At 35.5% G+C, this 132,180-nt stretch overlaps 12 protein-coding genes and 1 long non-coding RNA gene across 15 annotated transcripts; 5 read left to right on the forward strand and 8 right to left on the reverse strand.

The window, feature by feature from the left end:
* Window positions 1-5,033: 5,033 nt before the first annotated feature.
* LOC140990529 (uncharacterized) lies at window positions 5,034-6,068 on the reverse strand. Its single transcript, XM_073460255.1, has 2 exons — window positions 5,732-6,068; window positions 5,034-5,621 (listed from the first exon to the last, which is right to left on the reverse strand). The coding sequence occupies exons 1-2, from the start codon at window positions 6,032-6,034 to the stop codon at window positions 5,148-5,150; spliced, it is 777 nt and encodes a 258-aa protein (XP_073316356.1). The 5' UTR covers window positions 6,035-6,068; the 3' UTR covers window positions 5,034-5,147.
* A 7,264-nt stretch (window positions 6,069-13,332) lies between these two features.
* On the forward strand, window positions 13,333-15,985 carry LOC140990338 (uncharacterized). Its single transcript, XM_073459985.1, has 2 exons — window positions 13,333-13,772; window positions 14,919-15,985. The coding sequence occupies exons 1-2, from the start codon at window positions 13,404-13,406 to the stop codon at window positions 15,858-15,860; spliced, it is 1,311 nt and encodes a 436-aa protein (XP_073316086.1). The 5' UTR covers window positions 13,333-13,403; the 3' UTR covers window positions 15,861-15,985.
* Window positions 15,986-18,801: 2,816 nt separating this feature from the next.
* On the reverse strand, window positions 18,802-69,295 carry LOC140989518 (probable inactive ATP-dependent zinc metalloprotease FTSHI 5, chloroplastic). The gene is made up of 19 exons (XM_073458728.1): window positions 68,273-69,295; window positions 66,818-67,289; window positions 56,056-56,256; window positions 55,669-55,962; window positions 55,244-55,513; window positions 53,260-53,349; window positions 53,029-53,160; window positions 51,791-51,964; window positions 50,916-51,037; window positions 47,737-47,938; window positions 39,954-40,082; window positions 38,109-38,291; window positions 37,237-37,356; window positions 35,350-35,535; window positions 35,200-35,274; window positions 34,384-34,443; window positions 33,891-33,998; window positions 23,275-23,355; window positions 18,802-19,016 (listed from the first exon to the last, which is right to left on the reverse strand). The coding sequence occupies exons 1-19, from the start codon at window positions 69,199-69,201 to the stop codon at window positions 18,951-18,953; spliced, it is 3,894 nt and encodes a 1,297-aa protein (XP_073314829.1). The 5' UTR covers window positions 69,202-69,295; the 3' UTR covers window positions 18,802-18,950.
* On the reverse strand, window positions 61,189-63,764 carry LOC140990363 (uncharacterized). Its single transcript, XR_012177639.1, has 2 exons — window positions 61,643-63,764; window positions 61,189-61,612 (listed from the first exon to the last, which is right to left on the reverse strand). It is a non-coding gene; the product is annotated as an uncharacterized lncRNA (long non-coding RNA).
* A 7,320-nt stretch (window positions 69,296-76,615) lies between the features above and the next one.
* On the forward strand, window positions 76,616-83,601 carry LOC140990520 (2-succinylbenzoate--CoA ligase, chloroplastic/peroxisomal-like). The gene is made up of 10 exons (XM_073460245.1): window positions 76,616-76,905; window positions 77,417-77,489; window positions 77,561-77,729; window positions 77,837-77,935; window positions 78,600-78,697; window positions 78,909-79,102; window positions 79,324-79,451; window positions 82,372-82,751; window positions 82,871-83,085; window positions 83,183-83,601. The coding sequence occupies exons 1-10, from the start codon at window positions 76,706-76,708 to the stop codon at window positions 83,310-83,312; spliced, it is 1,686 nt and encodes a 561-aa protein (XP_073316346.1). The 5' UTR covers window positions 76,616-76,705; the 3' UTR covers window positions 83,313-83,601.
* Window positions 83,602-85,564: 1,963 nt separating this feature from the next.
* Window positions 85,565-87,602, forward strand: LOC140989765 (sugar transport protein 10-like). Its single transcript, XM_073459155.1, has 2 exons — window positions 85,565-85,931; window positions 86,052-87,602. Exons 1-2 carry the CDS (start codon window positions 85,802-85,804, stop codon window positions 87,467-87,469), a joined length of 1,548 nt encoding a protein of 515 aa, XP_073315256.1. The 5' UTR covers window positions 85,565-85,801; the 3' UTR covers window positions 87,470-87,602.
* Window positions 87,095-89,909, reverse strand: LOC140989766 (thioredoxin X, chloroplastic-like). The gene is made up of 3 exons (XM_073459156.1): window positions 89,516-89,909; window positions 88,211-88,431; window positions 87,095-87,773 (listed from the first exon to the last, which is right to left on the reverse strand). Exons 1-2 carry the CDS (start codon window positions 89,864-89,866, stop codon window positions 88,225-88,227), a joined length of 558 nt encoding a protein of 185 aa, XP_073315257.1. The 5' UTR covers window positions 89,867-89,909; the 3' UTR covers window positions 87,095-87,773; window positions 88,211-88,224.
* Window positions 89,910-93,723: 3,814 nt separating this feature from the next.
* On the forward strand, window positions 93,724-95,281 carry LOC140989658 (protein C2-DOMAIN ABA-RELATED 7-like). The gene is made up of 3 exons (XM_073458970.1): window positions 93,724-93,932; window positions 94,552-94,647; window positions 94,808-95,281. Exons 1-3 carry the CDS (start codon window positions 93,825-93,827, stop codon window positions 95,120-95,122), a joined length of 519 nt encoding a protein of 172 aa, XP_073315071.1. The 5' UTR covers window positions 93,724-93,824; the 3' UTR covers window positions 95,123-95,281.
* Window positions 95,282-95,313: 32 nt separating this feature from the next.
* Window positions 95,314-101,615, reverse strand: LOC140989657 (protein CHROMATIN REMODELING 19). 2 transcript variants are annotated; one of them, XM_073458969.1, is made up of 12 exons: window positions 100,941-101,615; window positions 100,652-100,769; window positions 100,239-100,265; window positions 99,877-100,057; window positions 99,610-99,790; window positions 98,457-98,642; window positions 98,193-98,366; window positions 97,939-98,097; window positions 96,864-96,941; window positions 96,600-96,736; window positions 95,770-95,988; window positions 95,314-95,631 (listed from the first exon to the last, which is right to left on the reverse strand). In XM_073458969.1, the coding sequence occupies exons 1-12, from the start codon at window positions 101,472-101,474 to the stop codon at window positions 95,472-95,474; spliced, it is 2,154 nt and encodes a 717-aa protein (XP_073315070.1). In that variant the 5' UTR covers window positions 101,475-101,615; the 3' UTR covers window positions 95,314-95,471. The 2 variants fall into 2 exon arrangements, with proteins under 2 accessions (XP_073315070.1, XP_073315069.1); XM_073458968.1 differs by having other exon boundaries at window positions 99,877-100,127; window positions 100,225-100,265.
* Window positions 101,616-112,058: 10,443 nt separating this feature from the next.
* On the reverse strand, window positions 112,059-117,687 carry LOC140989381 (uncharacterized). Its single transcript, XM_073458588.1, has 8 exons — window positions 117,444-117,687; window positions 117,249-117,347; window positions 116,850-116,906; window positions 116,580-116,755; window positions 116,352-116,501; window positions 112,559-112,688; window positions 112,309-112,495; window positions 112,059-112,212 (listed from the first exon to the last, which is right to left on the reverse strand). The coding sequence occupies exons 1-8, from the start codon at window positions 117,685-117,687 to the stop codon at window positions 112,059-112,061; spliced, it is 1,197 nt and encodes a 398-aa protein (XP_073314689.1).
* A 30-nt stretch (window positions 117,688-117,717) lies between these two features.
* Window positions 117,718-118,722, reverse strand: LOC140989382 (uncharacterized). The gene is made up of 3 exons (XM_073458589.1): window positions 118,462-118,722; window positions 118,212-118,382; window positions 117,718-118,131 (listed from the first exon to the last, which is right to left on the reverse strand). Exons 1-3 carry the CDS (start codon window positions 118,720-118,722, stop codon window positions 117,718-117,720), a joined length of 846 nt encoding a protein of 281 aa, XP_073314690.1.
* A 947-nt stretch (window positions 118,723-119,669) lies between these two features.
* Window positions 119,670-123,465, forward strand: LOC140990490 (NADH dehydrogenase [ubiquinone] 1 beta subcomplex subunit 7). Its single transcript, XM_073460203.1, has 2 exons — window positions 119,670-120,053; window positions 123,282-123,465. Exon 1 carries the CDS (start codon window positions 119,741-119,743, stop codon window positions 120,032-120,034), a length of 294 nt encoding a protein of 97 aa, XP_073316304.1. The 5' UTR covers window positions 119,670-119,740; the 3' UTR covers window positions 120,035-120,053; window positions 123,282-123,465.
* A 738-nt stretch (window positions 123,466-124,203) lies between these two features.
* LOC140990353 (uncharacterized protein At2g02148) lies at window positions 124,204-128,542 on the reverse strand. 2 transcript variants are annotated; one of them, XM_073460011.1, is made up of 8 exons: window positions 128,187-128,542; window positions 127,682-127,805; window positions 127,241-127,585; window positions 126,638-126,797; window positions 126,154-126,277; window positions 126,029-126,079; window positions 124,923-125,174; window positions 124,204-124,428 (listed from the first exon to the last, which is right to left on the reverse strand). In XM_073460011.1, the coding sequence occupies exons 1-8, from the start codon at window positions 128,322-128,324 to the stop codon at window positions 124,327-124,329; spliced, it is 1,296 nt and encodes a 431-aa protein (XP_073316112.1). In that variant the 5' UTR covers window positions 128,325-128,542; the 3' UTR covers window positions 124,204-124,326. The 2 variants fall into 2 exon arrangements, with proteins under 2 accessions (XP_073316112.1, XP_073316113.1); XM_073460012.1 differs by lacking the exon at window positions 126,029-126,079.
* Window positions 128,543-132,180: the final 3,638 nt, after the last annotated feature.

The raw sequence follows: 132,180 nt of genomic DNA on the forward strand, positions 1-132,180 counted from the left end.
GTCTCTTATATTCTTTGTCATCTCCAGAAATCAAGCTCGCACAAGTTCAACTACAAAAAGCATGTAGCAACTATCGAATGTTTGTATATTCTCTGCAAAAATGATTAGCTTGAATTGTTACATGCATATACTATAATTTCCATAAACTATTTTGAAAATTCATTTTAAAAGCATGGAGACAGAAGTACTACACAAATATAACATAAATTTAAGGTATTTCCATGACTCGTTTTTACCTTAGAGGTGTTCTACAAGAGTTTTAATGATGTGATGAATATGTTTACAATTCAAGTTTTAACTCATTCGAATAAATCAAGCTAAAAAAATTTAGGCAAAAACTTGTGTGAGACGGTTTCACGGATCGTATTTTGTGAGATGGATCTCTTATTTGGGTCATCCATGAAAAAATATTACTTTTTAAAAAGTATTACTTTTTATTGTGAATATCGATAGGGTTGACCCGTCTCACAGATAAAGATTCGTGAGACCGTCTCACAAGAGACCTACTAAAAAATTTAACGTGGTTTAATCTTTGTCGGATTGATATGGAATTATTTTATTTGGTTTAAATTATTCTGGATTAGTTTGGATTTGGATTATCGTATTTTTTATATTAAAAATAAAATGGAATAACATAAAGTGTGGCAAATATAACTAGATAATATATTTTATTTTTTAACTAACGCAAAACTATATAACAAAAAGATAATTTTTTTCCCCTTTTTAAATTTATTATTATTTGGTCGAGAGGGTCGGGTAGGCGGACAAGAGCATAAAAGGCCGCGCACCGGCTTCACATTGGAATGGAGCCAAATTTTATAGGGTCGGATATATTTGAACCAAATTTTATGAAACCAAACCCAACTAGAATTTTGGATTTGCAGATTGACCGACCTAATTTTGGCCTACAGAGCAATCAATTCATCCATTTTTATCTAAATAAGGTTTGAATTTTAATATAGATATAATTATATCTAAAATAAAATTTTGTGAGAAATCACAAAATGGGTATTTTTTTAATATATTTTTTGATATGTTTTAGAAACTAAAATTAGGATTTCCTAATTAATAACATTATACCAATTCATATGACACTTAGCTTGCATTTGAACCCATGAATTTGAAGCTTTAGATTCCAAATATATTATCGAGTAGTTTGTTTGGGTAAATCCATTGGATAATAAAGTTCAAATAACAAATAATTATTTTTGTCTTATTGTGGTATATTTCAAATTCATCAAAACATAGAATCCTTTCAAATAATCTTCTAAAGTACTTCCTAAAATCCAAATTCTTCAATCCAAACACGACTTTAAATTTTTAGTCACTTAAGCCAAAAAAATACATTCCATTTAGAACTTGGGGCATGATGTAGCATGAAATCAAAAGTTTAGATAGTTGTAATTCTTTTGTAGTTGTTTGTTGTATTTCTACGGGAGAAGTCTTGGTCTAGGTCTCACCTCTTATACGTTTTATCGTCTACAATAATAACATATTGTAAACGATCGATTATGTTTAAAGCAAAAAAGCATTCACAAAATCAGAAAATTTAAATCGATATAAATATAAGATAAGTAATTTTTTTATTATATTGTGGATGTCAAGAGAGAATATTTTTTCTATAATATTAGTTTGAATCAACTTTTCTCTCCCATTGAAAACAGTTCATGACACTATGCCAAATCACCAATATATGTGATGTTATAGTACGTTTATGCTTTATTAATTCGTATATAATAAATAATCTTTATTTTAATGATATTTTAAGTTTTAATTCATTCTCGCATTTAATTTATTTGTATACTAATGCAAGTTGTATAAAAAAAGACACTGAATATACCATGGAACAATGTGATTGTACATATCACATCGATCATAAAAAAAAACATTTTAGTTATTGTATGTTATAAACTCGTTCATAGTCGATTCAATCGCCTAAAATAAGGATAAAAGTCGTTCGAGCTCGAGACTAGCATATGTGATAATATGTCACATTTCATTGGTATGTGCATGAAGATGTCCAAATATACATATGAGTGCTCATATGATGAGTCACTAAACAATCCTCCATCGGACTTTTCAAGTGGTTATCACTTGTCGAGTGGATTACTTCGCGATTTTAGTCGTACACTATTAGTCATTTGACCTGGGACAACATGGATGCTCTACATACTACTGTTGTACTTTAGCTCGTTTACCAACTCCGTGAAGGTCATCAGATGACGAGATTAGGTGTAGTTTCGGCATACGTAGTAGACGATGCATTGCAGTCGGGGATTCATCGCTCATCTACCGATGTGGATATCATATGTGATTTGATTATTTAATATTGCAAGGAATCTCTGACGAGAGTAAGAATATATTTTAGGATAAAATGGTTTCCTAGTTGCACATACGATGATACTGTAATTACTCAAAGATACATCTATTATTATCAAATTCATTTGTAACTCTCGATATACTAATAGTTGCAGATTCGATCGTGATATATGTATTGAAAAGACCATACTGTATGCTAAACATAACCTATTAGTTCTTGCAGACAATAGCAGTTGTACTAGGGAATCATGATATGATACTAATAGACGCTCTTACTTTGAATCGATGGGTGAATCAGAAATGAGTTATGATGTTCTTGTGATCAAGGGATTGACGCACAAAATGATCTTAATTAGGGTAAGCTCGTATAAAATACACGTGATATTTCGAATCATATGAGATATGAACCCACGACTAGCTGTGTTTCTGAACCATTGAAGACCACACAAGTATTATTTTTGTGTTTCAGTTGAGATAGTTAAATTCAAAGAGTTGAATTTAGCAATTTAGTTTGATAAAGATCAAATAGATGATTAAAAAATGTTTATAAGTGGATTCCATATTTTAAAGTTGTAAGAGTTAAATTTGTGAGTAGGATGTAATTGCCTATAATTTAGAAAAAAAGTTCTTAAATTGGAAGTTGCCAAAATTGAATCAGCGGAAAGTTGATTTTCAAAATTTTGAATTTTACATCACAATAACGAGTTTTGTATTTTCATCACATCGGTGATATCTGATATTCAAATAAAATTATGAGAAAACCACGATCATGGAGTTTTTGATGGATTATGCTTGGAGTATCCTAGTAAAACTCTGACTGGAAAGTATCCTAGTTAGAAAAAACTAATAGTAGAAATTTTGACCAGTTGAATCGGAAGATCCCACTCAAACACCCAGTAATAGATGTCTTAGTTGGTTAAAACTATTAGTAAGAATCCGAATGAGATTCTATATCATCCATAAAATTATAAATATCACAATGCATGTCAAATTTACAAGCTATATAACTTCTCTCTCGTATACGATACATACATTCAGCCACCATCATCTTGTTGGGAGAACAATTATCGACCGTGACCATCACCCATAGCATCACGCACGCCTCCGCTACCTCACCGTGTTACCGTCGGAATCCCGCCGCTTTCTGGTATTTATCTCAACGCATAATTTTGTCTAGATTTTTAGTGCAATCTAGACAAGGGACAAAGTTTTCAACCGTGAACCTAATTGTCGGAGTCTGAAAAACAATGTTTTATCCATTGGGTGTGAGACTGAAAAACAATCAATTTAAGTTTTAATGATCGAAACTGAAATTTTTTTAAAAATTTTAAACTTCCGATGCTTATTGAGTGTGAAAACGATAAACCGATATATGTAATATAAAATAAGCACACTTTGGACATTGGATTATCTTGAGTGGGGAAGATACAATATCTAAACACCATTTGCTGCGTCAAAATTTAATCCAAAAACAATACTTGTTTCCGTGTTGAATCAGTTCGTGGACCACTCCCTTGCCTATTTTTTTTTTAAAAAAAATTAACGAAACCAAATCCATCTGAGTGATGCATACATAGTGTATATCATCAATCATCAACAATTTGATATAATTAATTATCATGTCGATCGTCATCTTGGTTTGACCAATCCCCATGAGATTCATATGCAACAATAAATTATGTCCCATTAATTTCATACATCTTCATTTAGTATAATATATTTATTTATTTAACTTCCCTTGTCCCAATCAATGACGACCAATTTAGGATTTTGAACAAGCTACGGAAACACACACACTAATCACTATCTTATTTATATATATACACACACATTAATATAACGCGAGATCTTTATGATAACGAATTTTGGTCTCTAAATATATTTCAATTTTTTCCCAAGAATATATATAATTTTTTTTAAAAAAAATCAGCTATAGGGGCCGATATCTTTGTCCGCGCGAACTACGTAATTATTAAGCAGCATTGAACCCGCCAACCTACAACTTGTCTACATGCCGAATCCTATTTATTTTGATCTCACAAAATTTCAACTCTCAATCTAAAGATATTTAATTAAGAAACGTACTGTAAAAAAATACTAACTCCCAATCGGGTTGCCGTCCGGGGTGTTGCCTGTAGGTTGTGATGCGCCTTGAGATGGTCGTCTCTTGTCTCTCTCGTGGGAAATCCGCTTCCGGGTCGTCGCTCTGATGTGTCTAGTCCATCCTATAGGCACCTTTGGAAAGTAAGAAGTGTGACAACGTACAAGCTTTTCTTTACTCCACAGGGCTTCTTCACTGTGGCAAGGTTTGGTGGCTTGAAATTTACTTGCAAAGCCACCTCATCTGTAAAAGTTCGGCTAATACACACACCGATTGATCTTTCGACTGCCACATTTAACCCCGATGTCCATTTATTGGATATGACATCACATCCAATAGATTAACGCCATCTCATCGGTATGTCAAATCCAATAGATAGACGACTTATCATCACTGCTCACATATGTGTCTATAATGGCTGTCCAAGAGATCAATTCTCATATATATTCACAAAAACTTTGTGAACATGTGTCACGTGTCAATTTTATTATACGGATCTCCAACCCGGCCAAATTTATGAAAATATATTACATTTCACAATAATTATGAATTAAATTGACTCGTCCCGACAATAAACATAGAAATTTCGAAGAATCATTATAGCACACAAATAAAAGAGAGAAAAAAACGTTAATAATTAGTAAATTTTATTTGATTACTCAAAAGTCGTATCTAATATTCCACAGAAAATTCAAAAAAAATGAAATTTACGTATACATATACCACATCATATTCTCTCGAGAAATCCCTGCAAAACAACCCTTTTCTTGTATTCATGCGAATCCAAAACAAGAATCTGATGGTCCGAAGAAACATTAACATTTTTGTTCTCAAAAGATTCATTGCTCTGCTTGAAACAATGAACGAAGAAAACCCATGCAGCCGAGCAAAGGATCGCGCAAACCTTACCCCAAATCAGCATCACCACTAGTGTCAAAGCAATCATCGACGCCCCCACCATGGAGTCGTATTTGCCCGTGGCCGCCGTCATTTCGTCCCCGTTTCCTCCCTCCCCGGTGGCGGCTGCTGCCGTTTTCCCTTTATTCAGCCGTCGCTGTGGTCTTGCGGGAAGTGCTGGTAGGGAGACCGATTGTCTCAGCTTGATCATCGGGTTGCTCGATGTTTCTTGGACCTTTGTTGGAATACTTTGGTCTTGTTGCTTCTTGTTGTTCTTCTCCTCCGTGATTAATTCTTGATCAATCTAAAGTACATAAAATAAACAACCCATTCTCAAATATTGATCAACAAGAACATAACGAACATACACACACACACACACACACACACACACATATATAGAAAGATACACACCTTGTTGTTGACTAGATGGATGAGTGGCGACGGCGCTTCGGCTGCGGCGGCCGTGTCTGCGATTATCTGAATTTCTCTAATCGATTCCGATGTTGGAATATCAGATTTGGCAACTTCAACGCCATCGCCATGAGCATGAGAAGCTGCAGCAGATGGTAGTACTGAGTCATGGTAGAAGTTCTTCCTGTGCTGCTTTTTCGGGGAAGACAAACCAAAACAAGCCCCAAAACCAAACAATCTACCGCCGCGGCGGGAGCAGTTTGTGTTTTTGTTTCCCTTTGTCGTAGGTTGGGTAGTACCCATAGGAGATCGATCTAAAGCAACATAAGCACAAATTCAAACAAGAAAATGTGCAAGCCAAAAAAATATATATAAATATATATAGACACACACCCACACATATTTGTTAAAGTGGACCTGAACACACGATTTAATTTTTCTATTATTATTATTATTATTATAATGATATAATATTCAGGGAAAAGCATTTATAAAAATGGCAAGGATAATTTGAGAATATCAACATATATAAAGTTTTTTGAGACGGATGATATCTTATTTCTAAAATTGGTCAATCATGCTCATATTTTCAATAAAAAAATAACAATTTTGATATAAAAAATAATAATTTTTAATAAATGACACAAATAAAAAAATATATTTCACAAAATTGATTCGTAAAATCGTCTCATAAAAATTTTTGTATATATATTGTATAACAAGCGTAATAAAAATCTACTCTCTTATCGTCATTGTGTAGACCTTAACTGGGGCAGTGGATTTTTTATGTAAGAATCTTGGTTGTATACAAAGTCAATTTAATTATCTAAATTGCAATATTTTGATTTTCATACTTTAACGCGTTAAAATTAGTATTAGTCCAGTTGCACTTTTGTGTGTTTTTTTTTTTAAATCATATTTCCTCGTGACGTGTTCAACGATATTAGGTGTCACGTTAGCACGTCCATATTTTTTCGCAACTCATTATCAATATGATGAAAAAGGACTGATTTTTTTTTAAAAAAAAAAATTTATAATTTTATTATAATAAGAACCACTTGAACTATTCATATGACCGATACCCAAAATAGTTTTAACTTACAGTGGGGATAGTTTTTATATTGACAAAAATTTGTGTGAGATGGTCTCACAGATCGTATTTTGTAAGAAAAATATCTTATTTAAGTCATACATGAAAAATATTAACTTTTATGCTAAGAGTATTACTTTTTTATTTTGAATATCAGTAGGGTTGACCCTTCTCACAGATAAAGATTCGTGAGACAATCTCACAAGCGACCTACTCTTTTATATTTTAAAAAGTGATAAACCATGACACTAAGCTTGGATCGATGGATTTTAAATCCATTAATTTCAAATTATTTGATGAGTAGGTAACTTGTGAGACGATCTCACGAATTTTTATTTGTGAGACGGGTCAACCCTACCGATATTTACAATAAAAATTAATACTCTTAGCATAAAAAATAATACTTTTTCATGGATGACTCAAATAAGATATCCGTCTCACAAAATACGACCTGCGAGATCGTCTCACACAAATTTTTGCCTTATTTGATTTGTTTGGATGGATAAAATTCTGAGTGATTTTAAATCAACTTCCATATCAAGTTATACATTTTAACCTAATTGTAGGGGCTTATCCTAAAAATGTTTATATGATCAAACACTTTTGTGTATTTTATATATATTTAAACATTTTATAATATATCATCTATAATTTATCGAGTTGAACTAAAATAAATCGTTCTCGAAGTTCATTAAATTAACCATTTTTCATTATAATTATTAGTCAAATTTTTATATTTATTATATAGTGTTGTTATCCCACCTAACAATACTTTTAGTTGAACTTTTCAATCCTTTTTGTTTGTACTGCTAGGCTATATAAACTAGACTATTTTATTGTGACATACTTCACGTGTCTATATTTATAAAACGGCTCGATCCAATCTATATATTTAATTAAAAGAAATATTTTTTATATAAAAGTAATATTTTTTCATGATCAAGTTGAATTAAAGATCCTTCTCACAAAATTGACTCGTGAGACAATATAACGTGAATTTTTATGTATAAACTAATGGGAGCCTATACATATCTCTCATACATCTTCACACCTATTTATGCTTTTAGTTACACTTTTTCATTCACTTTTTACTTATTGCCGTATATATTACTCTATGATACATGTTTATACATTACTTAAATATAACGATTTAAAACAATGTTAGGTGCGACGTGAAAATACAGTCTTGTAATAATTTCTTATGCTACGTAATTTTTGTTAGAATCCAAGAGGGGTTAAATTGGGGCATTTGACTAATATAATTTAACGTTTTGAAGTTGTTTTTGGAAATTTTGAGTTTGGTAGCGGAAAAGTTGATGTCAAATCGATCAATTATATATGAATAGTAAGTAACAATTTTATTGCAACAATCAAATGAAAGCGATAAATAATACGATAATTTGTTAATATATTGAAGTTAAAAAGTATTTTGTTCGTATATGTTGGGGAGGGGTTTTAAAATTAAGTCTTGAATAAGGACGTTAGTTTTCTCCGAATCCGACGGATAATATGATATTCGACCCGAATGGAAGAAGATATCAATTGAACTTTTTACCTGACTAAATAAATAAGTAATCATGTATATACATTTTCGGGTATGGAGATGGAGAAGTGTATTAAATAATCCTACTCATACCGACCTGAATACCTGATTANATTAGTTAGATTGTTAGTATATAATTGATATTATTTTAGTAGGATAATAATATTAAGATAAATTTTGTTTCTAATTTTTTTGCACAAATTTATTTTTCATGCAAAAAGAAGTGTAATTTTACGTTGGTGTAATTTAGTCATACTACTGAGGATTTGTGGCTTAATATAAGATAATGATAATTAAGTTTAATCTTATATATGTTTCAACAATTATGAATATTAACAATTAGTTTACTGTTATGACTTACGTATGACAATATCATGTACGTTATACTGGATAGAGACAAGTATTTATACAAATTTGCTGGTTTTGTATTAGGTGCAAAATAAAATCGACCGGAGGTTGTCATAGTTAATGTTTCAACAAACTCTACGACCAAAATGAAACAGTAGGTAAAGTCAAGGCTAGAGTTATACTCTACGTCTTTAAGATGATTTTCTCACACACAATGCTAATGGTATAGGACAAACGTCTCCCAAGATACAACGATTGTGGTTTTGTAATAGAGCACTCCAAATTACAAAATTGGACTAAACAAAATATGGTTTTGGAACTTTTTGATATTGAAGAACGAAATATATGCGACCATATGTATACTAGACAAAAATATTAGTATTTTCAAAATTCAAGCCATGTAAAAAACTTCCATTCTAATACTGGGTTGTATTTATAATATTACAAAGGTTGCAGATACCCATTCACGAATTGGTGTCTCTAAGATCAATATCTAGATCAATGATTCAGATTACAACCCTACTTAGTAGGGATGCTAGTTGGGCGGGTTTGGCTAAACCCTCGACCCGCCCTGCTTAGATGAAAAATTCTATCCTCGACCCGCACTGTCCTAAAATATTTGGACTATGCAGCCACTCATCTAATTGTAATTTAATATCACAAATATTTAGAAAAAAAAATAGAGGTGGGATAAAGTGTACCAGAAACCAATTCAGTCACCTCGTAAAATATTTTCAACTCATCACAAATTTCAATTGCATTTTCCCAATCATCGTCAATTGGAAAATTCTTGTATTGTTTTTCTTGAAATTTAAGTCTTGGAAACACATCTCGATATGTTATTGAAGTTTTAACATAAAAAAAGTAGAATTCCGACGAGTTTTGCAATCAAAAGATAATTTCTTGCTAGAATCAATTATCAATTGATGCTCAACTTTCTCAATTTTTTCTACACTAGAAGGTGAACCAATCCAATATATAAGAGAAGACGAAGCACGACATCATTGGTTGTGCAATTATCAACTATGATGACACTTTACAATCCATATTCCAATCCAAAAAAAACATTCAACAAGATTATTAGCTAGTACCTCAGCAGCGTGTGGTGCCAGAATATACAAAAATCCGCATTTAAATTAAATATTATTAATAAATTTTCTTTGTTTTAAAATATAATTACTTAGAAATAAATCGAATATACCTCAACTCAAGTCGACACTTTGTAGTATCCAAGAATCATCAATAAATTATCCAATAAGGCTATGTTTGGTGTGTAGGAATGGATAAATAATTGGATTGATGACAAAACTCAAAGTAAGGATATATAATATGTTGTGATAAGACATGTTTTGTTTGGTAAGATTTTAACGAGTATGATAAATTTTACATTTTATGTTGTTAAGACAAAAATACCTCAAATTAGCATTTATGACAATTTGGTATATAAAATGATATTTGTAGCAGTGTTTTCAAAACCGTGTGTTCAGCTGTAAATAAATATTTTATAAAATTTTAAATTATAGATTATGTATTTATCTGACAATTTATTTTTTTAATAAAAATTAATATGACATTTTTAATATTGATTTCTAACTATTTTTATCTATTTTTTAATTTTATTTAGTTTCATCGTGTAATTATTTATGTAATGTGTGTGTAAATAAAAAAAATATAAACCATCAAAGAATTGAGTTTAAATCATGTAGGTTCTAACCTTCAAAACTCATAAATTTCAATTTAATTTATATATCAACTAGTTTATAAAATTCATATTCTTGAACTAAGTTAATGCTCAAAAACATAATTTTTTTGGGCTTCAAATCTTTTAGTAATATTATTAAAAATAATATTAATATTATATTAAGCAAATATAATTTTGCTTATTTTAATTTGAAATTTCAGATGAGATTTATTATAATTATAATATTTCTAAATTTCTTAAAATTTTGTTTTTGAATAAAAGTCGATTTTTTTTTTTAATTTGACGGAGTTGGGCTTTAAAACCATTGAGCCCAATTTCAAAACCCGACTTTAAATCCCAAGTGCCCGAGAAAACATGAATTTTAATTTCAAAATATACAAAAAATAAATGCAAAATAAATTAAAGCCCAAGTACCAGAGAAAACACTCTTCTTAAAATTATAGATCTCGCTTGTAGATACTTTCAGGGCTAAATTAGTAATTTATGTTATATTTTAGAAATTAGATTGACAATCCTCCCAAAACAATGAGATGTCTTTTCACTCAAATATGTTTTTTTTTATCATGAGCTTCTTGATTAATTGGGTCCATAAAAAATGAGACAAACATGTGTTTATCAATCTATCATTTGCTTATCACTCATACCAAACATACCCTAACTGTCATGAAATTTTTTTAGTATTGTTTGATGTCCACATGTCAGTTGTGACCGCAATTCAGCACATAAACTTGCCCAACAATTTGTAGCACTTGGTCTTCTCCCCATTATAAATCTTCAAAATATCGTTTTTGAGTGTATTTCTTGACATCTTCTTAAAACAAGGTTGGAGGCTAGCAGCACAATCTTGAAACCCCCTCATGGTCAACTATACCATGTGCATAATAATGCAAAATGACCATCACAACAAGCTTATACCTTGAATCCTCTTGGTTGAAAATATGGGTAGTTAAAAACTTCCACTAGTTTTCTTGCTTGCCATCATAAAACTTTGGTGAATATCCATTTTCTGGGGACGATTTTTTACAAGAATTTTCATAATGTTTTTTCAAATGTCAAGTTTTATTCAAAAGTAATTAATTTTAAATTTTGAAAGAAAGAAAGCCTCAATGGCTTACACTTGTCATTTATTTCTACCAAAGAGATCCAATCATTGCTGGAGCTTTAAGTCGAGCTTCGCAATAGTTACACTATGCGAATTGAGTATTTTCAATCTTCACTCTTTTACAGTTTGTTCAAAACCTCTGATCGTGTCCTTCCTATAACCACTAGTATCGAAAATATTAACAAATATTACTTTTTCGAGGATTTACATATCTTTCTTCATATTCCATCTATTAACAAATAAACAAATAATAATGAGAAACGCCAATAACTACTATATATTTGTTCAATTTCAAAACATTTCATTTATGGATAACATGCTATACACCTTCACAAAATTCGTGTTATGAAGTTGGATCACCGATGGAATTGATCGTGTTTCTCCCATACCTGCTGTTGAAAGTCGACTTTAACTACCCATTTTCAAGCAATGTCTCACATATGCACAATGCACGTCATAAATCATAATGAGTATCTCAACATAAATACAACCTAATATTGATATTCTTGAACAAAAAACTAAACCATAAACTTTTCACGATGCCAATTAATTATGGGAAATCTATAACTAAGCAATGTAGCTAAATAATATGTTGCTACAAGAATATAGAATGCAATTTCTAATGTAGGCATGCAACTTTACTAAATCCATCCAACCAACACTTAAAAAAACACATACAAAGATAAATATGTATGTAATTAAACGATTTGTTACCCACCCCAGACCTTTTCCCAGACCCATTGACCAGGTCTAGACCCTCCCAGGGACTCGTTGGACTGGGTTTTGGGACAGGTTTGATGCAGGGTCAGGTTTTAGCTTGGTTTATTGTCAGCTCTAACACTACTTAATTATCAAATCCATTTAAGTCGTGCCTCATGTTATAAGAGTCTTTAGATATGATCTAGTGGGTTGATTGATCCCCAACCAACAACCATGATCATCAATCTGTCATCACACCCTTCTAATCTCACGTGTCCGATCGTATCACCGACCACCACGTCATCCACCCATCACACCCTTTCGATGAGTATCACCGGATCGATTTTCAATCCTTAATGGGCCTCCAAACCCATTTCCAACAAAATCCATACCAAAATTTAAAGCAAATAATTCAACATAAATTCCAAAAAATTATTTAAACTAATCAATATACAAAATTGAAAACAAATAAAAAATTACAATCAAAATTTGTATACTCATATGTTATTCTTCAATATATGGAAGAAAAATAATTTCTAAAAACAAGAAGAACATTCATAATATTATTAAATAAATTTAAAACATATTTTTTTAGATTAAAATTAAATTAAATTGTTTACCGTAATTAATATTTTTATTAAAGTTAAACTCTCAATTTTAATTATTTAGTGTGTTGATAAAACCTACTATAATTATCCCTAGAGTAGGTTTCTTGTGAGACGGTTTCACGAATCTTTATATGTGAGACATGTCAACCCAACCGATATTCACAATAAAAAGTAATACTCTTAACATAAAAATTAATACTTTTTCATGGATGACCCAAATAAAAGATCCGTCTCACAAAATACGACCCGTGAGACCGTCTCATACAAGTTTTTGTCTTATCCCTATAACCTTCAAATTCTACCATATTCACTTTAAATTTGCATATGCATATAATATATTATTTAGAATTAAAAATATTTTCGTAAATTTGAATTTAATTATAAATTTTTATTTTTATGTTAATATAATAAGATGGTGGTTAGAATAATAAAGTTTTTTTTTATATTTTAATTAATAAATATATTAAAAATAATAAGAATAAATTTATTTAAAATGATAATATAAATGTGGTGCACCGCCTCAGAGCTCTTTCCTAGTTTGACAGTGCTAAGGTCGGAGAGGATATTTCGATTCGAATACATGGAAGACAGTTTCAGGTGTCGCGTGGACAAGACATTCGGCTCCCTGGGAAGTGCGGCGCCGTCGGTGGCTGTCAGCCCTTCTTTGTGGTCCCTTACGGACGAAGAAATCGAAAGGCGGGAGTGGAATCGAAGCAAAGACATCGAGGAGGAAGAAGAAGAAGAAGACGAAGACGTGGATGAACCAGGACCTTCCGCTTTTCGATCTCAGTTTGAGGCGGATCTTCGCGAATTCGATGTTAGAAACGAGAAGGATGAGAAAATTGACGGTGACAAACCACGTCGTCCGATTCGCGATGTGGAATCTGTTGCTGATGAACATTGGGATGTTCAATCCAACATTGGCCTCGACTGCACCCTTGATTATGAGGTAAATATCTTAAATTTCACCTGCAGATGGTTCGGATTATGTGAATTTAGTCGGATACCATTTGCCCTAGTTTATGTGTACGTGAATCCGAATAATATGAGGAGCCTGGAGCATGATTTTTGGAATTATAGCTATGTAATCTTATTAACTCGTAGCTTTGCAGCTTACCGTTGGGGCCGTTCTCGAAGTATGATTTAATGGGTGCATGTAAAAGTTAAAATTGATTGAATTCTAGACTATGATGGACCAGGTTGAACCTGAAAGGTTGTTGATGGTGCCCTTATGAGGGGCTGGAGGTTAGATATTCGAATCACCTCTGTTAGTTCTAGAAGTACCAAGTGAATGTCTGAGGAAGGTACGGTTTCCTGGTTTTGAAGTTCTAGAAGTACCAAGTGATTGGTTTGGCTGAGAGTGTGTCTTCTCACTGCAAATGTGTTTATTTAATAATTTTTGAATTGTTTTGATTGTAAATGACTAAGTGCGATTAAGCTTGGTGACCTAGTCGGGACAAATTAAAACTAGGCAACGATAATTGACTGTATGATATTCAAGTCCCAATAGCCTTGTTGTAACATTCTTTCTATTACTGTCAATCAAAATACCGTTGTTATATAAGTTATAATCATGATAAGTGATAGCTAATCTTTTGCTTGTCAATAGTATGCTTTAATTTGATAGGTTCCTTTTTTTATTTGCCCCGTACTTGTATGACAGTTGATTATTTTTTACTCTTGTGGGGTGTGCCCATGAAGCTATGTCTGGTGCCTGATTAATCATGCTTAGTGCTTTAGTCAAGTGGATGTGCTCTAAATCCTAAAAATTGAAAATAAGGAACAGGCTTATGTAATATGGGTTGTGAAGTGGATATATTTCAGGAAGAGATTATGTTCCTCGTCTGTGACATGCAACAATTGCTTGAGATTTGGACATATATATTGCATAGCTTACTTGATGCTTTGGACAGAAGAATTCTGGTGCATGATGTCCGATGCATATATCATCATCTTATATTACATATTGTTTCTAAGGTTTCAGTGGGTTTTTCTCTTGGTTAGCGGAAGTTGGTCTTTCTTCTTCGATCCCCAACTTAAATATGGAGTTTTACTGAGTTTTTATTGTCTTTTCCCCCCTTTTTGGATCATGCAGGAAGAAGAAGATGAATATGACAAAGTGGCAGTTGGCATGGAAACGACTGGTGACCGCTTGTACATGAGAGACATTAAATTTGCTGATTATAAAGTTGATGAACTAAGCACGCATACCGAGCTTCCCAATTCATTCCAGGTTGCTGTCAGAGACCCTCGTGCAAATCACATGGCTGCTAAAATTAGACTAAAAGAAGATGCAGAGGCTGCTGGGAACTTTGATTCTTTGCAGCTTTCTGAAAAGTCAGTGACCACGGATTCGGATGTTGTAGAGCTTAAAAACGGAGATTTAGATAGTGATAATCTGAAATCAATACTGAAGAAGAGAGAGAATTTGTTGGAGTCCAGGTCAAATAAAAGGGTCCGCTTCATGTTTGACCTTAAAAGCAATACTCAGAACCATGACGAACAGCAGCCTCCAGGGGCCAATGATTTTGCATCAGAGGCATGTTCAAAGGATGACAGTGCAGTGCCAGAACAAGCATCTGATCTTTTACAAGACCGACCGGGTGTTCCAGACTACATTAGAAATCCTTCAAAGTACACACGCTATTCATTTGACTCATCCCAGGATATGGACGACCAATCCAATCGAAAAGCTTACATGGATCTTTTCCATTACTTGAAGCAAAAAAAAAGTGAGAGCTCATCATTGCATGATACATCTGTTGATGCTCCAAAATCAGTAATCTTCACTCCAAAAAGGAAACATTATGACTTGATGGTAGAGGGGAATGAGACTAAACCACACTTCGGAGGTCATCTAAAAAACAAGGGCCGTTCCATTGCTTCAACATCGGTGAACTCCTTAGAAAATGAAGTCTCGGCTATGGATGAAGATGAAACATTTCCAGCAGTTGATCAAGGCTGTACTTTCCCCAAACCAGGTCGTCAATATCGGACGAGGTCTACTTCTGTTCAGCTTGACAACGATGTGAGTTGATAGAGCATGGCTCGTTCCTAGTTTAGGCTTAAATACATGTAATTTGTGCTGCTTGGGGGCTTGTTATCGAGACTTGAACAAATGCCATGCCCGTTTTATCGTTACTTCACCTGTTTTAATTTTTACTCGGATGCTCTAAAATTTATCCTTTTTTTTTTCACAGCCTTACTACCTGCTTCCTTATTATTATGTCCCTTACCAATCAAAAAAGATAACGTTAAATAAATTTTTTTTTTGGTGTTGGAAACATGTGTTCTTACATGTATAATAGCAGGTCGTATTTTGAGTTAATTTGGAATTTTAAAAAGATTTAAAATCAAAATATTTGAAACAATCATTTCAAATGTTTTTAAAAATATAAACAAAAAAATATGAAAGTTTAAACTTCCAACTTTTTTTAAAAAAATAAATAAATAATTTGAAACCTAAATTTTTTTTTTGGAATAATGAAACCTGCTATTCTATACTCGACTATCCATATAAATACGGCCTTTGGGATTTGTTTGCCATGCATGAAAATAAAAGGCCATAAAACAATTTTGGTCGAATTCGGTCAACATTAATTGGTTTCCAATGGTTTCTAAGCAACAAAAACCCCAAAAGACCGCGCAAATTAGAGAGCTGACATTTTTTCAAGCAAAGCCACTGACACACAAGTCAAAAACTGTATAAAAAAGGAAAAAAAAAGTGCACTTCAATAAAATGACAAGAATGGGTTAAATTCTACTTTTGACATGGTCATTTATATATGTGCGAATGTTTTAAAAAACGATTAGGGATTCCTTTATATAAAAAAAATTAATAATCATTTTTTTAAAGATTTACAAATATTATTATAATCCAGAACATCCATTTACCCCACAAAAAATATTGAAGTAATAACATGATTCTTGAGATATATAGGTACACTCAAAATTTGAATGTGGCTGCCAACGTCGAAGGATGTGATGATCATATATTTGTAGATTCAGACAAGTAAATCACCCGTTCCACTATTCTGGAAAACATCTTGAACTTGGACCACTTGCTTTGATCATAAGCATCTTGTCTCAACCTTAGGATTACTAAAATTAGATGCTCAAGTGGAGTAAGAAATCAATCCTACTAATGGTGTAAAGATTTGAACAATTAAGATCTTCATGATATCACTTCTGCTATATCTAAACGATACAGAATTCAATTATTTTTTTAGATTGGAGTGATATAAAAAATACAAATATGATTGATAAGTGCAAGTTGTGCACTTAATTTGTGATAATATTCTAATTGAATTATGCGTGATTTTGTTTAGGCTTGTGTTTGCAGGATATGATTAAGTTTTATATGATCAAGATTTAAAATGACAATAAGATAATAGTTGGAATGATTTGAAGAGTTTGAGCATGACGAAACTGTGCAGGGACAACATACCAGGCGCCCCAACGCCCTACAGCAGACGCCTGCCATTGTAAAAGAAGTTCTAACCTCGTGAGCCAGACGCCTCAGCACTGGAAGAATGGTGTCCAAGCGCCGAGCATTGAAGGAACCAAGGTTGAAAACCGTGGGAGCGGCACCTCATCACCTGGAGTCCCTACACGATTTGGACTCTAGAGTTTGGGCAGCGAAAAATTTAACACAAGAGTTTTAAATTGGGATATCATCAAATAAACACAGAGAACATGGAGGGGGAAAGAAAAAGACGCACAACACGCACTGAAATGCAAAGGAAATTCGGAGAGAGGAGAAAATGCAAAGAGAAGTGGAGAACTAGAGGAACAAATACGAAGAACACATCTTCCAGGAAAAGAGTCGCTTATTCAGATTTAATCGTTCTTATTCACTTCTTATCATTTCTTTGTTTGACTAGTTAGATGTTGAAAAACATGATTTTTTATCTTCGTTATTTCTTCGTGAACTAATTTAATTATCTAGAGGACCACGTAACTTGGTCGAAACTATATTTTGAATCGTTGAATTATATATTCGATTTTCTTCTTTGTTTATTTGTGTTCTCTTGAAATTATTTTGTTTAATTATTTGATCACTAATTAAATTGTTATATTTATTTGAAATATATCGTTCAGGAGATGAGATTTTAAGTAGAACAATAAGAAAATACATCATTGATGTTTATAGAGTTCGATATGCCTATAACAACATTGAAGCCATTGAAATAATTATTGTCTTATTTAAATTATTTGATATTTGATTCTTAATAGGGATACTGAAATTAATATTTGATAATTAATTTCTACTTATCACATGAAAAAGAAGTAAGAAGAATTAAGAATTTTTAGCTAGTAAAGAGTTGAATTTATGATCATAAATGTCGATAGTAATCAAATATACTGTATACCAAGTTAAATCACACATTTAGATTCTCACATTAATTTTTCAGTGTTTGTGAACTCAGATTTATATTATTTGTTAGTTAATAATCGGATCTTATTCTTGAGTTTTTTAAATAAAGTTCATATAATTTAACTACAATACTTAATATAATTTTAAATATGCACCCTATGTGAGAATGATATCCATGCTAGATCCACTACTAAAATTTGATATCATACACTTGCGGGTAAAAAAATTAGACGAAAATAAAAGTAATGTCTAGATACCAAATACTCATTCTAAAGTAATTTTCTTGTGAGATAGTCTCACTAATCTTTTCCATAAAACGAATCAACCCAATTCATACTTAGAGTGAAAAATATTAATTTTAATATAAAAATAAAATTTTTTCATGAATCTAATCAAGTCGAAGAGTCTTACAAAACTGACATGTGAAACATCTTAAAAGAGTTTTTATATTTATTTTATTTTCTAGCATTTCAATTTCAAAAATTTATACTATAATTTTAAAGTTTTTCTTTTAGAAAAAAACTTTTTTTTTTATAGAACATGCGATCCACGATCCGTCAGTATATATAAAATACACGTTACATTTCTAGCAATAAAAAAAAGAGAACTAATGACACTATCACGACAAAAAGAACAAACTTAACATATCTATTATCCTAAAATACAAAAAATGTGGTTAAAATAAATAAACATTATTATATATTTAATAAACAAATCAACATTGCATTATTAGTAAATGGCTGTACATCCTTAGTTTGTCGCACCAAGGAAGGCAGTTCCCGCTGTATTACCATCAAGAAAGCTTCCAAACGCAGGCTGCTAGGAAAAAAAGGTTACTTAATAATCAATTCAAATATCTTAAAAAATGTGAGTGATAGCTTTAAATAAACGAACATACACAAAAGCACATTCTCAGAATTTAGTACCGGCACAATAGAATAAAGACTTTAAAATTGGTTTGCACAGCCCTTTAAAAAACAAAGTAAGCGGTTTGCACATATTTAGATTAGCCACACTTAAGCTTGGCCAAGTGCTAAGTTATCAGAGACCCATGGTACTTGCACCTAGGCTCAATGCTCTATCTTTGCACAGGACACAGGATAAGACAGTCCTTTAACGAAGCTCACATTCAAGGCTCTGTCTTTGCACCAGACACAGGACAAGACACAGTCCTTTAACGAAGCCCACAGCATAACCAAATCTTTATGTGCTTTAAAATCTCAAGGCCCCTTTGAAGTGGACCTTCTGGAAATAGTAAAGCAGCTATGAACTAAAAGATAACAAACATCCATCTTCCCTTGTATATGCTATGATTTTGTTTTCTAGCTATTTAACATTTTGTTAATACTAATTTTATGTCAATGAAACTTTCTTCAGATATTTTGATTCTGGCACACCATGATTTAGGACGCCGCACTTTGATAAAGCATGTGGCTCGCCTTTGGCCCGCTGCCTAGGCTCTGCTATACTTATAATACTTAGTGCTGCTAATAACTATGATGGAGTGGATTGAGAAATTTTACATCCTAAATAATAACAAAACTATTGAAAATAAATAATTATTTTCAGTACAGGAATCAAGTGCAATATTCCAGCACTTCAAGAACAGAGTGATTCACTATAGCCATCCACAGTTTCACTTCACGGACTCGTTAAACCCAAATCACTTCTGAGTGAGTCATGATTAATATTTGAAATACAGCTAGAGAGGTCATTGTGTAGCTTATTTAATGTCACGCACACCACAACCCAGCCCACCAACTCAGAGCACAACACCGTGCAGCCCAACAAACCCGCGCATCTGGATAAGGTCTACAAGCATTTCACTCATGGCAAACACAAGCTGGATTAGGAGTTCGAACTTCTGTTCTGCTATTGTTATCTTATCTTTTTGTTAATAAACATTATCCCATGTGGGTAATCTCCTAGGGGTTTTATATTGGTTTCGAATATGCAGATTTGGATTTGATTTTGATTACAAATTTGTGTTTTTGAACTTCAGATTTCTACCTTGTATTTATATTGCACGTGAAGTAATAAGAATTAATTCAGCTTTATTCAATACACAATCTTTTTTTTTTTGTTTGGAAACTTTAATATTATTAAATTAGAAAAGTCGCGGTTACAGAGATAGTGGATGAGTCATCCACGGTACATCAACCTAATAATTAGTATTATAATTTCAGAGGTAAATAAAACGCCAATCCCTAACTAGGTCTGATAAAAGTAAGTGATGAAACACTGTCACGTTAGTCGTCCATTTTGCTACCCTGAATCTAATCTTCTCCCATAAATCATCCGACGAGTCTGCTTTGTCACTGAAAATTCTGTTATTGCGCTCCATCCATGTCGACCAAAAGATACAATGCACAATGATGTACCAGAAAATCCTTGCTCCCCTTCCAAAGTTAATTCCGTTTTCCATGACAAACATGTCTCTGGAAGATGCCGGAAAAACCCACTCGAAGCCCAGGTGTTGCATAACCCTATTCCAGATGCGTCTCGTAAAAGAGCAGTGTATCAGAAGATGATTTTGATTCTCCTCACTTGTCTTGCACAATATGCACCACTGTGGACCTAATACCTGACTCGGTTGTCTCTTCTGTAAGGTGTCACAAGTTTGCAATCTGCCCAGAACAACTATCCAAGAAAAAACCTTTACCTTTTGTGGGATCGGTACTTTCCAGACGTTAGTGAAATAAGCTGAGAGATGATTATTAATATCTAGGAAAAAAGAAGAGTAAAGAGAGTTGACAGAAAAAACACCCGATGAATCCCCTAACCACACCCTTGCATCAGCCGAACCCACACTCAAAGAAACTGACTCTAAAATCCCTAAAAGGGTAGTGTACTCTTCCAACTCGACGTCATTCAACCCTCTTCTGAACCTCACATCCCACTGAAAAGCCGAATCACCCTGAGTACCAGAGACCGAGTAAAAATGAGCAATTGGTTTATTGATAAACGAAGAAAGTAGAAAAAGGTGAGGAAACCGATCTTTGAAAGACAACCCACCCACCCACCTATCCTCCCAAAACCGCAATAGATTCCCTCCCTTTAGCACCGTACCAATCAAGTGTTGACAAGAAGAATGGGACCGAGAAATAAACTTCCAAGGGCTTCTGAAAGTCGAATTTCTTGCCTCCCTTACATCTCTTCCATTATCTTCAAATCCATAAATGCTTCCCACAACTCTCTTCCACATAGAATCTTCTTCTATCGCACATCTCCACCACCACTTCCCTAACAGTGCTTTATTCCTGAGACGTATACTCCCCAATCCTAAACCTCCCAATTCTTTAGGTTTGCACACTTGAGTCCAATTTACAACATGGCAGTGATTCTCCCCGTCTGCACCGTCCCAGAGAAATTTCCTCATTAAAGTTTCCATTTGCTTCGCTACTCGTTGGGGTACCATAAAAAGTGACATAAAGTAAGTAGGCAAAGCGCTTAACACCGAAGTAATCAAAGTTTGTCGCCCACCCCTAGATAAGAAAGCCTTTTCCCAACTCGCCAGTTTAGTTGACATCTTAGAGACCACCGGTGCCCAAAATTCAGCCCTCATGGGGTCTCCTCCCAATGGTGCCCCGAGGTAAATAATCGGCAACTTTCTTTCTTGCAACCAACCGCTTCCGATAAACCTTCTACCTCTTCATCCGAATGATTGAATCCCAACAAGGAATTCTTTTCAAAATTTATTTTTAGTCCCGATTTTGAGCAGAAAGATTTAAGTAGTTCGCCAACGGTTAACAAGTGGTTATCAGTTTGAACGAGGAACAGTGTGTCATCCGCAAATTGTATGTGAGAAATTTCTACTTTGATTTCCCAACCTCAAGTCCTCTCACGGCATCTGTTGATTTAGCCTTATCAACCAATCTCCCTAACCCGTCGATTACTAAATTAAACAAAAAAGGGGATAATGGGTCACCTTGTCTGAGGCCCCTCTCCCCCTTGAATTTCCCTCTCGGTCTGCCGTTGATGAAAATTGAATACGACACCTTTGAAACGCAACCATTGATCCACTTTCTCCACTTATCCCCGAACCCCTTTTTTTTACGAAGCATCGATTCATAATTTAAACACAACCCTCACAGTTAAAGAGAGACGTTTTAATGGCAGAGAATTTTAAATGTCAGGATACACGATCTACACTCATTTTTATGAAACTGCCCCCACCCAACCACAAAACCCACCCCCCCAATTCTCTCCTCATAATAGTTCAAAGTCAGGTTCCCAAGTGGTTACTCTCACATGATTATTGTGAATTACACAAGATTAAAGAACTGTCCTGATTATTTTTCCATCACAAAATAAAAAATAACAGTTTCATAATTCTAGACATGAAAAAAGTATATAAAAGTCAAAAGACTTTTGATCAAGCAAGGTCTGATCCTACAATAATTACAAAACCTTAGACACGGTACAATATACCCAAAATATTCTCTCTGATCCTCGCCCCAACGTTTGGAATTTATGAGTGAACTACCAACCATCTTGTACCTAAGTGATCATTGAGTTGCAACCCAAAATAATAAACAATTTATTCAGGTCCCAAGCCAGGATAGCCACCAACAGCAATTCGTCACAACAATCAAATCATTATCACATTCATTAGCACCTGAGTTTTGAGCTCATGGAGGAGTTGTGGTGTATCATGTAGTCTCTGTTAAGGATGGTTGAGTAAACTGAAGGTCATAAAAAATAAAGATAAAAAAGGAAACTGAAATTCAAAATTGTTGAGGCGGATGCAATATCTGTGATGGCACACAGCACACTGTAGAGGTTAGAGGTGGGATGGAGCAAAAGATCACCTTCAACATATGTATGGTTTCTAGGAGCACTAGGAAAAGGTATTACAAATTCGCTAAGTCAATCTCTTCTATGATGCTAGACAGAATAAAAATGTGATCTGTCATTCTGAACTGTGCCATTGCTAAATTATTCAAAGAAAAGTTAAATTAATAAATTTTTGGTTTAAGCTTCTTTATAGCTCAGGAACTTCTTAAACACGCTTTTAGCTTTCCTGCCTTTAAAGTGGTATAAAGGAGTTGAAATCAATTTTCAGCAATCGTACCTCTATATAATCGGAACTTGAAAGGAAAAATGGCTCTTCCTCCAGAACACCACCATTCTTTGCGATAATTCTTTCTAATTCCTGCCACAACGCATACATGCCAATGAAGTAGAAAACAAGGTAATATTTATCTTCCAAGGAAAAATAGTTGAGCTGTCTGAAAATTAAAAGCAAGATTCCATAATAATGGCAGGCCATAAACTGTCGAGATAGAGATAGCGTTCTTTGTTTATGGTAGATGAGAAGATAGCAAAATAATTTTTTTTGTAAAAATTAGAGAATATGAGGGAACTCAACATTTTCTTTTAAAAAAATCAATTGCACATAGGCGTGCTTTTATCATCAGATGGTACAACATATAGGAGAGGGGAGGACTAGGCCAAGCCCTCCTAGTATAGCCATATATATTTTAGTGAGCATATCGATCAAAATACAAAAAAAGAAAGGAAAACAAAAAGGAAAGATTGTAAGGATTTTAATCCCTAAAATTAGAGATTCATGTTGTAAAAAGAAACTTGAAACTTATCCTTCTAAATTGAAACAATCAAATATACATCGGTACACATACAAGTGTATCATCCTAGAAAGAGGGAAGCTATCTTAATCAAGAATAAAATACAGTTAAAAAAAATCTCAACAAAATAAGGATTACAATCAATCTAATTCCATGGAATTCATGATAATATCTTTTCCAACCAAATCCATATTTCGACACTCTCAACCGAATGAAGTAATATATTCAATTCCAAGTTTGCGGACCATAGTTGGAAAGAATTAACCAGTTGTCCTTTTGTAAGTGTATATGTCAATTGGTCTTAAGAGCACATGGATAATTTTTCCCCTGTTTCGTGGATAAACACGAACAAAGGCAACACTGTCAAAGATCTGAAGAATAAAACTGTTACGAGGTAGTGAAGTTTGGGAATAATTTAGAAAGAGTTTCCGATGTGTTGAACTCATGAATTTTTGTCAGATGTTGATTACGGGATTAGTAGATGCCAAGACAGTTTTCCTAAAAACTGCTTTGGATTTTGTGAAACAAGGATGCCCATTTGATAGCAAAAAGATGGTCATTCTTCCGTTCTTCCACTCCATTTTGTTGAGGAGTGTGAACACACTAGAATTCATGGATGATTCCATGTTTTTGAAAGAAAGGAGAAAGGGTTTGATCGAAGTAGTCCCCAGCATTATCGGATCAAAATCTCTTGATTCGAACATCAAATTGAGTTTTGATCGTGTAATACAAATTTTGAAATATATCCAAGTTACTCGAACACAGTCATTAATAAGAGACAAACCATTTTGCCCCAGAAACATCAGATATTGTGGATAGTCCCCGAATGTCATTATGGATGAGGGAAAAGGGAAGAATCATCTCTGTATTACTAATTGGAAAGGAGGAAAGCTCATGTTTAGCAAGCTGACAATTAGTCCAATGAAAGTTTTTAGTCAAAAACTCATTAAGTACTGACAGGAACATAAATTTAAGTACATGGATTGACCGATGACCCACACGACGGTGACAAAACTACATTCTATCAATATTAGAATTGACGGACAAAATGATAAAGGGTAGGAATTCACACTCTAATACTGCCAATGTTTTCTTCCAAGGTACAAAAAACATTTTCTTTTACTAGCACACCCAATCTTCCTCTTCATGCTCAGTTCTTGAAATATACAATGAGATGGGTAGAAGATCACGCCATTATTAGAAACTTTAGTGAACCTTTTCATTGAAACTAAGTTGTTAAGGAGTATGGGAATATGAACATATGTGGGACTGAGTATCCTTTATGTACCAATGGTGGATCCATGATAGGGGTCATATTTACGTGTTTAATTGGTTTGTTTTTAGTTTATTTTGCATGAGTTTGTGTGTGTCGAGTCCATGTTTCATTCATTAGAGTGTTAGATTATGCCTATGGTCACTCCTCGAAGTTGGTGGTGGTAAATTTGCAGGAAAATAACCAAAATAACGAAGTGAAGGTGAAAAACTGAAGATCCAGACAGGAGTTGCGCTAGGGCGGTTATTTTCGACCGCCCCAGCGCGAATATATGAAAGATCGAGGAGCAAAACAGAAGATCGCATCCTAGGGCGGTTGGTTTTGACCACCCCAATGCGCTTGAAGGAAAAATATAGTGCTAAGACAGAAGACCTTGCGTTAGGGCGGTAATAGGTGCCCTGGTGACAAAACAAGTACGCAGACAAAACTCCTCGCGCTAGGGCAATAATTTCTGAACGCCCTAGCGCCCCTCGACAAGGAAACTTTTTGTATGCGTGGATTTCTTACCTTGTTAAGCCCCAGACACAAATTATATACCAGAATTCAGATAAAAAACACAGCTACCGCACAACAGGAAAGTGAAGGGAGGCCATGTGAAGAATTCAAGCGAAGAACAAGAACACAAACAAGCATTTTCTTCTTCATCTTCTTTTAGTTATGATTTTGAGGATCGTATGAAGATTGAATTTTATTATTGAGCATACTTGATTTTGTTACTGGTTTCTATTATATTTTTGGAGTATGGTCAACTTCGAAGTTATTTTATATGTTATAATTGAGACCGAAATGAGATTTTATAACATGATAGAATAACATAATCCATGGATCTACAACTTGCATAGATATATGAAGTTGAGACATCTTGATAGTCATAGTCCAATAGGTCGAAAGCTAGAGGATTCAACGGTTCGTTAATGCGATTGCAATTATTAAATAACACAAGGACACTTGCTTACTTAGATTAATATAGCTCGATAGAGTATATTAATATTAGAAAATCTTGGCTAAAGCATGACTTATGAATTGAAATTCAATCATCAGAGGAGATTAAGGGGTAAGTGATCTGGAATTCTAACAATTGCTTATTTATTCATTTGTTTTAAATTACTTTTATTGCGTTTGTTGTATTATTTTATTTTACTTTCAATTTAGCTTAATAAATTTCATCTTTTCGTTGTAATTAACTAAAGAATTGTGTTTGAGGTAAATTTGTCTAATCAATCTTTGTAGGAACGATACTCGTACTTTGTACACTATACTATAACTTGACTCGTGCACTTGCGATTTATTCGAGTATAAAATATTTATTTTTTATTGGGGATTTTCAGTGCAAGAAAAGCTCCATCAAGTTTTTGGCGCCGCTGCCGAAGATTGAAATTGGCAAATTTTTCTTTTAGTTACTTTCTTTAGTTAATTTTTTCTTTATTTATTGTAATTCATCCCTCTGTGATCTGTCGTTTTCTATTATACTAGCTACTATGCACACGCGGTGCGTGTGTATACAGTTTTTTTTTATAATTATCGAGAGACTAAAGTGAAATTTGACAAATTATCGAGGGACTAAAATGTTATTTGAATTGTTGTAATTAAAAAAAATAATAAAAACAAAAGTATTTGTTGGAATAAAAAAAATAAAAATAAAAGTGTAATATTGGTATCACATAAGGGCAAAATTGGAAGAGCCAAAAACAGACCACGACACCATTTTTGTCTCTATTAAAAAGATTCTTAATAATAGTAATAGATATTTGCATGGATTTTTCTTGTGTAATATTTCAAGATGTTCATTCAACAAGTATTCATAAGTTTTGCCCATCAATTCAAGAATTTGCAAACAACTCGAGGTATCATGATTGTTCTAAATATTTTCTTAACCGAATTTTGTTTCATGGGTTGGATGCAACAACACAAATATGGGTAATCAATGGAACTCTGGCAACTGGCAGTCCCATGGTTTGCCTAGGTGATACTGAGATGATACACTTGTTGAATGATATAGTGGATTTTGACTACCATCAGTATTGAGATCTTTCACTGTAGAGTTGGAGCCATCAATACATTCCAGAAATTAGTTACCCAAATTTTATGAACCAACCGTTCGATTATCAAAGACGGTAATGAAGATAGTTTGGAATTGATTATAGATCGACTCGAGGTTATGTTGGCCGAATATGTGGCATCGACTGAGGAAGCTAAAGAAAATCGGCCTCAGTCGGAAAAGTCTTGGAATAAATATCATATGAAAATGAGCCACCAATGAACTTTGGGAATGACAAAGTTCTCGAGACTATCGATTTGAGCTCACTGTTAGTATTATCATACACAATCACATGATCAATCTCTTCCTCCAACACCGATTTTGAAAGATTTTGTTCCCCGAGAGCCAACATAGATATTCTCTTCCCATGTTTATCATTATTTGTGGAGTGTTGTTGAGGTGACAAGCTTACAGTTTATACATCAAGCCAGACTTGAGGGCATATGGAACCAAGACCCATACGTGGTGTCATATGACAAGTACTTTGGGCGTCAACCGCTCTTTGATGAGTGTTTCTGAGGATCAAACCAACGACTAAAAATCATGTGCTACTTGGGAGGCGATCCAAGCGTTTTATGTCAGCTTTATTTACCTAAATTACTTTTAGTCTTTGCATTGAGTTCTTGTTTCTTTGTGAGTTGATCTTGCTTAATCCCGTAAGTTTTTGTGCAAGGCGTGCACATGCTGAAGAGTTGACTAAAGAAATCGCTGTAGGATAAGAAGATTGATATCCATCCGCGGTCCTCATGCCCACTGTCTTACAATCAACCAGGGGAGATTTTTTTTCCTACATTCCGTATTCTTGTATTTGGTTGTTTGTGTTTAATTGATTTTGTCATGTCGTCTAGTGTATTGAAGACAATGCACGAATTTAGTATGGGGAGAGGGTAGTTTTTTTCTTTTATTTATTTGTTAGTCATTTCAAAAGAAAAAAAATTGCACTGAGTTGTGTCAAGTCGTAGAACTAGTTTGTGGTGATGAGATTGGTAATCGTTGACCAATGATGATTATGAATTGATGACATAAATGCCAATTGATTTTGATACTTCATTGGTAGGATACCCCTTGTGGAAAAATAATTCAGGAATAATTTCTTCCTTGTTCATTTCTTCAATTGGTCTGTAAAAGGTTACATATATAGGGATTTACAGAATACTCTAGAATAACAGAAAAAGGAAACTAACTATTTCAGGAAACTAACTAATTCCTAAAAATCTGCATATTGACTAACTGTACATTGACCTAATCGAATCCCTTAATTAAGGGAATTGGTTTTTTCCCTAATTTACATCACAATTCGACACTCCCCCTCAAGCTGAGGAATAGATGTCTTTCATTCCCAGCTTGGATATGAGCCCATGAAAACTTGAACTGCTTAGTCCCTTAGTCAGAACATCAGCCAACTGGCACCCGGTTGGAACATAGGACATACACACTAGTTTTCTCTCCAATTTCTCTTTGATGAAGTGTCTGTCAATCTCAATATGCTTTGTCCTATCGTGTTGTATAGGATTATGTGCAATGTTGATTGCGGACTTGTTGTCACTGTAGAGTTTCATGGGACCTTCTGCCTTGACCCGTAGATCATCCAAAATAATCTTTAGCCATAGTATTTCGCATAGCCCTTGAGCGATCGCCCTGAATTCTGCTTCGGCTGAGGACCTGGCCACTACATTCTGCTTCTTACTCCTCCATGTTACTAGGTTGCCACCTAGAAACGTACAATACCCCGAAGTAGACCTTCTATCTATGAGGGATCCTGCATAGTCAGCGTCGGTGTAGGCTTCTACAGTAAGCCTCTCGTTCCTTTTGAACAGAATCCCTTTCCCTGGGTTCCCTTTCAAATAATGAAGTACCCTATTTGCAGCTTGAAGATGTGACTCTCTTGGATCATGCATGAATTGGCTGATCACACTGACTGAGTAGGCTATATCTGGCCGAGTATGAGCGAGGTATATGAGTCTACCAACTAACCTCTGGTACATCCTTTTATCAACTGCTGGTTCCTCTTTATCTTCTCCCAATTTGTTATTCGGATCCATTGGAGTAGGGGCCGGTTTACACCCAGCCTTTCCTGTCTCGGTAAGTAGGTCTGTAATGTATTTTTGTTGAGAGATGAAAATCCCGTGTGTAGAATAAGCCACCTCAATACCGAGAAAGTACTTCAACCTGCCCAGTTCTTTTATCTCAAACTCCTTTCCCAATCTTCTCTTTAATTCGAGCTTTTCTTTTTCATCATTCCCGGTTACTATGATGTCGTCGACATAGACTAGAAGAGCCGTTACTCCCCCTGCAGAGGAGTGTTTAATGAAGAGGGTGTGATCACCTTGGCTTTGTTTGTATCCAGATTCCTTCATAAAGTTTGCAAACCTCCCGAACCATGCCCTTGGAGATTGTTTTAACCCATAAAGAGCCTTTTTTAATTTGCACACCTTATTGCTTGATTTTCCATCAAAACCCGGAGGGATGTGCATGTAGATTTCTTCATCTAAGTCACCATGGAGGAAAGCATTCTTAACATCATACTGCAGAAGTTGCCAGCTATAGTGAGCAGCTAATGACAAAAGAATTCTCACAGTGTTCATTTTGGCAACCGGGGCAAAAGTTTCCAGATAATCAACTCCATACGTCTGAGTATACCCTTTGGCTACCAACCTTGCCTTGTATCTCTCAAGGGATCCATCAGCCTTGTATTTCAGTGAAAAAATCCATTTACAGTCAACAATGTTCTTTCCCTCTGGTTTATTCACAACCTCCCAAGTTTGATTCTTTTCCAATGCTTTCATTTCTTCTCCCATAGCATCTCTCCATTCTCTTTTTGACAATGCCTCAGAGAGAGTAGTAGGGATTGCAATGGTGTTTAAACTGACAATGAATTTTTTGTGGGCTGGCGATAGGTTTTTAAGGGAAACATAGTGAGATAATGGGTATAGTGGTCGTTTAGTGCATTCCCGTGTATCTTTTCTGATGGCAATAGGAAGGTCTAGGTCATTTGTTGGGCCAATGGTTGGTGTTTCAATCTGTTGAATATGAGAAGGGTGTTCGGGACTTACCGTGGTCTTATTTCCGGAGTCTGGATTGGAAGCTTGGACTTGAGTCTGTTCCGGGGCAGTCTCCCTCCTTGAGTACACCTGAGAGAACCTAGGAAACTTGTGGGAAGATGACACATTTGTGGGGTTAGAAGGCTCGGTTGGTATAGGAGGGAGATCAAGAGTGTGGATCGGTTCAAAGGATTCCCAAGGACTATCTTCTAGTGGACTCTCCCCCTGAAGAGAGGACTTGGAGAAGAACGGTTTATTTTCACTGAAGGTCACATCGATAGAGATGTACGATTTTCTAGAAGAAGGATTATAGCACTTATACCCCTTTTTAGTGGCTGAGTAACCTAGGAACATACATTTGATGGCTCGGGGATCCAACTTATCTCTTTGGGTGTTATGGACATGAACAAAGGCAGTGCACCCAAATACCCTAGGGGTGAGGCCGTTTGAGGTTCTAAAGTGAGGATAGAAGCTGTTAAGGCACTCTACTGGACTCTTGTTGTCGAGCACCCGTGAAGGAAGTCTATTAATCATGTGTGTGGCTGTAAGGACAGCTTCCCCCCAATAGGTCTTAGGAACGTTTCCATGAAGAAGTAGTGCTCGGGTAGTGTTTAGCAAGTGTCCATTTTTTCTCTCAGCCACCCCATTTTGTTGTGGTGTTTGAACACACGATGAGTCATGGATAATGCCATGTGACAGGAAATAGGGTGATAGGATTTGGTTGAAGTAATCTGTGGCATTGTCTGTCCTAAACCCTTTTATTTTTACTCCAAATTGATTTTGAATCATCGCATGGAAATTTGGTATAATAGTGCTAACTTCAGATTTATGTTTAAGGAGAAATATCCATGTGACACGAGTGCAATCATCAATCAAAGAGACAAACCAACGGGCCCCAGAAATGTTAGGTATCCGAGAGGGACCCCATACATCACTATGAATTAAATGGAAAGGAGAAAAACTTCTTTTATTACTGATAGGAAAAGATACTCGAGTATGTTTTGCCAATTCACATGTGTCACAATGAAATTCCGAAATATCTAATCCTTGAAATAAATAAGGAAACATAACTTTTAGAGTCCTAAAGGAAGGATGACCAAGGCGCAAATGGTGTAGCCAAATGGTATCTTTATTGGATGAACTAGACAAGGACAAATTGCTCCTGGCTTGTGGTGAAGACTCAAGGTAGTAAAGGCCCCCCCTTTCCTTAGCAAGTCCAATCTTCCTCCCCGAAGCTAGGTCCTGAAAAACACCATAGGAAGGGAAAAACGTAACATGGCATTTAAGATCACGAGTGAGTTTATGGATGGAGACAAGACTGCTGGACAGTTTTGGCACATGAAGTACATTTTTTAGGCTAAGCATAGGGGAGATATGTATGTCTCCGAAGCCTGCCACTGTAGCCACAGAGCCATTTGCCACTATAATTTTCCTGTTACTTGGGCATGGTGTATAAGAGTGAAAAACCTGAGATATGGGTGTCATATGGTCAGTAGCACCAGAGTCTATTATCCAAGAGTTGGCATTTAGGGTTCCTGAGGCATCTACAGAAAAAGAGAATGAACAATTACCTGAGAGGGCTAGAGAACATGTACCAGAGGGCTTCTCTAGGGACCCCAGCAAATTTTTTAGCTTCTCAATCTCCTCTCGGTTAAGCCCCTCTGCTGCTGAGTTTTCATCCCTGGTTTGATCCTCAGCCATGTGCGCTTGAGGTCTCGGTTTCCCTGCTCGGGCTCCCCATTCTTTGCTTGGTGGTTTGCCATGTAGCTTCCAACAATTTTCCCTTGTGTGTCTTGGTTTCTTGCAATGAGTACACCATAGGTTGTCTTTGTTCCCCTTCCACTGATTTTCTCTGCTTGGATATGGTCTTTGCATATCAGCCGCCTTATTCGTCTCTAGATCCTCTCTTTTTGTTGCAAGTGCTGATCCATCCATGTGCTGTGGCTCAAGCATGATACCCCTGCGACTTTCTTCTGAGCGAATCAGTGAGATCGTCTCTTCTAGGGACGGTGTGTCCTCTCGGCCAAGGACCTGAATTCTTACTTGATCAAATTCAGGGTTTAATCCGGCCAAAAAATCATATATTCGGTCTCTCTCAATAAAGTTCTTCAATAGTACAGCATCCTCCGGGCATTTCATCTCAAAGACTCGGTAATAGTCAAGTTCCTGCCATAGATTTTGCAGCAGAGAAGCATACTCAATGACAGATTTGGTACCTTGTTTGAGGGCTGCAGTTTTAGTCTTTATCTCATACACCTGAGCAGCGTCCTTGGTCTTTGAATAGGTGCGGCGGATATAGTCCCAAGTTTCCTTCGCTGTGGAGAAGAACATACATGTGTCACTGATCATGGGATCCATGGAGTCCCATAACCAGGACATGATCATAGAGTCCTCTTCATCCCAAGCGTCAAACTTTGGATCCTCCCTCGGTGGTCCCGTTCCAATAAGATGGCTGATTCTTCCTTTGCCTTTGAGATACGTGCGAATGAATTGGGACCACTTGAGATAATTTTTCCCGTTGAGTCGATTGGAGGCCCGAATATTCTGCAGGTCACCGGTCTTCTGGACAGTAGCGGTATCATCAGGGAGAGACGAACTGCTGGAGATGGTAGTTTCAGAGATTGACATGGTGAAGGATAGGGAAATAAGAAAGAAAAGACAGCAATGAAGGCTTGAAAAAACTGGACAGCAATGAAGGCTGGAATGTGCGGAATGAACCCAGACCAATGTCCTAGGGCTCTGATACCATGTGGAAAAATAATTCAGGAATAATTTCTTCCTTGTTCATTTCTTCAATTGGTCTGTAAAAGGTTACATATATAGGGATTTACAGAATACTCTAGAATAACAGAAAAAGGAAACTAACTATTTCAGGAAACTAACTAATTCCTAAAAATCTGCATATTGACTAACTGTACATTGACCTAATCGAATCCCTTAATTAAGGGAATTGGTTTTTTCCCTAATTTACATCACAATTCGACACCCCTGTTGTCAAGGCATGCAATATTTGTCTTAATGTTGAATATTTTTTAAGCACTACGTTGGAACTTGTGAATTGTGTGAACAATAATGAAGTTCAAAATTTTTCTTGGGAATTTGAGAAACATGAAGTGTTTGTCGAACTTGAGTGCATATCTTCCGAAACGAAATACTCACCAGTAGCATGAAAATAACTTGGGAAATTTTTGTGATTATGGAATTGAATTGAGCCTGCCTTGAAACATACATCTACAAACTCATCCTTACATCAAGGCTCAGCATTGTAAGCTTAGACAAATGAACTCAAAAGCAATATATCCATATCCTAGAGGAGTACATATCTGAAATTTTGCACCTGTGAAAGAAAAAGTTTTCTTGTAAAAAAGAACTTTTGAAAATAGGACAAGATAGGTGCCCGACTCGGCCACAGCTCCACAAGAATCTTTTGTACATTCTCAATCAAATGCAGCGGGTTACTTGTTTCTCTAGATTCTAGCATATATTGTGATTTCAAACAACTTAAAAGCATTTATACTGCTATGCAATTGGCACAGACGTCTTCATACACCTAGGCGATGCTCATGTAATTTAAACACCACCCTATTCACTCAACCAACTGCTCATAAGTTTGATTATTAAGTTTCTGTCCTTGAATAAAGTAAATTAAGAGTATTAGGAATTTCAAACTATTTGTCCCTGACTCCCTGATTGCTGCAACAGAACCATCAGGCATGAATACAGCTCATGACAGTTGAGACTGAGACATACCTTTCCCGTCAAAATTTCATACTCGAGGAGTTCCTCCACAATTTTCTCCAACACCAGATGATTTTTCTGAAGCATCATTTTTGCTTTATCATAAGCCAAGTTGTAGATCTGCAATATACGGTTGAATGGCATAAAAATAGTATCCTTACATTTCTAGTTTGGCTAGGGATGCTTAAGGAACGTCTACAAGACAAACTGACTTAACCACATTAGGAAAGTGAGATTCAACCTGGAATCACATATCATCCACCACTTTAAACCACATTTTCTAGAACAAAATTTTCTATATGACACGATCTTGTTCCCATTTCTGTCAGTCACTTTCAATTGGCAATATTTTAAATTCTGGGGACATATGTTCGCTCTTTCATTAAATACCAAACATGACGAAAAACCCACAAGTAAATATCAAATTCTACCAAAAAAACTGCTTAAGCTTGTTCTTTTGCCAGATAAATAAAATCATGCCGCAAAGCACGTACAAGAGCCATACTTTTTCGACTTTAGATGCCATCTCATATTCAAAGTTGTCTCCCATACTCAAAGCAGTGTCCTGTTCCAATCAAATGAAGAATGGATATGCCTTTCAGTGTGAGATATTTCACGACGTGAATTATGCATGCAATTGACATGAAATTGTAACGTGGATAAAGCATATAAAAATGCTACCACATCAAGTCTCAGCTAGTTTTTTCAACCCTTTTACTCTACCATGTTTAAATTGTTTTAAAAAGTTACAAGAATTGCTTCCTACTGAAATGCATGCATTTGAATCCTTCTCCGTTCTGCCCACAACCTTATTTCAATTTATTGATATAGACCTACAGCCATCAGAATTATGCAAATCTAAAAACTTGGGAAAAGATGATTGCCAACAACAAGATCAAAAACATGATAATAGATGAATAAACCAAAGAGGGAGGAAGGCTTAAAGACCACGAAACATGATCTTACTGTGGTGGTAAGCAAACAACAAAGGTCTCAGCAGAATAATGATACCTCGTCCCAGATAAGATCCATAAAACCAAGGAAAAATATCAATCACTGGGAAAAGGTTCTATCCTGCAGAGGGAGGTGGTAGTAGCAGAACAATGAAGATATAGAGTGATGGAGTGGCAAGTCTCAAATAGCTGTTTCAGAAATTAGTCAGATGTGAAAAATTGGTGGTCTCAGAAATTTTGGTTTAAAAATATGGAGGCAAGAGAAGTGAAAAATATATCACCCTCTCAGCATCACAACTTCAGAGACAAGGTTTTATATCAAAATAAATTAAAATGTTTATTATCAGGCACTAAAAATAAATAAATACCGCATTTCCATGATGGTAAATTGTTGGACTATCATCAGGACCCCATCCAAACTGAATCACCATCCGAGTAGCTATCTGCACCAAATATTTATTTTCAGACAACCGATTCAATTCATAGAATAAAATGACAAATTATGTGGAGATAAAAACCTCTTGCGCCTCTTTTAATTCTGATGAAGAAAGAATATTTTCTTCCCCAAATGGAAGCAGCATTTGGGATGCAATATAAGAACCAAAATTAAATACAAGTTTCTTTTCAAGATATACTCTTGTTTCAACATTCCCATTCATGGAATCTTCATTCCTAGCCTTGGTAATCTTGGTGCATCCAATTCCCTAAAACACAATGAACCAAATTCCCTTAATAATGGTTAAAAGAAATATTGTGCTCACACACATCCGGTCAAAGTCAATTCGGCCTAACAAATATTATAGCCGACATTAAAAGAAACTTTTTTCAATTGACTATTTTTAATCCAGCCTCTTAGATATTCTTATTCTAGTTTTTTTTGACAAAACAGCATTTGCTTTTGTATCTCTTATTTGATGTTAATAGCTTTCATTTAACAAGAATCAAGAGCCTCTACAACTCAGCAGCACATCTTAAACTGCTCCGCTCCCCACACAATACCACGGTTACTTTGCTCCATTATGTCATTCACTAGATGTCGCCTCTGGAAGAAGCGATTCAGAAGCTTCTGGACAGTAAACCACTTATAACTATCAAAATTTAAATTCAGAAACTGCAAATAAAACTTTAGTGAATCTGTTTAAAATGCTAGCATCAATATCCTATCACCAATTTTCTCTTGCATCTCATCACAAGATTTGAACTGGAAAATACAGCCACAAAGTCCCCAGTTAGTGAATCAGGATACAGTTAGGTGTTTATATTCAGCGCCATGACATGTATGTCGATTTGTTACTGAAATTAGAGCATAGAAATTTTTTAATCGATGTGATACTTTTGCTACTCAACAAGCTATACTTTTTTAATTCTTCGAACCTATCTCCATGATGTAGTTTAAATAGCTTCCTCTCTGAATTAAATAGATGGTGAATGCCATGGTGAGTAAAAGAAGGAACCTGAGTTAAATGAAAATCAGGTGTATAAACCACCAGTATTGGTTGTCCTTGTTCTCAGTACATAGACAGAAGTAATAGCAAAAGTGGAACATCATTTTCTGGTTCACAGAAGCATAGCTAAATCAAACACACGTGGCTAGTTAGACTCGGCCACAGTTCCCCCGAGACCGTAAATAAAAAAGGAACTGTCTCCCAAAAACAAAACCGGAAATGGAACATGGTTCTGGTTCCTGAAAATAAAAACCAGAATCGAGACCGTGTAGAAATGTAATTTGAAATCTCTAATTATAATCTTAAATTTTAAGATCTTTTAGTATACGTAGATAACTTAATGTATATGATTAAAATATTAAGCTGTGAATATCCCCCTTTCTATTTCTTTAATAATGAAAAAATGTATTATTTTATGATTATACTATTAAATAATTAACTTTAATTAGTTCTATCATCACAAACCATACCATTATTTTTTCCTAATATTTGAATTTAATGTAATAAATAAATAAATTTCAATTTAAATAGGTTCAAACCGTAACCAAGCCGGAAACAAAACCATATCCAAACAGTTCAATATCCGTTCTGCTTTTCATTGAAACTATGATTACTGGTTTAAAATCATGGTCAGGCATAGCATTATGGCATGGTCCAATAAGCATGTGAATAAAACTTTCATCGCCACTCCTGATAAGCAATTCTTTCCAAGTACTATCAAGAATAAAGGATTGCACTTCCGCATAAATAAAAGTTATAACTATTGAAAATGTTAAAAAATGGCCCACACAATTACCCTGGGTCATGGATGCTGAAAATTGTATCCCAACTGGATCAAATAAAACAGATTCTAGAATTGCATGTCTATTTAGACTCAAGGAAAAATGAAATCTGGTAATTGTAAATAAAAGGTAAAATGATTATAAGCATGCTAGCAAAAGATGAAGACAAATCATCTACCTCCCACGAAGAAGGTTCAAGCCATAGATTATCAACATAATCAAAATTTGGTAATAATAGAGCTATGAGACCACGACCGGCAGCCCAAACAGCATGCGGAAATTTTGTTTCCCTTGACCACTGGAAAAAAAAGAATCAAATTACATGCCAGTCCCACACCGAATATATAATGACTAAATCATAGACAATTAAGACACCATAGAAGGAAATACATAAAATAAGACTTGCACTGCCTTTAAAGTTATCTTTTCCATATTCAACTTACATTAGACACACTCGTAAGTATTGTTAGGCAAGGCATTATCAGAACAAGTCAGATAAATGCATTCTTGATGAACAATTGCAACAGGATTACAAATCCTCAACGTTTTGACAACCCATAGAACAAACAATATCGTCATTAACATAAACATAATTTGTCACTACAAATAACTTGAGGTTTTCAAGGGTCAAGTCAAATAAAAAACTGAAAAAAAATAAACTAACCTTAGAGATGGTAGTCCGTAGTAGCCAGTAACATGAGAGTGAAAAGAGAACAGGAAAAAAAATCAAAATTGTTAAAAAAAACACATGGCAACATTACAGTGAAACACCCGTTCCAAAAATATTTTGAAGCCTGTCAACATAGAATAATTCGATGAGGCTCAAAAAAAGGCTTTCCACTTGTTGCAAAGCGGGAAAGATAATATTGATTAAGCACATTCTACTTCAGTAATTTCCAAGGTATTTTTGCAGATTCCAAGTAATAGAACACCACAGATTATTTATCCGACTTTCAGTAATGGACCATCTACATAAATTCGTGCACTGCAGTACTTTCTTTGCATGATATGGAGCATTATAAAATAAATGTAGTCAAAATGGCAACTTACATCAAGAGGTGGACTCAGAAATTCTATGCCATTGGTTATTTGACCATATGGTTCCATCAGGTCAACAACATCCTGCAAATCCTCTTTCGTCAATGTCAGTCCAAGATGATTCACCAACATCTTGCTTATTTTCTTCGAAGTTTTGGTTTTCCTGACCCAATTGGGGATGATGCCACTAAAAGTCTGCATAATGGCAATATAAACCAAAAATAAAATGACATAAATCAGATAGTTCCACATTTACCATGTGATAATAGGCTGCATAAGAAAGAGGAAAAGTGATGTACTCACAAAAAACATGGAACTTTTTTTCATAGAGGTCATACATTACAAAAAAAAAATTTGTCATCTATATAAAGGAAAAGAATTTCCTCCTAATGGCATTGCTATGGCTTGCATCATGTCTACAGGCAATTCCTTTCGTTTAAAGGTGCCAAAATTGTAGGTGAACTCTTCCTAATACTATGTGACTAGCAGATAAAAGTTCTTCAAAATATGAAGAAAAAAATAGAAGGCGGAGGCCAATGAAAAATGTTTTCTAATTAAGTCAACATCCATGGGAAAAACAAGTAGATTCCACCAAAACAGGATGGAACATACTAGTATTCTCCCATCAAACCTAACCCCAAACCTGTTCATAATAGAACCTGTGCCACCACCTCATTCGATCTACTCGGGAGTTGAATGTTTATGATTTTCTATTCTACGTATTCCCTTTGGCACTACTGATAGGATTTATAGCCTACATTGCTCTTCTGTTTGGAATACAAAGCATCCCCTAGTTTTCTGGACAACCCTTCGTATTCCTAAGGACACGGTGGTGTCAGGCTTAGGGATCTCGTTCGTTGTGAATTCAATGGATTCATGACGTTTATTTGATAAGGGGTGGCTTGGACTGCAAGAAATATCGACTCTCCTTTGATCAAGAATATCTTGTGGATTTGAGATGAATAAGTAAGCTAGACGAGATCAGTACAATGTGTAGAGCAAGAAATATTCTTTCTTCTTTGATCAAGAAAATCTTATTGCTTCGAAACTAATTGGTGAACTTGGTGGGATCAATCCAACGTGTTGTGCAATTTTCAGTCTCTTGGTCCTATTTTGGTCTCCAAGCCGTATTTAAATCTTCAAGTGTAGGAGCAGTCAGGTGGCTTGGATCTCCGTAGCTTGAGACTCGTGCACCTTTCTGAAGCATGCTTCACTCTCTGGTTGGGGTCTGGGGATACATGACAAATCACTCACCAGGGACAAGCTCCCTTTGTCATGGACAAGAAATGTGTTCTTTGTCATTTGGCAGATGAATCTATCAATTATCCTTCTTTGGATGTGTTGGGGCAAGGTAGGGAATTGGCTTATATTGGGTTTTCAAAGAAGACAATCAAGAGAATATTGAAGTGGTTCAAGAGGACCATCTGAGGTTAGTCGAGAATTACAAAAAATAGGCTATTACCCATGTCTCGTAGTGTACTAAGTTTGGTTAACTCTCGACTCTAAACACTTTGAGAAGAGACCCACATGTGGATAATCTCTTCTTAAAAAAATATTGCACGTATTTAGGGGTTTGTACTCCTTGTATTCATTCTTATGATGATAGTTAGGATTTTGTACTTGCTTGGGTATGCCTGATCTATTTGTATCATTTTATCTTTTGATCCGTGAATTACTTATTGATGAAAGAAAGAACAGACAGGAAAAGAGGACAAGAGAATAGCCTGAAATTGTAGTCATATGCAAATGTTGTGCATGAAATCATGGACATCTGAAACATGATATAATTGAGACAATAATGGACAGTCACAGCCATTTTCAGGAAACGAACTCCATGCTGATAGTTGTAGTTCTTACCGCAAACCAACTGCAGTAGCTCATAAGTTCATCTGGGTCAATAAACTTTCTTCTGAAGGCGGAACCTTCCAAAGACAGGGGTACGCGTTTTAATTCGATAGGACGTAGAAGAGCTGTCTTTTCAGCAACCTACAGGTTTAGATGTCGGAAAACAATTTTTATCAGCTTGCCCAAGCAAAACTGGCACTCAAACAAGTTAAAATGTTCAATTCAAGCTAATCAATTATCAAACTTATGAGCAACAACATAACATAATTGTATTGTCTCAAGCAATGCACAAAAAAATGCCATGATGATGTTAGCGATAACAGATAAACAGGTTAGAGATTGCCAACTTAAGTACATACTGCACGTCATGATAGTGTGGTAGTGTTTTCTCGATCTCCCTTATAATGAGTTCTGCGAATTGCTCATCCGCTTCTACGGTAAACCCTTCTATTATTATAATAAAGATTGGTTTTCTATCCAAAAAAAAAACTGCATGTTATGATAACTTGACCTTGACAGGTTCAAACAGAAAGTGAAAATTTAGTCATGTTTCAAAACCCTGTTAAACATAAATATCATTGCATGCTTTCCTAGGAAATAAAAAAATATTGAGTTATAATTTTTTTTATAAAAAACAATATTTTATTAATGATATGATAAGAGTTGATTATATCAGTAGACTAGTGGTCCACTATCAACAAAAAGTACATAATATCAATGATACACATAAGTCCAATCTCTCAATATATCTGAGACCGACACGTTCTTAAATTCATCATCAGTGCCGATCCACATAGCAACTTTGATTTTGATTTTATCCTAGCATTGTTCTCTATTGTCCTCCTTATCCTAAAAAATTCTTCGATTTCTTTCTAACCATACTGTTCAGCATATGCCTTGAACCACCACTTGCCAAAAAGTTCTTCCCCTCATACCAGTTAGTTGTCCTAGATCCATAGCGAATAAATCAATCGTTGACTTAGGCACTACACAAACCAATTCCAGTTCTTTCAAAGCTCTAGCGCACAAGCCGCTCGTGAATGCACAATGAATTAGCATATGATCCTGTGTTTCCAATTCATTCCTACACAACACACATCAATTGGGGCTCATAGCAATTGAGGGCCACTTTTTTGCATCATCTCCGAGGTCGGTAGCTTACCCTGAATCGCTGTCCACGAGAATACCTGAATCTTTGTTGGTACAAGAACCTTCCAAATAACATGGAAATAAGGAAAATGGGGAAGCGACTTTTGGGAAAAAAAACTCAAAATAACGATTTTACTGAGAAAAGACCAGAATGATCCCCACTCCACACCCGATAGTCATTTACCCTTCAACCAACATAGTCCTATCTAACAAACCTAATAACTCAGTCAACTGTAAAAGCTCCTCATCTCTCACGGCCCTTCTAAAATACAAATCCCATGATTAGGTAGACAACGAATTGGTAAATTGAACAAAGTGTGATATAGGCAAATTGTGAACCGCAAATAGATGAAATAAGACAAGAAAAAGTTCTTTAAAGGAGTAATCCCCCCACCACGTCTTCCCAAAATCTAGCCTTGTTACCTCATCTAACCTTAATCGAAACTAATTGTTGAGAAGTCGGGTATAGTCGAAAAATAAACTTCCATGGGCATCTGAATCACGTTTCTTGCTAAACCCGCATCCCACCCATTCTCTTGTAACCCATATTTACTCACTATGACCTTCTTCCACAACATCTCATTTTCCACATAAAATCTCCACCGCCATTTCCCCAACATAGCTTTGTTCCTCAAAATAATATTCCCAACACCCAATCCGCCTTTTTCTTTAGGTTTGCACACATGTTCCCACGCAACCAAGTGATTATGTACTTCACCATCCGCTCCATCCTATAAAAAATTCCTTGAAATTTTCTCCACACGTCCGTTATACCTTTAGGTACCCTAAAAAGCGACATTTAATATATCGGGAGTGCATTTAAAATAGATGTTAACAAAGTTAACCTTCCCCCTCTTGACAAAAAAACTTTTTCTAACTTGCCAATTTTTTCGACATCTTAGACAGAATGGGTTCTCAAAACGAGGCTTGTAATGGATTTCCACCTAAAGGCCCTCCCAAATACTTAATCGGCCATTTCTCCATACTTCATCCAATTTGTTGTGCTAACAGTTCAACTTCTTATTCTTCACAGTGGATACCCAACAAAACACTCTTTTTCCAATTGATTTTTAATCCAGACATGTCGCAAAAAGATCCCACGACTTGCAACAAAAACCAGATATGATCCTCCTTCCTCACAAAGAAAAGTGTATCGTCCACAAACTAAATATGATATATCTTTATCCTATCTCTTGCAACCTCGATCCCCTTATTAAATTCCCGTCTTTGGCTTTATCAATCAATCTCCCCAACACATCCACAACCAAACTGAACAAAAAAGGAGACATCGGATCATATAAGCATTAAATTTACCCATTGGCCTTCCGTTAATCATCACAGAAAATGATACATTCGACACACATCATTTGATCCATCTTCTCCATCTCCCTCCAAACCCTTTTTCGTCAACACAATCCAAAAAATCCCAATCCACATTGTCATGTGCCTTTTCGAAATCCACCTTCAATACCCATCCTTTCTTATTCTCCCTCCTTCCCTCTTCGAGTAGTTCATTCACAATAAGCCCACAATCAAGTATTTGTCTTCCCTCAACAAACGCATTCTGATATTCGGATATTGTTTCTGATATGACATTCTTAATCCTTGCTGTTAAAACTTTTGTTATTATCTTATACAAACTTGTTGTAAGGCTAATCGGTCTGAAAATTGAAATCCTTCACTTTGATTGATTCATTTTTCTTCCGGATCAAACAAATGTAAGTTTCAATGGTTACACCATTTATGATTCCGCTTTCAAAAAACTCATCGAGAACCTTCATTAAATCTCTTTTGACTATATCCCAACACTCTTGAAAAAAATGCCTAAGTAAAGTCGTCCGCCCCCGGACTCTTACATCCATCACACTGAAAAACTGCTTTCTTAACCTCCTCTTCTGAGAACTGTTTTTCTAACTCTCAACTCAAATCTCCATCAATGGGGCACCACTCCACTCCTTCAATACCCCAACATCTCGAGTCTGACTTATTGTACAACTCCTTAAAGAACTTCACAATAATGGAGACAATTTCATCCTCATCACTAGTAACCGATCCATCATCTCTTTCCAGTCTATTATGGTAGCCTTACTCCTCCATTGATTTAAAAGCGAGTGAAAAATTTTGTATTGTGTGATCCCCTTCTTTGATCCATTTGACCTTGTTTTTTTGGTAATTAATTTGATTCTTTCGACACACCAATTCTTCTAACAACCATTTTGCTTCTTTTCTTTCATTAGATACTTCTTCAGATCCCCGAGCCTCACTTTCTAATTCATCCAGCCTGCTGATCTTACCTCTTAACTCTGCTGATTTCATATCCACCATCCCGAAAACCTCTTCATTCCATCTTCGAATGTCATCCTTCGATGCCTTGAGTTTCTTCATAAATTTATATCCCTTTGGAGCTGCGCATTGTTCCACCACGATAGGACCAATGTTTTAAAGTTTTTGTGCCTCAACCACACATTCTCGAATCTAATAGGCGTTGGTCTCCACTTACATTTTTCCGAATCCAAGACCATTGGAAAATGATCCGAGGTGATTCTTGCTAGGAGTATTTGTCGATAAAATGGATAAATTTCAGTCCATCCCGCCGTGAACAAGAATCTGTCTAATCTGCAGCATATGGGTGAGTACCTCAAATTCGACCAAGTGAATTTTCCATTCAATAAAGGTGGATCGCACAACTCCAATTTCTGTATCAAAGATCGTTTTCCGTCTCTGTTTAGGATTTGCACTAAGATCAATAGACCAATTCGTCATTTTATAGAGGTTGTCGAGTCATGAGTCAATCAAAATTATCGATGGGATGTGCGTTTTAGGAGGCACCTGAATGATACCGAGCTGGGGGAATTTGCTAGATGATTTCAGAGTATGGTTGGGGGATTCTTCGAGATTGTTCTCTGTCCGATCTTTTTATGAGTCTTTCTTTCCATTACATAACTTCCAAGTTTTCATTCCTCATCCTCACATATGGAAAGTACCTATCCCGCAAAATATTCAAATTTTCTCGTGGATCGTGGCTTTGGGGAAACTACCGACATCAGACATGGTGCAAAGAAGATGGCCGACTTGTGCTTTGAGCCCACATCGGTGCACATTATGTCATAAGCATGAAGAAAATCATAATCATTTACTGATTCATTGTTCTTTCTCCAGAGGCATTTGGTCTAAGGTGATGCAAGAGCTGAGATTTTGTTGGATCTTTCCGAGAAGAGCACAAGACATGTTCATTATAGAGCCGGGATTTCACAAGGGGAAAACTATCCAGACATTCTGGTATATGATCGTTCAATTCATATTCTGGACATTATGACTCGAGAGGAATGACAGAATATTCAACGACTTTTCGGCTTCAATCGTTAAAGTATGGGAGAAGCTCAAATTCAGGGTTGCGGCGTTGATAACAAGGCTCAAAAATTTCAGTCATTTGGCCATATCAGATGTAGTTAGGGATTGGAAGTTTGTAATGTCTTGACGAAAAATGTTTCGTGTATTATTCTACGCGGATCACTCATCCGCTCTTTTTGTAAAATTATCTATTTTTATTAATTAATATTCATGTTTCCTATCAAAAAAAAGAATATGAACTGAAACCGAAAATTCCCCAATCAAGTTATCCTTAACCGACATCACCCTTTAATCCCACATAACCTAGATTCTACTTGACCGACCAACTGCAGGTAAACTAACCCGCTCCACAAACCATGATTTCCATACACTTGCAATAAAACTCCCATCCACCACCTATCTTTTGATTTCCTGCAACATAACTAAGTCTGGACTTTCTTTGACTAGGACGGCATGGATCAATCCCCTACGCCTAGCTGAACCTCCGCCCTTAATATTCCATGAAAAAACTTTCATCGATTCACTGAATCACCCCTCTGAATTATTCTGTACCGAAATTTATTCATCTCCACCGTCCTTCCTGCCGTCTTTTCCATTCGAGGAATCCACTTTCTGTGCACCCATCTCAGAAAGACAATCATTTTCTATCACCAACTTGTCCTTCATCAGCTCCAAACCCACGCTTCCCCATTCTGCTTTCGTCCCATCTTGAGGCCTTAAGAAGTTGTTCCCCAACAGACCCGGCTCTTCAACCAAAAGTGTAATCCCCACCCCTCCCTTATTCTCTACCCCTCCCGCCAACTCCACCGTTGAGACCGACAAAGGAACATAAGGGAAAAAAGATTGATCAAGACAAGAAGGATTGGGTACATTGCAAACCTTACTCGGAGATGATTCAAAAAAGTCCCCCGAGTCTTGGAATTCCAAGGAGTACTGTGTCGACTCATCTGAAGTTGCTGAAATATGGCTCTCAAATTCACTGGATTCACACCCTTCGTCTGATACATTGTCCATCACGTCCTTTGTCAGTTGATCCTCTCATCTGCCGTCTTCACCGTCAAGCATCTCTATTCCTTCCTTGATGAACATAATCTTCGGAGCTTCTCTCTCTTGAAGAAACTGAATCATTACGTTCCTTGGACTTCTTACTACGACAAACAATTTCAAACTTTCTTTCTTTTGTCCTACTTTCCTCCTCAAGATTTGAATGATGTACCACTGTCGTCGTTTTATTATCCACTGATTTGATCACCACTTTCTTAAAATCAGCCTCATCTTTCGGACATAACTTTTGAAGAATCTTGAATTTCCGACCACGATACCAAGGTTCAAATTCGCAATTACGTCCTTCTGAATTTTGTTGCATACTCTCTTTCTCTTGTGCTTTCATTGATATTTGATCTCCATACTCAAGTTTTGACCATTCTGATTGTGCCCATTAAATCCTTCTTCATCTCTTAGTTGCTGAATTTTGGGTTCATCCGTATCTGTCTTGCGAGTATCACTTCTAGGTACGAGATTGCTAACAGCTCCGTTGAGACCTTTCGCTCTTCCCCAACCCGCCATCACTTTAGCTCCATTAACCACGACTTGTGCATAAGATCGTTTTTCATAAATGTCATACGCTGCTACGTTTACGGAATCTACAACGATGCGTATAACCATAGGTCCTCTCTGAGTTAATATCTTCATGGCGCTATTGATGAATCCACCTTCAAGTCCCACCACTTTGATTTTGGCCGCCGACAATTCTTTTAGTAAAGTAGTGTCTTGACTGGTGTCCAACAGTCCTCCACATTGCTCTCTTATGCTTTTGAAAAGATCAGTCGACCATAAATCCCAAAGTATCCCCAATAATCTCACCCAACTGTTACATCACTCAAACACTTCTTCTTCACTGTTGATTTGCTGCCTCCATCTCTCAAAGGACAAAGTAACTCTTTTCTCCAGAAAACATTTCTTCAATCTCAAATAAAATGAAGCATCCTCTTCGCTGTTTAACTATGGAGTTATAATGACATTGAGATCGGTAAATCTAGACATATGTAGAATCAACTGCCTGATATGAAAATTAGACCTTGACAAGTTCAAACAAAAAGTGAAAATTCAGTAACGTTCCAAAACCTTGTTAAACATAAATATCATTGCTGCTTTCCTAGAAAATAAATAACTATTGAGTTATAACATGATTAGTACGCAAAATAATTATTTGTATATGTAATCAAGCGAATAAAATGGGTCCCAGAATTTGATTTTACAAGATTGATTCTATCTAATATAGGTAAATGGGGTGAATCCAAAGTGGATCAGTGGAAACCAATCTGTGTCCAAAAGCAGTATTTAAATGAGGAACACATTTTACCCTCAAACAGAAGCCTAATGGCACCAATATTTCGGTGGAAATGAACGGCGTAAAAAAATTGCTGAAAATGCTCAAACCATGATCGAATTCATTTTTCTCTGAACTCACATATAATTTGAACTAGATGTACATTCAAAGAAAGAATCTTAGCCAACTGCAGCCAAACTTTAAGCAATGAGTTGCTATTCTTCATGATATCAAGCTACCGAAATGGACAAAAATAGTTATAAATAAACGTATATACAAAATAAAAAATTTTCCAGAAGCCTAAAATGAGTGTCAACATGCTGAGTCATCATCTCCTCTTCAATTTTCAAATACAAGTAAACTATCTGCAACAGATTCAAGTGACAAAAAACTAACTCTTTATTAAATAGAATGGGTAAGATCATTGATGGTCACTCCTATCATGCACTAAGAATACATTACGAAAACTATAAAATCTGATGAAAATGTTTCAAACAACTGTACTTTTGGCTATGCCATTGAGAACTAGAGCCATGTTCAATTTTCATGTTAGGCATAAATAAACATCAAATTCTTTGTATTGCATATGTACTACTTGATTCCCAGAAAATCCAGATTCACATGAATCAATTTCCCTATTGCCAAGTAGGAAAATAGACGAGGCAATCGTGTAAGAAACAAGCTTCCTTAATTTCCAAGGAACAATCTGTTGGTCAAACTAGCTCGTTAGGCCTGAGGAGAGGATCAGAAAAGAAAACCAAGAAAGAAAAATCAAGAATGTCTCCAAATGACAGAAAAATTGGCAAAAGTCTCCACAAAGGACCCACAAAAATGAGCACCTATTTCATTTTGCTCCTGGGCTACACAAAAGTATAACAATTGTCAACATCCAAACCATAATTTAAACTTTATTTAGTTTAAGCATAAAAAGAAAGGCCAGCATCCCATAGAAGTATTTTGAATCACCTTTCTCCAATCTACAAAATGAATGATATCCTCATCCATTGTTTCTTCAGCAGCAACACGTAGTATTTTCTCTCTTTCTGCTTGAGTTGGCCGTTGAAGATGAAAGATTCTATCCATCCGGCCAGGACGCTGCAATGCCTCATCAATTTGCTTAACATTTCGAGTGGTAGCCATCAAAACCACCCCATCTTGTTTCTCAAACCTGCAAATAAACAATACAAATGCATGACAGAATGGCAGGTGAGAAAACAGAAGAAAATTCTATATCAATTTAGGTGATCCAAACACTTCTCCCTGAAGACGATCTACTGCATCTCCAATACCACAATCTCTACGTGAATATTGCCACCTCAAGAAACACCTCAATATGATCAACAATTGGACATACAATTTATCTGATATGTAAACTTCTTCAGTTTCTTGGACCCTGTTTAACACTGCATAAACTTGCTGGGAATCCATCTAAAGGGTTATCCATGCAGATGTGGTATGTAACTTTATAAAGTTCCAAATTAAGGTCCATAATACAAATCTACAATTCAATCATATGGAAATATGACCGACCAAAACATGAAAAGACCAAAGTTTACTATATGTTAAGTCATCGATGAAAATAACCCATAGTTAAAGGCGAATCACTAGTCAAAGAAACAGACACACAAAACATTAACATTCCAGCGACTAGTTTGGCTTCAGAAATGCCAATTCTGCAAGCTAACTGAAGCAATACAGACTGTTTTTCTTATTCATCTACCAATAACAATATACAGTCGTGCATAATATTTCATGTTGAATAATGTAAGAGAGAGCCCTAGAGAGAGAATTTTTCAAAATGCTCTCTCCCTCGTCTGATAATCGCCCCATCGCTCACACCCTTTCCCCAATCACCAACCATCGTTCTTTCAACACCGACGAACGCACCTGAAAATCCGGCCGGCACCGACAGCCGGACGCCGGAAAACGACGTTCAATTTCAACAGAATCGAGACGAACCTTCACCAAAAATCAGAAAACTGCTCTCTCCTCACATACGCTTCTCAGATATCTTCCCGGTTCCAATCGGCACCCTCCCTTCCTGAACATCTTCGATCGCTTTTTCACCCTGCTCGCATGGCTCACGTTTCTTCTTCACGGAAGCGCATTCTCGTTGGAAGGCGCCTGTATCCAGTTTAGTGGTTTCAGCCCACCGGAATTCTTTTGTTGTTTTCCTCGATGCTAATCATCGTCCTTCCCATAGGCACGGATATGAACGCATGGACCAATACAAGAGCACCTTCTGTCCTTAGGAAAGCAGCCAGGGATGAAGTCATTAATATTGAACATAAAGTGTTCACTCTGAGATTGGGTAATGGGTGGTTTCTCTATATGGTGGTCTGAAAAAACTAGGAACGCGACTTATTTGCTGGATTTAGACCGAGAAGAGGCAAGCTGAATCAGTCTAAGATTCAAGGATTTCATCAACAATCCTTATTCGGGCTCGGACTTCTTTCGTTTTAGGGGCAGGACAGCGGTCTTCACTATACAGCGATTCTCAAACAAGCGTGGACGGTTCTTAGAGGTTACCAAGTTCAGTTCGCGAGGTAGAAGCAGATCACAATTGTTCCCAGCGGCTATAATTCAGGAGGGTGGAAAAATATCTCGAATACCTTGGTTAAGCTACTGTCAGGGAATTCTCAGAGGAAAATGCATCTACCTACCATTGGGTACGGGTCAACAAAGACAAGATTTAGTACAATAATCCGGGATGACAGCATTATTGAGGAGGATTTTAGCCGAGGGTTGCTGAAAGAGAAGGAGGGCAGTGGTAGGACGACGATGGGTAGGAAGTGGAATGAAGCACTTATTGTTATTAGAGGTAGGGTAAACAGTTCGTGGGATCAGATTCAGACGGTCTTGCCAAATACACAAACAGGAGAGTTGAATTATTTCCCTTCCAAGCTAACAAAGCGGTATGGTGGCCCTCCGAATCTTCCGAATTCTCATATTATCTAAAGTTGAAGAGAGGTTTCTTTGACAATGGGTGACTTTGACTTTTGAGGCATGGAGACCGGATATCAATACAGCTGATACGGTGGATAAATGCTGCAACAGCTGGGTTAGGATCCTTGGATTACCATGAAATCTATGGTCAACAGAAACTTTCAAAATCATCGGGGATCAGTGCGAGGGTTTGATCGACATCAGTGCGTATACATTACTCTTCAGAGACTTAAGGGCAGCAAAGATTAAGGTGAAAGGTACGGAAGGAGGATTTGTTTGCACTAGGATGCAAATTCCCTTGAAGAGAGAGACCATAGAGATTCGAATTCGGGTAGACTCCTTTGATCTTGCAGGGGACCGTGCAGTTGAAGAATAAGCAAACAGGTCCAGCAGAAAATTGTGCGATGTCGGCACCTCTGTTGGGGGGAAAGGCTTTCAAAATATCGAGGAAGATCATTCCAAAGGAAGTCACAAGATTCAGCAGCTCACCCGTTCAATCCATGAATATCAAAGGAGCCGAGCAGCAAGATAAGAGGGTGGATAATGAAAGCACCAAGTCACAATTGCCTACATATGGGAAAATATACACTCGAAGACAAAAAAAAAAGAAATATTGAGGATAAGGTTGCCAAAGACGACGGTGGGATAACAATTTCAGGGCTCTTGAACTGCCGGACGAATAAGAGTGAAAAGAGGCGGCTAGGGTACCGAGATCGGCTTTGATACCATGAAGCAATACAGACTGTTTTTCTTATTCATCTACAATAACAATATACAAACCAAATATATAGTTGATGTGATTCCATCAACTAAGGAAACAAAATAACAAACTAAGGAAACATAATAACCTAAAGAAACAGAATAACAAACTAAGGAAAACCTAAATCAAATTTAAATCTAATCAAATCTATTCTACACTAACAATTAACAAGACAAATGACAATTAAATATACCTGAAACTTGCAATAACTCATAAAATGTAAAGTAATAACGTGTAATATTAAGCTCAGGGAACAATAAATTCTTGTGCGGAAACAGTATATAAAAATTTTTCAACTTGCCTAAACAATTTGAAATTAGTCTTTGCAAAAGTGAAGGTTACAAGAATATAAATTATTATAAAACATTAATAAAAAAACCAAAATGCTCACATCATAAATTATTGCAGCATTAAGAGAGACAACAAAAGAAATACATACCCATCAAGTTCTACCAGAAGCTGATTGATGAAAGCTTCATGGTCCTGCTTTTTAGTGTGAATGAACTTGCCACGGACTCCAGCAAAGAGGTCGAAATCTTCCACTAAAATAATGACAGGAGCCTGGATACAAGATTATTTCATTGGATGAAAAGTTGAATTTAAGCTAACGATAAATATTATTTAAGAGTACAGGTTTTCAATTAAGTTAGAAAAGGAGTGAAAAGGAAAAAAAAAGGAATATCAACAAGAACGTGTATTGGCGATGAGAAAGAATTTTCATGTCAAATGGGGTAAAATAGGACGGATGCTATAAATCATTAGTTGCACTTCCAGTACCTCGGAAAATTTCATTAATAGTAACTTATCCTAGAAGTATCCTTGACTTCCTCATAGAACATTATTCATCATAATCTATACATATTTTTTCAGTAAAATGAGCATCAGATGAAAAATATCATATGTGACTGAATCATATCAAGTTGCCAGAATAAGACTGAGGGAAAGAACAAACAATGGGAAAACCAGAATGGCTCTTAGGTATAAAAATTCTATCATGCCCATGGAAAAATATGTGGTGGGTCAAATCTGAAGCAGACCTCAATCATCAGCAGAGCATTTAACGTACACTCAAAAGATAAAATACGATTAAAAAAAGGTGAACATCGTTAAGAAAGGTCAGTGCTACTCGAAATATCAAAACGGTAGGATTTTAATAATAGTAAAGCCACAGATCTTATTCCAGTCAATAATAGAGTCAAGTTTGCTTGCTTAACAGCATCAAAGCAGATATGTCATCTATTAACCCCATTGAGATCATGACAATATAAAAAGCTCACAAACCTAGTCAAAATTATTTAAGGGACTATAAATCACCAGATCTCGTGCTGTTTGAAACAGTTCTCTAACATTTGATGCACTTTGCCCCACCCAAAGACCAGCTTCCAGCTGCTGGGCTTTCACTTCAACAACAGGGACTTTTGCTTCTGCTGCAATTGCCAGAGCTAACGCTGTTTTTCCAGTTCCTCTCTCACCCACAATAAGAACACCCTGTGACACATGAGATTAAAATTCACAGGAAAGTCATAGGCAGTGAGCATATATACAGTCATGGAAAAATATTTGATAGCATAAGACAACAGAACCAAAAGAATATCGGCACATCATTTAAATTCAAGCTCTGACAAAAATCAATTATATTCAGAATATTTACTATAGTCACAATTAAAACACCGTGGCAGAAATTGCAGCAAAAGAAATGGGTAAATTGTATTTAGATGAAAATGGCAGTGAGTACTTCTGAAACTTAAGGCAGTTACACCTCTTCTTTTCTTAGTTTCCTTGTATATTGTTGAGAAGAAAAATATCTGCTCCACAATTATGCCACAAAAAACAGAAATTAGGACATTAAATTTTGGTTGTAGTGACACAACCACAGTGAATGGCAACACCATGGTCTTGTAGTTTCCCACCGCACTTTCTTTCTACCATTAGGGTCCAACCAAGGGCCACGGTGTGATGTGAAAAATAGGAGAATTTGGGGTCAAATGAATGTTACTTATATTTTCTTTAAGCAAATGAGAAGATGAAGGCTTATACAAAGACTAAAAAACCTAAATCTATATAAAAAGATACATGAAACTAATAAATTAACATAATTTACAAGATCCTGAATAATCCTCCATATCAAAATGATAGGCTTTGCAACAAAAACAAAACAAACTACAAAAAAATCAAAAGGAAACCCCTGTTCCAGAAATAATAGAGGAGAATAATTTATTTCAAAGTGGTAGCAAATGATTTTTTTAAGAGCACTATGAAAATGGTCAACTGCCATGATTGTGAATATTTATTAGTTGGAGCATGGACGCATGCTAATTCAAATTGCAAAATTATAATATGGAGTGAAAAAATGGTCCAGATTTCCCCCTTCTTTCTAGACATGAAAATTGTAAGTCATAAATCAGTAATATCACCAGCACGAACATCCTGATAGATTTTTATGACAGGCGTCTAGAAAAAAACGGTATCTGCAAACATGTATCATGAATTTTTATTTAGAAACATCGTTTTGTAACAAGAGATCACTATCACATTTGTCGTATCTGACATACCCGAGGTGCACGAGCTCCCATCTCTCGAAATGCGTGAGGATTTCGTAGAAATGCCACAACTTCGTTTATTTCTTCTTTCATTGATTCAACACTCGCAAAATCTTTTAATCGTATGGGAGGGTTTTTTATCCTCTAGGATTAGCAAAAGGTAAAACATATTAGTATCTTGATATAAAATATCCATATATAATGAGAAAAATTGAATACATAAATTGGGTATGGAATGATAACCTTCATGTGGTCGAAAGCAGTGCTAATTGGATCGACACCGGCCCTTTTCTTTCGTTTTATTCTCCTCATCCTGAACTTAAAATATGCTTTCTGCAAAATTGCATTTAAATAACAATAATAAAGTAACTAGTGAATCACAACGAGCAAAAAAACTAATACATATACGCTTGTTGATAAATTATTGACTGAAGAAATACTAAGCCCTGCTTTTTCTTAAATATACACAGCAAAGACAGCTAGTCGTCTAGATTAAGATGGGGTCTTTATATTATCAAAATATCTGCTTCAACCATTTGGGCAGCATTTTATGGTCGAAAAACTATCCTCAGTCGCAACAGTAGAACATATCCACATGTGAAATAATCAAAAGAAGATGAGTTTAAGGAATACCAATAACAAGCCACAAGTTAGGACAAGATTAGTATGCAAAAATGGGCTGGAAATGAAATAAGCATTCCCAAACTTATTCCAAAACAGATTGTTAGTATCTTTTAGAATTAAGAATGTTTTCCCTTTGGTTTACCTAATCCCAATCTTTCATTACTTTCCACCAGACTAGTTTTTCTTGCACCAACCAAACTTGAGGACGAGTTTTGTTCGAGACGAGGAGATAGATATACACAATTTTAATTATTTCCCATTTATATTATGTCTATTTGCTATTTTCTAGAATTTATAAACTGTCCAAGTGCATTAGAATTAAATATTTACCACGGAATTTTATTAACGTGTGAAATTTGATGTTGAGTTAGGTTGATTTATATTTGAGTATCAATTGTTTATCTATTTTTTATTATTTCAAATTATTCGTTTGATTGTTGGACTGATCAACTAGTTTTGATTCATATAATCTACAATTGAACTATATATTGAATCCGTAAATGTTAAATCCCTCTAATTTTTGAAACAACTAATATCGATAATTTCTACTATTAAATTTATTAATTCACAAAAAAAAATTGACTAAATTAAATGCAAATGCTTGTATTTGTGTCATTTAGATTCATTATTCTTACTAATTTTAAATGTTATCATTAAATTAAATCTTTATCACTTGTATGATATTGTTAAATCGATAAAGGTTAATTAGAGTGCATGTTTCTATTTAACTAAAAATAAAGCAAGACAGAATTTGTATTTCCCAATGATGAATATTAAAATAAAAATTCGATAATAAAGTTAATAAAATACAATGGAAGAGTCGACCAAAACTGAGATTAGCTTTAACTAGTTGTTTTATAAATGCAATTTTGATTGCATGCTAATTTGTTTATTTCTTAAAATCTAATTTTTTTTTTCTTGTTAGGATTTAATTTTTTTGTTAAAAAACCCCTTGTTTTATTTCTATTGTTTTAAATTTTAGCACAATAAAATTTGATGTTTCCATAAGGAACAATCCATACTCATACTACTACATACATATTAAATTTGCTGTTAACTTTTAATTTGGGTGGGATATGACTAATCGCTCCGATAAAAAACAGCAAAAAAAATTGGACTTTTCAAAGTTTTCAAGAATATTGGTTAAAGCCTACAATTTTGACCTTCTAACCAACATGAATATCTCCAACATTTTCAATGTTACCGATATCTCTTAGTACTTTCCACCAAAAGAGTTTCTTTATTTAAAAAGAGGAGATTAATGAAACACACATTAAACAAGTTTCCAATTCATATTATTAGTTTTATATATGTTATTTTCAAAATTATTTCTTTAAGTTACATGATTGCATTAGAACTAGAAACCTAATTGCTTTATAACTATTCTCAGAATTATCTAAATGCACTGGAGTCATTCTTGGTATTCCATTTAAGTCTCTAATTTGTATCCAAATGACCATTCAATCCTAATGATTATTTTAGAATCAATGCTAATCTTTTACTTACAATTTAAGTTCTTCATTTTTTCATTGAAACACATTCTATTTGGCCACCTGCATATAGCAAACAATTATATTGAGTATCTTCAAGATAGAAAAGTTACCACTCTCCCCAATTTCCGTAAGTTAGGATCTCTTCTCATCGGGCCAAAACCAAGAATTCTCGGAATCTTCTTCTTCACATATCGAATCACATGAAACACCACATATCCATATATAAAGGCTCTGATTAAAAACCAAAAATACCACTGGAACCCGTCTGTTTTCCTTAATCTAAAGTTTGTTTCAGCCTCAGATTGCCATGTCAAATACCAGGTTGAGCCAACTGATATATCAGAATACTCTGGCCAAGCCATACCTAACTGTATCCTCAACTGTATGAAAAAGGTAAGAATGCATTCATAAAAATTAAGGACATGGTAAATCGGCTAAAAGAGTCATTCTGCGTGGAAAGAAATGGAAAGGCAGATCAACCAGAAGTTTATTTGAGTTTGGTATGGCAGTTGCCACAATGACAATGAGGAATTACCTGATAAGGGATAATAAACTCCAAAACAGGGAAAACAATCGTCATCATTATGTCATCGTTGATATTTCCTATTTTTTCAAGGGTCCATTTCCTTGCATTTGAAACAGTGTTGCTACTCCACAATCCAGTAAAGCAGCGACGACACATTGTCAATATTAAGAGAAATTGTTGGTTCAAATCTAACTCTGAAAAAGGAATCCACATCAGCTGAACTGCAGTTGGTATCCCAGCCGCAATCATTCTCAAATACAATGCATCAAAACCCCCAAAATCTTCAAACAGCATCTCAAATTCCTGTCGAACACTTGATAACATGATAAGAATCGAAAGAAATCACTTAAGGAAAATCAATTGTGGAAGGAATGAAAACAATAGTAAAGTACCAACTTTGATGTCTACAAAAAATTCCTTGTCATTCCCCTTAAGTGTGACATACATGGCAGACCAATCATGCCTTATTCGAGCACCCTCCACAAGTTTTTTGGATACAGCATAAGGAACAGCTACTGGATCCAATTCCCACCTATTCCATTGCTCGTTAAACCAACTCCTACATGTCACTCTATCCCGATCCAAAAGAATGCGTTCCTAAAATTGACGTCACAAATCAGGTAAGAAATAAGAAAATTCACATGATGTCATATACAAGATACAAATTTGGAAAATATGTACAGAAAAGCATTGGGAGTTAATTAAGGACGGTTTAAACTCCCCCACGGTTTTTAAATGATTAGTCCGCAAAGATTAACCAGTCTTTCATCACATAATACCATATTGCAAATGCTATCAACTTCACACTGCAAACATCAACCCAAGAACCAAATACCATATTTTGGGCGCCTTGAAATTTCTCCCTCAATTCTTTCAAAATAGGGAAGAAAGATTAATCCAGAAGACATAGTCAAATACGATGGTTGATTGGTCTCGAACAAAAGAAAAGAATCAAGACGATTTTCATTCAACCCATCAGTTGTGGCGAGCTAGGTGACCTGTAGCTCGCGACATAACTAATTGCTTATTTCTCTTTGAAGAGAGCTACATATTTGGTTCATTTGCATAGTTAAGCCATGTAGCACATCGAATGTTGGATAAAGGCACGAAGGACTTGGTTTGTGTTAGCCATTTCTACAAAGTACATACATATTTCAGATGACTACAAGTGAATTGTTGCGAGTCTAGCTTGCAGACCCTACTTCGATGAGCATGAGGCGGAAACCAATGTAATGACAACTGATTCTGAAGTAATATCATTGCACACAATCTGGTCCAGATTCAACGAGATTTGTTGAGTACATTACAAAATACATTTTTTTGTTGAAATCCACACAAAAAGGTTACTAACAAAACAAAGAGGTTACTTGCAAAAACAAATAATGATAATAATTACTTTCTTCAAACGTTTACAGCCGTGCTTACACTGATTCAATGAGATTTGTTTGGTACATTACAAAACTTTTGTTCAGTTTTGCACAACTTTTTTTTTCTGATAGGAAACTAAACTTTATTATTATAATAGATGTGTTACAATAGAAGCGGATGAGTAATCCGCAAAATGAGTGACTGTTTAAATCGAGAAAACACTACCATACTATCGGAGCCCGTGGATGATGCCGGGGAGAAGATCAAATTCAAAGTTGCAAATTGGACGAATAAGCTGACAGAGTTTAATCATTTATGGCGCCGGTTCAAGCATTGACGGTGGAACTCAATCACATGTCACACTCTCATATTCTTCTCTTCAGATAACGATCCATAAATTGAATGAAAAATTATCTGGAGTGGGCACAGTCAGTCCGACTTGCGATTGATGGAAAAGGAAAGCTAGGATTTGTCAACGGCGAAGTGAAGCTTCGACTGACCCAAGATACAAGCAGTGGTGTTCTGAGAATTCATTGGTCACAGCATGGTCGATCAACTCGATGGAGCCAACAATCGATAAACCATTCATATTTTTACCCACGGCTCGGGAGGTTTGGAATGCGGTCCGAGAGACCTACTCTGATTCTGAAAACTACTATCAATTGTACGAGTTAAATACTCAGGTATGGCAGACGCAACAAGGTAACAAAGACATCACAACTTACAATAACAAGTTTATAGTTCTATAATAGGAATTGGACCTCCTTGATGCAAATGAGTGGGAGAGTAGCAAGGACTGTACCCGTTACAAGGCAAAACTAGACAGACATAGGATGTTTGTCTTTCTTTCGGGGATTAAACAAAGATCTGGATGAGGTTAGAGGACGTGTACATGGGCGAAAACCTCTGTCCAACATTCGGAGGTGTTTTCCGAGGTCTGACAAGAAGAAACTCGACACCAAGAGATGTCGAAACATTCGGAACACACCATGGAGTCTGAAGGTTCGGCCCTTGTAAGTCGAGAGACGGGGTCAAATGGGAGACCATTTTGCAAAAAGTGCAAAAAACCATGGCACACTATAGAAACATGCTGGAAAATACATGGGAAACCAACCCATCTTAAGAAAAAATTGGCACCAACAGATCGAATACTGGTGGTCGAGCTCTTCAAGCAGGTGGTGGAGATTCTGGACTGCCCTCTACCTCCTCAGCTTCTCTTCCCTTCACCAAGGATCAGTTAGAGCAACTATTCCAATTGTTTGAGTCTAGACGTGATAAACCCAAACTCTCATGTTCATTGGCCCAGACATGCATTTATCCTTGTGCAAATATTGCTAATTCGACCACTAACAGTGTCTGGATTCTGGATTCTGAATTCTGGAGCAACATATCATATGACAGGTTCATCGCAAGTGCTCTCCTTATATTCTCCGTGTGCAGGAAACCAAAACGTTAAACTTGTTGATGGCTCTGTTGCATCTGTTGCAGAGAAAGGAACCGTTGTTATTTCCTCGTCCTTGATTCTTACAAATGTGTTACATGTTCCCACTCATACAATCTCTTGTCAATCAGCAAAGTCACCATTAATCTTACGTGTCGAGTCATATTTTTGTCCTCTCATTGTGAATTTCAGGACCTGGCCTCGGAGAAGATGATTGGCAACGCTAAACAGGATGGTGGTCTCTACTTTCTTACTGCCAACTCCTTCCTTGGCAGACGTGATCCAGACGAGTGTCTCACTTTTGTTTCCCACTCAAATGTCGATGATATTTTCTTATGGCATAGTCGGTTAAGTCATCCGAACTTTTTTTATTTAAAGAAAATGTTTCCCGAGTTGTTTATTGTTAGCGTGTATTTAATTATTTGTTACAGTGTAGATTTAGTCTTATCACTATGTAACAAACAATCCTATTATTTAGGAAGTAGTTATATCATGTTATCTAGGTTTGTTACGTAGGTATCTCTATATAAGGATTGTAAACACAAGTGTAAAGTAGAAGAGTTTTTTGGATAAATACACAGCAGTGTTTCAGAGTATTTGACTCTTTTCAAACTTTCATGGTATCAGAGCCAGGCGGTTTCATTGAATTGAGAACAATGCATTCCATCGCACTCATGGCTGGAGTATCGGGAGGTAATGATTCAGAGGTAGCATCGGAAACCTCTATACCTATCTCCCTCACAGCTCCCACTACCGTTCACTCTTATAATTCTTTTTCCGGCGCCATCACTGCATACAAACTTAATGGCCGGAACTTCGTTCTCTGGTCTCGATCCGTTCAGATGGTCATTCGTGGAAAAGGGAAGTTCGGATATCTCGATGGGTCTATCCCTTCTCCACCCTTGGATGACCCTTCGTTTGCTGCCTGGGACATCCAGAATTCTCTAGTCATGTCCTGGCTCATCCACTCCATGGAAAACCGGATCGGAGAACTCTATCTCATGTACGGGACGGCCTCTGCCATTTGGGACGCTGTCAAACGGGCTTATTCAGACCTCGAAGACTCGTCTCAGATGTTCGCTTTAAGGACGAGAGCTCGCGATCTCCGTCAAGCTGATGGCTGTCTCTCTGATTATTACCATTCTCTAACTCGTGTCTAGCAGGAATTAGATCTGTTCCAACCTCAAGATTGGAAAGATCCGGCTGATGCACGTCTCCATCGTCGCATGCTAGAGAAGGAACGCACATATGATTTTCTTGCTGGTCTCAATCCCACCTTGGATGAAGTTCGCGGTCGAATTCTTGGCGTGAAACCTCTACCATCTCTCGATGAAATTTTTGCTGAAGTACGTCGCGAGGAACATCGCAAATCTGTAATGCTTGGCCCCAACGCGCCTTCACCTGTTGATTCATCGGCTATGGCGGCCCGGGCAGGTGATGAGAAGGGCAAGAAACCAACAACTTGATGTGATCACTGCCACAAACCGTATCACACAAAATCAAAGTGTTGGAAACTACATGGGAAGCCAGCCGACTGGGTTCCTAAGCATATGCGCGACAGTTCAGGTCACACGGCATCTACGCAGTCCGCGACGGCTCTACCGCCTCCTGCCCTCTTCACTGATGCTCAACTTGATCAATTAAGCAAGTTTTTCTCATCTACTCCTACTGCCTCTCTTATGGCCTCAACCGGTAATCCTTTAAACTCAAACTTCTGCTCCATCAAAAGCTCCATGGATAATTGACTCAGGCGCCTCCGATCATATGACGGGTAGCAAAATGTTTTTTACTACTTTTTCTCCGAGTATTTGTCCTCGCACTGTTAAGATTGCTGATGGTTCTTCCTTGCGCATTCACGGGACTGGTTTAGTCTATCTCGGTCCCTCGTTATGCTTGAAAAACGTCCTTTATGTGCCTGGTTTCTCGTGTAATTTATTATCCATCAGCAAGCTGACAATGGATCAGAATTGTAGTGCTATTTTCTCACCTTCATGATGCTTTTTTCAGGACCAGAGATCGGGCCGAGTGATTGGGAATGCTGAGAAAAGCTCGGGTCTCTACTATTTTCAGCAAGGTGATTCTTCGAAAAATAAACATCTGGCGGTTGTTGGATCCTCCTCTACTCTTTCTAGGCGTCAACAAATAAAGCTCCTTCACTGTCGTTTAGGTCATCCAAGTTTTCAATATTTGCAACGATTGTTTCCTGCATTATTCTTGAAAAATGAACGATTCGATTGTGATATTTGTCAACTTTCAAAGCACAAAAAAATTCCTTTTTTTCCTAGACCATATCAGCCCTCACGTCCTTTTTCGCTTGTTCATAGCGATTTATGGGGTCCATCGAGGATTGCATCTCATTCAAACAAAAGATAGTTTATTACATTTACTGATGATCATTCTCGTGTCTCATGGGTTTATTTACTTAAAGAAAAATCGGAAGTTCCAAACATTTTTTCTTCATTTTATACCATGGTAAAAAATAAATTTAACACAACCATTAAAGTCTTTCGTACTGACAATGGCACTGAGTACTACAACTCTGTCATGAATGCATTTATCACAAAAAATGGTCTATTACATCAAAGCTCTTGTGTTGAGTCACCTCAACAAAATGGAGTTTCCGAACGTAAAAATCGTCATCTTCTTGAAGTCGCACGCACACTTTTATTCACTGCTAATGTTCCTAAACATTTTTGGGGGGACGCAATCTTAACTGCGTGCTATCTTATTAATCGCCAACCATCAAAAGTCATTGGTTTCAATACACCTTTGTCAACCCTTCTTAGATCCTTTCCAACTTCACGTATATACTCAGAACTAGACCTTAAAGTATTTGGGTGTAAGGCATTTGTCCACAATACTTGTCCCACTAAGAGCAAACTTGACCCGCGGGCTTTACCTTGTATTTTTATAGGATATTCTTCCACACAAAAAGGATATCGTGTGTTTTGTCCATCTACAAAAAAATATTTGATCTCACATGATGTCACATTCTTTGAAAATCAAGCATTTTATCCCATAAATCAGCTTCAGGGGGGATAATTAGTGTCGCAAATTTCTGAGAAAATGCAGCAGATCATGACATTTTCTGGGATTCAAATCACTCTCCAACAGTGGACTGGGAGTTTCTACTGAAAGATATTCCTGATTCTCGTAAAGCACATGTTCAGGAACCTGATCCTAGTATATCAGCACCAAATCCACCAAATATTACCCCAACAAATCCCACAAAATCAACCCCCTGAAATCTCCCAAAGCTTCCTTCAAATCCAATTGGTACTACAAAAATACAGCCATATGACAGATTTTATGAGAGAAAAAAAAACTTGCAGCAAATAGAAGAACCCGACACCTCTCATGACCAAGCACAACTCCCGGTTTCTGGTAAGGATCTCACAATCTCTGAAATTGACATTCCTATAGCATTACGGAAAGGGAAACGTTCTTGCACTAACCATCCCATTTCAGATTTTCTCGGTTATGCACACTTGTCACAAGCTATGCAGGCCCTTGTATCTCAACTAGCCACCACAGAGATTCCAAAGAACTTTGAGGAAGCATGGCGTGATAACATGTGGAAACAAGCTATTTTAAACGAAATGCAAGCTCTTGAGAAGAATGAAACTTGGACAATTGTTCAGAAACCACAAGATAAAAAATCAGTAGGCTGCAAATGGGTATTTACCATCAAATACAATTCAGATGGGACTGTTGAACGACACAAAGCAAGGCTCGTCGCAAAGGGATATACTCAAACTCAAGGTATTGACTTCCAAGAAACCTTCACTCCGGTGGCTAAGATAAATTCCATACGTATTCTCTTGTCTCTCGCTGTTAATCTCGATTGGCCACTTCTACAACTTGATGTGAAGAACGCGTTTTTAAATGGGGAATTAGAAGAAGAAGTTTACATGGACCTACCTCCTGGTTTCAACACCAGCAATAACCAAGGTAATTCGTGTAGGTTGAAGAAGTCCTTATACGGACTCAAGCAGTCACCAAGAGCTTGGTTTGGGAGATTTATGAAATTTGTCCAAAGCCAAGGTTTCAAGAGGCTCAAGTTGTCCACACGCTGTTCTACAAACGACAGTCAACCGGTATTACTATTTTAATAGTCTATGTTGATGATATTGTTCTAACCGGGGATGACAAACTCGAGATGCAGATAATTAAAGCTGAGTTAGCAAGGGAATTTGATATGAAGGACCTCGGTAATCTCAGATTTTTTCTCGGAATGGAGATTGCTAGGAACAAAGACTCCATCTCAGTGTCTCAACGTAAGTACACTCTCGATCTGTTGAAAGAAACTGGTATGTTAGGCTCAAAACCAGTTGATACTCCAATGGACGCAAATCTGAAATTGGTAATTAACTCAGATGACAAACAAGTTGACAAGGGCAGTTATCAACGGCTAGTGGGCAAGCTGATTCATCTCTCACATACACGTCCGGATATTGGGTTTGCGGTTAGTTGTGTAAGTCAGTTTATGCACTCTCCTTCAGAAACTCATATGAGGGCCCTCTACAGAATTCTAAGGTACCTAAAAGGGAATCCGGGTAGAGGCATTTTGTTTCGAAGGACCGAAAGTGAGATATACAGATGTTTGTTGATGCTGATTATGCTGGATCTCCAAGAGATCGACGATCTACATCCGGATACTGTTCCTTTGTTTGGGGGAATCTGGTCACGTGGCGTAGTAAGAAACAAAACGTTGTAGTTAGAAGTAGTGCTGAGGCTGAACTACGATCAGTAGCTCTTGGAACATGCGAAGGCTTATGGATAAAAATGTTCTTGAAAGAACTCGAGTTGGAGGCTATAGGGCCAATTCTAGAATTCTGCGACAACAGTGCAGCGATCTCCATTATCCACAATCCAGTTCACCATGACAAAATTAAGCACATAGAGGTTGACAGACACTTCATCAAAGAAAAGATAGACCAAGGAATTCTCACAGTGAAACACATCTCCACCGAAGAACAGACGGCTGACATCTTAACAAAAGTTTTGTTCAAGCCAACCTTTGAAAAATTTGTAACCAAGCTTGGAATGTACAACCTGTACAGTCCAGCTTGATGGGGGGTGTTAGCGTGTATTTAATTATTTGTTACAGTGTAGATTTAGTCTTATCGCTATGTAACAAACAATCCTATTATTTAGGAGGTAGTTATATCATGTTATCTAGGTTTGTTACGTAGGTATCGCTATATAAGGATTGTAAACACAAGTGTAAAGTAGAAGAGTTTTTTGGATAAATACACAGCAGTGTTTCAGAGTATTTGACTCTTTTCAAACTTTCATTTATCAATAAAAATATTTCTACTTTGCATTGTGAATTCTGTGAGTTGGCCAAACATCATCGAGGTACTTTTTCATCTCAACCTTATAAAAAGTCCACGCCATTTACAATGATTCACAGTGATGTTTGCGACCCATGCAAAGTAAAAACGTTGTTTGTGTCCTTTATTGATGATCATTCACATCATTGGGTTTTCTTTTTGAAAGATAAGTCTGATGCAGCGGTCACATTTCAAAATTTTTTCCAAATGATTCAGACTCAATTCCACAATAGGATCAAAATTTTTCGGAGTGATAATGGGCGGGAATACCTTAACAATATACTTGACAAGTTTTTCCAAGAACAAGGGATAATTCACCATAGCTCATGTCCCCGTACACCTCAACAAATGGTGTGACTGAACGAAAAAACAGACATCTCCTTGAAGTTGCTCGAGCAATTAGTTTTGAAACCAAAGTGCCTAAGTATCTTTGGGGAGAAGCAGTTCTAACAGCCACCTATTTGGTAAATAGACTACCATCTAGGATTTTGAATTTTCAATCCCCTGTAAACATTTTCCAAAAAAAATTTCCCAATACACGTCTTCTCACTAAAATCCCTCTAAAAATATTTGGCAGTCTAGCATTTGTTCATAATTTTGATCATGGTATCTCAAAACTGGATCCAAAGGCACAAAAATGTATTTTTGTTGGGTATCCTGCAAACCAATAGGGGTACAAGTGCTTTGACCCTGTTACCAAAAAAATTTTATTTCCATGGATGTAACATTCGTTGAAGGCAAGTCTTTCTACGCGCCGCATCTTCAGAAAGAGTCTAAAGATAATGAAGATGATGACCACTCAACCGAGCCTGACTTTGATATAAAACTAGGAAACTATGAAATTTCAAACTTTAATCAATCCGACATAACAGCGGAGACAGGTGAAAAACAGTTTAAAGGATTGGTTTATACAAGGAAGAAGGATGCAAAGAAAAGAGGAGACCCTATCATTCAACAATGCCATAAGTCAACTCGTGGACTGGATCTTGAAACTCAGAATGATGCCTTGACTACTCCTAAAAACAACATTGATCTTCTCATTGCCCTGAGAAAAGGTACCCGATCATGCACAAAACACCCAATTTCAAACATTGTATCTTATAAAAAGCTGTCACCCTCATATTGTTCGTTTGTCTCTCAGTTAGATGCCATCAACATTCCTAATAATGTACAGGAAGCTCTAGAAATCCCTGAATGGAGAGAGGCGATTTATGAGGAGATGAGAGCTCTGGAAAAAAACTCTACTCGGGAGATGGCTGACCTAACAAGTGGAAAATCAGTTATAGGGTGTAAGTGGGTATTTTCCCCAAAATACAACTCTGATGGATCTCTGGAACGGTATAAAGCACGGTTGGTTGCCAAAGGCTTCACCCAAACATATGGGGTTGACTACACAGAAACTTTCTTTCCAGCGGCGAAATTTAATACAGTTCGAGTCATTCTCTCTGCTGCTGTTAATCTTGATTGGCCACTAAATCAGCTAGACGTGAAGAATGCCTTTCTAAATGGTGATCTAGAAGAGGACGTGTACATGGAACCACCACCTGTATTTACTGATCAGTTTAGACCAAAAGTGTGCAAGCTAAAGAAATCACTTTATGGACTGAAACAGCCTCCCAGAGCATGGTTCGAAAGGTTCACAAAGTTTGTGAGAAGCCAAAGCTACTGTCAAGGACAATCGGATCATACCCTCTTCACAAAAAGTTCCAATAGTGGAAAGATTTCAGTGTTAATTGTCTATGTTGATGATATAATATTGACATGTGATGATATAGAAGAGACAAACGGGGTAAAGAAAAGCTTGGCAAGAGAGTTTGAAATGAAGGACCTGGGGCAGTTGAGGTATTTCCTTGGAATGGAAGTAGCAAGGTCCAAAAAGAGAATCACGGTGTCTCAAAGAAAATAAATTCTTGACCTCCTGAAGGAGACAGAGATGAATGGATGCAAACCATCAGATACACCCATAGAAGCCAATAAGAAGCTAGGAGATATCAACAATGGCCTTGCAATGGATACAGGAAGATATCAAAGACTGGTCGGGAGATTGATTTATCTATCGCACACACGCCCGGACATTGCCTTCGCAGTAAGAGAAGTATTTCTCCTAATAATGTCTGTCATATTGTTCTATAAAAAATTATAATTGAAATAATTGTTTAACCATTCTACATCATATAACAATCCGAGAACAAAATTTAGGTCATTAAAAAATTGCTATCTACTCAGATTTTGCCATTCCCCTACTTGCAAATACTACATTAACTTCATGAATTGAACTCAAGGTCTTCACTTGGACAACTTATTAGGCTGGCTGGCTGCCTATGTATTAAATAGCTAATGACAATGGGTCAACTCAAAAGTTTTGAATTGCAGAAAAGCCTAAGAGCTACTTTTCTATTATTGTGCTATAAAAATAGCTAAACGGGACATAAGCTTAACTACTGCTCATACAGGCTGAATATAGATACACATTATATATAATTTGTTCAAAATATATAAATTTTGAATAAAATTTTATTTTGGCTCGAAAACTATCATCGACGTATAAATATTATTACTGTTCTAGAACAAATATATTCATTAAAAAAAGTAACAAACACTCATTAGTAAAACACACAACCATGACAAATAATGAAATGTTGCTTTCATATGTTGATAGCATAATATATGAGCATGTAAACATGCAATTTAAGTTTGGTTTGTAGATAGATACAACACTAGAAATTGCATGATCGTATGAATTGGAACAATATCACACTTTTTCAATTCAGAATAAGATTTTAAGGTCTATTACATTGAGAGGGAGAGATTAATTGACCACCTACATAAAATGTGATAAACAACTTTTATTGATCATATTCCATATTATCATTTATATTGAAAAAGAGACCACTTCTAGAAGCTGCATGAACGTTTATTGAATCGCAGGCATTTTTTCACAGTGAGCAAGTAAAAACACTTAAAGTGAACTTAAAATTCCAGTTATCCAAGGAAAATTTTCAGAAAACCTTACCTGTCTTTCAGCCACATACTTTTTACCTAAATCAGGGTCCTCCAATAAATTTCTTTTTAGGTTAGTCTTAACATCATCTCTCCATTTCTTCCAACCGCTAAGTAAATGGAGGCCTACTGCTTTTGGAACTATCACCTCCTTCCTTCCAAACATCCACTTCAACTCAATATCGGGAAAACCCTTGACAATCTCATCTGCGGGTGTGATTGTAATAAAACGTCTTTCTATACCATGTTTCTTCATAGTCTTTTTGATGTGATCTTCGAGGCTCTTTTGCATCTCCTTTGAATCTCTAAGCACTTGCTGAATTCGAAGAGCAAAATCAGTCGCATCTTGATACGAAAGAGAATCCCTCTCCTCATTAGTCAGAACACTGGGTAAAATTATTTGCTCTTTTAACTGCCTATGTGCATGTTGCAATTGTTTCTGAATCTCACCTTTAGAGAGCTTTGTAACAGGGGATGCCGAAGAACTGTGAACTCAAGACACCAAAAGAAGAATAAGATGCAACAGTTGGATCAGACCCTAACTACTAGAAATGCAATTGTAACCTATCACTCCTATGAAGATTTTGAAACTGTAAACAGCAACAATTACACTTAATATGAAAATATTGTTCCTGAAAACTTGCAAGGGGAGAAGCCATAGAAGTTTCTATGATTAAAAAATTACTTATACCAAGCCATGTGGTAGACATGCCCAAGCACAGGTACAGAAAAAAGCTTATTTGTTGCTAAAATGTATGGTCTCAAAAAGGTAGATTTACAAGAAAGTCAATGCATATCATTGGAGCTACCAACGTGCTTAACAATATAAAAATAAGCTGTTTAAAGTTTCTTCTTCCATTGAAGACCTGGGACTGATGAGATACAAGATTGATAGCCTTAAAACTCAATGCAGTAGCTACAGATTATAATTCACTGCACGCTGATTTATACACATTTTTAAACTGAAACATGAAACAACTCTTCCAAGATGTGATTGAAATCCAGTTCTAACTTCTAATTGTTTTCACACTTTAGCAATGTCCTACTTGTAATCAGGGGCGTAGCCAGGAGTTCTTCAACTAGTGGAGAAAATTTGTTTCGACGAGGCGTCTTTATGAGTTACATAACAAAAAAAATTGTTCTATGGTTGCTATATAAATGGGAAGGGTGGGAAAACTACCGGGATCGAGAGCCTGATAAAACCAAATATGTGTAAACAATATGGAGAATTTTGTTAAAGTTAAAAGATAACAAGTTAACATCATATATTCAATAAAAATCCTCTGTTATCAATGGATGCTTTGATGATTTACTTATGTTTCATCATTTTGTACAAATCACCAATATATAAAAGACATGCAAACCAACATTTTAACAATCACACAGTAACATTGACGATCATTTTCTTGGTAAATTTCATGAAACACCAACGTCAGGCTTTATTAGTTTAAAGCAATTCACGGTTTACCTCTGAGTGGCACGCTTCCTCATATCCCTCATAAAGCCCTCTACCAATGCCTCACACTCTCTCTCAATAAACAAGAGCTCCCTCACACCAATGCTTAGGGCCATGGTTTCCTTCCCTGATATCAAATCCTCAATCTCATCGATCCTTTCCCCTGTGCTATTGTACTCTTTTTCCCAACTCATCCTTTCCTCCCTCAACTTCTGAATACTTACGCCACCACCTTTGGCTTTCCTTAACAAACTCTCTTCCTCCCTCTTCGCCTTAAATAATTTATCAACGATTTCCTCGGACCGGTTCATCAGCTGATCCTTTTCCCCTTTCAAAACTTTCAACTTTGCATTAAGATCATCCATTATCTCTTCTTGCAACGTCCTCTTAGTAGCTTTAACACCCTTTAAGCTCTCCTTAACTTTCGCGGAAGAATCCTCATTTTCCGATTTTTTTGCCTCGTCTATCATCTTGAGCAGCCTACCCACATCTTCCAACAACCTCCTAGTAAAATTCGAGTACTCGTGACCCTTTTCTTCATTCTCTTTCGGCAACAATAATTCACTCGCAGCAGGTGAAGAGACGGCGGCAAAAGCTGGTTTCTGAAACCCAAAAACAGGACAGAAAAATCCCAGAACAACACATAACAACGCATAAGCAATTGGTTTGGCAACGTCGATCCCATTCTGTTCATTTTTATCAAGTTTTGTACAAGTAGATGGGATTTTCAGCTGTCGGCCATTGCTGCCAACCATATAACAACTAACAACAGATGACTGAACATATCTAAGCGGAACAGCGTGCGTGGTGATTGGAAACGGCCGGAATCTGAACGAGTGACTTCTGAAGCGAATGATTTTGGGATTTAGCCTAGCGGAGCCATGGATTTCGAAGTAGAATAGAGAATTCTGAAGTGATGAAGTGAGAGCATTCGGATTCATGAGTGCATTTGGTAAGCGAGAGCAGCAAATCGCGAACTCCGCCTTTGCTCAAATAGATAAGCCCCCGCTCGGATTACTGTGGTTTTAGACCCAGTTCCAAAATCATCCGCCTTTTTAATAAAAAAATTTAAAAAAAAAAAAAAATTGTAATTATGACTAACGTAAAAAATAATATTTTTAACATATTTTTATTAAAATTTGCATATATTACAAAAAATTTCTTCATAACAAAATAATATTTTTCATGTATCAAATCGGATCAGGTCGAAAATTCACATGAGTTTACTATAATGAGGTTTTATGTAAATTGAAATAGTATTTAGGAACGTGGTATTCTCAATTACACATAATATAAATATACTCCCAGAAATAATAAAGAAATTAAAAAACTAAACAAAGCAATCATCACTCCCAACTCAAAAGAAAAATAATCGGCAAATCGGAAATTTTAGATGTCATTCCTTCTGCAAGTTGTGAGTGGGTTGACTGAATTATTGTGACATTCTTTAGAAGAAGTCGAGACAAGCTCTAGATGAATTACAAGACATATATTATGAATTTTAAATTTATTAAAATGGGCAACAAAAATTAGTGTAATTGATGCAGTCCTGACTAGAAGTATAAACGAAACGTGCTTATTTGTGAGTTTTTTGAGCTGGTTCGAAAAATATATGATCCGTATTTGAGTTTATTGAATTCAAACTGAACTCGAACATGTTCGAACTTTTTGCGAGCCAAACTGACAAGTGATATATCTTACACAAAAGTTTTGACATGAAATATATTCTTGACAAGAAATAGATTTAAAAAGTTCTAAGTGTTGGAGTATCGTTGTCTCGTACCTAATTCGTGATGAAAGTTTAAAATTTTTAACTTTGACATTCAAAACATGCTTTGGGCATCGTATGATTCAAATCCATGTATAAAATGTCTAATTGTATTCACTTTTGCATTCTAAGATGTTGCAACAACAACTATTTCGGGATTAGCCAAGATAATCCTTCTTGTGAGTGTCTACGAGCGATCTACCGGAAATCTCTTTTATTCAATCTTCCAAATTAAATCTACAATTGAAGACTAAATTCTTCGTCTAATTTGCATTAGAAAATAGACGAAATTTTACATTGAGATCAACTTGCGGAAATTTCGGAACTCTAATGGCGACAGTGGCTGTGCACGGTGGTGGGAGGGTGGCTCGACCATGAGCCTTGTTTCTCAAGGTGGTAGAAATATTTGAGGATAGAAGAGAGACGAAGGGTAAAATCTAAGTTTAGATTTTCTTGTGCTGTGTGTTATCAATTTTTTTATAACATATATTTATTATCTCTCAATGATTCAATCTTAATCATACTATAACCCTTCTAAAATCACCATTCATATAGGACTAGTTGAATTCTCGTTGTCAAAACTCATACATTGTATTTTTAATTATTAAAAACACCTTATATAATTAAATAATTATTGTTCAACTGACATACTCTAGATCCTTATAGAATATTCTCACGAACTATTTCCAATTATTGAAAACACTTAATATAATTAAATAATTAATTATTTCTAAACTCCTCTAAAATATTAAATGAGTGTTTTGATTTGTTGAATTGTTTTGGACATTTAAGTGGGTGGACTAAAACAATCTTGATTTTACTAATTAAAATTTTAATAAAACCAATTATGGTTCAATTTCCACTACCCCATTTTCTCAAACTCCTTCCAGTTTTTTATAATTTCATCTCATTCTTTTATTATTTTCACAAAAATAATTCTTTTTTATTTTAATAATTTTATAAAAATAAAAACAATAAATAAAATTGAAATGATAAAAACACGATACAAATCCTAAATCGAGTTAAACACAAATAAATTAGGACAATAATAAATTATTGATTGGCGTATGTGTTACATTATCTAGAAATATAATTAAAAATTAAACAAGTCGTGGACGGTCGCCGATCTCAAAATCACGACTCTTAACATTCAATATTTTGGTAAATAATATATATCGATTCCGCGAGAGCATAGATCAATGAACATATTACTTTTAATTGTCATAAAATCAGTATTTCTACTCGTAAAAACTAAACCATGTTTCGTCATAGCATTAACAACACATAATATATAGAGTTGATCTTTTGTGAAATGGGTCGATCTGGTCCAATCATGCGATGAAAAATAATAGTATTCACATAAAAAGTAATATATTTTAATTGACTCGGTTGGTTCGGAAGTTTGTGTCACAAAATTGATTTGTTTAATAATCTATTAAGATTTTTTGTATAATATACAATCTTGATTTACATCAAATCAATACTCCTTTCCTTATAAATATTGATAAATTTTACATTGTGTATCAATATTTTTCATAGATATTTAAGATCTATAGTATTAAAAAAAATAACAAGTTTTATCAGATAAATATTCTTTAGGAATATTTAATATCTATATCTTAAATCAATGTTTTTTCAAAAATATTATCATATTTTGTGTCAATATTTTTTGAGAATATTAATGAATATTGTGTCTTGTATCAATATTATTCGGGAAGACCGACAAATCATATATCTTATATCAATATTTTGCAGAAATATCAATAGATTTTAAATTTTGATCAATATTTTTTTAAAAATATTGATAGATCTTGTATTTTGTATTAATATAGATCTTAATCAGGAATGTTGATAGATCTAATAACAATATTTTTCATTAGTACTAATAAATCTCACATCCATAATTTTCTGAAATATTGACAGATCTTATATGTTCAAATCAATATTCTTCATAAATATTGATTTTAGATTGACATTATTCAATAATATATACAAGTTTTCGATTGTGGAACGACGTTTTATCAAGAATATATCTTATATTTTAAGTTGTAGGTCTAATATTCTTCAGGAATATAGACAGATCTTTAAATCTTAAATTATAAATCTACCTAGACTATCGATTTTAAAAGCAACATTCTTCAAAATATTGGTAGATATCAGTGTTGGAGATTTAATAAAATAAATCTATAAATCATGTGATTAAATCCATATATCACAACACGCCAAGAATTCATGTCGAATTATCAGAAAATATAAATAATAGTAAACACGTACCAGAATCCATTGATTGATATAGCGTCGGAGTTCTGGATCTTCCAAGACAACAGAGAATCGACCACCTTATTCTTGCCTTTGATGGGAAAAGGAGATAGATCTAGAATATGTGCGCCGCATATATTCTACGTTATCTTCTCTGTGCCTTGGGGACCATAACCTTATATAACCTTAAAGTTTTCAACCCATCATAGAAGACCTAATTGGGCTGGGTTTCTACACATGAGGTGGATCATACCAATTTATTTAATACTTTGGAAACACATAATTAATTAGATCACTTTATTGGGTCCTTTATTAGATAAATTGTCAATGTACAATTAATTAAATTATGTGAGCCCACAAAATAATTCCAACAATCAGATCTTGCTAAATATCAATATAGAATCTTTTTGTGCCACTTCAAGAGCATCAAACATAAAATTATAAAAGTGTGATGCTTCATGAGCATCAATTGATTTATTATAAAATATAATGTTTAATAATAAATTGTGCTCTTCTGATAACAACTTCAAACGAAAAAATATTTGTGATGATAATGTGCTATAAATTAAATGAGAAGTGAGTTCAGATAATGACTCTGACTATTTTATTCATAATTGAAAATCCCTATTTGTATGGACAAAGATATAATACAAATTATACAAGGATTGAGATATCTATATGAACAGAACATCTATCAAGATTCAATAATCATATCATAACATAAATTATGATTTATAAAATAAAATGGGCAACAATATTCACTCTGGCAGTCGTCGTCTTTGCTCGATTTGTATTTAGGAATGATGTAGACAACGACTTCTCGGACATGATGACTATAAATTTACTTATCAAGGACCAATGCGCTTGGAAGATTTCAATTCAACATCCCAAGTTTTATTGACATTTCATTTCTCTGTTACTTTGTTCGGCGTATGAAGAACACTTTTTCTTTTCATTTATATTTTAATTTCTAGTTTTATAAAAGATCAAAAGATGCAGAGCAGAGTACTTGAGTAGGTCTCTTGTTAGACGGTCTCACGAATCTTTATCTGTGAAACGAGTCAACCCTATCGATATTCACAATAAAAAGTAATACTCTTAGCATAAAAAATAATACTTTTCGTAGATGATCCAAATAAGAGATCCGTCTCACAAAATACGACCAGTGAGACCGTCTCACACAAGTTTTTGCCGGAGTACTTTGGATATGTCAAAGCAAAAACAAAATTCCTAAAATGGCCCTACCTTAATTCACTTTACATTTTGTCATTTAAACAAACATTTTAGTAGAGGAGCGAGTTCACAATATTTGGCATTCAATAGTTTAGTGGAAAAAAAATAACAATCATCTCTGAATTGCATATTGTGAACCAATGGATATGAACATTATTTTCATATCAAGTTGAAATTTTAGTAGAAAAACCTTGAAGGAATATTAGTTTGTTATAACTCAATCCTTCTAAGTCTACATACGGCCTTTGCCCATCGACTTCGCCCCTCAGAGTAATAGCAAATCTGGAAAACAGATTTTATGCGTAAAACATTTCGTTACACACCAATGTCAACCAAGTGATTATAAACGACAATTTCCAACTTTTGTATCGGTATAGATATGCACAATCTACATTCATGATGTATCTATCTTAAATAGGAAAAGAAAATATGAGTTTGGAATAATGCAAGCATTAACAACAAAAGACAAATGAAAAATCTACGACAAAAAAAGAAAATTCCGGTTGCAGATACTTTTTCCAATCCTTGCATTGGCCTGCTTTCTCAAAGTTCTCTCAAGCAAATCACCTCTTCGACTTGTTTAAACACTAGTTTGGCGAAAGAAATCATAATTCATTGGCTTCAAAAGACTAGAGGTGACGAATATTTCGACAACTAATTTTCTTTCATCCAAGTTTTTATATTCTTTTACCCATCATAAAATTCAAAAATATTTCCACAATTTTCCAATGTTTTTCCGATTAGACCACGATGACTGATATGCTATGTTTATCTTATTATACGAATACTAGAAAAATACTGTCATCAAGATAACGTGATTCTAAAAGTAGTGCCAAGAGATTGCAGTCGGGACTTCACACCTTGATATGTTTACTAATTATCATACAATCTCTTGGTACTACTTTTAGAATCACATTATCTTGATGAGAATATTTTAGACTTCACACCATGATATTTTTGAATTATCATACAATGTGTTTGATGTAATCATTGTCTCTGTTGAATAGAACAATTGAAATATGATGATTGAGCAGATGTACGATTTAAAAGATTTATGTTGCACAATTACAATTAACTATAAAGGTCACATGTTCGATTTACATTGATTGTGTAGAGTGTAATTATTAGGAGGTATATTGTCAAAAGAAATAATTGCCCCTAGTGTGTAAAATAATCAAAACATAGCGCTTGTTCTGTAGTACGATTTGAGTTACACAATTACTATTAATTATAATATTTGATAAAACAACAAGTGATATATCATACACAAAAGTTTTGACATGAAATCTATTTTTGACATGAAACGAATTTAGAAATTTATAAGTGTTGGAATAGTGTTTTCTCGCATCCAAGACGTGACGAAAGTTTAAAATTTTTAGCTTTGACATACAAAACATGACTTGGACATCGTATGATTCAAATCCATGCATAGAATATCTAGCTGGAATTTCAGAACTCTGGTGGCGGCGGCGGCTGTGCGCGGTGGTGGAAGGGTGGCTCGACCGCGAGCCTTGTTTCTCAAGTTGGTCGAAATATTTGAGGATAGAAGAGAGACCGATGGAGAAATCTAAGTGTATATTTTTTGTTGTTGTGTGTTATCAACTTTTGATAATATATATTTAATATCTCTCAATGACACAATTTTAATCTTACTAGAACTTTTCTAAAATCATCATTCATCTAGGACTAGTTGAATCCTCTTTATCAAAACTCCTACATTGTATTTTTAACTATTAAAAAGACATCTCGTAAAAAAAAAAAAAAACTATTAAAAAAACATGGTATAGTTAAATAATTATTATTCAACTAGCATACTCTAGATCTTAATTTTCTCACGGAATATTTCTAACTTTTGAAAATACTTAATATATTAAATAACAATTATTTAGATAATTATTTTTTAGATTACTGTAGAATATTCAATTAGTGTTTTTACTTGTTGAATTGGTTTAAACATTTAAGTGGGTGGACTAAAATGCTCCAGCTCCCGATTTTACTAATTAAAATTTTAAGAAAAACAATAGAAGAAGGATAAAATTTTTTGTTCAATTTCCACTGCCCCATTTTCTCACACTCCCTCCCACTTTTTTTTTAAAAAATTCATTTCAGAATGTATTTTTGTTTTGAATAAAGAAGCGCGCTTCTGTTAATGTAATGTAGGTGTCTTCTCGGTTGATGGATGAGATAAATGCCTATATCGCTTTGTATATAATTTCATATCATTTTTTTATTATTCACTAAAAATAAATAATTTTTTTTATTTTAATAACATTTTAAGAATAAAAACAATAAATAAAATTGAAACGATAAAAACATGATACAAATCCTAAATCAATTTACCCCAATTTTCATACTTCTATTTCTCTCTTTCTCGAATATCTTCCCTTCTATCCGCGATACTATCTTTAATTCATTTCTTCCAAATTTTTAGGTTCTAATGTTTCAAAAAATTCAATAACTCGTCTCTCCTTTTTTTTTTTTGATTAATAATATAGAAAGAATAGGTCTCTTGTGATACGGTTTCACGAATCTTTATCTGTGAGATAGGTCAATCCTACCGATATTCACAATAAAAAGTAATACTTTTTCATGGATGACCCAAATAAGAGATTCGTCTCACAAAATACGACTCATGAGACCGTCTTACACAAGTTTTTGTCATATAAAAATATTTAATTACTAATATATATTGAGAAAGAGATTGATTAACTTTCATATTGACTTTAAAAAAAATATTTCACAACTTAAAAATGTCAATATTATAAATAAGTTAAAAAAACTATACCAATATATTTAAATCTTTATATAAAAGTTTTATACACTAATTAAAAAGTTAACTTTACATATATATTACTATTTAATTAAAAATTTTCACCATCTTACTAATTTGTAATCAATTTCGTAAATATTAATAAATTTTACAAAAATACCCTCAAATCCTGTTTTTCTTGTAACTTCCACAAATTTATCTTCAATAATATCGTGGTTTATAAGCCATTAAATCTTTGATAATTTATCTGAATTCTTGAATTTTTAATATTTTATTTATATAAATAAATAAAGGGTGATATGATAAAAGCGTGGATTGCACAATCCGATTCTGTGCCTCAGCGTGTTCCTCCCTATCCAACGTGTCGATCTCTGAACCTATATCACATGCTCACGAAGCTCACTACTCCACACCCATGGCTAACTACAAGGAGGCTCACATTTGCCAGTGCTTGAGCCGCCTGGCCACCGCGCGCTGCCACGCCATTGTCACCGTCTACGGCCACCGCCGCAAGACGGGGATGCAGTTCGTCGAAGGAGTTTTGAGCATCGCGCGAGGTCTGCTTCTGCTCGGTATCAATCCTGGTGACGTCGTCTCCATTTCTGCTCTCAACAGGTGACTCTGAATTCTGAACAACATTCAACTTTTCGTCGTCTTTTTTTTTAACCCATGGAAAAAGAAGTAGCGGTTGCAATGTTGCGAAACAAATCAATGACCTTTTTAAGCCGTGGTTTTATTAATGTGAGACATTTCAGTGCTTTGAATCCATGGTTTTATTGTGAACGGAGAGATTTGAAGTTGTGCGTCGATGGAGATTGGGAAATTCTACCATTTACAATTTATCTAGCTGTAAATGAAGTCTTGAATATAATGATTAGGAAAATGGTTGTTAACTTGAATTTTACTCTTTTTTCTTTTACTCTTTTTTCCGAGTAATTCCAAACAATATCTCCCTTTCCAACGTTCTTTTGCCATTTGTAAGGTTCATCTGCTGGTGGACCCACGAATTTATAATTTACATTTAAGAAAATCTACAATTCATGTTCATTGCGATTATTTACTAGAGTATTGGCTTATCTCATGGGTCTGAGATATTAAAACCGGCTTTGATTTGATTTGATTCCAGTGATTTGTACATGGAATGGATGCTTGCAATTACTTATGTTGGTGGCATTGCTGCTCCCCTCAACTACAGATGGGTCAGTCCTGATCACAGTAAATCCTTTACTACCAACTTGTTGCAACTATGCTAATGTTCATAATGCTGCAGAGCCTTGAAGAGGCATTGTTGGCAATGGAAGTAGCACAGCCAGTATTATTGGTAACTGACTCAAGCCAAGGATACTGGCATTCCAAGTTTGGCATTGATTCTGTGCCATCTTTGTTGTGGCACGTATTAATAGATAACATGCTTGTTGATGCAAACAACACTGCAACCAGTATGATGTTGATATGAGTTTTAAATTAATAATAGATGCTAGATTTAGGTAGCAAGTATCTTATGAAGATGTTTAATTTTAATGTAATGTTTGCTTTTGAAATGCAGTTTTTACTGCTGAATTACTAAAGGAGCCTACCGGACGATCGGTCAAATTAGACTATGTTTGGGCGCCTGAAAGAGCTGCCATCATATGTTTTACCTCAGGTAATATTTAATTTTGTTCTTTTTTCCTTCCACGCATGCTTCAATCCAAAGAATTTTGAGAAAGTTTGAGGACTTTGAAGGCTTGATTCTGCCTCTATTCATGTCATAAATAATCGCATGAAAGCAATTTAGAGTGCCACCAACGTACTTGCACGGAAGAGTGGCCATTAATGTTAATTTTTTTAACTTTCTAAAGAAAAACCCATGCTACACAAGAGACATAATAATTTAACAATATTATCACCACATGAATCTGTGTTTTGGCTATATAAAACCACTGTTCATGATTAAAGATATTGAATACTTTGGTGTCCAAATTCTCTACTCTGCAAACTGAATGCTTCTTTCATTTACTAGGGTCTAGACAAGGAAAAGTCATAATTTAACTTCAGATAAAACAGGTTTCAACTTTCCTGATTGTTCTCTTGATAATCAAAGAAGATCTAGCTGACAATGTAAATAATCCTACAGTTTTTGATAAAATTGTGGAGCTTCTTGAAGCATTAGATAACCAAGTCTAATCTTACTAAATTTTACTGGCAGGAGTAAATGTCAGCAGCAAGATTTCCCTCTATCCAAAAACTTTCTTGATTAGTCTTATGGCTGTACAATTTTTGAATTTATATTAACATATATCCATTTTGGTTTTTCTTAACGACCATAGGTACGACTGGAAGGCCCAAGGGAGCTACCATAAACCATTCAGCTATAGTTGTGCAATCCCTTGCAAAGATTGCCATTGTTCGCTATAATGAAGATGATGTATACTTTTCCTTGTGATGTTGTCATTTTATTTCCCACACAATTCAATTTTAATATCTCTAACCAAAGTCATAAAAAGACTTGTTAAAACCAAGGAAAAATGTTCAGGGGTGTTTCCATATATCTATTCGCAGAAAAGTCAAAAAGAAATCTATTTCCTTGTTAGATGCTTAGTACCACAGCTAACTTCTCGATGACACGACTCTCACAGGTCTATCTGCACACTGCTCCATTATGCCACATTGGTGGAATATCGTCGGCCATGGCAGTGTTAATGGCAGGGGGTAGTCATGTTATAATACCCAAGTTCGAGGCTAATAAAGCCGGTGAAGCCATCAGAGAACACCTTGTTACTTCTTTTATAACTGTACCCACAATGATGGCTGATTTAATCTCCTTTAATAGGTAAATAACATTTCCTTTGTCCAGTTTGGATGAGGCAGTTTTTGTGTTGCAATCTAGATTTAATCCTTTCATGCTAACGGTTCTGGTGACATGCTTTGAATAATGCTTTGTTGTTTTGTATTACTGATTACAAGTTATCATATGACGTGCTTGTGTTTTGTCTACATGTGCTGCTTGCTTTTTGCAAATGGTCATAAGTTGTTTGTAGAAACTTTTCACAGGATGAAGCAAACATCTGAAAATTTTGAAACTGTGAAGAAGATTCTAAACGGAAGCGGGACTCTGTCAGTTGAGCTCATTGAAAATGCCACCAAACTTTTTCCGAGAGCCGTGCTTCTCACAGCTTATGGTATGTTTTATCCCGATTTATTTTATTCCAATATGATCACAAGAAAATGTATGTTTTTGAAGCTGAAGAAATGATAGTGAAAATAACAGGAGGTCTCATTGTTGTACAAATCACACATGCATTGAAAATTTTGAATGTGATTGGACCCCAACTTTCCCTGGTGAAATACTATGTATTCCTTCACATTCCTGTTTTCTAAGTTATAACAGACTAACTGTTGTGTGCAAATTTTATTTCCTTGGGATTGTACAAACTAAGTTATGTTTGGAACTTTGGATTGAGTTTAGTTATATTAAGTTGATATCCTAATAAGTTAGAAAAATTCCAAAATGTTTATTTTTTCTATCTCCTTTCACAAAAATCTATACTATCTATAAATATATGAGTTTCAATTGTGAATTTACTTAGTTACCCTTTCACTCATCATTACTTCATTAATGTTTTACTTAGTTATCTTTTCACTCACCATTACTTCATTAATATTTTATTTATTTATTTATTTAAGTGAGATATGAGCTTGAATTATTAATTTACTTAGTTACTCTTTCATTCATCATTACTTCATTAATGTTTTATTTATTTATTTAGGTGACTTCAATTTTGTGATATAAAGATTGATATTAGAAATAAAAATAACTTTATCTCATTATTTTAGTTACATTAATATGATACTTTATTTTATTTTTAATTTCATAAATTGTGATATTTAATTAATGTCTTAATACACATATCAAACTTACACTTTTCTACAAGTGTCATTGAAAACATGTCAGAAAATGTCATTTTTTTGGTACTTTTCCAATGAAAATAGGCATTGAGACCATATAGATTCTATATGCTCTTTTGCAAATTTTTCTTATATTTTATTAGTCGTATAATTTGATTAGTTTCTCATATTTTATGACCATATAGATTCTATATGCTCTTTTGAAAATTTTTCTTATATTTTATTAGTCGTATAATTTGATTAGTTTCTCATATTTTATTGTTCGTATAATTTGATTATTTTGATTTATTTCAACTAGACAGAGAAATTAATGGTAAATTATGTCATTCTTTATGTTACTTTTTCAATGAAAATGGGCATTGAGACCATGTAGATTCTATATGCTCTTTTGCAATTTTTTTTATATTTTATTTGTTGTATAATTTGATTAGTTTGATTTATTTCAACTAGACAGAAAAATTAATGATAAATTAAAAAGAACGAAAATTACTTTCTACTTTTGTATTAAATTTATTAGATAATCCTTATAATTTTTTAACGAAGATAATTCTTTTAATAATATGAATTATAGTGATAATTTATTTTCATTCATTATGAATTAATTTTTTAAATATGATATTTTTTAACTTTGTATTACTTATTATTTTATTTATATATTTGTTTTACTACACATATTTATTTTATTGATATTATTTAAAAAATTTATTTACCATGAAATATTAATAATCAATATTAATTTACAAATGATCCATTCTGATATAAATTTAACTATCTATAATATGTATTCTAAAAAAACAGAGAAAGCTAAACAAAATCCGCAAGGAGTTAAAAGTTAGCAAATCTATATATATATCTATAAATATATAAGTTTGATTTGTGAATTTTCTTAGTTACACTTTTACACAACATTACTTAATTAATGTTTCATTTATTTATATTTAGGTGAATTTTTAATTTTCTGATTTAAAGATTGATATGGAAAATGAGAATAACTTTATTTCATTATTTTAGTTAAATTGACGAAAAAATTACAAATATCATTAGTATGATAATTTTTTTATATTTTTAATTTAATAAATTGTAATATTTAATTAATGCCTCAATATATATCTCAAACTTATACTTTTCTATAAGTGTTATCAAAACCATGCGAGAAAATGTCATTTTTCTTATGGTTTTTTTCCAATGAAAATGGACATTGAGAGCATGCAGATTCTATATGCTCTTTTGCAAATTTTTCTAATATTTTATTTGCAATATAATTTGATTATTTTGAGTTATTTCAACTTTATTCATAGAAAAAGAAATTAATGAGAAATTAAAAAGAATGAAAATTACTTTATACTTTTGTATTAAATTTATCAGATAATCCTTATAATTTTTTTAATTAAGATAATCCTTATAATAAATATGAATTACAATGCTAATTTATTATCATTTGTTAGAAATTAAATTTTTTATATATGATATTTATAAACTGAATGTTACGTATATGTGTTTTACTACACATATTTATTTGATTGATATTATTTTAAAATTTTATTTAACATAAAATTATTAATCATCAATATTAATTTTCAGATGATCCATTCTGATATAAACTAACTATGTATAATATCTATTCTAAAAAAGAAAAAAAGTTAACAAAATTCGCAAGGAGTTAAAAGTTAGCAAAACTAAAATTGATATTTAACTTAATAACAAGTTTAGGGGTTTTATTTTAACATCATTATGATAATTTAGTTAATTAAGAGAATTTTATTTGACAATCTCTATACGCACTTCATTTAAATATATTGTGATTTTGGTTTTAGTAATATTCACTATTCTATTAATTATATTTTTATTGTTTTTCCATTGTGAATAATATTTGGATGAAAAATATCTTTGCTAATTTGATAGAGTTGTCATTATGTTATAATCACGGGAATTGAAAAATGTAATATAAATAAATGAATATATTTGATTTATCGTCATCATGTATTTTTATTTATTGTGTTTTGATATATTTAGATTAATAAATACTCATAAACAAGATGTTATTCAGACGATTTTAAAATTTATCTAAATCTCTTTATTATATTTTTCATTATTAGTCACCTACGTGCATCGCACGTAATCATTCCTAGTAAAATAAAATATTTACCTTTATCCTTTCTCTGATTCTATCTTCCATGCTTTTATTTCATTAAGGAATGACAGAGACATGTTCTTCATTAACCTTCATGATGCTTCACGATCCTACAAAAGAAAACCATTTCCAGCAACTATGTGATTTTCAGAAATCCCACTCAAGTTGTCAAGAGGGTGTTTGCATAGGGATGCCTGCACCACATGTTGAACTAAGAATAAGTCTCGAAGACTCTTCCAGTGGGGGGAAAATCTTGACAAGGGGACCCCATGTAATGCTCCGGTATTGGGGTCAAACTCCATCCAAGCATTTGGGTCCTGTGAATGAAGCTTGGCTTGATACAGGAGATATAGGACGTATAGATGATCACGGTAATCTGTGGCTTATGGGGCGTGCAAAGGATAGGATCAAGAGTGGAGGGGAGAACATCTTTCCTGAAGAGGTTAGAATGCAAAATGGACTTTTATGTGTTACATACTTAATCATGACTCTTACGCTTGAAACCATCACTTCTGAAATTGCTTTTATGAAGCATATGGTTCCACTTTTTTTGTGACACAGGTAGAGGCTGTCCTATCCCAACATCCGGGAATATCCGAGATTGTGGTCGTAGGTGTTCCAGACTCTCGGTGGACTGAGATGGTAGTCGCTTGTATCAAACTTAAAGACAATTGGGACTGGGTCGATATTGACTTTAACCACTCATCCAAAGACGAAGTTCAATCTGTATCCAGTGAGATACTCAAACAGTTTTGTAGAAAAAAAAATTTGACTGGGTATGCTCTCTTATATGACGTATATATATAACTAAATAATGTTCTCTCTTTCTACCTCATATGCAGAGACGTGGTGTAAAAAATTTTATCCTTGCAGATATAAAATTCCCAAAAAAATAATCTTATGGGGGAATTCATTTCCAGTTACGACAACGGGGAAATTAAGGAGAGATTGTATCAGAGCTGAAGTTATTTCTCATGCGGGGTGTTTGTCCAGCAAACTATGACAACATTGCACCAAATAATTTATTTCAGCTGCACTCTTAAGTACATAGAATATGTACATGTCTCGCAAAAGTTCTAATTCTAGAACTAGAACATTTCCATTCAGTATTTTGTATTTGGTCATTGTGAGTTATTTGATACTGTGATGACACAGCCATTTGTTGTTCAAATGTAAACATTTTTTGTAGTGTACAAAATCAGTGTCATGTTTCTGCAATTCTTAGCCTCTGTGGTTGGGAAGTGCGTAACTCGAACAGAATGTTCCAGGATTCATTCATTCTATTGTTATTTAATATCTTTTTTCAAATGTTTAATAACTTTTTTTTTGGTTGTAGTCATCATTATCAATTATTACATATGGTATCATAATTTTCTTCTTCTCCATCTCTTTTTTCTTTGGTTATTTCGATCTGGATTTTGCACTGTAAAAATCTAACAATTCGTGCCCAATTAGATGGATTCCCATCAATGACAATGTGGTGTTTAATCCTTTGTTTTCTGTATGTATTTATATTTGGTTAAAAAAAAAGTTGTACTCTCAAAAATCAAGTACTCGGTAAATTGGAAGAATCAAAAGTAACCATTGTTTTAAAAAGGGTCCCTACTTGCATGAATGATATCGTTAATAAATAGTCATAGGAAGTTGAGAATAAGATTGATTAATTAGATGCTAAGGTTGCATCAAAGATTTTTACTTGTAAAGATGACATCGGGATGAGTTTGGTCAAATTCAAGACTCGTTCTATTAAGAATGTATCCGGATCTGAACATGTCTCAAATCCTAACATGTTCAATCTAGGTTGGACCCGCAAATCAGTTAAGCATTAATTTAATTAATTCTAGTAAATACAAAATGAAAAAGTCTAGATATCAATACATTAATCAAAATTCCATCCAAATCATAATATCATTTTAATAATAAATTAACAATAAGGGACGACAATATTAAATTAAGGTTAATTGGATTAAGACATTTATTATTTAATATAATATAAATAAAATATATAAATATATCAACGAATTTATAAACATGTTACCCGTTTTGAATCAGCCGATCGGGTTTAGATTTATTTATTCTCATGTGAAAAAAAAGAAAGAAAACAAAAGTCACATCAATTCAAAAACTGGTTGGTATGTACTACATTCGTTGAACAACTATTAGATATATTTATACAAAAGAAATAAAAAATATTTTTCGAATAACCTCAAAGGTTACTATTTATTAAACAAAAATGTTAAATGACACGTGAGATATACCTAAAATTGAGTTTAACAAAATATTTATTTCAATGTTAATTATATTATATCAAGTGATTTTTAAAATTTTTAATAAAGTATGCAGAGTAAATATTCCATTTATAACCCGGGGGGGGGGGGGGGGGNATAGCAATGATAATTCAATTAAAAATTGTTTAATTTTGGAAGTGTACTGTGATATAGTGGGTAAAATGAAATCCATCATAAAAATAATTTAATAAATTTGATAAAATACTGCAACTTTTTTATTTTAATTTTTTTTCTAATTGTAAAAATTTAATTTATTACGTCGAAGAATTGTAGAATATTTGATATGAACTTAAAATATCGATGTTTGTATAACCCCGAGTTAATTGTTTTATAAGTCGTCTATTTGTTAATATAATAAATAAATCTAGAGTCGAACTTTTGTTTTTACATGAATATATATTTTTGTAATGTTAAATACACAAATCATTGGAGAGATTGTGTCAATCCGACTCGATATTTCAGCAAGAAAATATAGAAAAATTAGCAGCTCGTTTGCTATTTTTTTTTATACCTTTATATGAATATCTTTTTAAATATAAATATATTTTTATTCTTATAGCTAGTTCTCCTGTCTTTACTCACTTTTATTTCCGAAAAAGAAAAAAAAATCCATATATTTCGATCTTATCGGTTATGAAATTAGTGGCATTGGTGAATTCTTAGCCAGAAATTGCAACCTTGTGGTTTAGAATAGTAAAAAAATAATAATATTAATAATAATCCATATTTGATCAATTAGGACAAAAGTGGATTGGTCAAAACTAATTACCTGATTTGTTGCAATAATATACGAAATAGCATTAATAATCGGGATAAAATAAGGAACGAGCCATTCGATATTAATTTAAATAAATAAATATTGGTTTCCCAAATGAATAGCTGAGAAAAATAAGCTCCTTCGATCCTTAATTCATGGCTTCTTCAACCCAAAAACATTAGTATAAATAGCCATTGGCTCAACTCAGAAAAATTCAAGCTGTAGCTGAGAATAAATAATATATAAAAAAACCGAAAAAGAAGAATAAAAAGATTCAGAGGTCTCTCAAACAAAATATATAGCAAGAAATGCAATAAAACTGTAATTATTTTTTCCGTTTTGAGAGCTCCTCTTTATCTGTATAAAGTTCTCTTTTTTTAAAGATTTTTTTTATCTATTATTAGTTATCCAGCTAAGTATATTGGTGTTTGTGAATAAGTTGTAAGGATGGCAGTTGGAGCTATTGATGTGGGAACTGGCGCGAACTATGAAGCCCGGGTCACGCCCTTCGTCGTCGTGGCCTGCATGGTCGCTGCGACGGGTGGTCTTATATTCGGTTACGACATTGGTATATCAGGTTCGTATCTATTGTTCAGCCTTTCTAGAAAATGATTGTATAAAAGAAATGAAAATATCCCTGATTCAAGATCTTCTTATCCAGATGTTCATTAACCATTTTGTGACTGGTGTTTTACAGGAGGGGTTACATCGATGGACGAATTCTTGCAGAAATTCTTCCCCTCTGTGTATGCAAAGGAGAAGGCTCCTGGTGACTACAACCAGTACTGTAAATTCGAGAACCACTTGTTGACCCTATTCACATCCTCCCTTTACCTGGCGGCACTCATTGCTTCCTTCTTCGCTTCGATCACAACCCGCACGTTCGGCCGGAAAATTTCCATGACCACAGGAGGTCTGATCTTCCTCATCGGTGCTGTGCTCAATGGAGCAGCTGTCAACGTTGAGATGTTGATAGTTGGTCGTATTTTGCTTGGTGTGGGTATCGGTTACGCCAACCAGTCTGTCCCAGTTTACCTCTCCGAAATGGCACCACCAAAGCTGAGAGGAGCACTCAACATTGGCTTCCAAATGGCCACCACCATTGGTATTTTTGCAGCAAATCTTGTCAACTATGGAACATCAAAGATGCAGGAGAATGGATGGAGGGTCTCACTTGCCTTGGCAGCTGCCCCGGCTGTTATCATGACCGTTGGTGCAATTTTCTTGCCAGATACACCCAACTCCCTGATCGAGAGAGGACAGAAAGAGAAAGCACGTGAAATGTTGCAAAAGATCCGTGGCACGCCATCTGTGGACACTGAATTCTCAGATTTGGTGGAGGCAAGCGAGGCATCCAAGCTGGTGGAGCACCCATGGAAGCAGATCCTAGAAAGAAAATACAGGCCACAGTTGGTAATCACATGCTTGATTCCATTCTTCCAGCAACTGACTGGCATTAATGTCATCATGTTCTACGCTCCAGTTCTGTTCAAGACCTTGGGATTCGGGGACGACGCCTCGCTCATGTCTGCAGTCGTGACTGGCCTTGTCAACGTGTTAGCCACTATAGTCTCCATCTTAGTGGTCGATAAATTTGGGAGAAGGGTGTTGTTCCTAGAGGGAGGCATTCAAATGATCATCTGCCAGATTGGGGTTGGATGTCTCATTGCATCTGTTTTCGGAGTTTCAGGCGATGGGGCATTCAGCAAAGGAATGGGCAACCTTGCACTGGCATTCATCTGCATATATGTAGCTGCTTTTGCTTGGTCATGGGGTCCTTTGGGATGGCTGGTTCCCAGTGAAATCTTCCCATTGGAAATCAGATCTGCAGGACAATCCATCAATGTTTCCGTCAACATGTTCTTCACATTCGTGATCGGGCAACTGTTCTTGTCAATGCTCTGCCACATGAAGTTCGGCTTGTTCTTCTTCTTCGCTGGATTTGTGCTATTGATGACTGTGTTCGTGTTCTTGTTTGTGCCAGAGACAAAGAACATGCCAATTGAAGAGATGAACAGAGTGTGGAAGGCTCACTGGTTCTGGGGTAAATATATTCCAGATGATGCAGTGGGTCTTGAACACCACACAAATAAGAATAACAATCAAACTGCCTAAACAATTAGCATTGCCACTGAATAAACAACCTGATACTTAACAGATTAGGTTTTATGGATTATTTGAGTGTATGTTCCATTCATTTTAAGATTTATAATGTTATAAAGTAATAAAATATATTTTATTTAGTTTTTGCCTTGGTGTATATTTTCTTACATTATGTTACCAGTCAAATCGTGCATTCAGACTCGTTCCATACTAGAAAAGTAATCAAGAAAACATTGCCAAATCTTTCAATCACATTTTCTTGGTCAAGCAAAATCAGCCATCCTTTCAAATGCTTTTAACTAGGCTGAAAATAACGCTATTAGAAAAAACAAAGGAAGATTGATTAGCAACAATATATTACTATCAACATATTTATACAAATATTGAAAATCATAATCACACTTTCCTTTACCGCATCTTATCCAGAATTTTGTTGAGAAAGTACCCAGAAAAAAAGAGATAATTTCAGTCAACTTTCTCTTTGAACAAATTAACCTCAACTTTCTCTTCTTGATCAATGTAAAACATGTTTCCTTTGTTTTTGTCCAGCGAAAGTTAAGATCCAAATGTACAAATAACAGAACTCATCATTTGCAATATTAACACTAAAATTCGCTTGGTATACTGAAACTGATTCTATCACAGATCTATATGCCTCCTCCCAAAGTAGATCAATATAAAGATACAAGGTAATGACTACTATTATTTGAATATTACAATTATANCATTTCTATGAAGGTATGGATTGCTTACCCATGCAGAGAGGGTTAAAAGATGGATACTGAGTCCAGATGTTTGTCTACATACTCTTTAAGTTTAGCTTTGGTTATTGCACCCTCCTTCCTGCTTCCTGGAACTTCCTGGCCATCTTGGAAGACTATCAATGTTGGCAATCCATAAACCTTGTATTTCTCAATCAGTTGTGGGTTTGAATCATGATCAACTTTAACAACCATCAGCTTTTCTTGATACTCCTGAGAATTTCGTTAAAGGAAAAATTACAGAAGAATATTATGCACAAAGGTCTCAAGGTCTCATGCATATATGTTCATTACCATATTCAGTTTCTCAAAGGGGCATTTGTTAATTGATGTAACATTATTTTAACACATTAAATGTAATTTTATGCAGAATTGGCAACACAACCTGAATACAATCTGTATATCACCCTTTCATGTGTGCAAAACATTCGATCCTTCAAAAAGAATCATTTCAAGAAGAAAAATAGAAGAGGCTATTAAGTAAAAAGTAGTATTCACGGTTACATTAATATACACATTTCCAGGAATACCAGACCACCAACCTTTCTTAATTTTAAAGAAAAGGTATCAGTAGCAAATGACACAATCAATTTCTAAGTTTTGCTAAACTATGATTCCCTTGTTCCTGAAAACCATTCCGATAAGAAATTCTTCTCTATTTGATGCATGGAAGCTGTGTCCTTTAACATACCGTTTTTCCATGCAAATATTTTGAAAATTACTAGAGTGCCTAAATTACATGTCAGTGTTAAACATCATTTCAACTTCTTCATATTAAAAAACATTTCACAAAATTAACCCATCGGTAACAGTAGTTTGCAACGTTCTCTGAAATGGTGTGCTTCTAACCAGATATGAAAAGGACTGCAACTGCGGTAGATTTTGCATGAGAAGAGATGCATGAACAGACATATCAAACCTTTTCTCCTCCATTTAAAAACTAGTCTTTTTTGAGATGGACTCTCTAATCCCTTCTAGTCCTAAAATTAATGCGCTAATGGGGATGGATACATTGGAAGGGGACCCCAAGAAAGTGATGCCATAAGAATAGTGTTATATCATCACAATTCACAGGATTAAAGCCTGTGATCGAGTACCAGTAAATAATGAAAACACTTCTTGATGTCGGCTTCTGAAATGCACGCCGCAATCTCACCTTGACTTTCACCAAAAAAATTCCGTCCGTGATGAGATTTTTTTTTTAAAAAATCAAGCACCCACATGAAAATCTATTACCATCGAACAAGTGGAAATCATGCCATACGATTAAGAAACAATAACTGAATAGCCACCGTACCTGCGCTAGGGTTTCAAGCGCGGGAGCAATCAAACGGCAGGGACCGCACCAAGCAGCCACGAACTCAACAAGGACCGGACGTTCCGACTTTAAGACGACATCGTAGAACTCATTCTCGTCTATCTCCCGCACCGCGGCACCACAATTGATCGAGGTTTTCTTCGAAGACCTCGCCAAGGGCGTAATCATCCAATTTCGTAGCGAGCTCCAGCAAACTCTACTGAAAGCCGAAGAAGAGTGAGAAGAAAGCCCGTAGCCACTTCCGGCAGCCGTTACACGAACCGCAGGCAGCTTAGAACAGCACGGAATCATCGGAACCGAGGATGCAATCGGCATCGACGTCTTCTCCATTGAAACTGGTCTGCTGAATCTCTCTGAGTGGCACTCAATTTTCCGCCATTATAAATTATACAGATTATTATTGGACACTTTTGGTGGGCCGAAGTTAAAATTTTACGAGGCCCAAAAATTATAAAAGTCCATTAAATTCTCGGAGCCCAGTAATACTTGAGGCCCGTGAAATAGGCTAGCCATTATATAAAGAGGTTGATGGGAGTCATGGAACCACTAATATAATTTGATATTCGTAAATTCCATTTTTTTTTTGAAATATCAAACTAAAATTATTAAAAAGATCTGAAAATTGGCAATTTTTTAGTATNCGCTTATTTGGTTGTTGGGAAATTGCAATTTTCGGCTTTTATATTTGTCATTTTGCAATTTTGATCATAGATTATATCAAAATTGGATTGTGATTTCGTATCATTCAATTTTGATCATTTTAATATTTTTTTGACTTTTATTAGGAGTATTGATATGATAATTCACAAATGATCGTCACTTCATAAAAAAGAACAAAATTGTAAAAAAAACATAATAAAAATGTACCGGATAAATACTTGAAATTTGACTACATAAATATTGGATTAAGCGTGCATGATTATTGATATGAGTTATCTTTTGAAAACCTCTTATGGGTCAAACTGTTGACGCTACGTTGCATGATCTCATTGGGTGAGTGAGTCCTTAAAAAAGGTCACCAAATCTTAATGGGTGAGAATGGTTTGCTGGGGATAGCATCGACTAAAAAAATATATAATAAAACTGATATCTAATGTGATATGAAACAAAAACAACAATAAAACACGTCCCTCTTAGATAACTCATTCCATTGACACCCAAGTAGATATAACTTCTCATTTACACCGGTCTTCATATGAGACTCTTAGCTGAAATAAATATAAGAAATAAAGTTACGTCTCTGTTATCAGCTATAACTTTTGATCAATGGATAAAAGTTTGATCCAAATAATAGAACACCAAAATTGTAAATAGACAAATATATATGATCAGATTTGAAACTTTCCCTTATTTTAAACCCACCCACGATTCGATTATTTCAGTTTCGAAGAACATCAATTCGGTTAGTTCGATTTTAGATATAGAGTTTGGTCGGGTTGAAAATTAGTTTTGATTTATTCGGCACTAGAAGTATATGTTCGATCGGTTTCATTAATGCTAAGGCCTCGGCATGGTGATGATATCATCAAATGTTTAAGAGCCTATTTGGAACAAAGAGGCTGTTTTATGTCATGTTTGGATATAAATACTTTTGGAATTTTGCTTTAAAATCTCCTTGGAATTTTTTTTTAAAAAAAATTTACTTAATTTCATTAGCGCATTCAAACACCGAAATCTTTTCGATTTAAAAAGGCTCGATTAATAAATTATTTTTGTTTGCAAATAGGTATTGATGGGAATTATTTTGAAATGAATGTGTCCACGTGAAACATGATTAGAAGTAAGCAAGTACCACACGTGAAACATGATGATGCAATGTAGGGACATGCGATAAATTTGGGTTTCAAGTATTTTTAAGATTTATATTTTATATATATATATATATATAATTTGATTTATTGAGTTCCTATTTCACCTTCTAGCAGAAACTCTTGGCTCCGCAAAAAAAAAAAATTTGAAAAGAAGACCAAACAAACACGAGTCAGTCTCATGTGCTATATCCGTGAGACCGTCGACTCAGTATATACTTTTAGCGAAAAATAATTTGTGACAGCCCAATACCCATTTGAGCACAGCTCATTTCCATTTAATCAAACCCAACTCATTTCCCTTAAATCCATCCCGTAACCATCTCCATGTTATTCTCCCGAAACCCATCGGCTCCTTGAAGCATCGAGCTAACCATCTCGTCGTCCCGCCAGCTGCTGGAGTAATAGCACGGTAGTCCAGTAGTCGGTTTTCCTAAGCTACGTGTTCTGTCTCTGAGCTGAATCGGCAGAAATCAGAGCTCCACCCTTCACGTTCGAGCTAACAGCTGCGTTTCATTCTTTTTCTGATTTGGTGAGCTTCTAGCTTCGATTTTTCTTGTTGATGTGGGGTTATTGAGCAAGGAATCGTAGCCCTTTATATTCACCCTGTTTTCAGCTGATTTCCAGCTATTTTTCAGCTCAGTTTCCGACATGATAATAGTGTTTCCGGCGAGCCACCTCCGCGAGATCACCGTTGTGCATTTTAGCCTCGATCGTTGAGATATTAAACTTGAAATTCCAGATTTTGAATGGGTTTATAGGCTACCGGGAATTAGATTTTTAACTGCTCCGATTTCAATTGTTTTATTCAGTTGGAATGCAGTATATTGAAGTATATAACGAATTTATATTTTAGGTTTTATCGTTGGACGAGTTCATCAGAAAGTCCTAAAGAAAATACTGTGGTATTTTAAGTTATAGTCGAGGTACGTTCAAACCTATATCATTATGAAGCTTATATTGGCGTGTAAGTATATATTCAGTGAATATTGTTTGCTATTATGTGCCTTGAATGTTTATTTTGATGCATTAATTGTATTGGCATAACTTATTGTGTCTTGACTCCTTTGACGACGATTTATGATGATTCTGTTGAGATATATTGAGTCATCAGAGGGACGAGTGGGATAGGATTAGCTACATTCCCAGATGACAAGCTAGGGACGAGCGACTTAGCTACTCACATTCCCGATGCCACGTGCATGGATGAGCGAAGATTTGATGCTGCATTCCTGGCACTGGTGGCCACTTTTACTATTGATGATGCTATTCGTTTGGACTCCATTTGGTATCCGTTATTTCATTGTTACAATTCATGCATCGCATATCATTGCATTTACTTGGTATTATTACACGCCTTTTATATACGTTGTAATTTTACTGGTTTGTCATACTGGGGTCCGACCCATGTTTCTTTTTATGTTGTGGTTGTTTTTGATGCCGTAGCAGATCATTCCAGGGGATTTGACTCGTCTGGTGGAGTGTCAGCGAGTGGTATCCAGTAGTCAGTCTGTTGGTGTCAGAGTTCTCAGATATCTATATATTATACTGGTTTGATACATTTGTCAGGGAGATGCAAATGTCTAACTGTATTGTGATGTTTTTATGATGTTTTAGATTTTATTTGTGGTATGTTGTGTCTAGTCTTGGCCAGTGTGGCTGTAGGATATTTGTTTGATTGATTGTGAACTTGATGTTATTTTTGAGTGTATAATGATGTTGTTGTATTTTGAAATTTTTGGGATGTCCTACTTACGGGGAGGTCATGCCGAAATTTCTGTAGGCCCAAATGAACGTTTTAAACTCGTTTTCGCTATTTACACTAATTAATCTTTGTTGTTTGGTAATTAAATATTAATTAGAAGCACGAGCCCTCACATAATTTCTTTGATATAAAAAATAATATTTGTCAGTCGAATCGACTTATATTACATTATATACTTTTAACATAAAAAGTAATATTTTTCAATTCAAATTGATATATATCACACAATATTTTTGCGTAACTTTGCTGGAGATTTAAAGAAATAAATATATAAATCGTGTTATTAAATTCATATACCGCAATATGCCAGAAATTTATTTCGAATTATCAAAAAATATAAATAATATTAAGCGCGTATCAGAATCCATTGATTGATCTAGCATGTATAAAAACTATATCATCATGCAATATACCAAAATAGAAATCACATAAATATTAATTTAGAAGCAATAGGATTAAAGAAGAGGAAAAAAAAATCAATTGAATCAACCCTTTTTTTTTCTCGAAAATAAAAGTGAAACCCAATCTAATTTTGAAAATCAGATAGAAAAATTAACTGATTTATCCAAGAACACGTCACAAATCACCAGGTGTTATTTGATTGTGCCGGCCACCTGTAATAATTGGAATGCTGGAATAAAGTAGGCACCACAAGTTCTTTTTCATCGTCATCTACATACTTCCTCTCTATCACTCACAAAAGAATTGTTCATCAATGGATGCTTTGGGTCTGCTGAGGATTCGGGTCAAACGAGGTATCAATCTTTCTGTGCGAGACACGGCCACCAGTGATCCGTACGTTGTCGTCACATGCGGCGAGCTGGTCTGTCTCTGTTTAGTTATTCTTATATTATGTGTGTGTGTGTATATATGTATGTATATATGTTTGTATAGTCCTTTTCATCTAGAGTGTTTGAGATTTTTTTGTCGAATTGTGGGTATTTTTTACCTGTTTCTTTAACTTGGAACTCGATTTACAGCGTATATACTTGAGGTGGTTTTCTGATTAAATTTTGACTCCCATAATTTATGTTTTCGTTCAATCAAGGGAAATTTATGGTCGATCCACATTTTCAGGAGGAATTAGTTTATGGGAACTCGATAATGATCTGTTGTTCATCGTTTTGGTGTAGTTCCAAGTTGTTTAATGCATGAATGTATTACTTTCAAGAATTAGTGGCTTTACTATCTTCTCTAATAGGAAAGCCAAATCTTCCCACGGGCCTCTTTTTTATATATATATAAAACTTGAGGAGGAAATTTGTTATAATTGAGACTTGAACCTACATATCTCAAAATTGGAAACTTAGTCAGATAGACTTATAAGTCATTGCGCCTTTTTTAAAATCTTGGTTTCGAATTGATTTCGGCCAGTTTATCACAGAATTCGAGTTTGAAGCAGATTCAGGTATTATATTGTCTAAAGCACATTTACTCTGCAGCGGGTGAAGACTAAAGCCGTCAAGGACAGCTGCAACCCCGAATGGGACGACGAGTTGACGATTTATATCAAGCATCTAGATGTTCCTATTATTCTCGTAAGTGTCATAATCAAATCTTGATTTACGTCCAACTTCTAGAGCAATCGTCTATAAAATATTCATTCATCTCGACCTGCGGTTCCGGATACCTGAGTCCAACCCAGGCCTCCGGTGAACCAGCAATTAATATATACGTGCTCACATCTTTACTTTTCAGTGTGTGTATGACAAAGATACCTTCACCGGAGACGATAGCATGGGAGACGCCCAAATCGACATTAAACCTTACGTAGAATGTCTGAAAATGGGATTGCAAGATCTCCCAGATAACACTAAAGTAGATAGGGTCCAGCCAAGCCAAGAGAATTGCCTAGCTAATGAAAGCTGTGTTGTCTGGAACAAAGGTAAGATGACCCAAGATATGACTCTCAGGTTGAGGAACGCAGAATGCGGTGAAGTCGAGATTCAGATTGAATGGATCGACGTTCTTGGTTGCAAAGGTCTCCATCGACCCACCAGTCTTTCTATGTGAAGTAGTGTCGATATTACTTGATGACATCGACTGATCTCGTGTCTAAATAATCGATCCATTGTAGTGTGTCATTCACATGGGTTGTGAAGTACTCGATCATCATGTTTCTATGTATGAACTCTTTAATAAATGCTATGAAAGCTCAGTTTGAGAGAGAAAGGAACCTTACTCTGATTTTTGTACAAGGGCTTAAGCCTGAGAATACTTCTGATTTAATAAATAAAATCTAGGACGAAAATGGTAACTAACAAAATCTAGAAAATAATATCTTAAGCAAAATTTTGAAATGTAAATTTATAAAATTTCAAGTGACATAATATAATCATATGATTATGGTGCATAGCTCTCTTCACCGCAACATCGATGATAATATCTCAGCCATAGTCTTATCAGGCACATCACCTTGATTATCAAGTTGAATTCCAGACTCCAGCACTGCTGCATCCAATGTTAGCTTCCTTTTAGCAATCTCGTAAACGTTCTCATCAACTGTATTCTTTGTCACGAGCCTTGAAAAATGAAGTAAACAATAAATGATTGTTAAATATTTAACTAGAGAAGAATATAATGGAACGAGCATGCAACACAACACAGAAATCAGATCACAATCTTTGATTTCAAGAAAATGGAGGAAGAGGGAACAATGCCTGTATACTGTGACTGGCTTGGTTTGCCCAATACGATGGCAGCGATCTTCAGCCTGCCGATCAATCTGAGGATTAAAATCCATGTCATGAATTACAACTGTATCAGCTCCTGTCAAGTTCAAACCCTGCCCTCCAGCCCTTGTGGACAGCAAGCATGCAAAGATTGAGGTGTCCTTGTTGAAGGTATCAACGATTGTCTGTCTTTCTGTCACCTGTGTGCTGACAATACGAAACACATATCAAGCTCCACAAATAGATTATGTGATTTCTTTTTTAAAAAAAATAAAATGGTATGAATTTTGAACAAAGTAAACAACGTTATGCATGCCATTCATTCAGCTATAATCCTAGCAACAACGAAGCCTCGAAGATCAAGTTTTGGGATCAAACATTGATCACCAACAATGGCAATACGACTTGCTATTATGTTTAAATGTTTGCCGAAATGCACTAATTTGAATTTTGTTGCATTGATGAGCTAATTTTACACTAATATTACGGCCATTTGGACTGCCCTTCCATTTGTCAATTCATAGACATCGAGATCAATTGGACGCTTAAGGTTAGATTTTCCTTTTTCTGTCAGATTTTTCTTTCAGTGGAGTGGATATTTGTGTTATTAGGATATACAGCACAAATTAGGTGTAGCTTTTCTCATATCAAATGCAGCGATTAACGAATGAAAACACAATGAACCTCAAAAAATAATATTCTGTAATTCTAGCCATGGCAGTCAAATTTATCAACAATTTTTATGATATCTATCAGAAAAACTATTAGCATGCCATACTATACCAATCAGGTGCATTTTTAACCATGGAAACCGTTACCTTCCATCAAGGCGCCTGTAAGTGAGACCAATCACGTCCAAAGCCCACTCCAATATGTCAAGCATTGACGTCCATTGGCTAAATATAAGAACACGATGTCCATATTGGTTTAGTACAGGGAGTAGTTCGGCCAATGCCTAAGCCAAAAAAATATCCATTATTCCATTTATAGTTGACATGCAAGCTAAAGAAACTGAACATCCCCGATGTATGCTAAGGTTTCTGTTTATTTTAATACTTTCAAAAGAAAGCCACTTCACATACCCGGCACTTGCCCGAAACCATAACATGTTCTTCAGAAAGAATTCCCTTCACATTGGCATCCCCGTAATATAGTAAAAGCTGTGAAAGACAGTAAACTGAATATCAGTGTAAGTCAAATACATCATTTCAAGCAAAATATTTCAAATAACAATTAAACGCTGACATGAAATATGGAAATGCACACAAAAACATTTAACACCACAAGTTATAACAGGTACTAAGAATAAAATGTAATCACTAACCTAAAGTCGGAGTTCAAGGAAGTAGGAGAAAAATGTTTTGAGGTTGTTTAGCTTGTAATGAACAATTTCTTGAAGGATAACAAAATTATATTGTTGAATGTTAATAGAGTTTATGATACTAAATCCTGGAGCATAAAATTTTGAATTAAATAACATAAGCAAGATTATTTAGAGTATGCATAGATTTGTAAGACTTTAAATCACCAAGAGGACTATAAAGAACTGAAGTCAGCATCTTTTAAACACTCATTGTCTAAAAGCCTGAATGGCAATCCTACAAAACTGATTATAGAAACAAAATAGCCATGAGGTTGAGTATCAACTTTGTTAGCCAATTCTTGTTTAGGCTGGCATACCATAGACCCCCACATACAAATTGAACCCTCGACATTTTTGCAGAAGTTTAATTCACCATCAATATTTTTCCATCAATTTAAAACTTTTATAGGATGAGAATGATGCTCAACCATTGCATTTTCTCATCAATTTTAAATTACAAATGAAAGTCCTGTATTGTATCTCACTGGCGATCACAAAAAAAACTCAAGGGCAAGCAAAAGTATGCGTACTCCTCCTATTGAAGTATTAGATGTCCAATGACATAACAAGAAGAGTAGTTTTCAGAATAACATTAAAAGAACCATATTTTTCGTACAACAGCACCGGCCCATACAAATTATCAATGCAATTTCCCAGGAAAGAACAATTTAAAGTATCACTAAATGCACGATGATGGGTTCCAACAACCTTCACACAAGTGACAGTGTTATAATTAGTATACGTTAAACTATATTAAAACAATATGAGGCCAAAATCTTCCAAAATAGTATTACCCTGTGGATTGAGAAGTCGTTATAAGTTCTGAGCTCCTCAATGACCCGTTCCAAGGTACATTCAAAGCCAAACACACCTTTTGGATGCAACATTTTAGCAAAACGAACAATATCATCATCTGTGTAAATGCGTCGCACCAATAAAGGATGATTTGCGATCTGAAAACATGGAAAACACAAGCACATCTATTAAACATATGCAATAATGCATTAAACAAATATAACAAACTACAAAATAAATAAACATTTATAACCTTACGAAACTCAAAAAAATAATTAGAAATTTGTCGCCGAGGTAAAATACTAGCAATGTTGCGTAGGGAGGTTTCTGAAGACCTCGTCACACGAGATTGAGATGCAATACGATAATTCTCAATTGCTTCTTGATAAGCATCTTCTTGTTGTTTTCCCATGAGAACATACTCAATCTAAACTGACATCAAGGTCCCATTAGATTTTGCAAATAAACAAAGAACCAGTAGAATTTTTTTAGTGGGTTAAGCTGATAAACAACGTACCTTCTGTGTTTTTGGAACTAGCTGCTGCATGACATCTGATTTTAACCGTCTTAAGATGAATGGGCCCAAAATGGACTTCATCCTAGAAATTAAATCTCTATCTTCTGCATTTAGCAACTTTTTTAAGTCAACATCTCCCGTTTCAAAAAGATCAGGCATCATAAACTCCAACATAGACCACAGCTCCTGCAATGCAAATTCAGAGAGAGAGAAAAAGGTTGGATCAGATATCTATGATCTCATGTATCAGATTCTAAAATAATAGAAAATCAATCAGCCTCTGGGTATGTAGCCATAAAGAATTAATGATCTATCAATGTAACAAAACAGTAGCCTTTTGAAAGGTAAACTAACAGATAAAACATCACCATGACACAATTAAGTTATAAGCACAGCTCCAAAGTTTAAAAAAGTCTATAGTTCAGGTCAATGTTTGGACATGAATTATATATTCCAGAAATATGGGTACCATAAAAAAGAACATTCAACTTGTGACTCATAATTCATCGGCATACAGGTTGAAGAAACATAAAGGAACCAGTATAGATGTCCCTATTTACAATTAGGTATAAAGAGTAAATCAGATCAAGAAAAGTTCAAAACCATAACATACATGGGAAATTACACGTAAAGTAAGACGTGATCCAGAATCCATTGACAAGATATGCTGATCATGCAGAGGAACTTCCAAACTATGATAGAATTTACAATTTGGAAATTGTATTATCCCATTTCTCAAACTTAAAAGGAATAATATATTTTTAAAACTACAGTAATGTATACTCCAACAACTTCAAAACCAATATAGGCATAAAAATATATCAATTTCAAAACCTATCATCTGCACATTTATAAAACCAATAATCAATGAAGAGGGAACGCAGGAAAAATATCTCTGTATTCCTCCTTTTGACTGCCCACGACCAACAGATGCTAAGTTCCCCAATCCGTGCAATATTTTTTATTGCTGACGAAGTGGAAAAACATTTTTTCCTCTAATCCCATGATAATTAAGAAATATAGAAAAACAAATTAGTAGAAAATGACATAACACATAATCATGCTAAAAAAAAACAAGATATATTATTTATAAGTTTTGTAAATGATGTAACGCTGGAACCAAATAAAATAGAACAAGTTGCAACTAAAATACATGTAAATCATTTTGTAACGGTGTCCCAGTAAGCATCAGCCGCTGTCTTGCATTCCGTGCCACCGACATTAAATTTTTCCATCTGTAGCTGTTCTTATCCTTCAAAGCATGAGCTTCATCCATTAAAACACAGCCCCATTTCCAGTGTCTAAGTATTTTTCGGTCATCTTTCTGCTGCACACTGAACAATAGATTTCAGGAATAAGAACAAGATAAACTCAAATGACAAGGAATAAACCAAAAAACTGTTTTTGTAGCAGACAAAACCTGTGGCGTTCAAAAAGTGAATAGCACACAAGTATAACATCAAAAGGTGGTGGCAAACCAGCCTTGCCAAGAGAATTCAACTCTTTTGAATGAGCAGATCTTGCAGAACCGTGGTATTGAAGCACAGTGAACGATGGGCACCATTTATTAAGCTCCCTTTCCCAGTTCTCCAACACAGAGGCTGGACAAACAATTAAATGTGGACCAGGGTCATCTTCCAAATGCCTCAACAGGGTCAGATATGTAATAGCCTGAGATGCAAAATTTAATTTACAGTTGTTGCAATTTAAAAGATTAAAAACACTCGAAAGTAATGAATGGATGAAAAATAAACGACAACCAACCAACCTGGATAGTCTTACCAAGACCCATCTCATCAGCCAATATAGCTGCATGTCAAAAGCACTAGTTTAGCACGAAAATAGAAGTCATTTTACACAAAGATATAACCCCAGACCCTCCGCCAAAAGCCCCCACTCTAGCAAGCATAGGATAATCTCACCACATAAGAAGGCCCCATCCTATACAGAATTAAAGGTAGAATCCGATGTGGCACAGTGGCTTGTAATCCATTCTCTCTCCCGAAACTGAATTGTCTTAATAAGAATTCAACGTCTTGTTCAGTGTGGTAACAAATGCATTAACTTGAAAAACTGAATTTCTACTGTCTAAACTTCCTACTGCTACAACTTCAATGCTTGAAATTCATAAAGCAATCAAAATCAACTCCCAATCCCAAACATGCAGATTGCATGTTACAATAAATGAAGAATACCTCCCCCGATTTTCTTTCTGTACAATAGTAGTAGAAAATTGACTCCAACAAGCTGGTATGGCTTCAGTATTGGCTTAAAATCTGAATCTCCACTTCCACACACTTCATTGACATCATTCTACATCCGAAATTGTACAACGTTAGAAAAAAGGTTCAAGATATATATATATATATATATATCAAGTTAAAGAAACACAAAAAATGCATACTCTTTTCCAGACACAAATGCCTGTGATCAATCATTGCAACACACCAACATGTCCAAGCGGGCACATTTTTGTATAATTACCTGAGTGACAATTCTAACTGAAGAAGAAGCACCCAACTCCACCTCTGAGTAGCGGTCACAAACTTCCGAGGTTGTACCATACAGCTCCCGCTTCAGCTCAGCAGAAATCTTTTCACACTTCCGCAGGGCCTTCTTAACAACATCTTCCTCCTCCTCCACCTCCTCCCCCACATCATCATCCTCGTCCGAAAAAGAAAATGAGAACTCAACTGGGTCATCCTCATCATCCGAAATCACAAACCTATTCCCGCGATTGCTCGTTGCCGCACCCTTACCAATCTCCATGTCGGCATCATCATCCTCCAGCCCTTCGAATTCATTACCACTTCTAAAACCCACGTTTCCATTCTCCTCGGAAGATGAAGAACTGTCGATTACATGAATGGGTTTCGGATTGTAAGCGAACGATTCAATGGGTGGAGGGGGGTTTCCAGAACTGGGCGTGGGTTTGAAGACTCGAGAGGGTTTGAAGGAATCGGAGTGAAGGGACCACTCATCATCCGACACTTCGATCAATTCTCGGTCTCGTTTCATCCCAACTTCAAAAACCCAGTTACGGGGCAGACAGGGAAGCAGGCCGAATACTCCAAAGACACTGGATGGCAATATACCGCCATTTCTCTACTTAGCCATAAAGCTCTTTTTTTGGCTGCGACAAAACAAGGCCGTGTTTGGTAGGCAAATATTAATAACCCCTTGAATTGTTGAATCAAAAATATATAACCAAGTCCAATTTTTTTTTTATCCATCATTAAACTTTTTTTAAAAAATAAATTATTTAGTTGATATTTAAGACGAGTTGGTTTTCTAGATTGATTGAATTATTCAAATAATAATTCTATAATCACTTATTTTAAAATTCCTACATTTTTATAAAATATTTTTGGGGTGCAACAATTAATCCTATTAGCAGAAGTGGTCAGGTCGACATGTGTGTTTGAGCTTGTAGTATTGATTAAAATATTTGAATTGTATCATTATAACTAGCTATAGATTTAAAAACAAACGGCAAACGCTCGTTTATATCATTAGCATTAGGGTCAAGCTCATGTACATGTGTATTTTATGTGTTTGATTTTCATTGATTACAAAAAAAATGTGATTATCGTTAGGATTATTAAGTTGTAATAATTGTCATTGTTATGAGAGAGGTTGATACGTGACATTTGAATTGTTTTACGCTTTTAAATATTACAATTACATAATTATCGCTAACTATAATTTGTGGCAAAAACACAAGAATTCGATTATACAAACATGAATTTTAAGAATGACAAAGTATTCAATATGAAAAAATCTTGGAAGATTCACATTTAAAGTTTTAAATTGTGATATGATTATTAAATATTTTATAAAAATATTAATTAATATCAAATATATATTACTTTGAAAAACTAATTTATATTCATGGTGTGTACGATTACTATTTATAAAAAAATTGAGAGTGTATTTTTTGCATAAATTTGCTGAATTTTTCTAAATAACGGATTTTTGTATGGTTGATAGATTTCTAATGACTTTTGTAAAAGATAACAAATTTCTAAATATTTTCACAAAATCTTATAGATTATTTTGCAGAACTTTTATTGACATTTATAAACTTTTTCATAAAACCCTATGAATCTTGTAATTTATTATTGTGAATTTTAAAAAATTTATTTGAACTAACAGTTAATGTAAATAACTGTTATTTTTTTAAAATGTTTTTATCTATAAATATGAATATTTTTTACTTATTATTTTAAAACATGTTTATTTAATTAATTAATATACACAACAATAATTTTCAATATTAAAATAATCAAATTTAAAATAATTGTATTCATTTAAGTAAATTTTTGTAAGAAAAATATGTCAATTTTATTTTTGACAGTATGTCTATCAAATAAAATAAACAAGAAAATTATTAATACTTAAAAATAGATCACAAAACTTGGATAAAAATAATTTGATCAAATATATTTATCCTCATTTTTGTGTGAATAAAAAAGATGATTTTAAAACAAATTAACCACAAAATTTTTCCCCCCTCGAGATTTAAATTCAATTTCTCCTTAAAAATTAGAATTAGCTCTCCTCCTATATTTTTGAAAATTTGAAATTTATGAAAGTGAACAGATGACTAACCAATATAAATATTTTCAAAATATGTAATGTGTAAATAATATCACAAAATATGTAATCTTAACTCACAGTGGAATATGTTTGACACATAGATATACTAAGTTGAGTAAAGAAGCTTCACCAAGAATAGAAAATATTAATTCAAAATTTCAAGTAACACAAAATCAAGATATATTTGTTAACTCAAATATTCATTAGACATTTAAGATATTCTTTTATTAAACACTATATACAATGATAAATGTACAAGAATATTGCTAAGCATGCTAACACATAAATCAACGCTAGCACTATGTAGAATATTATGTCGGCATCAAACTAAAGTACTTTTTATAAATGATATAAAAGTCTTAGACCAATTTATTGATTAAATGTAACTGAAATTTGAATATATTTGTCTTTTTCTTGATTAAGTGCAACATCCTTGAACATCTTGACAAAAAACTCCAACTTTTGTCGATGTCCCTTCTCTACCGCAACACACATAGTTCAATTTTAACGAATAAACTGTTTTTTATCTTTAAAATTCGAATTTTCATATTTTAATAAAAATGATTCGGTCGAAGCATTATATCAAACACTTAATATGCAATATTTTGGTAATTGAAAGACACATAAAATGTTTCAACAATTAATCTTAAAAATAATATCAATAATGAAATGCAGTAAAGTAAGAGATACATATTTGTTTATAGATGTTCATAGATAAAACTTCTACGTCACCTCTTCTTCCACTTAGGAAGGATTCGGTAGAAGACTTTGATTTATACAACTCTTTGTACAAACCCATTTCAACATAGCACTTAACATTTACCTAATCAAAACTCTTAGCACCTAATCAAAACTCTTAGTACACTCTTGATTGTAGGCCGCAACCTCACAATTCGGATAATTTTTAACGTCTCTTTTACAAAAACTTCAAACACAATCTTTAATGTCCTTGTATGAAGACTATTACTAATTATTCTTGAAGTTCAACTCTCTTTTGTGTGAGTGATTGTGCGTGTAAGAAAATTAATTCATTACATTGTATAAACTCTCAAACGCATCATCACACATAAAGAAAAAACTCTCTTTAAGCTAATATATCTATTTAGGTAACCTTTTTTAGGCTTGTTTTTATTCTAGCTTGTTTTTCTTTTATATAAGTTGTAGGACCGAGTGCTTACCGTTTTACTAAAAGATATAATTGGCGGTAATGGTACAACTCAAATATATTAAATCGCACAACAGCTCAAGCATCGTGGTTCGATCGCTCTACCAAATAAGGACGATTATTTTACCCAACAATCTCTCTCTCAATAATTGAACTCCTTGCAATCAATGAGAATCGAACCCGTGACCTTGGTTATGATACCAATTGTAGGACCGAGTGCTTACCGCTTTACCAAAAGCTATAGCTGGTGGTAATGGTGCAACTCGAATATTTTAAACTGCACAACAGCTCAAGCACCACAGTTCGATTACTCTACCAAGCAGGGACAATTATTGCACCCAACATAAGTTGCTTATGTTTTGAATATCCATCAAAGCTTGTTTTTTGACCTTCACTAGTATTATATTTTTAGCCTCCAAGAATGATATGAATATTAGATAGAAGAATATTACCGTTTAAAAAAGTTATGTGCTGTTTCTGACATTGAAACGGTCATATCTGACTTTCATTCCACTTTTGATATCGGGCTGGCGGCTAGACTTTCGAAGCAGTCGGGTCAGAATTGAGCGGCTGAAATTTTGGAGCGGTTCGGTCAGATTTGAGCGGCAGGAATTTCAGAGCTATCCTATCGGATTTGAGCGGCTTGAATTTGAGCTGTGATTTTGAGTCAAGTCTAGTGGGTCTCTTATCTTGGTTGTAACTCTTCATTCGTAGATTTCTGGACATAATGATAAACATAAAAGTTGTAGCTCTTTATCGTACTTTTCATAGAATTAAGAATCACACAGTTTAGATTTAATATGATAGAGATATACTTGAAATATAAGAACTGCTCGNTTTGTTTTCAATTTAGGGAATAATAAAATATTATAATTTTTTATATATGTAGTGTATGTAATAACTTTTTATTAATTTTTTAATTAATATAATTTAAAATTTCGCTAGGTTTTTGTTACCAGAAATCGAAAATTGAAATGAATTATGCTAATAATTTTGAATTTAAACTATTATTAGTAATAAAAAAATATGTTTTTAAAAGGTTCAAATAAAAGAAAAAACATAAGAAGGATAAAACAATGAATTAACTAGTATTTGTATTTTATTTAATCTAAAGATTTGGATTGACATTTAATTGAGAAATATTTCAAACTCACGTACTCATTTTCTTCCATTAAAAATAATACTTTTTTTTACTGATGACTTATATATAATATTCGTCTAACAAAATTGACTTTTGAGACTATCTCAAAAATATTTTTTTAGTTATTACATTTAAAATTTCAACATCCTAAACCCTAATTTTTTTTAATCAACTAAGATGATTAATAATTTACCTTCAATAGTGATGATCGATGTTATGGATGCACCAGCGGCGGTGTTTGTGGACATACTAAACACTCAAATGGTGGATTCTTTGCTCCGTTCGCGCTAGGTCGGTGCAAGCGTCAAATTATATATTTATTTTAATTTTTTGTATTTTTTTAATTAGACTTGATTTGTTGTAATGGTTAATTATAATGTTTGTTGATTTTAAATTTAACTAATCTCATAAAATTATTTCAATAAACTTGAATTTTTTTGTAAGAATTAGATACTCGTGTTTCATTTCTATTATATAAGTATCATTTTAATATTTGTTGTATGTTTGCAATTTATTTTCATATTAATTTATGTGTGATTGTAATTTTTTTAGCAGTTAATTAATTACATTCAATAAGCTATAAGTCTAAAATAATAAAATTAAATATTTAAAATTTTTAAAGTAATTCCTAAAATAGATTTAACTAATATCAATATAGAAATTATTTTAGATATTATAGATATTTTAATTATTATGTTAAAATTTTTTTTTGGAATCAATTAATTATTGTGAATAAAATAATAAAAAATATTCTGATAATATTTGTTAAGATATTTGAAGGATCAGTTTTGACACCTTTGAATAGCTTCAAACACAATATTCTCCATAAACTGCAATAGCTTGTGTTCTAAAAATAAATATACCGATGAATTAAATCGAGTTTGGTTTTCAAACCAAGCGAAAGTTATTCGAAATAATCATTCGTTAATAAGACTGAATAGTTTAAAGTTTTAGCTTATGTTTAAACTGAATAACTGAAATAAGTGAGATCAGTTCGGGCTTGCATCAGTTCAGTTATGGGAAGAACTGAACTGATATCAACTGAACTGATCAAATCAGTTTTAAAACAATAGTTGAGCAGTTAAAGACACAAGATATGTTTATGGATGTGTGGAGACTTCAACTGCTCCTACGTCACCATTCTACCACATCGGGTAGGTTTTATTAGAAGACTTTGATTTATATAACACCTCGTACAAACTCATTCCAAAAGGGGAGCACCCGAATTGAACTCCTAGCACTCAAGATTGCAAGCATCACCTAACAATCTGCATAATGTTTAATGTCTTTATGCCAAGACTACAAACACAATCTTTAATGTCTTTGTATGAAGACTCACTCAGCTAAACAATAAGCTCAACTCTCTGTATATGTGAGTGATTGTGTGTGAATGTGTGAGAACTGATCTAATCAGTACAACAAGAAGGTGTTCTCACTCAACTGGACTAACTGCTTCTAGTAAGCTGATATGAAATGAACGTGGCCACTCTTTTTCTTCACACACTAGTATTTAGTTGTAGTTCCGCTACTTCTTCAATGGTTTTTGATTTGGTATTTATAAGATCTTAGCTGACCGTACATGAAGACTCAATAATAATGTCCGTTGCATTTGCATGTGCTTCCTTAGGACATGTCTTGTCATTCTGACAATGGTTCTGGAAGCTTTTCTTTTTTAGCTTTGCTGCAACGTCCATTATTGTACCTTCGTCTATGAAGTAGCTTGTAGCTTGTGTATTCGTTCTTAGCTAGATTCCATTAAATAGTCTTGTCGTGACATGCGAACATATCATTTACAACTAATGCTCTGAACTGGTCTGGTAAAATTTAACTGATTTCACTATATCTGTTCTTTTGTTCAGTTGTGTTCTTCATGAGTTGAGTTCTTCATTAGCTGGTCGGGTTTCTGAAGATCTACTGTTGAACCACCTATTAGATGGACAATCAGTTGAATTAGTTCAGTTTTGGCAATCAGTTGGCACTTTCAGTTTGCGTCTCGACAGTTTCAGTTTTGACTTCAGGAACTGATCAGTTTGAGATCTGATCAATTTTAGTTTTCTGCACAATCGATAAATTTATGAGAAACAAAATAACAAGTTTCAGGAAATAACCACAATCTATCTTGTATAACAAGAACACTTCAATTGCTTGGATCTCAACCGGTTGCAGCAGCTTGAAGAGTTTCAACCGTTAGAAGTTTTCCAACCGGCTACTTAAAAACTTCAACAGCTTCCTTTAAAGGAGCTATTTATTAAACACTTAATGAAGAAAATTCTCTGACTGGCTCAAGACATTCAATGGTTTTACACAGCTACAAGTCAACCATATCTTACTCCAATCCCAATAAAGATCTTCATTTATGTCACTATCCCAAAATGAAAAGATCGTTCAAATATCCTACAAGTTCTGATGAAGCTAACAGTTACTACAAAAAGGATATCTAACAACAACTCTTGAGAGGAACGAGATTCAAAGCTGCACAAGAAAATAAAACATTAAATGTTTTAGCAGTTGATAAGGACACATCATTTCAACGCTACAAGTTTACGTTACACATCCTTTGTCGACCGTTGGACTGATGGCCTATATAAATGAAGAGTTAAAGAATGCAAAGATATAGAATAATCACTGAATTTTTCACTCTACAACTTACTAGCTTTTCAACTGCTACATTGACACATCATTAAGCTTGCATACTTGAAGATGTTGGGTGCACTAAAAGTTCCATACTTCATCGCTCATGAAGCACGCACTCATCAGAAATATATCTGATCGTTTAAGGATCAATCTCGAGATACTCAAAGCATACTGTTTCTTTATACCAGTAACCTTTGGTTATTTGATTTACTAAGTGGTCTGGTGAACCGAGAGTTCTTAAATATCCAGAAGTGTAAAGTGATCATTAAGAGTTCCAATACAGGCAATGTGATAAGTCTTGATTGGAGTGAGCTGTTGCAACAGTTTGTAAAGCCAAAATCTTTAAGTGGAATTCTTCCTGAAAAGGAAGAGGGGGTGACGTAAGAGTTTTATCTCCGAGCATCCATAAAATCCCGTGTCTTTACTTTCTACAAACACTTACATTTTGAACCGTTTCTTGTTAACAGACTAGTCAACAGGTTGTAGCTGTAATTAGATATTCTGAACCGTCTTCATCACTTTTTAAGTGGTTCACATTTCTAACCGTTCAAGAAAAATTTTAACCGCCTAAAAACGATTGAAACAAATTTTTAAAAAATCAATTTCATAAAGAGTTTATTCACCTCCCTCTAAACTTTTTTCAAAGGGGATCGATTAAGGTGCCCGGATGCGCAACGAAAGTTTCAAAAATTTGTTTTAATAAGAACAATCAAAAACCAAACACCTCAATGCTATAGTGTGTAGCAAATACGAAAACACACAAATGTTATACATAGGGTGTTTAGAATTTTTACCTATCAATCACAAGGATTGATCTTATGGCTCCAACCAAGTTGTAAACAACTTGGCTCTTGAAAGGATGACAAATCTACAAGCTCTCTTTGCTCTTGGACTCCTTTCTTCAAAATCAAGCTCATCACCAACAAGCTAAATCCACCTTACACTTGCACTAGAAATTGTAAGGCATTTTTATTTGAGAAGGGAATATTTTCTTCAACAATTGAATAACAAAATTTTGGGGAGAATGTTGAAACCAAAATTTCGGCCAAAAGGGTGGGGAGGAGAGAAGGAGGAAATTTTCTTGGTGTATGAAAAAGTGATAAAGTGCATGAGCATGCCATGCAATGTTTAATGAAAAAGTGCATCCAACCCTTCACCTCCCTAGCATGCTTTTCACTTGGGCTTGTAACAATTACAAGTTTCATGGACTTTTATTTAAATGTTCCAAACACATTTGAGACCATTTAAACTTTACTTGATTTTACTCAAGCCCACTAGTTTAATAATTATTTTTATTTGGGCTCTACAAGGTCCAATGTTATTTAATTAATTCAACACTTGAATTAATTTAATTATTTGGACACTACTAGGCCCACTAGTGTTTAATTAATTCAACACTTGAATTAATTTAAGTCCACAATAATGTTTATGAAAATCACAATTTTCAAATGCATTATTTGTTTGGTCAACTTTTAATTTAGGAACACTTACATAAATTAAAAGTTACAATCTCCTTATAGAAGACATACTTCTATTTTTCATTACACTTATAAACTCCTTTATAAGCCGTTCAACACATTGAACTATTTTTCTTCTTAACGGGATCTAGAAAGCTAGTACTTGTGTGGCCCTCAATGGTTCATTTATACAACTAGCCGTGGGTTCACATCTCCATGTGATTCGGACTAAACATGTCCTTATACGAGCATACCACAATTGCTCCATTCTTAATTATCAACTCCTTGATAACAAGAACGTCAAAACTCAAGTCTGATAGTACCCAACCAATCATGTTAAACGCCTAGCAGCATCGCTTACATGATTCCCTAGGTATCAAATGATAGTGTCTGCAAGAACCATTCAATTATGGTTAGCGTACAGTACGGTCCTTTCAACTCATATATCCCGACCGATTCGACAACCATTGATATATCGAGAGTTGTCAATGAATCGATACTATGTGTCATGTCGTAGTTGCATCGATGGTGTAATCTATGAAACCCCTTTCATAATTACCACCATACTCTGATCAGAGATTTCATACTACATACACATAGGATATCCATACCCGAAGGTAAACGGTGAATCCCCGACTACAATGCATCGACTCCTATATGTTTCGATAGAACACCCAACCTTGCCACCTGATGACCCCATGAGAGTCGGTAAACAAGTCAAAGTGAAACGCTAGCATATAGAGTCTCAATGTTGTCCCGGGTCATAAGGACTAATGGTGTACAACCATAAACTAGGACGTTTCCACTCGATAAGTGAGAACCACTTGGAAAGTCCTAAATGGATGGTTGTTCAGTGCACTCTACCAGGGCAAATATGAGTTTCATGATACTCATCATATGAGCATCTCATATTCTTTCTACTATTTGTATATTCAAGAACTTTATCTATGTAACTAACATTGGTATACAGATAAAGATGTGCCAAAACAATAATTTCAAATATTATTAAAATAAAGATTGTTTATACATAGAGTTTTAACATGAACCATCGGCCAACACTTGGCTCGACGGGCACCTACTCTAACAAGTAGTACCAGACGAGGATGAACTGATGATAATTTCAGATAGGCATCAGGGAATCATTAATGCGGTTTCTACTGTCTATAGAATGCGCATCATGGTCATTGTACGTGGTATTTATCCCAAAACATGAAAACTAGATGTAAAAAAAAGGGTGCAACCGAAATGTTTTTGCACATTACAAAAATTTATAAGACTTTCGAGTTTGATATTGCATACAATGATTTTAGGAATAGATATTCTGAGGTAGCGCAATATTTGGACGAGAGAGACTCACTTGATAGATGGACTCGAGCATATTGTCCGAAGATCCGTTACAATATTATGACAACAAACTGGGTTGAGTCGATTAATGCTAGACTACTTGTAGAGAGGAAGCTGCCAATCATTGCCCTCTTGGATTCTTTGCAGAAACTGGCCTCATCTTGGTTTTCTCGATATCGCCATGCATCAATTGCAAGTAACACTAATCTGACCCCTACCATTGAGGGGATTCTTCGTAGCAGGTTCACAGATGCCCAAAGAATGCAAGTTTTTGAATTAGGACGTCTGGAGTTGACGTTAGGAGTCGTGGACATTCGGCCATAGTGGACCTGGAATCAATAAGATGCACGTGTCGAGTTTTTGATATTGATAGAATCTCATGTGCTCATGCCATCGCAGCCAGTTGGTTAGCCAAGATTGATTTATATGATCTCTGTTCAGAGTAATATTCTACAATGTCATGGTGCATGGCTTACTCAGAGACTATGTATCCCGTTCCGAAAGAAAATGAATGGCCACGCAACATTAATTTTCCATTGGTGTTGCCTCCTTTGGTAGAGAAGAGAGTTGGCAGAAGAAAACAAAACAGAATTCCTTCAATCGGTGAATTCAGCAAAAGATAGAATCATATGCTGCTAGATAGTCGACCATTAGCTTTTTTTATTTTTAAATTGATATTAATAATTGTCGAAAATATGTAACATAGTCGTGACGATTCATATTTTTATAATGTAACATAGTTGTGTGATTGTGATTGTGATTATGTGATTCATATGTAAATTATTTTACGATTCATATTTTTTAAAATGTAACATAATTTTAAGATTGATTCATATGTAAATTATAACATATAACATAATTTTGAGATCGTGACACTTGTAAATTATAACATATAACATAATCGTGAAATTACGGTTCATAACTTTTAAAATTTAACATAATTTTGAGATTAATTTATATGTAAATTATAACATAATTTTGAGATTGATTCATATGTAAATTATAACATATAACATAATTTTGAGATCGTGACACAAGTCAATTATAACATATAATATAATCGTGAAATTACGATTCATATCTTTCAAACCCTAAACCCTAAACATAAAGCACCGTGGTCGACCAAAAAGCACAGAGGAGGTGGACCAAAAAGCACAGTGGTCGACCAAAAAACTAGAGTGGTCGACCAAAAAACTACTAGGGAATTACATAACAATAACAAACAATGTGTGTCCAATAATTGCATAAAATTGTCTGATACATCACAACAATGACCAATCATTGAGGAACATATTACAAGCTAAAAAATATCTAAACTCAGATACTAATATTTCATCTAAAGTTAGTACTAATTGCGCACTCTTCGTAGTCAAAGAGTATCCAGCAACGGCTAACACAAATGCTCCGGAATCTTCGCTGTGAAAAAAGAAAATAAAATGAAAAGTTATTATTTATTGTACAATTTAAAAAAAATGAAGTTATTATATTTTAAATAGAAAGTTGACAACGTACTGTATAATCTTGGCACTGAATTCATCATGAAGCTTTATATTCCATGGCCTCACGGGGTGTGGGTTGTTCCCAACAATGGATAGCAAACGAGCAGCGTTTATAAGTATAGGCTCTATTTTCTCATTCAGATCTTTGATGTTGGGATCGTGCCTTCGCTGCAAGTCATATATAATACACTTATTCACCCCTGTAACGAGTTTTAGCAAAACCAGCGCCTATCTGTTTAGACAAGGATGAGAATTCTTCGTACCTTCTCCCACGAGATACACGGCTGATGCGATCTGGGTGAAATGGATGAGCCGGGTCGGGGGCTTCATCGGATCTGCTATCAAAATAATCAAGGGAATAAGAGCAGTGTGAGATATGGTTTTCCCTGTGACCTGCAGACAAGGAGATGAACTCGTGAATGGGCGCCAGAGGAGTATCCGGCGTGGCCACTCTGATGCTTAAGTCAGTGAAGGATTCAAGCCAAAAACCAATGTAACCAAGTGATGGTTGTGATATTGGTGTAAGAGTGTAGGCAATAAAATGAATGAATCACAAATGCAAAGAGAGAACCTGGTATTTATAGTAGGAGATGCATTGATGACCTCGGTCTGCGTGCTACCTACTAATTATAGTAGAGCAGCTGATTATACCATATTATTCTGACATGTCAAATCTTCTACTAGTTACATCCAGTCCACCTGATTTTGTCAACCCCTTAGATTGGTGTCAGAGATAGATCGGCTGCCCACCCTATTTTGCCGGTGTAATTAAATGCGGCACTCATATCGAAGTGGTCTGGGGAGAACCTCTCAAGAACTTACATGAAAACCCGGGCATCCAATAACCCGGGGCGGTTATGTCCCGGATGTTCAACGGCTCGACCTCTGGTGACCCTTCTCGTAGATTCACCCTGATTTGAGCTATCTATTCAGTATTCAGTATCTTGGGTCGTCCGTTACCCGGGCACAATCCATACCCCTGACCCGAGCACAACCCATGACTCGGGCTATCCCCGGGGTATCATCACTCCCTCCTTAAATAGTCGGGCTAGAGTCATACTCACTGTCCCGATCAGTCTTGTGTGTCTGGTCAAGGGAGATAATTTGATAGAAAGATAATCAATTCCAGATTTACAAAAGCATCGGGGGCTTCATGTCTCCCAGAGATGGGATGAAGTGTCGGGGCCTCAAGTCTACCGGACTTAATGAATGGTCGAGGTGCGGAGCCCCGAGCCAGGGTATAGATCCCTGGACTTACAGAATGGTCGAGGTGCGGAGCCCCGAGCCAGAATATAGATCCCTGGACTTACAGAATGGTCGAGGTACGGAGCCCCGAGCCAGGGTATGGAGCCCTGGACTTAATGAGCAACAAGGGTACGGAGCCCCGGGTCTTGGAGTGGTCGAGGCACGGAGCCCCGAGCCAGGGTACGGAGCCATGGACTTAATGAAAAACAAGGGTACGGAGCCTTGGGTCATGGAGTGGTCGAGGTGCGGAGCCCCGAGCCAGGGTAGGGAGCCCTCGACTTAATGAGCAACCAGGGTACGGAGCCCTGGGTCTTGGAGTAGTCGAGGTGCGGAGCCCCGAGCCAGGGTGTAGGTCCCTGGACTTAGCATATGGCCAGGGTACGGGTCCCTGGGCTTAATAGATGACCGAGATACGGGGTCCCGGGCCAGGGTACGGGTCCCTGGACATACAAGAAAGTGCCGGGGCCTCATGTATCCCGGACTTAAGATAAGGTGCCCGGGACTCATGTCTCTCGGACTTAAGATAATGTGCCGGGGCCTCATGTCTCTCGGACTTTAGAGAATGTGCCGGGGCCTCATGTCTCCCGGACTTTAGATAAGATGCCGGGACCTCATACATCCCGGACTTAAGAATAAGATGTCGGGGCATCATATCTCCCGGGCTTACAAGAATGTGCCGGGATCTCATGTATCCCGGACTTAAGAATAAGATGTCGGGGCCTCATATCTCCCGGGCTTACAAGAATATGCCGGGGCTTCATGTCTCCCAGACTTAAGAATAAGATGCCAGGGCCTCATATCTCCCGGACTTACAAGTATGTGCCGGGGCCTCATGTCTCCCCGACTTAAGAATAAGATGACAGGGCCTCATATCTCCCGGACTTACAAGAATATGCCGGGGCCTCATGTCTCTCGGACTTAAAAATAAGATGTCGGGGCCTCATATCTCCCGAGCTTACAAGAATGTGCTGAGGTCTCATGTCTCCCGGACTTAAGAATAAGATGGCAGGGCCTCATATCTCCTGGACTTACAAGAATTTGCTGGGGCCTCATGTCTCTCGGACTTTAGATAAGATGCCGGGACCTCATACCTCCCGGACTTAAGAATTAGATGTCGGGGCCTCATATCTCCCGGGCTTACAAGAATGTGCCGGGGTCTCATGTCTCCCGGACTTAAGAATAAGATGTCGGGGCCTCATATCTCCCGAACTTACAAGAATGTGACGGGGCCTCATGTCTCCCAGACTTAAAAATAAGATGTCGGGGCCTCATATCTCCCGGACTTACAAAAATGTGCCGGGGCCTCATGTCTCCTGGACTTAAGAGTAAGATGTCAGGGCCTCATATCTCCCGGGCTTACAAGAATGTGCCGGGGCCTCATGTCTCTCGGACTTAAGAATAAGGTGCCGAGTCCTCATATCTCCCGGACTTACAAGAATGTGCCGGGTGCTCATGTCTCCCGGACTTAAGAATAAGATGTCGGGGCCTCATATCTCCCGGGCTTACAAAAATGTGCCGGGACCTCATGTCTCCCGGACTTAAAAATAAGATGCCGGGGCCTCATATCTCCCGGGCTTACAAAAATGTGCCGAGGCCTCATGTCTCCCGGACTTAAAAATAAGATGTAGGGGCCTCATATCTTCCGGGAATGTGTCGGAGCCTCATGTCTCCTGGACTTAAGAATAAGATGCCGGGGCCTCATATCTCCCGGACTTACAAGAATGTGCCGGGGCCTCATGTCTCCCGGACTTAAAAGATTTTGCTTCTCCTGCTGTATTAGTTTTATTAAAAACCGAATCACTAACTGGAAATACTTAATCCGAATTCATTTTCGGTAGAGTGAAACTTCTCTGGTTGAGCTAAATTAGGTGACTAATATAGCTGTATGCTACTAAGTGCATAGCAAATATTTTTCCACGTCAATCCGGAATAGCTGCTGAGATTCGAGCCCATATGAAAATCCCTAGATAAAATCTGAGTACCGAGCTGGTCGGACTTGTTTTTGAATGAAAATCATATCTACGTCTTAAGATCAATTTCCCACAGATGGCGTCAATGATGCGATCCGGGTGAAATGGATGAGCCGGGTCGGGTGCTCCACCGGATCTGCTATCAAAATAATGAAGGGAATAAGAGCAGTGTGAGATATGGCTTTCCCTGTGACCTGCAGACAAGGAGATGAACACGTGAATGGCGCCGGAGGGGTGTCCAGCATGGCCACTCCGATGCTTAAGTCAGTGAAGGATTCAAACCAAAAACCAATGTAACCAAGTAATGATTGTGATATTGGTGTAAGAGTGTAGGCAATAAAATGAATGAATCACAAATGCAAAGAGAGAACCTGATATTTATAATAGGTGATGCATTGATGACCTCGGTCTGCGTGCTACCCACTAATTATAGTAGGGCGGCTGATTATACCTTATTATTCTGACATGTCAAATCTTCTACTAGTCACATCCAGCCCACCTGATTTTGTCAACCCCTTGGATTGGTGTCAGAGATAGGTCGACCGTTCACACCCTATTTTGTCGGTGTAATTAAATGCGGCACTCATATCGAATTGGTCTGGGGAGAACCTCTCGAGAACTTACATGAGAACCCGGGCATCCAATAACCCGAGGCAGTTACGTCCCGGATGTTCAACGGCTCGACCTCTGGTGAACCTTCTCGTATATTCACACTGATTTGAGCTATCTATTCAATATCCTGGTTCGTCCGTGACCCGGGCACAATCCATACCCCTGACCCGGGCTATCCCGGGGGTATCATCAACGGCCATTTTGGATCACTGCTTTTCACTATCCCTACCAGATCTGTGTTGACAACATTATCTCTATCTTCGACCAATACTGACATCAAACTGTAGAAATGTATGTCCATCAACGACTCATCTGGCGACATTACTTCAGGATGTCGGATCTGCATCTCAAGCAATCCACGGAGAGCTTCGCCGATGTGCTGAATTCAACAGAACAAAAGGTTTTCAATTTTTTAAAATAAGTTCTCTACATATTTAAAAGCTTTGTAAATGCTTACAAAGAAAGTGACACGCGAGTTTGCGATCGCCATGGGCCCGTAGTACGACTTCTCATATTCGGCATAAAAACCTCGAATCATACTTGGCGAACGGTCGAGCATCGATGCCCTAACTCGCGCCAGAGAGTTGTTTACATTCAGTGTCACGGTCTCCGCAAGTGGCCTCACACCGTCGTCTTTAATTGCCCCAAACTGACGGTTCGCTGTGTAAATTGATAAATTATAACAACTTTAATGAAAATATGAATAGACAAGGTATAGTGTAATAACCTCTCGACGTGGTCGCCTCGCCACCTGACATACGCGCATCCGGAGTCACTTGAATATCTAAAAACAAAAAGTATATTGTTTAATATACTATACATTATAAAATCAAAAAAGTGCCTTACCTCACCTTCCGAAGACTCCTCTGTAATGCCTGGAAGGTTAGGCTCGAATATCTGTTGGTAGCCAGATTATCATCCACACCTAACAGCGTACGTTAAACAAAAAATAATAACAACTTTAATGCAAATATGAATGGACAAGGTGTAGTGTAATAACCTCTCGACGTGGTCGTCTCGCCACCTGGCTTACGCGCATCCGGAGTCACTTGAATATCTAAAAAAAACAGTTTATTGTTAAATATACTATACATAAATATAAAATCAAAAAAGTGCATTAACTCACCTTCTGAGGACTCCTCTGTAATGACTAGAAGGTTAGGCTCAAATATATGTTGTGTTTGGCTACTACTGTCAATTTCTCTAGTCAGATTATCATCCACACCTAACAACGTACATTAAACAAATTAAAATAATAATGATAATTCTACTAAATCATTCTATTACATAAACATAAATATAATTAATAAAATTAACTCACCAAAATATGCCTCGGACGATTTCCTCTTCCGCCCTCTGCTATAGGCTACGCTATAATCTTTGTCCTGATGCACTGGCATGTTAGACCTCATCTCAGCAAAATCAGCTCTGATATGTTCAGTCAAACTCGATCTCAACTCATCGAGACCAAGATTAAAACTCGATTTCAAGTCATCTAAAGCCATATTAATATTCCGGATACATGCCTTGGTCTCAATAAATCCTGCTGACATCTTAACATGCATAGACGTAACGGAATCCTCCAAGGCAGTCAACTACCTCTCGAAACGATGCTCCAAGGGTGATGGGTGGCGGGAAGGATTGAGTCCAAAGTGGACTCTAGGACCCGTACGCATAGGAGAACTGGTGCTAGAGCTGGATCTATTTAGATCACCAGAACGGGTGCCGGAAACATCCTGAGATGCATTTGCAGAAGGCGTGTGCTGGACTGATCTACTCATGTCACCATAAACGTTGCCGGAAACATCCGGACTTGAATGTGCAGAAGGCGTGTGCTGGACTGAGGGAGACTCCAAAGAGTGCTCGCTACATATGACTGTTTGACCTTGCCTCCAGAGCTCGAGCACCCGAGTGATGACCGCATCAGGCGCAGAATCAACAAAAAGCCCAGTCGTGTAATAAAGTGAAACTAGCTCCTCAGGAGTAGGATTCAAAAATCCAAGACAATCCTGCATATAATTAATAACATATCATATTAATTAAAATTAATGTCCACAGTTATTATATCAAATCAATTCATATTACTTACATCTATAGGAGAATCACCAAAGGCTACAGCGATATTAGCACTAGTTGTGGCACGGTTTGACGACCACATGTTAGTCACCCACTGAAACATCCTGAGCAACATCAAACCGTCCACATCTCTTCTCCTTGCTACCTTTTGTGCCACGCTCGGATAACATTCATAAGCAAGGATCTGTAACGTAAATTTCAAAAAATGTTACTAGTAGAAATAAAGAAAACATATCCACTTTAATATTCAAAAAATAATATACCTGCAGAAGCAGAACAAAACCGCCGACAAGGAAGCTGCCGTCAACTTCTTTCCGACCCTTTGACTCGGTGAGGTAATTATATCGCCCTAAAAGGTCCTTCTTCAAACATCGGACTGCATCCCGATAGGTTACTCTACCCCAGGGATAATGGTTGAACCTATCCAAATCATCTACAAGCCTCAAGTAATTAGGGTTGATCTTCATCGTCTTTTTCATCGTCGTCTCACCAAATACGGCACAACAGAAGTATAGACTAGCCATCTTTATCTTCTCTACGTCTATACCATTCTCATTCTGCTCTTGGACAATAATATTTCCCTCCAAATCACTAAAACATACTTACCGGGAAAGTGTGTGGTGCCAAATACACCTATATCTGAAAAATCTTCAGGCTCTATAGCGCAATCGAGACCCGTTATTAAACAATACTCTAACAAAGAAAATCTAACCGGCCTTTTGCGCACCACCATCCACAAATCATCACTATTACTATCAACTATCTGATTACTCATCAAATACTATATAATTTGACTGAAAATGTTAAAATCTCTATAATAACTAATCAAATTACCAAAAAGCGACTGCTCGAAAAAATGGGTTTTCTCATCGTTGTTCAAATAGCGATGAATCTTCTCAGCAATATCTTTATATCTCGATTGAATTGTCAATTTGCATCGAAAAATTGCATCCCTGCCTAGTTTTCTCAACAAATAGACCTGTGACAAAAAATAAATAAATACGTTAGTAAAGTTAGGAAAGATTGGTCGACCAAAAACATTGGTCGACCAAATTTTATGGTCGTCCACAAATGGTCGACCAATCTTTTTGGTCAATCATAAAATTTGGTCGATCGACCATAAAAGCAAAGTCAATCTCAACTCATCGACGCACATCGCAGCAAACCTAAATCGACAAAAACGCAGAAGCAAAAAATCAACATAAACGTTAAAATTACCACATTTTCGTTTGTCATTCATTCGATTGAGTTTGCGTCGCCTCGAGTGAAGGGTTTTTCCAGGAACAGAGGGTAGGGTTTACGGGAGGAGGGTTCTTTGTTCTTTTGCAAAGATTTGTTTTTTTTTTTTTTGATTTAATGATGTGTTTAAAGATTTTAAACTTAAAACATGGGGACATAAAAATAATTGTACATATGGATTTTTTTTTTTAAAAAAAAACATTTGAGTCTCTTTTCCCGAATTTTCCCTATTTTCGATTGGGACGAAATATATGGTCAACAATCGAAACCTAGAAAATACAAATCGAGGGATTAATTCATCTGATGGAGGTTCCCGGCTCATCGAAGAAGATGATAGCGACGCAGGAAGAGATGGCGGAGGCGAAGGTCCCAATTCCGTACAGAGACCAGTGTGCCCATTTGCTGATCCCGCTCAACAAATGCCGGCAGGCCGAGTTTTTCCTTCCGTGGAAGTGCGAGACGGAGCGCCACTCTTATGAGAAGTGTGAGTACGAGCTCGTTATGGAGAGGATGCTGCAGATGCAGAAGATCCGAGAGCGAGAGGCCCAGTCGGCAAGCCATTCAATCCCGCTTGCCCCTAAAACTGCTGGTGCTTGAGATTCCGTGTTTTTTGAAGGTGAATCTTCCATCTGGGCACTTGTAGGAATTCTCCGTGAAGATGTTTTCTCCTTTCTTTCCTGAGTTTGATTTTCGTTATTTTCTTGGGCATTTCTGCTTTTTCCTTTCTATCGGTAGGACAACAGGTATTAGTTTTCTTGGGACTTTCTTCTACTAGGGAAAGGATGGAGAAAGATTAGAAGTTTTACATGGATAAGATGCATCACTAAATTACTACACTGTCATAACCTCAAAGTATTTCGATTCTAATGCACTGGAGAGTGTAGATCGTCTCAGGTTCTTAGACTGCATTTCAGCGAAGTAGAAAATCAAATATGTACCTTTTCATCTCTGGTGTACAATATGTTTAGAGGTGCGTTGTGCTAGTTGGAATCGATATTTGGTCGAGCTGCCTTGAAATGCACTCTAGTTTCAGCATTTTAAATACAAACCTATTATGTATGTCAAATATATAAACTTCTGCTATACACCACTTGTCCAAAAGATATGTTGGCCCTTTCAAAATCCTGGACATGCCACCAAGTACCATACAGGGTTATTTGCTACCAGATCTTACCAAGAGACATGGATGTGTGCATGTATGTGGAAGATTTTTGTGTGTATCCATGTCAATTTATCAATTCCCGTAGGTTACGCTTGGATGAGTAGATTTGATTGTGGGAGCATCATAATTATCATTGCATCATACGGAATGGATTTGAAATCTGCCCAGCGTAAATTTATCAAAGCAATCAAAATGATCTAATATCCAATGGCTTTAAATCCGACCATCCAACCATCCAAGCGGAATCTCGAGGAACATGAGAAGTAGTTTTTCTTTGTAAATATATTATGAAAAGGTTTGGATATTTAACAGTCACACTAGATATTCTTTTCATGTTGCTGTTCCTTGCCTGTGAACTTGGGTAGACTTCCTGATTAGCGAGCCAGTTTGCTATGGCATTTTTTCCCTGTAGATATGAGAAACTTTTATTGTTGATATCTCCACAAGATATTGTGGCGCGCTGGGTAAGATTGGGATGATTTTCCACCTAGAAGGACAGTCTTTTTCTGTTTCAGCATAATTTAAAGCTCGTGCACCAAACATTGTTGCTCTTATTAAGAATTGATGGAGAGGAACTGGCGATTTTCGAAAAGGACTACCATTGGTCACTCTTGAACTTGAGCGTCGATAAATGTGATTTGCATTCACATTGTAGGTTGGGCCTTGGATTAACGTGCATACGGTGGATATTGATAGCTCTCATAGGGCGGGCAACCTTATGCCCCATGTCCTGCACTAGTAATAATTGTTAAATAGCTGACTTGGGCATCTGTTTCACAGAGAAGGTTAGTCTTTTGGTTTCGGGCCCTACTTGGGTACGTGGGCTAACAAAAAATGTAATATAAATATTGGCCAAGAAGATCAATCTTCTAATGGAACCATAGTTGTCAAAAGCGCGAGGCGCAAAAAAGCGCTCAAGTGTCTTGGGGCTTCAAGCGCAAAGCGAAGCGCACGCTTTACGGAAAAAAGCGCAATAAACAAAATATTATCAAAAAAATCAAAATAAAATAAAGAGTCTTTGAAAATGTGATAGATGAAATATCAATTGTCATTATAATCGTCATCTTCATCTTCCAAATCTACGTCACGCCACAATAAACAAAATATTATCAATAAAATAAAAAGTCTTTCAAAATGTGATAGATGAAATATCAAATGTCATTATAATCGTCATCTACATCTTCCAAATCTACGTCATCAGCCCCATCACTTGATTTGTATCCATCGGTATCTTCTTCTTCTTCAGTCTCAACATCAATGTTGATCTCTTCTTCATCCACAAGACTAGTTCGAGCTGAATATTGCTTTCTTTTTGCTGAAGTGGATGATGACGCTCCTTTTGAAGTAGATGCATTTCGAGATCGAAAGTCATATGCACTTTCACCAACCCCANAATGGAACACAAAAATATGGTCAAACATTGTTTTGCATTCACAGTGTCCGCATAGATTGGCACTTCATGTCACCATATTAAAGCCCCTTAAGATGTGGTTGAAGTTTAATTTGGTTACAGGTCCGTGTCCTAAATATTATATGTGTAAAGTTACACATTCATGACTATCTTGGTCCGAAATTTCTCACCCCTTGTTCCCTATTGGTTGTGCCAGTCCCCATAATTAATGTCTCTGAATTAACATGTAATCTCTAGATCGAAGCTGCTTTTTGGAAAAAGAGCTCAGATCTACCCAACACGAGTAGACATGTTGAAGCCGGACAAACTGTAGTCATTTCAAACAAACTCATTGGATGGCCTTCGAAATATCGTGTTTTCCTCATCCAAAATATTGATAAGCTCTTTGTTTATAATTTGTAAGATGAGTGAGCTGTTTCACGTGGTCCATTAGTTCCTATGGTAATACTCCTCCTGGCTCAGTGCTTCCAATATTCACTGGAATCCAATACAGGAGCTGCAGTTCGTGAGAAAACTTGCTCATAGGGCATGCATGTGAGGGCTTGATACTCATCGACTGTGAGGACATAGTCATGTGCTCCACAAAACCATGATTCTTGATAGGAAAAAGAGTGAATTCCTTGAGCCACAATGGATAGGAAGAACTGCTTTCCTTTCTAGGATGTTAGGCTTCTTAAGCATTGTATGGTTGCGTGAAGCTGCTATCCAAGGCTTTATAGATCATGGGGATTGATGGGATCTGGCAATGATGGAGGGCGGTAGCCATGGTTTGTGACCACCGTGGAAGTCTCCAAACTTCTTATTTTATTACCTTCACATGCTCTATGAATCGCCTTCACCGTAAGTCGAATGACGTGGAAGTTAAAGCTATTTAAAAAAAAAATCAATGGGTCCATAACTCGAGATTATTATTCTATAACATTTTAGGGTATTTCCAACTGTGCTAAACATTTTTCTTGAACCGCTTTTGTGTTTACCATTATCCCAGAATTTGTCATTCCTTGTTGATTGCCATGTGAGATTCTAGACTCAACCCTTTTTTGAGCTTTTTACCTGTTGGCTATCATCGACTTGTCATTGCAAAAACTGCACATTGTTTTCCTATCTCATCTAGCTCTTGCTTTTCATTTTGGTTCATTTTTCCGTTAGATTTTGTTTGATAGATTGTTGATTTTTTTAAATTAGGTCGATCCTTTCCGTGATCATCTTAATTTTTTTCTATGTTTTAGACAAAGTTAGTTCTTTGCGACTTACTCTTGTTTTATTTCCAGGGGAGAAGGTTGAAAGGTGTTACCGGTGGCAGCCATTGATTTGAAAGTCGTTCTTTTTCTTTTTAAATTAAATTGTACAATGGCATGAGATTTAACTAGAAATAATTCAACGCATAATAATTATGTTCTGCTTGACATCCTTTTACCAGTATCCGTCGGAAGACGATCAATGTTTTGTCTGATTTCTCTCTTTCCCTCTCTCATTGAGTATACCATAAAATAATGTTTTTGTACTATTTCAAAAAAGAAAAAAGGAAATGAACGATGATTTCAGTCAGCTGGTCATTTATAATTTTATTGATTTTTGAGTCTTTTCTGTCCTTGGAAAGAATTGAAACTTGCTTCATCAAATTAATTGATGTAGTAGATTCTAATAAACTTAAGATTTCGAAATTATTTATTTATTTGAAAGGCAAAAGGTAATTTTTTAATTGTCTAGAGAACTCACACGATTGATTTACAAAATTGCAGAAAATAAAAGACCTTGTTCATTCTCCCTTCGAATTCTTTAATCAAATTCGATTGTTGTGAGTGATACGGGCAGCGTACTCCAATTATTTAGGCAAAACCATTGTGATTTCCCAGAGAAAATTTAACGTTGATGTCATGCTTGCAAGATCGGGGCACTTTGCTCACACTAAAAATAAGTTCATGTGGATGTCACAAAACCTCTCGTTTTCGGGTAGTCGCAATCCAAGAACACGTTGGATCGCCATAAAATCTTAGTACACTACAGATCCAACCATATTACTTTGATCTTGTTTCGTGACCAAACAAGGTTATATAAGACGGGTCAAAAGTAACCATTAACTTTTTGGGAAAATGAATATTTACCGTTGGATTTTTGTCTCGTTTCCTTCATCCGGAGGACTTAAAATTAAAATGAACTAAAAAAAAGGGGGGAAAAGTGTACAAGAGAGCGGAAAGATAACTGTATCATATAATTTCACGGGCAAATGGATGGGGAGAGACCTATTTTTCGGTTCACATATTTTACACAGCAAAGATTTTTACATATATCACAGGGATGTCATCATAAATTCTGTCAGGTTCCATACCTCTTTGTGCCACATTCGGAGCAGAACTTGGAGGTTTCTCTAAGATAAGGAACTCCACATTCATCACAAAACTTTGCAGGGCTGGTCGGCTGAAAGGCAGTCAAAGAGAATAATGCTCAATATAGGGATCAATCTCCCGCTGAAATTACACTACTTATATGCCCACAATATAAATCATCTTCAGATCACAACATAACTAGGTAAAAACTGAAACAAGAGTTGGCGACTCTGTGGTGCTATTTACAAAAGCCCAGAAATCTAAGTCCATGCTTGGATTAATGGATTACAAGTCTAGCATTTCAAATTCCCTGACTTGTTTGGATGGACAAAATTCAACTGTGTTTCAACCTCACTCTATATCAAATTAAGCAATTTAATAATAATTATGGTGCAATTCAAATATTTGAAATTCATTCCTCAAATTCTTCCCAAGTAAATCTTTTTCTCCAAATCAAATCCATCAATCCAAGCACAACTTAGGGTTTTGTGAACTGCAAACAACTAACTACGATATATCTTGCTGATTATAAACTTCCATGCCACGCACACAGGGGAAGGGGGGCAGAAAATATAGATAACCCACCATTACATGCAAACGTCCTGCAATATGACCAAGCGACTGTAGGCTGGAAATATGTTGTGAGATTGATGATTGCTGTTGGTTATGAGCAATTTCCTGCAGCTGTGATGGAGGGACACATTGTGGGTTGTGCATGAAGTGAGTAGCATGTGGATTTTGGTCGATATGTTGGTGTTGAACCTGTTGTAGGGGGTGATACTGAGCCTGATGTGGGATAGGTTGAATGTGTTGTTTTGCCGGAGTTTGCTCAGCGTCCTGTGACTCAACATACAGAATATATAACAATAAAACACTACCAAAAAACAAAAAAATCCAAATGAGTGGCAAACACCAAGAAATAAGTAATATGCACGCATATTTTTATATTATTAATTTAGTTGCATTCAAAAACATCCAGACACATGGTCCACAATATGTAGCCAAGTGCACACACCAAACTTTGAATATTTTCATTCAAAATGACGATACAAGAGAGCAAACAACCACAAGGACACAGGAAAATATACTCATGTTTGTCAATTGTTGTTCACTGAGTCCAGCAAACTCTTTCCGCACTTGGAAAATATTTTAGTTCCAACAGAAATTATGGCCTTCAGTGAATATCAAATTATGGATTTCTTTTTGCACAAACTCAAATAAATTATAGAACAACTTTAGGTTCATATTTTGCATTAGGTGCCTGCTAGAAACCCCAATCCGTCCAGCTAATTATCTTAGATATATTATGTGATTCTGGATAAAAGACGTGTCCTTTCCTTCTTTTACAATGGTTTCATTTATTCGTTGATATTAATGTATTATAATTAGAGAAATCATGTCCAGCACCTCCAGGAGACATTCTTGTCCATTAAATATTTGAAGAAAACAAAAAGCAATCGAGAGGTTCTGAAGTATTTTAAGAACATAAACTGTTGCATTAGGTATCAGGAATCTATGCTTAAAAGAAAGGTAACAGAATCTTAAACATACTCCAGCTATAAACAGTTATAACAGAACCTTCCAGGACAACCAAATGAATAAATCAAATAACATTCACATTGCTTCCAAAAAAAAAAAATAGCATTCACATCCAAAATATTATGTTTTCATTGTCGAATAAAATATCTCACTTCATTGGACGGACAATAGCCTTGAGAAGAATTTTCAGGACTTGGAAATGTCTGAAAATTTTTATCAAGATTTTAATCAGCTAGACTTTTCAAACGTGGATGGAGAAAACAACATAAGAACTTACCGGCAAACCGGTGATGTTGGAAATGGAGTTTGACATAGCACGCCTATACTTGTGTCTTGGTGCATAAAACTTGTAGTCTGTAGCAGATACAGCTAATTCACTGCGTCCAGTCAATCTTTTTAACCTATGGAACGTAGTGTAATAGGTGATGTAACAATGAGTTTCACTCTTTTAATTTCTGACAGAAAATCAGTTTTAACCCCTAATGTTCGGATATTAGAATCTGCAAGTGCTATGGTTTTTACAAGTCATAAGCAACATACCATTTCAAACATTTACTTTAATGATTTCTGAGCGTGTTTTTGAACAAACCGGCATCAGTATAAACTCGTATAACACCACTGTTTAAATAAGAATGTTCTTCTTTTTTCTAAGATAAGGACAACAACTCAAACTATACAATATTTTAGAGATACCAATTGAACCAATACATCAAAAAATATTTCAAGTAAAGATTAAACGATCTCAACAAGCTCCAACATACCACTCAGCATCTTCAATTCCAATTTTTGGTTTTTCAACAATAGCTAAGCCGTTTACCACCACAAACCGAACACGCTTCTCCTCCTGTATCACTAACTCGGGAAATCTTGATCTTGTTTCAAACGAAGTTGCCAGTTCTCTTCTTTTAAAAATACAAGAACCTACAGGTAAAAAATCAATGTAGGATGTTGCATGAAGACCAAGTGCACATGATATTGTCTGCAAGATAACCTCATAGTCATAATTACAGTTTGAAAATCTTGAAAATGATAATTCAGTTGCTTGTTCTCAAACCAAAATCCAGATCGCTTAACAGCAGTCCATCTTCCCCCTGTTTAAACTATTTATCTTTGTAGTTTTGTTCTATTCAAACAGAAAAAATAATGAATTCCAAAGGGAATGAAGTAGTGGAAATCTTTCAACTCATTTTACACAGGAAATATATCTTTAAAAAAGAGATCCAGGTTCAAGAGAAAAAAGTTGAGATGGATAAAGCTAAAGGGAGAGAATTGGTGGTACCTTTAATGAAAGTCTTAGATGTGTCTTTTATGCAACTTTAAAGCTGTAATATATCTCTAAAGCAAGAAAAATAAGATAGTGGTACCTTTCCTAGGAAATTTCTTAGCCAGCTTTCTGTACAGTCCACCGGCTGCTTCAAGAGCCACACCGATTGTTTTTTCGCGCATGCCATTCATTGATGATAATCTCATATTAGCTTCATTTACTAGTGTTTCATAAAGGTTTGCAACATACATCAAGGGCAAAGCATAGCGAGCATCGCCTTCGTATCGAATCTCTCTGGATTTCCTCTTGCCAGCTTTGTCTTGTGAACACTGCTGCACCAAGTAATCGGCCTCATAATCCGACATTTCAACCACACGTGGTTCGATAAAATGATCAACAATGGTGTCCAAAAATCTTGCTCTAGCAGTTTCAATAGGAGAAACATCTGGTTGAGGCATAAAATTCGAATTCCATCAGATAATTGGAAAATACCGATGACTATACATAATTTACTAGCAATGCAGGTGAAAAAAATTGTCACCGTCAATAGTCAATAGAGTGTATGGACCACTTGAAGACCCATTATTTTCAAGGCTACTCCGATCATCCTCTACACCGATGTTGTGAAGTGGTAAATCGCTTCGGTAAGTCCCATCCATGCAGTCCTGTGAACCATCATAAATCGAAATATACAAATTCTTCGTAAGAGAACCTCGAGATGCTTTCTTGACAGTCTGAATGATATATAGGGCGGTAAATAATTGCTTTCCAAAGTTATACAGTTGTGATTACAATTACAAGAATTATATTTCTAGGTGTCAGGAATCAATAATTTCATGTTAAATAGAAAAGGAATCCAAAGTCAGAATTTGGTTGAACTAAGAAAATCTAATTACAAAACCCCTCTTCCACAAATTGAGCATCCAATTCAAAATCTTAACGCAAAACAAACTGAGCTACAACAGACGACGGCAAACCATTATCTCAAGTGATTTATGATAAAAGCACCGCAGTAGGTTAAAAGATTATCAGTAAAAAGAACAAACAGTGACAACAGCCGAGGACCGATCCTCGTTATCATCGGTGACATCATCGCCAGAATTGAGGTCGTGCAATGTAGTTGCGATGAACGAATGGGCAGCTGATCTCAAATCGTAGTGCTCCACCGGAACCCTGCTCCCCATTCAGTACCGATAAAAACCCTAATCTACCTACGAGAAATGAAAGAGGGGAAGAGAGGGGAATTTGAAGATGGAAGATATTTAACGGCTATACAGACTTGACACTGTGTGTATCTGTGGGTTTGGATACCGAAGCGGAGTCTGAACCTGCCATCGCTGATGTCCTCACCAGTCTCCAAGCCGGTAGGTCAAATTGATGTGGCCCAAGGTCACCTGGTTTGATGATGTCGTGATATAAAGAATAATGTAATATTTGTTGTTTATGAGTTTCATTTGAATGATATTTCGAATTTTTTTTAAAAAAAAATTGTAACGATTGAGTTAGAACAATCACATAAACTAGAATACTATGTACTCAAATCTGCATATATTATATTATATTTTTTCATAACATAATCAACAAAAAATTATACTTTTGCAATGAAATATAATACTTTGGATATAAAAATAATATTTTTGTTGATAGACTCAGATATTCATTTCACAAAGTTTACAGAGTATGTTGGCCATAAAATTAAATTTTTATTGGTCCAAAATAAATAAATGAGTAAAAGCTCAGTCCACCAGAAAAGTTGAACGTGTGATTTTAGCCCATATTTGATAATTGACCACAATCGAAGCGGGGATCAGTTGCTATAAAGAATTCGAACAAAAATGAGGAGAGAACGACACAATTGACAATCAACTTCAATCATCAGACAAATTACAACAAAATTTCTCTGCAATATTTTTCTCAAATTTCAGCTAGATGTATGCTTTGCTTTCATATTTTAATGTCCAACAGCTTTTTCTATAAAGTTAAAGTGTTTTAAAACCAATCCTTGCTCTTTGTTTGTTCATTTATAGTCTATAAAGATGTTCATATTCGTGAAGGTGCATCTTATTTTCGGTAGTTCATCACATAAGAATTCCAATATTAAGCGTGCTTGACTTGGGACAATTCTGAGATGAGTGACCACCTAGGAAGTTTCCTAGTGTGCGTGTGAGTGAGGATATAAGCATGTTTGAAATACTCGTATTAATATAGTGAGGACAGTCGTCGAATTTGAGGCGTTACACTAGAACTAAATCCAAGAGTTAACATCATTCAGATTAGAAATCAGATTTTTATTTTTATTGTTTAAAATTTGGTGTCATTTGGCACTTGGAATGCTCTTGCATTCTACAAAATTTCGTGTCAAACAAGTTTTGGCACTCCAAGTGGGATCCTAAATATGCCACCGAAAACAAATAATGTTGAAAGAAGCGAAGGAGGTCATTCGTAGATAGAAGGAAGACGTCCAGAACAGGAGGATCGTGAAGTGAACGTTGGAGGATTGGTTCAGAATGGGGCAAAATAGGAGAGGGAGGGTCGCATAAATATTGAGTTGTTGTCAAGTCTCTAACCAACATTGTTGTATATACTGTTGAATAAGAAGTTTGAGGATTTTAACATGATTACGATGGCAAATATGAAAGAAATGGACAAAGATTGTTTATAAAATCATCTTTCTGCCGATAATAAAAAGTCAAATGTTTTTTGATGTTGAACAAGGTCAATCTTACGAGAATGATCAATTTGGCTACTCCCATCTTTTGTATAGCATCCAGTGACAGAGAGGACTAGGCACTACTAGGCGCATTCCACGATATCAACATAATAAATCAAATATTATAACTCCATCACAATAACATTAAATTTAAAAGGATTTCAAAATTACATGACTAATAGAATATTACAAATTTATTCCACTTCTTCTCCATAATTTTCAACAACTTGTTCGTCATCAGACACAAATTCAATATCATCCTCTTGAAGTTCTCACTCTAGATCGCACATAAAGATGAAGTTTAGTGTGCTAGGATATGCCGACAAATCGCATTTCTTGTTAGACTTTAGTTTAGGGCCTATTAAAAATTACATTTCATTTTTTTAATCAAGACCAAAAAAAAATTTTTTTTTTTTAAAAAAACATAAGGTCTACGACGCCTAGGACGCACATGTCGATTAGTTGACGCCTAGGGCAGCCCAAGCGTCCTATGTGCCTAAGTTTACCGACTAGCACTTTTTCGGCACGACCTACTAGGTAGAAATTTAGAACACTGATTGGATATTTTTCTAGGGTTACTCAAAAGCACAGGGAAAATGTTGATAAATATATTGAGAGGTTCAAGGGATGAGAAACATATCAAAAGTATATTTACCAGAATGTGAGTTTGTAAAAATAACACAAAGAGGATTGGATTTCATATTGAGGGAAAAATTTCACGGAATGGAGTTTAGAGATTTTTATGAACTCACTACCAAATTGACCGAGCATGAAGAGTTGTTTAAAGAAATCACACAAAAAAGAGAGTTTTAGTAGGAACTCGTTACCAAAAAGTTGAAAAAAACGCAATGACAGAAGTGCTTAATGCTGGATCATATACTTGTCCTGTGTATGCTCAGTATACATTTGACATAATGAAGACAAATGAAATATTTGATTTTTTAGTGAAACAAAAATTCATAACATTTCCACGTCTAATAAGGATGAATTGAAAGGTAAAGATTATTGCAAATATTATCATTCTTTAAATCATGCTACTGCTATTGGGCTTTCAAGAATATTTTGCAAGATAGAATAAATAAGTGGATGCTCAAATTTCCAAGAAAAGAAATGATGGCTATTGATGATGATCCTTTTTCCGGAGGTGGCATCAATCAATGTAAATACTCCTGATTACGGTATTTGATTACAAAAAAAGATAATGATGATAGATGAATCACATTTGGAGCCCAACATGGTCATTAGAAAATATTGGGTGACCAAGGATCAGGTTTATGAAGCAAGAGGTCAGTATCTGAGAGAAGCAAGTGCTAGGACATTAGAGGATTGTGAAAGAAATATGGGTCTTAATCAGAGAAATAATGGATATCATGTTGGATCTATCGTTGTACAGACAATGAGTCATCCATATTCATCAAGGCAACTGTTTGCACAGCCGAAGGATTATCAAATTCAGATAGGATTAACAAGATCAACAATTCAGTTTAGATAACCAGTGAAACATGAATATGGCGATCGTCCGATATTTCAAAGAAATTGGTAAAGTGTGTTGATCCTTCCGAAAATAAGATGCATGTACAGAGACATATATTTGTGATTTCACCAAAACAAGGCAACATGGGGGAATGGCAATGGGTTGAAACACAAGAAATTTCTGGCACGCTCACTAGAACTCATAAAAAGAGGTTTTTGAGAGAGAAGGCCGCACAAAGAAAGAGTATGATGACTTAAGCTTCAACAAGAAAAACGAAATTTGGTAGAAGAACTACTAAAGATAAGACTGAAGATGAGGATTATTATGATTTTCAGAAAAAAAAAACATAGAAGTATCTGAAGCAAAAAAATGAGTTTCAAAGTACGAAAAATTGTTATTTCAATAGACTGTGCTATAAGATATTTGTCGTTGCCTGATGAACACATGACTGAATATAAAAATGAAAATGAGAAGTTGAAAAGATCAGATCATTTGAAGAATATAGATGGTCATTCATGTTAATAAGGACCAACTAGTAAGGGAGAAAAAAGAATTTGGAGATGAGTTGGAATAAGAATTCCCGAGGATTACTCAAACAAGGCAAAAATGTCATCGCTGGAAAGCAAACACATCAAGTCATTGTATGTTAAAGCACAATTGAATGGAAAAACCTTTTCTCAAATGTTGGTTGAAAATATTTCACATTGAATGTTTTGCCTTTGAGGATGTTACAGAATCTTGGAAAGAATGTGGAAGTGAAATGTCCACTACTTGTTTTTCTTTTAAAATATAATAGAAATTTTTTTTCAATTCCATTTAGCCGAAAACACTATACATACATACATATACATACATA

This window comes from Primulina huaijiensis, chromosome 12 (genome assembly GCF_012295235.1).
Source record: "Primulina huaijiensis isolate GDHJ02 chromosome 12, ASM1229523v2, whole genome shotgun sequence".
Taxonomy (NCBI): domain Eukaryota; kingdom Viridiplantae; phylum Streptophyta; class Magnoliopsida; order Lamiales; family Gesneriaceae; genus Primulina; species Primulina huaijiensis.

What these genes read in the sequence shown, in the direction of transcription:
- LOC140990529 (XM_073460255.1), bottom strand. Translation starts at nt 6,034, where the DNA reads ATGGGTACTACCCAACCTACGACAAAGGGAAACAAAAACACAAACTGC. An exon ending in TCCATCTAGTCAACAACAAG is followed by an intron (nt 5,622 to 5,731) that starts GTGTGTATCTTT and finishes TATGTACTTTAG; the next exon opens with ATTGATCAAGAATTAATCAC.
- LOC140990338 (XM_073459985.1), top strand. Translation starts at nt 13,404, where the DNA reads ATGGAAGACAGTTTCAGGTGTCGCGTGGACAAGACATTCGGCTCCCTG. An exon ending in ACTGCACCCTTGATTATGAG is followed by an intron (nt 13,773 to 14,918) that starts GTAAATATCTTA and finishes TGGATCATGCAG; the next exon opens with GAAGAAGAAGATGAATATGA.
- LOC140989518 (XM_073458728.1), bottom strand. Translation starts at nt 69,201, where the DNA reads ATGAATCCGAATGCTCTCACTTCATCACTTCAGAATTCTCTATTCTAC. An exon ending in TACGGAAATTGGGGAGAGTG is followed by an intron (nt 53,350 to 55,243) that starts GTAACTTTTCTA and finishes GCAATTTTGCAG; the next exon opens with AAAGCATATTTTAAGTTCAG. An exon ending in TTCAAACAGCACGAGATCTG is followed by an intron (nt 51,038 to 51,790) that starts GTGATTTATAGT and finishes TCTTGTATCCAG; the next exon opens with GCTCCTGTCATTATTTTAGT.
- LOC140990520 (XM_073460245.1), top strand. Translation starts at nt 76,706, where the DNA reads ATGGCTAACTACAAGGAGGCTCACATTTGCCAGTGCTTGAGCCGCCTG. An exon ending in TTCGCTATAATGAAGATGAT is followed by an intron (nt 78,698 to 78,908) that starts GTATACTTTTCC and finishes CGACTCTCACAG; the next exon opens with GTCTATCTGCACACTGCTCC. An exon ending in CGTGCTTCTCACAGCTTATG is followed by an intron (nt 79,452 to 82,371) that starts GTATGTTTTATC and finishes TATTTCATTAAG; the next exon opens with GAATGACAGAGACATGTTCT.
- LOC140989765 (XM_073459155.1), top strand. Translation starts at nt 85,802, where the DNA reads ATGGCAGTTGGAGCTATTGATGTGGGAACTGGCGCGAACTATGAAGCC. An exon ending in TTACGACATTGGTATATCAG is followed by an intron (nt 85,932 to 86,051) that starts GTTCGTATCTAT and finishes GGTGTTTTACAG; the next exon opens with GAGGGGTTACATCGATGGAC.
- LOC140989766 (XM_073459156.1), bottom strand. Translation starts at nt 89,866, where the DNA reads ATGGAGAAGACGTCGATGCCGATTGCATCCTCGGTTCCGATGATTCCG. An exon ending in CGCTTGAAACCCTAGCGCAG is followed by an intron (nt 88,432 to 89,515) that starts GTACGGTGGCTA and finishes CGAAATTCTCAG; the next exon opens with GAGTATCAAGAAAAGCTGAT.
- LOC140989658 (XM_073458970.1), top strand. Translation starts at nt 93,825, where the DNA reads ATGGATGCTTTGGGTCTGCTGAGGATTCGGGTCAAACGAGGTATCAAT. An exon ending in TCGTCACATGCGGCGAGCTG is followed by an intron (nt 93,933 to 94,551) that starts GTCTGTCTCTGT and finishes TTTACTCTGCAG; the next exon opens with CGGGTGAAGACTAAAGCCGT. An exon ending in TAGATGTTCCTATTATTCTC is followed by an intron (nt 94,648 to 94,807) that starts GTAAGTGTCATA and finishes TTTACTTTTCAG; the next exon opens with TGTGTGTATGACAAAGATAC.
- LOC140989657 (XM_073458968.1), bottom strand. Translation starts at nt 101,474, where the DNA reads ATGAAACGAGACCGAGAATTGATCGAAGTGTCGGATGATGAGTGGTCC. An exon ending in CAGTTAGAATTGTCACTCAG is followed by an intron (nt 100,770 to 100,940) that starts GTAATTATACAA and finishes TTTCGGATGTAG; the next exon opens with AATGATGTCAATGAAGTGTG. An exon ending in AAGCCAGTCACAGTATACAG is followed by an intron (nt 95,632 to 95,769) that starts GCATTGTTCCCT and finishes TCATTTTTCAAG; the next exon opens with GCTCGTGACAAAGAATACAG.
- LOC140989381 (XM_073458588.1), bottom strand. Translation starts at nt 117,687, where the DNA reads ATGCATGTTAAGATGTCAGCAGGATTTATTGAGACCAAGGCATGTATC. An exon ending in TACAGAGGAGTCCTCAGAAG is followed by an intron (nt 116,907 to 117,248) that starts GTGAGTTAATGC and finishes TTTTGTTTTTAG; the next exon opens with ATATTCAAGTGACTCCGGAT. An exon ending in CGAGGCGACCACGTCGAGAG is followed by an intron (nt 116,756 to 116,849) that starts GTTATTACACTA and finishes GGGCAATTAAAG; the next exon opens with ACGACGGTGTGAGGCCACTT.
- LOC140989382 (XM_073458589.1), bottom strand. Translation starts at nt 118,722, where the DNA reads ATGGCTAGTCTATACTTCTGTTGTGCCGTATTTGGTGAGACGACGATG. An exon ending in GTTTTGTTCTGCTTCTGCAG is followed by an intron (nt 118,383 to 118,461) that starts GTATATTATTTT and finishes TTTACGTTACAG; the next exon opens with ATCCTTGCTTATGAATGTTA. An exon ending in TTGGTGATTCTCCTATAGAT is followed by an intron (nt 118,132 to 118,211) that starts GTAAGTAATATG and finishes AATTATATGCAG; the next exon opens with GATTGTCTTGGATTTTTGAA.
- LOC140990490 (XM_073460203.1), top strand. Translation starts at nt 119,741, where the DNA reads ATGGAGGTTCCCGGCTCATCGAAGAAGATGATAGCGACGCAGGAAGAG.
- LOC140990353 (XM_073460011.1), bottom strand. Translation starts at nt 128,324, where the DNA reads ATGGGGAGCAGGGTTCCGGTGGAGCACTACGATTTGAGATCAGCTGCC. An exon ending in CACTCTATTGACTATTGACG is followed by an intron (nt 127,586 to 127,681) that starts GTGACAATTTTT and finishes TGCCTCAACCAG; the next exon opens with ATGTTTCTCCTATTGAAACT. An exon ending in CAGGACGTTTGCATGTAATG is followed by an intron (nt 124,429 to 124,922) that starts GTGGGTTATCTA and finishes ACTGCCTTTCAG; the next exon opens with CCGACCAGCCCTGCAAAGTT.